The sequence below is a fragment of the Peromyscus leucopus genome, chromosome 19 (genome assembly GCF_004664715.2).
Source record: "Peromyscus leucopus breed LL Stock chromosome 19, UCI_PerLeu_2.1, whole genome shotgun sequence".
Classification (NCBI taxonomy): Eukaryota; Metazoa; Chordata; class Mammalia; order Rodentia; family Cricetidae; genus Peromyscus; species Peromyscus leucopus.
Window position 1 is genome coordinate 48,419,937 of NC_051079.1, and position 139,422 is coordinate 48,559,358.

General features: G+C 46.9%; 3 protein-coding genes across 3 annotated transcripts; 1 reads left to right on the forward strand and 2 right to left on the reverse strand.

The window, feature by feature from the left end:
* Positions 1 to 20,125: 20,125 nt before the first annotated feature.
* On the forward strand, positions 20,126 to 43,896 carry Csf1r (colony stimulating factor 1 receptor). Its single transcript, XM_028890100.2, has 21 exons — positions 20,126 to 20,174; positions 23,645 to 23,902; positions 24,293 to 24,571; positions 24,886 to 25,022; positions 25,631 to 25,790; positions 27,735 to 27,924; positions 29,450 to 29,565; positions 29,710 to 29,830; positions 29,951 to 30,141; positions 31,428 to 31,540; positions 36,495 to 36,621; positions 36,729 to 36,833; positions 37,283 to 37,393; positions 38,270 to 38,432; positions 40,467 to 40,555; positions 40,664 to 40,761; positions 41,603 to 41,725; positions 41,810 to 41,921; positions 42,483 to 42,582; positions 42,880 to 42,988; positions 43,082 to 43,896. The coding sequence occupies exons 1-21, from the start codon at positions 20,126 to 20,128 to the stop codon at positions 43,247 to 43,249; spliced, it is 2,919 nt and encodes a 972-aa protein (XP_028745933.1). The 3' UTR covers positions 43,250 to 43,896.
* Positions 43,897 to 44,143: 247 nt separating this feature from the next.
* Positions 44,144 to 96,342, reverse strand: Hmgxb3 (HMG-box containing 3). The gene is made up of 20 exons (XM_028890081.2): positions 95,874 to 96,342; positions 91,268 to 91,403; positions 90,244 to 90,418; positions 86,009 to 86,509; positions 84,354 to 84,452; positions 78,538 to 78,669; positions 73,559 to 73,962; positions 71,335 to 71,507; positions 71,110 to 71,207; positions 68,145 to 68,243; positions 66,502 to 66,648; positions 61,091 to 61,392; positions 60,239 to 60,366; positions 54,815 to 54,946; positions 53,890 to 54,074; positions 50,259 to 50,478; positions 49,149 to 49,282; positions 48,224 to 48,340; positions 46,578 to 46,787; positions 44,144 to 45,470 (listed from the first exon to the last, which is right to left on the reverse strand). Exons 2-20 carry the CDS (start codon positions 91,399 to 91,401, stop codon positions 45,021 to 45,023), a joined length of 3,840 nt encoding a protein of 1,279 aa, XP_028745914.1. The 5' UTR covers positions 91,402 to 91,403; positions 95,874 to 96,342; the 3' UTR covers positions 44,144 to 45,020.
* Positions 96,343 to 110,278: 13,936 nt separating this feature from the next.
* Slc26a2 (solute carrier family 26 member 2) lies at positions 110,279 to 126,318 on the reverse strand. The gene is given in 5 exon segments (XM_028890105.2): positions 110,279 to 112,720; positions 114,319 to 114,937; positions 114,939 to 115,039; positions 118,396 to 118,521; positions 126,153 to 126,318. Coding segments are annotated over 3 exon segments (2,217 nt in total). The 5' UTR covers positions 115,016 to 115,039; positions 118,396 to 118,521; positions 126,153 to 126,318; the 3' UTR covers positions 110,279 to 111,199.
* Positions 126,319 to 139,422: the final 13,104 nt, after the last annotated feature.

Sequence of the window (139,422 nt, forward strand, 5' to 3'; positions counted from 1 at the left end):
CTCAGACCTCAGTTCCTCCGTGGTGAATGGAGCTGTCAAGGCCACCGAGAGTACAGCATGCTGGAGCCCTGGCTGCTGTTTACCCCACCGTTAGTCTGCCAAGGCTTTGACTGACGGTAGCATGCACATTATCTTCTCACCCCCATCTCAGTCCCATGGACGCTAGACTTAGTCCAGGTGACACGAGAATTCTGAGCGACTTTCCCAGTGTGGTCACTGTGCCAGGCTGGCAAGGAACTGTGGGACATCAGCTTGGGGTGGTGAAGAAACAGATACCTGATAGCTGGAGACCCAATTCTTACCTCCTGTTCCAGGCCTTTCTGGATCTGTGGGTCCCCCCGAAAAGAGTGAGTTAAAAGTGCTGGGTAGAAGGAAGGAGCTAAGTAACCCATAGCGTCACCAGCACCCGGGGGGTATAGAGCTGAGCACAGCCTGAGGAGCGCCCATCAGAGTCCCAGGGGCCTCTACACAGATGGGATTCTTGACTTCCATACAACAGAGTTTCAGGACAAGTCGAAGTGCGACAAAAATCAGAGAGTTCAGTGACTAGGCCAAAGGACAGACACGCTTGAAGAGAGTCATGTGAGCACCAGAAGAGCACACACATAAAGGCTTCGGCAGCAGCTATGTACGCAATCTGGGCTCTTGGAGCTACGCTGTTTAAGGTAGGTTATCCATAGCTGAGGCTGAGGGAAAAGAAAAACGTGTTGGACTCTTCACATTTTTACTGGACATGTTTTTATATTAATGAATGGAATCACAGGGTGATTCATGAGGTTCCTTCCTTGGGCATACACTCAAGGAGGAACTTCAGCTAAGACAAAAACTTAGATAATTTATCCCCCTCCCAGACAGGGTTTCTCTGTGTAACAGCCCTGGCTGTCCTGGAACTCATGTTGTAGACCAGGCTGACCTTGAACTCATAGAGATCCGCCTGCCTCTGCTGGGATGAAAGGCATGCACCAAAATGCCTGGCTTTAAAAAAAAGATTTATGTGTACAGTGTATGTCTATCATTTGCATGCAATACCCACAGAGGCCAGAAGACGGCGTCAGATTTCCCCCTCCCCATAACTGGAGTAAAGGACCATCTTGAGCTTTTCTGTGGGTGCTGGGGAAAAGCAGACATTCTCTCTCTCTCTCTCTCTCTCTCTCTCTCTCTCTCTCTCTCTCTCTCTCTCTCTCTCCCCCCCCCCCCATCTCTCTCTCAGATATGTTTACTGCCCTGTCCTTGCAAGGGAGTGAAGACAGACAGACAGACAGAAAGATCTGGGATCAGGTGGTCTACGCTAATTTCGGTAGGAGCAGCCTTTGTAGGAAACTGTCTTCAGGCGGTAAACATGTGTGGAAGAATGGTGGACATTTTCTGCACACATGGTCAACATCCACACAGGAACTAGAGGAAGACTTGGCCAGGTCTGAAGCTATTGGGTCTTTGTGGCTATGCCCATGTCAGCAACACACGTTCACTCCGGCCTTGATAGACCCAGGGCTTCCTCTGCTCCCCACAACTTTTTCAGGGTATGTATCTGGGTGTTTCACTTGCATGGGCATGCAGTACCTGCAGAGGCCAGAAGAGGGCGTTAGGTCCCATGGTTGTGAGTTGCCATGTGGGTGCTGGGAATTGAACTCAGGTCTTCTGCAAGAGCAGTCAGTGTGCTCTTAACCACTCGCTCCAGCCTCCTCGTAGATCAAACTTTAAAAACTAAAGTAGTTTTGCTTGACACAGATTCCCGCCAAAGAGAGGAAGACGTGTTTTTATCCCAAGCGTGTTTTGTCAACTGCGTTTATAACCTTGTTTGTGGTATTCTTCGGAAGAGAGCACAGTTCTGCATATGGTTTCTGTGTAGGGAAGTTTCTAGTCTGTGTGTAGAAACTCCTGACTCAGGTCGCAAGAGGTCAAGTGGAGGGGAGGGGGGGAGGCGACTCTTCTTTGTGTACGCTTCGCCTTTTTCCACGTTTCTATCCAGTCTCACTGGGGCTGGGTAAAAATAATGAAAAATATTTGGAGACCGGCTTGACTCGCCAAGGCCTATTTGGGCTCCTGCTTCTCAGCCTCGCCACACGGGGAAAATAAGTGAGCTGGAATTTTCCTCCCAGACAAATGAGCCTCTTGGACCATTCAATTCTTCCACCACCGCACTCTCAGCCAGGGGTCCTTTTTCCTGGAAAAAGAGGGCAATCCTGAGGAACGCTGTTGCTGTGGGGCCCTGAGTGCCCCGCGAAGTGTTCCCAACCGCTCTCAACAGCCCTCTCTGGATTAGGGCCCTGTCTGCACAAGGCCTTGTTTATCTGAGCGTATGGTTTAGGTCTGCATCTATTAACTCGTTTTGTGACAGCATCTTAAGTTTATAATTATTATAGAATTTATACCACCACACTTGAACCCCCATATGTGTTTTCATGGTTTAAATTCTGCCAACATTTTAAACATTCTTCTGCTTGGCTACTCAGTGGACAGGAAATTACCTTATGGAAATTCTTTTTCTCACTACAGAGTTTAGTTACTTTTATCTGGGATTTTTTTCCTTCTTTGTATTTACATTAACATTTTTGTTTTGTATATAATTAAGCTATGAGCATGTTTAAGGCTGCCACTAGCATTTTGCACCTTTTTGGTTTTTCTTTACAGTATTTTAATACAGGGGAACATGCAGACATAAATCCATCCATCCTGAGAGCTGCGCGCAATTTAAAGTATCTCTGGGCCCTCAAATAGCTACTGATAAACACTGAAGCTGTTTCCAATTTCCCAGTTATAAGTTATGCTGCGACAACCATGACTTAAAACATGCTTGTGTTTACACATTTGTGTGTTTGTTTCTGTAGGATATATCTCCAGCCAAGAATTATTGAGTAAAGAGGATGACTATTTAAAAATATGGGAGAGGAGGCACACACCAATAACCCCATGACTCAGGAAGTGGAAGCAGGAGGACCATCATAGCAAGACCATGTCTCTGTGTGTGTGTGGGGGGGGTATGTGCGCGCTCACATTTCTCTCCCTCCTCTCCCTCTCCCTCTCCCTCTCCCCCCCCCCCCCCCCCCCTCCCCCCCCCCCCCCCCCTCTCTCTCTCTCTCAGGTTACTGGCATTGGGTATGGTAGCATATACCTGTAATCCCAACACCCAGGAAGTAGAAGCAGGAGGACAGAAAATTCTAGACTAATCTGAGCTTCCTAGAGAGACCACGTCTTCTAGTAAACAACAACATCGAAAAGTTACTGGAACCCAAAGTCCGAGCTCCCAGCACCTAGGCTTTTGATAGAGGGTCTCCTGTAGCCCAGGCTGGCCTACAACTTTCAGTGTAGCTGAGAATGGCCTTGAACCTCTGATCTTTCTGCCACAGGAAGCACCACACTCCACTGGAAGTTCCCTTTAAAATACACAAGGTTAGAGCTGAAGGAAGGGCTCTGTAGTTAAGAGTCCTTGTTGCTCTTACAGGGAACCCAGGTTTGGTTCCCAGCACCCATGTGGTGGTTCACAACCATGCCCAACTCCAGGGCCGGAGGATCCAATACCCTCTTTGGCTTCCACAGAGCCCTGCAATGCCCACAGCGCACAGACACACATGCACGCAAACACCCATACATGTAAAATGAAAAATAAATGAACCTTAAAAAAAAAAAGAATTAGAATGCACAAAGTTATAATGCCTCTAGGAAGCTTAAGAGAAAAAAAAAAAAGCCACTGGGTGTGGTAGCACACGCCTTTAATTCCCAGCACTTAGGAGGCAGAGGCAGGCGGATCTCTGTGAGTTTGAGGCAGTCTGGTCTACAGAGTGAGTTCCAGGACAGCCAGGACCGTTACCCAGAGAAACTCTGTCTCAAAAAACAAAAACAAAACTCCAACTCCTCCAATGAGGAGAACACCACTGGATCTGGCAAGCTTCCCTAGCCTTACTGGGAAAGCCTGGGAGCCGTCAGGTTTACTGTAAGCGCCATAAACAAGCAGGGGAAAGAGATCAAGATCTCACTGACCAAAGCCCCAGGGCCCCTGACCAGGCAGATGGCCCCACGCTCCATCTGATGCTCTTCGGGTTGGGCCTCCCTGCCAGGTTCCAGGGGCACCCCACGTCACACTTTCAAGTTCTGGGGACTACTCAGTCCTCACCACGACGACGACGAGCTGAGGAGGGAAGTCAAGGAAAGACGGGTTCAGGTGAACCTAAGAGCCTGCGTGGGTTGCCCAGTGTCCTTGTCAATGGCTTCCTGGCTCGGGTCAGATCCTGGACTCCTCAAGACAGTGGGTGGAGCCCTGAGTTAGGGTGCTAGCTGTCTGCTGGGAGGAAGCTGGGGGGTGGGGCTCCTCTGTGAGATGAGGTTCTCAGCCCACTCTGGACTATGGGGGGGGTGTTAACAACTGAGGGTATAATTTCCTGGGTGCTTCAGAGCCTGGTAAGGAGTCCCCGATCGGAGCAGGGACGTAGTGGCATGGCAGTTGGATGCCATCCAATCTTCCCGTATCAATTCCCTGTCTTGTGTCTGATGACATGCAGATCTGCATCCCCAGTCCCCTCGAGGGCCTGTCATCTCCCTGGCTGGCCCTCGTTAGCATCTCTGGCCTTGTCCTTGCAGCTCCACAGACTCTGGGGTTGGGTCACTGCCAGACATGAGAAAAGTCACACACACGGGGCGTAACAAAGCTTGTGGAAAACCCTCAGCTTGTCAGAGTCCCATTCCCTCCACAGAGGCCGGGTGTGTGTGTGTGTGTATGTGTGTGTGTGTGTTCCCGGGGCTGCACTCCTTTGCTCCTCTTATCTACCTGTGACAGAGTGATAGCACCTGCTGTCTGTCCTGCCTCAGACACCCTCAGTGGCTCCTTGCAGCCCAACACAGTTGGCAGGTGGTATTCCAAGGCCCACCCTGGCCACGAACCCAACCCTGCTGTTGCGACTTCCACCTCCATCCTTCAAAGTCTGCCCTCCCTAGCTGAGACACACCCTGGCTGACCTCCGCACATCACCCACCACCAGGCATTCCTAGCCCTCTGGGGTGAAGCGTCATCTTGCTTCAGTCCTAAGGCAGTACAAGCCACCCCCGCCACAAACCTTCCCGTCTCGTGGCCATGACAGGAAAATTTTTGTCCTCCCTGTGGACCTCTTGAGGGCTGGTTTTTGTCATTGTTGGTGGTGGTTTGGTTTGGTCCTTGTTGTTGTTTTGTTTTCAGAGGCCTTTGACCTCTGATGTCCTCTGCACACTTACTACCAAGCCCCAGGTCACACTTTTTTTCTCTTTGCTGGAACATACGTGCCCCTCCTCACTCCCAGATCCTGCTCCGCTTTTGATTCACTCTTCCTCCACTCACTTCCTGGTGCTCTCGGGACCTCCAGCAACACATCCATGCCTCCATTCCGGCTCCACAATAGGCTGTGAGTTCCAGAAGGCAGAGAGAGACCCAATGAGCTCAGCCTAGAGACTGGCACCAGGAGTGCCCGTCGTGTGTGTGGTCTCAGAACTCTCCCTCTCCCTGTATCAATGCAGTGTTGGTGCCACCCTTTCGGTCTCCAAGATGTAGGTAAGATGCCTCCGTCCTTCCATGTGTCTACACATGCAGAGAGCTCAGCCTTCTTCTCCCCATTTGCTTCTTGGAACTTCCAGACTCCGTGGCAGGGACTCATAGTCTCCCTTGTCTATTTCTAAATGCTTAGTGGTACCAGCTTATTGTCATAACTGCGCCCCACCCCCACCCCCCACCCCCAGCCACTTGCTCTTCCATCTTCCAGGCTGGTGAAGGCTCTGTATGCACGGACCATGCCGAGCCCTGGGTTCCCCAAGCGCCAAACAAGATCTAACATACGAAGTATCCATCAAGTGAATTGGTTACTGAAAACGAGGAAGCCTTGTTTTACTTGGCTTCTTCACCCTTGATGCATTTACTCATGTGTCTGGTGGTGACTGAGTTCTCCTCTGCCAGGCATGGCCACATGCAAAAGCTGTTAAGGGTTGCAGGTCTGACCAGCGAGCTCCTGCTGGGCAGGTGTGTGTCGCCTTCACAGTGCATCAGTTACCCCCCCCACCTCACAACCGTGCTCACCCTGGGTGAGAGTGCTGTGACGCTGAAGGGCCATAGGGAAGTCAACGATGGCCACAAAGCTAGCAGAGGGAGAGAGGGGGGTATCGGCAGTCGGGACAGAGGCAGGAGGAAGGCACAGTGGTACTAGTGAGTGTGCTGAGTGCCCGTAGATGCTGGTGGGCAGTGGCTTCGGCAATAGGGAAACCCTAGAGATTCGGCTGTGCATGCTACCATGCAGGCTCCCCATCCACGTCTAAGACAGAAGAGCCGGCTGCTCCTAAAATCTGCTGTGTGTGCCTGTGGCTTTTGCATTCATGTTCCCACATTGCTCTTGGAGGACGTGCCTCTGGAGACTTCTGGGCCATCCAGAAACCATTGCCTATGTGATCAAGTCTGAAAGCCTAGCTGGGTCAGAAGTCTTTGCACATGGGCCTCCTCCTGCTCTTCCTCTCACCTCCTCCCATTCCTCCTACTTGGACTAGCCTCTGCCCCAACATTATTCCTTCTCTGAGATAGCTCTCCGGAACAGAAGACTCCATTCTTCCTTAAGGCTAACTCCGGCACCGCTGCTGTGGAAACCTTCACAGAATCTCCCATCTCTGTCTGTCACAGTCACACTTTGCTAGCCCCCAAACGTGCTGGCATAAGAAGTGAGCATGGCATCGATGAGCCAGCATGTTCCTGGAGATGTGATGAGGGGTGGGGAGGCCAGATGCGTTTGGAGAGCCTGTTGCAGGAAGATGGCCCATGGGTGTGAGGACACCACCCTGAGAACCACAGGGTCTGTCTCTTCAACCTGCAGGGCTGTCTCAGGGCAGGAAAAGGAATTTCTGGGGGTCCACAGGACAGGTGGGTGTCCTCAGTATGGAAGTGCAAGCCAACAGCTTTCCAGTAGCAGAAGTCACATAGGAGAGATGTACCAACTAGCTCACCTAGGTAGCCAGGACAACAACCCCTTACCTGGGCCTGAGACTCAATTTTGCCCCCAAGTCTTCCCAAAGCAGCTGTGGGTCCCCAGATACGCCACTTGCCCTCCAGGCTCTCCTTCCCTTATCTATACAGTGGAGATAATAGCAGGACATCCATTCCCTGTGACCCCAGCCTGAATAAGAAAATGGAAATGAAAGTATCTTGCAAATGATGCAGCCTCAGCACAGATGAAAAGACCACAGACAAACTAGAAAGTTCTGTGCCCGTAATACTGTCAAAAGAACACAAAAAAGACGCAGTTTTCAGCATTTGTGGCAGCAGGGTTAACGGTACAGCTTGCAAACTGTCCCAACAAGTCAATAAAAGACAAAAAGAAAAAAATAGCAAAGTGGACAAAAGACATCTATAGAAAGAGGAATGATAAACACATGAAAACAAGTGTTCATTTTATCGAAAATTCGGGAAGAGAATATTAGAACACTAGCAAATCAAAGCTTGTTTCTAGGAGATGTGTTTGTGTGTGTGTGTGTGTGTGTGCGTGCGTGTGTGGTGTGTGTGTGTGTGTGTGTGTGTGTGTTAGTGCTGGGGGTGGAACCTAGGACCTCACACATACTAGGCAAATTCTCTAACACTGATCAGCACCCCCAGCCCTGGGAAAAAAATGTAAAGACCAGTAATATTCAGTGTCAGCAGGAACATTGTGATGCTGGTTTTCCCACACAGCTGTGGAAGTGTACAAGCATACTGCCTCTTTCAGAGGACAGTATTTCCACATTTCCAGTATCTACACTGACCAGACATCACTTTTCTATAAATGGGTCCAGCTCAAATGATTGCATTTGTGTCCAAAGGTTCATGTGTTCACTGAGGTATTGTTTACAACAGAAAAAAACCCAGAAGGGAATGGAGGTGCCTGTTGGTTAGAAGACTGGAGAGGCCGGGTGGTGGTGGCGCACGCCTTTAATCCCAGCACTCGGGAGCAGAGCCAGGCGGATCGCTGTGAGTTCGAGCAGCCTGGCTACAAGTGAGCTCAGGAAAGGCGAAAACTACGCAGAGAAACCCTGTCTGAAAAAAAAAAAAAAAAAAAAAAAGAAGAAGAAGAAGACTGGAGAGACCTCACATGCAGCAACGTAAAGTAACTAGAGTATCCTGGCTGTGTGGTGGTGTGTTCCCATAATTCCAGCATGCCAGAGGCTGAGGCGGGATGATCATGGGTTTAACCTGCCTAGCTATGTAGCAAGACCCTGTCTCAAGGAATAAAACCCAAACCAAAGCAGTAAGAACAGCCAGGTAATCTTTGTACTTTTAAGAAATGTGTCCTGAGGTCTCAAGAAAATGACCACAACATCCAGAGTATTTTGGCAATGCAAAAAGTTTTACTTTTTGTTCCTAACACAAAGGCATTCTGTGCACCGTGAGCCATCAGAGCTTGGCTTCAAATTATTACACGATTCACTGGTTTAAAATGTGGCCATTGATAAGCAGAATACGATTCTGCTTATCACTGAGTGTAACCTTAAACACATAGTTTGGTTCCAAGAACTGCTGACCGCTGGCTAGTTGACCCTGGCTAGACATGACACAAGCTAGAGTCGTTTTCGAAGAGGGACTCTCAATGGAGAAAATATCCCTGCCAGATTGGCCTTTGGTGCATTTTCTTGATTAATAATCAGTGTGGGAGGGTCCAGCTCACTGTGGGCGGTGCCACCCTGGGGTGGTGGTCCTGGGTTCTATAAGAAAGCAGGCTGAGCAAGTCATGAGGAGCAAGCCAGTAAGTAGCACCCCTCCATGGCCTTTGCATCTCCAGGTTCCTGCCTCGAGTTCCTTCCCTGACCGGCAGTGTAAGCAAAATAAAAACCCTTTTCTCCTCAAGTTGCCTTTGGTCATGGTGTTTTGTCACAGCCATAGAAACTTAAGACACTGACCTTGGGGGGAATTTGAATTTTTGCCTCACATCTGTTTTTACAATGGTTTTTGAACGAGGCTTTGTCTTGGTTTAATCCTTTGATAGAAAAGACAGTACATTTCCTCCACGCGTTCCACATAATGACATGGGAAGATTGCTAAGATGTGCTGTTGATTGTTGGTTTGTGTGTGTGTGTGTGTGTGTGTGTCTGATTCTGGATTTCATCACTCTGAGTCCTCACATGTGTCTGTCTGTTCCTTCAACAGTGCCACAGGGCAGCTTTCGGGGAGGCGAGATAGAAAGACAGGAAAGGTGAGGAGGGCATGGGGAATAAAAAGAGGCCCTCGTATCCCCCATATAGACCTGGCTGCCCAAGTCACGAGTTTCTACATACTGACTGACTGCAACCTGCCCAAACAGAACCCAGAAGCATACACTTCCTAAAACCATCACAAACAAGGTTGTCAAGGTGACCAGTGGAGGCAGACACATTTTCTCTTCTCTCTCGACCTCTGTTACACGGTACCCGAATAACTAACTCACCCAGCTGCAGTTGAAGCACTTAGCTGTGCTCTGACGGTCACACGCGACTCTCTTCAAGCGTCTCTGCCTTTTTTCCTAATCATTACACCCACTGGTTTTGCTTCATTTTGCCTTGTCCCAAAATTCTTTTCTGCTTCAGTGTAAATCAAGAATCCTGTCTGCATCTGTGTGGCGACCCCTGGGAGCTGATGGAAGTTCCTCAGTCTGCACCACGGCACATCAAGTTGATTTCCCCTGCTACCGACAGTACGAGTCCTTCCAACTTCGTTGGTTTCTTCCTGGCTTTCCCATTTTTTCTTTTCTTTCTCTTTTTTCTCCCTCCCTCCCTCCCTTCCTTTCTTCCTTTTGTTTTTGTTGTTTTTTTCCAAGACAGAGTTTCTTTGTGTAGCCCTGGCTGTCCTGGATCTCGATGTGTAGACCAGGCTGACCTCAAACTCACAGAGATGTGCCTGCCTCTGCTTCCTGAGTGTTGGAATTAAAGGCGTGCGCCACCCATGCGGCTATCTTTGTGTCTTTCTTACATGTGTCTCTGTGTGTGGTGTGAGTGTGTACACGTTTGTGTGTTCACGTGCATGGGCGTGTGTGTGTGTGTGTGTGTGTGTGTGTGTGTGTGTGTGTGTGTGTGTGTATTAACATCAGGGCTTTTCCAGATCACTCTGTATCTTATATACTGAGGAAGGTTCTCTTCACATGACCTCAGAGTTTGCTGATTTGGCAAATCTAGCAGAGATCTCTCGTCTCCACCTTGTATGTACTGAATTCACAGATGAGCCACCCTGCCCACTCAGCATCTATGTGGATGCTAGACATCTGAACTCTGACCCTCACACCTACACCACTGGCCCTTTACCTCTGAGCCATCTCCCCAGCCCTCCTTCATCTTCCTATATAAATTTTAGGATCAACTTGTCCCTTTCTAGAAATGTTTCTGTAGAAAAATTTGAATTTTTTCTGCTGCAATTTTTATTGGATTTTCTTTTTTGAACCTCTAGCTTCAAGTGGGTTAGAATTGACACTCTTAACAAAACTAAGCCAGGCAGTGGTGGCACACGCCTTTAATCCCAGCACTCGGGAGGCAGAGCCAGGCGGATCTCTGTGAGTTCGAGGGCAGCCTGGACTACAAAGTGAGTTCCAGGAAAGGCGCAAAGCTACACAGAGAAACCCTGTCTCAAAAAAAGAAAAAGAAAAAAAAAAAACCTAAACTAAATTTGCCAGTCCATGGACATGGCATGTATCTCAGCATTTAGTTATGTCTTCGTCAGTGTTTGTATTCTACACAGAGTTAAGATTGCGTATCCGTCACACTTTTCCAGTGTGGTTAGAAACAGTGGCTTTGGCTGGAGGTAGGTGATCTTGTCCCTGCTCAGCCTTCTGTTCCTTGCTGTGTACTTAGCGAACTTGTTTGGTTTCTAAAAATAAATGACTCTGTTTATATATAAGTAACAACAGCGTTTTTTCTAAAACTAAGTATCAGGCTCTTCTTTTTTTTTTTTTTTTTTTTCTGTTTATACACCTCCTGTTGGCCTAGTTCTTGATGTACCAGCTTATTTTAATAGAACTGATTTTCGTACATTGGTTTTGTTTATGTGTCCTTAATTTTATTAGCCTTCTTATTAGTTTTTTTTTTAATTTTTTGATAGTTTTCTTTTGCAGGTTTTAAAAAAATTTTTATGAAGACACTCATTTTATCTCCTCATAGAGGTATTTCATTTCTTCTTTTTAAATGTGTGTGCCCTTTGTTTACTTCCCTGCCTCACTACAGTCTAGTACAGTGTTTAAAAGGAGAATAGACATCCTTGCCTGTTTCTTATTTTAGGAGGAAAGTATTCATTCCATCACTATTCGTTTGATTTTTTTTTAGATTGTGTGTGTGTGTGTGTGTGTGTGTGTGTGTGTGTGTGTGTGTAGCAGTCTGTAGCTGGCCTTGCATTCATTATAATCCTTCTGCCTCAGCCTCTCAAGTGCTGAGATTACAGGTGTGAGTCATGTCCAGCTTGCAAGAGTTTTTAAAGATGAGGAGTGGACACTGGCTACTGTCTTTTTTGTGTTTGAGCTGATGAGTGTCATTAGGGTCCTTTACAGGAGCATGGGCAACACCCCTGAAGAAAAAATATCTCTAAAACGAATTTCCTGTAGACAAAAAAATAGTTTGATTTTAATTTTCTTACCCGAAGAGCATCTTTGCCTTTCGATCGATATATTTAGACTACTCACATTTGCAGTGATGGTTAATACAGTGCATTTAAACCCACCACTGAGTCCGACCTTTCTGTCGGCTCCCTGGTCCTTTCTCTGCCTGTTCCGGTCTCCTTTTGTATTAACTGTGTTTTGGTTTAGACTCGCTATTGGCTTACACCATTGGCCATTTCCAGCGGTTATTTTAGGTTTGACAAGTATAGGACTTTAGTTCAGAAGGGTCTACCTCGAGAACATTCTGTTGAACTAAACAGCACACCGACACCACTCCGCAGTGTGCCCCTTGCACGCTTCGTGACACTCTTGTCGCTCGTTTTCCTCCAGCCTGTGCACAAGACACGGCTGCTGTTTCTGCTCTAACCAGACATCGGCGCACCGTGGCCTTTGGACCAAATGGAAACTGCTTCCTGTTTTTTTTTGTTTTGTTTTGTTTTGAAAACGGTTGGCAGTTACTCTCAATGGTTTACACATCATCTGTGCCATGCATGGGCCACAGTGACCACCATGGCGAAGTAGCTGCTACAAGCTTCGTACGACCCGAAGACCTAAAATGCTCTAAAGCCCGCTTAGACAATTGTCTTTTCAGTAATTAAACGGTAGTTGTGTTTTAGCCACCTTTATTCCATTCTTAGCAATCTTTTTTTTTTTTTCCTTTTTCTTTTTAGGTAGATAACCAAGTTTCTGATTTATATCCCATTCTTTCACTAGAGGAACCCCCCACCCCCCAACACACATATCATCACCACAACCACCATGTACTTATTTGCTTGGCAATAACCACAGTCAGCTTTTGTTTGCTTTGTTTCTGAGGGGTCACTCATTTAGGTCTGGCATTTCCATATGGTTCCATGGCCTTTTCGGGCCCCCACATCAACTCAGGGTCCACTACCCATAAAGCAGTTTCATCCCGTGTCTCCCTCCAGCCCCTGGCAACTGCTAGTCCACTGTCTCTGTGGATTCACTTATTCTGAGTGTTTCAGACCAATGGGGTTATGTAGTATGCTGAAGTTTGTGCCTGGCTTCTTTTACTGAGCTCTGTATTCTCAATATTTACTCATCGCTTTTTAAGTTATTTATTGAGAGAGGATGAAAGGGAGAGAACGTTTGAATGGGAAGGGACCAAAGGATGACTCCCAGGTGTGGTGGTATTGTGTTCCCCAAAATATTGTGGACCCTAATAAACTTATCTGGGGTCAGAGAACAGGACAGCCACAATATTAAACATAGAGGATAGGCAGTGGTAGCACCTTTAATCCTAGCATTCCAGAGGCAGAAATCCATGTGTTCAAGGATACAGCCAATCATGGTGACTCATGCCTTTAATCCCAGAAAGCGAGCCTTTAATCCCAGGGAGTGATGGCAGAAAACAGAAAGATATATAAGGTGTGAGGACCAGGAACTAGAAGCATTTGGCTGGTTAAGCTTTCAGGCTTTCGAGCAGCAGTTCAGCTGAGATTCATTCTGGATGAGGACTCAGAGACATCCAGTCTGAGGAAACAGGACCAGCTGAGGAACTGGGGAGGTGAGGTGGCTGTGGCCTGTTCTGGTCTCTGATCTTCCAGCATTCACCCCAATACCTGGCTCAGGTTTGATTTTATTAACAAGAACTTTTAAGATTCATGCTACACCCAGAAGTCTGTTCTCTCCTTTCAGCAGGTGGGTCCTGGGGATCCAACCCATGTTGTCTAGCTTTGTGGCAAGGGCCTTTACCAGGTGAGCCGTCTTGCCAGCCTGGGATTTGTTCATCTTAAACTATGGGTACTTCATTCCTTTTGTAGCTAAGTAATATTCCATGCATGGTGGTACCACATCCAGTGATGCTGTTTGTTAGCTGATTTCATCTTCTGGCTGTTGGATATAGTGCTGAGTTGAACATCCGTATGTAAGCATTGGTTTGGGTTGGGTCTCTATTTTCAGTTCTGTCGATTACACCTAAGGGTACAACTGCTGAGTGTGTTTGTTAGTCAGGGTTCTCTAGAGGAACAGAACCAACAGGATGAATATATATTCATATATATATACACATATATATATATATATATATATATATATACATATATATATGATTTACTAATATGGTTTATTAAATAAGCTTGTGCTGAAATAGTAACAACAACTGACTCACACCTGAGAGCTGAGAGTCCTCGTTGCTCAGTCCCTGAGGCTGGGAGCCTGAACAGTAACATGGTCCCACTGTAACTGTCTCTCACTACGGAGGTGGACAACCTGGTAGTCGCTCAGTCCACAAGGCTGGTTCCTTAGCAGCCTCAATCTGGTGCCTAGAAGGTTCCTGGAGAGCTGCTGGTCCTTAGTCCATAATGAAAGTCTGGACACGCGGGTTCAGACAACGCCAAGGGACTCGGCACCAGCAACCGCAGAACAATCAGCTTGGCAGCCAGGGAGAAGGACGAGGGAGCAACAGGCGAGTGGCCTTCCTTCTGTCACACTCTTTTGTCTGAACTGCTGCCAGGAGGTGCCACCCATAGTCAGGGCAGTTGGGACAGTTCTTCTGGTGAGCTCTACTTGGGTGATTCTTATTTGTGGCAAGATGACATTAAAATCACCCATAATACTCTATCATATGAGAAGTCTGTTGCTACCTTTTTTGGGGGGTAGGGCTTGAGACAGGGTTTTTCTGTGTACTCCTGGCTGTCCTGGAACTCACTCTGTAGACCAGGCTGGCCTCAAGCTCACAGAGATCCACCTGCTCCTGCTTCCCGACTGCTGGGATTAAAGGCGTGCACCACCATGCCCAGCTTCTGATGCTAACTTTTTGAGGAACTAGCAAACTAATTTCCATAGAAGCCACGCCATATTACGTTTCCACGAGCAGTGTGTGGGAGTTCTGGTTTGTCTGCATCTGCATCAATACTTGTTCATTTCTGGGGGGGACTGTTTTTTGAAACAAGGTCTTACCACAGAGCCCTGGCTGGCCTGGATCTCATAAAGACCTGTCTGCCCCTGCCTCCCCAGTGCTGGGATTAAAGACATGCGCCACTGTACACTGCTGCTTTCTGAACTTTTTTTTTTTTATAATGATGACCAGTGTAGTAAATGTGACACATCATCTCATTGTGGTTTTGGCCTACACTTCCTTAGTGACTTATGTGACTGAGTATCTTTCCATGAGAAGTGCTGGCCATTTGTATATATTCTCTAGAGAAATGTCTACTTAATTTTTTTGTGCATTTTAAATCTGAATTGTTTGTCCTTTTGTTAATGAGTTGTAGATTACAACTTTCATTCATATACGTGTATGTGTGTGTGTGTGTGGTGTGTGTGTGTGTGTGTGTGTGTGGTGTGTGTATGTTTTTTTTTTTTTTTTTTTTTTTTTTTTTTTTTTTTTTTTTTTTTTTTTTTTTTTTTTTTTTTTTTTTTTTTTTTTTTTTTTTTTTTTTTTTTTTTTTTTTTTTTTTTTTTTTTTTTTTTTTTTTTTTTTTTTTTTTTTTTTTTTTTTTTTTTTTTTTTTTTTTTTTGTTGTGTGTGTGTGTATGTTTCTTGTGTGTGAGTGTGGTGTGAATGTGTGGGTGATTTGTACTAGAGTTTTAATCTTTTGCCTTTGATTTGCTTCATCTTTGGTTAATTTTTACCTATGGTGTGAAGGAGGGTCCACATTTGTTCTTTGAGACACTGACACCCACTGTGCTCTGTAGATTTGTTGAAAGAAACACTCTTTCCCCCCACTGAATGGTCTTGCACTCTTGTGAGGGTTTACGTCCCAATGCCTGGTTTTGTTTTATCGATCTGAGTCTACCCTCAGGCCAGTGCCATACTGCTTTGATTCCAACAGGTTTGTAATAAGTTTTTGAAATTGACTCCTCCAACCTAATTCTTCTTTTGAAAATGGTTTAATCATTTTATGTCCCTTAAAATTCTATGTGAATTGTCGTACGATGTATGCTGTGTTTCTGTCTGTGCATTGTTGTTGTCTATATTTTTCATTATTTCTTTCATTCTGTTTTTTTTTTTTTATTTTTATTTTTTTTTTTTTTTGTGTGTGTGTGTGTCTGTCTGTCTGTCTGTTGGTGCATGCATGTGTGGAAGTTAAAGGACAACTTGCAAGAGTCAGTGCTCTTGGTCCATTGTGTAGGACTTGGGAATCAAACACAGCTCAGCAGGCTTGGCAGCAAGCGCCTTTATCCAACAAGCCATCCTACCGGACCCATGTGAAGTTACGTTTTGATGCTATTATAAACGAGATAAAACTGTGTGCTGGAGAGACAGGTGGTTCCATAGTTAAGAGAGCTTTGCACAAGGCCTGAGCTCAGTTCCCAGCACCCATGTCAGGTGGCTCATAACCAACTGTAACTCCAGCTCCAGGAGGATCCAATGCCTCTGGCCTCTGCGGGCACCTGCGCGTGTGTACACAGGTCTACACACATGCACATAACTAAAAATAAAACAAATATTACAAATTCAAATTGCCTTATTTTCCTTTTTGATCATTGCTAGTATACAGACATACAACTTAGTTTTGAGTGCTTTGGTAAATTCATCCAAATTTATATTTATATTTGGAATTTATTTTTGTGGCTTCTTTAGAATGTGTGTGTGTGTGTGTGTGTGTGTGTGTGTGTGTTTCATGTTATCTACAAATAGAGACTATTTTACTTTCTCCTTTTTCATTTAGAGTTCTTCTGTCTCTTTTCCTTCATGGTTACTCTAGCTAAGATTTCCCACTCAGTGTTGAATAGAAGTAATAGAAGGAGTCAGCCATGATCTAGGAGGAAAAGCTATCTGTGTAGCCATGGGACAAGCTGTGCCTTTACATGCAAGCCCCAAGTCACACTGAGGGTGTTCCCTTTTGCTCCATCTTTGTTGAAATTTTTAAAATCTCGAATTCACTTTGGACTTTGTCAAGGATTTTTTTTCTACCCCTGGGGATGCTCATGTGGGATTGTGTGTCCGATCTATCAATGTGTCATGGCTACACTGAGTTTTCACTTTCTGAGTGAGCTTTGGATTCTGGTGCAAATGTTACTTAGCCATGGCATGTTTTGTGTGGTGTGTTGGCTGGCATAGCATTTGTTATTGGATTTTATTTGCTAATATTTTCTTGGTGATTTTTGCATCTATATTCTGCATATACACTGCATATACACATTTGTGCCCCCCCCCCAAACACGCACTTCCCTTCTCCCTATTTTTTTTTCAGATAGGGACTCATTATGTAGCCCAGGCTGGCCTTGCAATTGGGACAATCCTCCTGCTTCTCTCTCCTGAGTTCCGGCATCACAGGCATGAGCCTCCACACTCAACTCGTAGTTTTTATTTTCTTGCATTTTTTTTAAACTAACATTTTCCTGGGAAACGTCTATACGTACATAAATGCACATCTAATTATCAAAGAACAATGATCATTTTCTTGGGTCAGTGTTACACTGAGATGATTTTCATTTTCAAGATACAAGTTTATAACCATATTACTTAGAGATAAGGCAGAAAATTGTAAAAGAAAAAAAAACCTAAAACACACAAAATTGACTGTCTTTAAAAGGTGAGGGGTGTCCTGAGGTGGAGGCTCAGTCAGGAAAGTGCTTGCCATAAAGCATAAGAATCTGAGTCCGGATCCCCCGCACCCACGTAAAGGCCAGACCATGTGACGCATATCTGTAATCTCAGCATTGGAGAGGCAAAGGTATAAGGATCCCGGGGCTTTCTGGTCAGCCAGTTCAACCAATAATGTGAAGAGACACTGAGGCACATGAAGAGACACTGAGGCAGATACTCAGAATTGACCTCTGGCCTCCACTCACACCATACCCACACCCATGTACTGGCACACATACGTACACTCATGCTTACAAACACGAACACACATTTTACAGCTTCTTGAAACATGGGTCACAGCACACATTCTTGTCCTGTAACTGAATCTGGAAGTAAAACAGAATTTGTCATGTTTTCTAAATGTGCAACAAACAAAATTAATTTAAATTAAATGGATAAGGAATCTGGGGTATTTCTGGCAGGGCTCTCCCATGTTGTATCTCATGATGTCACCACAGCCTTGACTCTGAAGCGTGCACACTCTGCACAGTGTGACATCACATCACGCAATCCCACAGCTGCTACCTGAAGCAACATGGCTCAGATTCAGGCTGACTGTAGATTATGGGATTCAGTATTTTTTTTGTTTGTTTTTTTTTTGTTTTTGGTTTTTCGAGACAGGGTTTCTCTGTGTAGCTTTGCGCCTTTCCTGGAACTCACTTGGTAGCCCAGGATGGCCTCGAACTCACAGAGATCCGCCTGCCTCTGCCTCCCGAGTGCTGGGATTAAAGGCGTGCGCCACCACCGCCCGGCTGGGATTCAGTATTTTTATCTTACACAGAAAACATTCTATTCTTATAGAATGATAATGCTTTAATCATGCAAAAGCAATTTTAAATGTCTTCCTATCATTCCTCATCATGTAGGTATAAATTCATACATCTAGAATTATATTGTTATAATGTTTAATTTTGAACATTTTCTATGTAAGTTGTTCATATACATTTCAGAAGTGAACATTAAATGAATTTTGATTTGGGGTTAGTACAGAATGTTCCAACCATTTCTCAAGTGGCCACTTTGTACTATTATGTATTTATGTGAAGTATTCTCAGCAATGACAATTACAAAATCAAAACATCAATCAATACTAAAAAAAGATGTTGATGAAACTTTATGTATTTTGGTGTCAAAAATTCAGCTAAGATTTAATTTATTACCTGAAAATGAAAAAAAAAAAAAAACAACCAACCAACCAAACAAACAAACAAACACGAACACAGACACACATATATCACACAGACAAAAAGAAGGGGCAAGGGAATGCTCTTCTCAAATGGAAGTTTAGAAGAACAGTTAGATTTCTTGTAAAAAATAAAATAAAAAAAAAAGCACAGAACATTCTTACACCCTTACTGCCTTGGTTGTTGTGTGACCGTGAACAAGCCTGAAGGCATTTGACCTCTCTGAACTCAGGTTCTTCGTCTGCAGAGTAAGAATGGTAATAGTGCTTATCACTGAGGACTTGGAGACCCACAGACCCTGGCTCTCCTGTTTTCTCTAGCAGCACAGAAGCACACGTCAAACAAACTCTCCGTTCCGCGCAGACACCAGCTTGTCTTTTCATTTCTGCTTGGTGCTCACACCATCTACTTGGAGAGAGCTCAGTTCTAGGCTTAGGGACTCAGTCTCCACTTTACCCTGCTTTTTGATTAGAGGTACCACAACCTCCTCCATGGATGTCTTTCATTCGGTAGAGCAGCTCACGGAACTCTGGGAAACACATTTACTAACTGACTTGTTATACGGGATATGACAAAAGACTAGAGACCCCCCCCCCCAGATGAATATTTGAGGTAAGGGGCCATGTTCTCCTCTAGGAACCTCTACTTTAACCAGAAACTTCTAGTCCTTCAGGTAACAAGACTCCATCCTGAAGCCACCTAAGAGCTGCCAGTCAACTCAATGGTTTGTAAAAGGTCCAGCCTTGATGAGCACAAAGATGGTAGGGATTGAGTGTCAGCAAATGCATGTTCGTAATATCATTGCCAGAGTCCTAGGTAACAGGACGAATGTCAACAAATCAGGGTCTGACCACTGGCCCTAGAAATGAAGTAGGAAAAGCGACGGCTGAAGGTGGTAAAGGAATTGGAGCATCTGTCATCTGGGGAAGAGTCCGGGTTTAAGTACAAGAAGACCTGGCGCAGGGGGCATGGTTCCTGCTGGTGGGGCATTACTGTTGGGTCGGTGACGTCTCTGGTTTTGTCCTACCAGTTGGCCCCCAATGAGTCATTCTCGGCTTTGATGACTTGAGAAGACATTGGGTTCCTATTTGGAGCAACCTCATTTCTTCTCATGAAGTGACCACTACCACTAAGAGGAGTGGGGGGACAATCTCATCATGGGGTGATTGTCTGCTATCTCTAGAACCCAGTATGACTTTGGTTTAGGGCAATTGATGGAAACTTCTAGTCGCTTCTGTAGAGACTGGATACCGTCAAATCCCAATTCCTCAGTTATCGTTATCTTGATGCTTACAGCCCGCAAGGTAGATGAGAAAGGTCAGAAGAATTTAGGGCCAATCAACCCAACATGTCTCAGGTGGACACTCACTGGTCGTCTGGGAAACTCTGCTCCTGACTCACTGGCTGTGTCTCTCTTGGGCATGATTTTTTCTCCAGTTTCCTCAGAGGTGGCTTCTTAAGTCCCTCCGACTTAACCATTCCCCTGCAGGGATAAATGCAGCCCTGCTCCAGATTCTGCCTCATTCTGTCTCTTCCTCTGGGGGTGATACTTTGTTTTCTTCTAGAGAGACCCACTATTTCCAAACTCTGTAGTTCCCTTTCAGCCTAGGTTTTTAAGAAAAAAAAAAAGGGAAGAGGGACCAGGCCAACGAGGAGGAGGAAGAAGAAAACAAGCCTGACAGCCAGTGCAGCAGACAAGAGCTTGTTCAGCTGTCCTGATCCTCGCAGAGCTGGCCGCTGGGACCCCTGTACCCAACCAATCCTCCAACCGGCATCAGCCCACGCTGCCCCGAGGAGGAGACCATGGAGTGGGGGGCTCCGTTGGTCCTGCTGCTGGCCGCAGCTTGGCATGGTAAGAGCAGACACGGGGTGCTCGTGGGGGTATTACAGAGAGGGCCCACGAAAGGACTCCGAGCGTCACTGCCCTGCACTTGACGCCCCATACTTTCTGCCTTGTTTCTCTCTCGCGCGCGCGCGAGAGTGCGGATTTGTGTTTCTCTGGAGAGACAACGAGGGGAGAGTGGAGTGGAACCGGCCTGGCCAGCGCTGGGATGGAGCGAGCTAAGCTTAGCCTTTGACTCACAGTGCGTTCTGCGCGTGTCTCCGGGGCTCTCGGGGGCTCGCCACTATCCACACTGCTCATCGGCAGCTGCGAGAGTGGGAATGGCCGCAGCTCCAGGGCGATTGCTCGCGGATGTGTCCTGGGCCTACAGGAAATCAGCTGGGGAATCTCCTCCAAGGCAGACAGACACTGAGAGGGCTTGGGCAGCTCTGAGATTTGCATATGTGAGATAATCTCGGAGTCGGGGCTGCTCAGGCTGCTTCTGCAGTTCTTCCTTGAGTGGTCCCACAGCCGGACAGCCCAGGAGGCCACGGTTAGTTAGGCAGGACCTGGCTCAGAAAGGCCCTTTCTTGGAAGGCTTGGGGAAAGGGTCAGGGTGGAAGATAAGAGTTTAGCCTTTCTGGCCCAGGGCTCGAGGGTGGGGGATTTGGAGGGGGTTTGGAAGTGAACACACATGAGCAAGAAAGTATGTGACTGAGCAGGCAAGAATGGTGGGGGGCGGGGGTAGAGAAGACCAGAGAGGGTCTCCCCAGCCATTGTCTTCCTAGACACTACTCCCCAACTTCTCGGGCACTGGCATCAATGGCCCACAGTGGCCCAACAAGCACATCCAGGCTCCACCTGACCTGGCACACAGGTTTTGGACCATGCCACCTGCCTATTAAGAAGGATGGAACTTGGTGGGGAAGGACCATCTCACCCTGGTCCCTGGTGATACGATAGTCCACCGAAGGCTCTTTCCTGGCCCAGGCAGTCTCGCTGGCTTGTGTGCCGGCACGCTCCTTAATAGGAAATGTGATTGATACACCTTAGAACACACACACACACACATTCTTAAGAAGATGACTCTTTCTCGCACTCCAGAAAGTCCTGTGGATTTGAGTCACTGCTCATTCAGTCTTTATCTTGAGGATCGCTTGTGGTGTGTGTGTGTGTGTGTGTGTGTGTGTGTGTGTGTGTGTCCGTGTCCCAGTTCAATGTCCAGCTCCAGAAGGAAGAGGGGGTGAGCGGCAGCAGTGGGAAGCCTAAGGTTTTAGCCCAAAAGGTTATTGGTGAGTGGGCAGGGTGGGTGGGACCATGGGTGTTCCTGTGGCGGTAGGAATAGTGTTGAAGCATTTAGAGGCAGAGAGAGACTGGCCTCTTCTCTTGGACTGGTGGTCAGGAGTGCCGGAGGTTGGGGTGGGGGTGACTCCTGGAGCTGATGGAGGAGGTCTGGGTCAAGGGGAGAATTTGAGAGGGGACGTGTGAGATAAAGAATGGATAGGTATGGGGGGGGGTCAGTGGCCATCAAGTGCTCATCCAAGGGAAGGCAGGGATGAGTGGACATCCCTTCCTGCCAACTGTGCCATCAGGAAGTGAGAAAGCTGTGTGGTGAATGTGGAGCATGTCATCCCTGTTCTGCGTAAACATCCAGGGCAACAGGCTAGGAAGGAATAAGGCAGGAGCCTCTCCCTGAGCCCATCTGGAGGTCAAGACAGGAGACCAAGATAAGCAGAGCCGAGTAGCTTTGGGGAGGAGAGGGGGAAAGTGTCTGGGAGATAAGGCAGGAGCAGGGTCATAGAACCCAAGGTCGTATCCTGTGACCTTAAGGATTAAACTCCTTAGGTGCCACCTGGCAGGTTCAAAAGGGACTTTGGTGAGTGGCATGGGAGCGGAAGGCCAGGGCAGGAGGCCTTTCATGCTCTGCTGCCCTCCCGGTGGACATTGGGATTGTTCCCACCAGACAGGAGAGATTCTGAAGCCCCGAGGGTCAACCCTCTCCCCATCTGGAAATGATTGTCAGGGTCCCTAGTCCTAGCCCGTGTGAGCCCAGGCCAGGGTGAAATAGCTTGTCCCTCTTCCTGGTAGTCACACTGCACAGGAAACCAAACCCACAACCCTACGAACTGTCTCATCTATTTCACATCTGGCTGATCGGAAGCTCGGGCAGATAGGCTGCGTGTTTCCAGTGGGTTTGAAATCAGAGCAGACATTAAACCAGGCTGAATTCATTTGGGAGAAATGACTTTCTATTTCTGGGCTTGAGTTTGGGGGTGTGTGTCGGGGGGGGGGTACCCACTGAGGAGTGGTTGTAGGAAACACTGGACTACTCTGAGGGTCTGACGCCCTTGGGGCTGCCCTGGCTCAGTGTCTGTATCACCAGCTGGAGTAGGGAGGGTTGACTTGTGAGGGTCAGCAGACAGGACCGTGACACAGGCAGGCCTCTCTGCACAGAGTGTTCTGAGCCCCAGCACGCTGTCCGCCTCTCCAGAAGTCCCTCACTGTGTGGAGAGGAGCAATGGCCGGGAAGGCAGGGAAGCAGAAGTGAGAACGCCAGTCTAGAAAGGCCAGAGGCTGTGCGGAAACCAGGGCCAGCCGGGTGCCAGCAATGTGTTTCCGCCCACACAGGCCCAAGGTGCCTGCTGGCCCCTCAGAGGCTGTGAATCAGTTCTCACTTCCCTCCTTCACCCCTATTTCAGGCCTGGGAAAACTGCTGACACTACAGACACAGCCAGCCTCCTTCCTTAAGACCTGACAAGGGTTTTAAGTTCTCCTTTCCTCCTTCAAGCAAATTTTCCTTAAAAGAGATTGGCTGCCAGGAAAGCCAGCAGGTCCGGAGAAGTGAGAGCAGAGTGGGTCCCTCAGCAGTCTCATTCGTAGACGTGACGTACTGAGACTTTACTTGGCCACAGGTGATGCTGCAAAGACTTGCCGGCATCTGGTCAACCTAACATGCCGGGAAGGGTGAACCCCGTCTGCATCTGCAGGCGAGGAGACCAAGTGAGAAGGGTGGGTGGCCTCAGGTCATCCCGCAGTGCGTGGACCCGACGTGGGCAGGAGCCACTGAGAGCCTCTCTCTCTCTACTGGGCTAAGAACTCGTGTCTTTTCTTCTTTTCCGAGTGAAGGAAGTCAGAAGTTGGCCATCTGTTTCTCCATTTGCTTGTTGGAATGGGGCCCTGGGCTTGGTTCAAGCAGTCACAGCCTGCTTTGTCCACGGGATTGATGAGGTCCTCTCCTGGGGTGGGAAAGGATGCAGAAGGCTGGGCCCCCGGTTGGCTCTGTGGGAAAGCCTACACATGAGGCTAAGGAGGCTCCCAGGCCGGTCTCAGAGGAGAGTCCCCAGGGCAGATGTCAACACATTTGGGAGCTGAGTGAAGGGTTAGGTGGTGCAGACTCATTCAAGTACCACAACTATTCCTGCCAGAGCCTGGTCCAGCCCAGTTGGGACAGCAGGGGTACCCCCCCAGGCCTCACTTCGGTCTTCTGTCACCTCCTTCAGGTCAGGGGGCCCCTGTCATCGAGCCCGGTGGCCCAGACCTGGTTGTAGAGCCGGGTACAACGGTGACACTGAAATGTGTGGGCAATGGCAGTGTGGAATGGGACGTCCCCATCTCCCCCCACTGGACCCTGGACCCTGAATCTCCCGGAAGCATCCTGACCATAAGAAACGCCACCTTCAAAAACACTGGGACCTATCGTTGTACTGAGCTTGAAGATTCCCTGCGGGGCAGCGCCACCATCTACTTGTACGTCAAAGGTGAGGACTCCAAATTCTCTGTAGTGGGCAAGAGGCCTAGCTTCCGGCATCAGCATGCCTAGTTAAGCCTGATCCAAGTCTGTGAGTTTGAGCGTTGGCCGTGAACAAGCACCTATACAGCGCTTACAATTTTTAGCGCAGGCCTCACAATCACCCTGTGAGGTAGCTGCTATGATTATCCCCCATTTTTCCAGGGGCTCACAGGGGTTGGTGGAGTCTTTTGTCTGAGGTCACACAGCAACAAGTGCCCTAGGGTAGAGAAGCCAACCTGGAATGCTGTCTGAGTGACCCTAGTACACGGTATGACTTTGGGCACAGGCTCAGCCTTCTGAGCCTCCCTGTCTGTCACTAAAGGCGTTCAGATGCCATCTTGAATCCTCTTCTTCCCAGATCCACTCCGGCCCTGGAATTTGCTCGCAGAGAAGGTGACGGTGTTCGAGGGCCAGGAAGCTGTGTTGCCTTGCCTAATCACAGACCCCAAACTGGAGCCCGGGGTCTCACTGGTGCGTGCGAGGGGCAAGCGGGTCCGACCGGCCTACTCCTTCTCACCACAGCGAGGCTTCATTATCCGCAAGGTTAAGTTCATTGACAGCGGTGACTATCAATGCAAAGCTGTGGTGGATGGTGGGGAATCCCTCTCCATTGGCATCCGTCTTGAAGTGCACGAAGGTAGGCAGGATGGGAAAAAAACCTGTCCAGGCATGGAGGCAGGAAGGAGAGCTGGCAACCATGGGTGTGGGGTGTGGGGGGTGTGGGGGTGGGTGGGGGGTGGGCAAGTGGGGGGGGAGTGGAGGGGGCAGAGCGGAGCGGAGAAACGATTCTCTCTCTTCTTTCAACTACCCTTTTCTCTCCAGGGCAAGTGGGGTGAGGTGTGCTGGGTGGGACTCTGACTATGAGACTAGCTAACCAGGGTAACGGACCCTGTGGTGCTGGGCACAGCGCCAGTGAGCCTAAGCGCTCATGGGTTGTATTTCTGGCCTCAGTTCTCCCAGGGCCCCCAAATGTGACACTGAAGCCTACTGAGCTGGTGCGGATTCGTGGGGAGGCCGCCCAGATTGTGTGCTCTGCCACTAACAAGAACCCTGAATTCCATCTTTTCCTCAAACGTGGAGACACCGAGGTCAGTTCCCAGGGGAAGGAGATGACGTGGGAGGTCTGTCATCTTCTCAGCACGGAGGCATCCTCACTTCAAACTAGCTTTCTGGGCTGGACACGGCCCCGAGGACGGAGAAGAGGGGCCTGAGACCCCTTGCCAGCAGGAGCTGACGCTGGTGGCTGGGTCTTGGGGACAGGGGTGGGGATGGCAATCTAACCCCTTTCAGGGTTAGCCCTGCACCTTTGCTACAGTTTGTACAGCACTCACTTCTTACAGCATGAGGATTCCTAGTCTCCCTCAGAAGCACGGGGCATGTTGTCTAGTTCAGAAAGACTTTAGTAAGAGGGAAGATGAGGATCCCCAGGAAGAATGGAAAGGTTTCCTCTTAGATTCCTCCCCCAAGGTGCACTGTCCGTGAGGTCCAGCCCTGAGCCTTGATGTGTGAGTCTATCCACTCTCATTTTAACCCAGGGGCAGGGGACCAGTATTCATCCCATTTTATAAATGAAGCAGTTGAGACTCGGAGTTTAGTCCCTTGCCAAGCGCAGGCAGATCATCATTTGAAAGGGGGCAGATTTGAATTCAGATCCTAAACAATTTTGATATGTCGTTTCTGTTCCTTCTATCTACAGCTCGAAGTCCCTATAAACAGCGACTTCCAAAATGACTGTTATAAAAAAGTCCGGACCCTCAACCTCCCTGCCGTGGACTTCCAAGATGCTGGCAAATATTCCTGTGTGGCCAGCAATCGTTTCGGCACACACTGGGAGTCCATGAACTTCCAGGTGGTGGGTGAGCATCAGGTGGGGGTGGAGAGAGGCCTGTGGCCGTTGGGAGATAGGATGGCTTGGTCCTGGAGCCCCATCCTAGGGAGACTTCCTAGACCCTCAACTTCCTCCAAGTCCTTGCAGAGCGTGGGTGGTGGTTTATGCTAACAAAGTTCTGTTCTGTGTTGGGAAGGCCCAGCGGCTCCCAACTGCAGTCCACGCTGGCTCACTCATTCCTGAGAGCGTAGGTAGGGTATTTGTGTCACGTGGTCACACAAACAGTGCTTCCCTGCTGGGATTGTGAGGACAGCATCAGTACCCCTAAATGCCAATGGTCCCTCTAACTGGGGCCTCCAAGCTGGGACAGGAGGCCCTGAGGGTGGAGTTGTTGGGCCTCAGTGAGAAGGGAGGGGAACAGTACATCTCGAAGAGGGAACAGCATGTGCGAGCCCCAAGGGAAAGGAGCCCAAGCATCTTTGAGACCCCAAACGCAGCTGAGCAAGCACACCAGAGATGTGGAGAGGTGTAAGTGATGGCTGTGGGGGAAGGGGAGACGAGGCGGGCGCCAGGGAGCAAAGGAACCGTAACAGAGTGGGTGGAGAATTTGCATCCCACCCTTTTTGAGAGGCCATGGGGTTTATAAAGAGGGGGGACTGAGGTCTACACATGGCTCAGCTTGTACAGAGGGGACTGGGGAGTCGGGAGCACCCACTTCTGGGTGTCATTAAACCTGGCTCCGCCAAAGAGTATGTTGATCAGGCTCTTTGTGCCTCAGTTCCTTGACCTGAAAGAAAATGAGGCTGTCGAGAGTCACTGACTGTATTTAGAAAACCTAGAAGCAGCCGCCCTGGTGAGATCCACACTGCTAGAGCGTGTGAGCAAATGCCACATTAGAAGACGCCCCCTGGTGGTGGGTGGAGGGGAGCCGGGAACTGCCACAGTAGTGGATGCAGGGCGAGCTGGAGAAGGTGGTCAGGGTGCCAGCCGTGGGGATGAAGAGTGATGGCCGTAAGATGCCCTCCCATTGCCTGGCTATTGAGAGGGAAGTGCTCCACAGACTGAGAACCCCACAACAAAGCAGTTCTGCGGGGGAGGGGGGGCTCTGACTGTGGTCTAGGAGTGTGGCCCGCTAACGGACCGTGAGTTGAGGGTCAGAGGGGAGGAGAGGAGGGAAGCATGAATCACTAGCCTCAGAACACACACAGGGAACTTCTCAGAACTCCGCCAGGCGAAGGGAAGAGAGACAGACTCATCCCTCTGTTAGAGCTCTAGCCAATCTGCTTCCTAGTGCAGGCATTCAGTAGTCACTCAGTAGATGCACAAAATGCATATGCTCTTTTAACTTTTGGCCAGATGGGTGTTCAGGCTTGAAGTTGGCAGAGGGCAAGCTCAGACCCTTTGGGCAGGAGAGCTCCAGTTTGTGGAGCAGCTGCTGTGCTGTTAAGATAGGTCTGTGTGCTGTATTCACGGAGTGAGTTTGCCTGTGGGGGGGGGGGGGTCAGAGAGGTAAATTGGGCAGGTAGTGGGTCCGATGGCCCCGAGACACGGTGTAAGGACCTAGGCCCTTTTTCTTGGAGAAGGTGAGAGACAGTCAGAGGGGTTGAGCAAAGCAACATCCTGGTCAGACTTGGGTGTGGCAGATGAGCAGGACTTTCTGGCGCTCCATGGGGGGCTGTCTATAGGGAGAAAAAGAGGAGGAAGTAAGTTAGGAGGCTATCTATCCCAGTGGTCCCATCTCAAGTGGTCCAAGGTGATCATTCCAGACTGGAGTGGCCATGGAGGTTGTGGGAAGGGTTTGGACAGTTGAGTGGATAAATGAATGATGGTAGAATGATAGGTAAGAGAGGTGAGTCCTGGCTGGGGCTGGTGACTGTGAGCCTGGAACGTGGATGTGCTCAGATCCTGGGTCAAGGGAACAGAAAGAGGCCATCTCCCCACCAACACCAGACCTCCCTGTGTTGATTTTCAGAAAGCGCCTACTTAAACTTGACCTCTGAGCAGAGCCTCTCGCAGGAGGTGAGTGTGGGTGAGAGCCTCACCCTCACAGTCAATGTAGACGCCTACCCTAGCCTACAGAGTTATAACTGGACCTACCTAGGGCCATGGTTTGAAGACCAGCACCAGCTTGACTTTAACATCCAAAAGACCACCACATACAGGTACTGCCTGTCAGCCCGAGGACAGTGTGTGTGTGTGTGTGTGTGTGTGTGTGTGTGTGTGTGTGTGTGTGTGTTGGCACGTGGGTTTGGGGGGGTGTATTCAGCCAGAAATGAGGATGCCTGGGTCCTGTCTCATCTGCGCTGCTCATCTCTACCTTGGGTGGATCCCCTTCCTTTTCCTCCTCTCACTTTCCCTGACTGTGGGAGTATTAGTCCTCTGTGTCAAACTGTCCTGTCCCCCCTGCCCTGTGTCTCCAGGGTGCCCAGTGCATTCCTCTACTGTTTCTGGGGGTGCATGTTCTCAAGATCCTTTGGGACCCCTTAGCTTCATCTCCTGTCCTTTTTTTTTTAAACATTTATTTATTTATTATGTATACAGTGCTCTGCCTGCATGTACACCTGCAGGCCAGAATAGGGCACCAGATCTCATTACAGATGGTTGTGAGCCACCATGTGGTTGCTGGGAATTGAACTCAGGACCTCTGAAAGAGCAGCCAGTGCTCCCAACCTCTGAACTATCTCTCCAGCCTGTCTCCTATCCTTTTTATGTCCAATGCCAATGTAGGAAATGACTGTGACTTCTACTCCAAGATGGATTTGAGATAACAACCATGTTCATTACCTGAATAATACATTCACTAGCTGGACATGGGGGCAGATGGCTGTTATCTCAGGGCATTGGGCAACAGAGGCAGAGGATGAGGGGTTCAAGGCCAGCTCTAGAGGCTATATCAGCAAGTTTGAGGTCATCCTGGGCTATATCAGACCTTGTCTCAAACAACAACAACAAATACACTCATAATGGACAAATTATTCATTGGAGACTAAGAAAAATTACCAGGGATCAGCCAAAAGTGACTTTCTGCTTCAGCATTTATTTTTAGACTTTTCTATAATAAAGAGCACCATTAAATTAAGTGCCTACAATGAGTCAGATTCTTGTCCAGCATTCTGAATGCTCATCCCTTCAACCCTCAAGCCAATCCTGTGAATTAAACAAAACAAAACAAAACAAAACAAAACAAAAAACAAACAACAACAAAAAAATATCAGAATCACTCGGAGCCAAAGAAGACCACAGCAGCTGAACGTCTGTCTAAACTCACACAGCCAACGACGATAGCATTGGGATTTGGCCTCTGGTTTCTGTAGCTACACAGCTCAGAACCAGTCCTGTCTCTTGTCCCTGTCACCATCCCCCGGGACGGGATAGCACATTAGGGATTTTCAGTCGGGGCTATGGTACTTGTGAACGCTTAGTTCAGTGGTAGGAAGGAAGAAACTTGTGATGATATATCTCCCAGACCTTGCAGACATTATCTCTAATAAACCTTCCGGGGAACAAAGACTACCCTGAGAGGACAGTCAAGGACCTGGGGTAGGTGGTTTCTCCTGTCTCAACAGCACACTCCTGAGGACCTGGCTCAGACAAGGCCTCTGTGCCCTGAAACTTGAACAAAGGATGAGCCACTTCATTGCGCAAGATGCCGGCTCACAACAGTAGCATCTCTTGACTGTCTTGCAGGTACACCTCGGAGCTCATCCTGAACCGTGTAAAGCCCCTGGAGGCTGGCCAGTACTCCTTCATGGCACAGAACAAGGCAGGCTGGAACAATGTGACCTTTGACCTCACCCTGCGATGTGAGTGACAGGGACAGGCTGCTCAGGGTTGGGTATACTGGGGAAGGTGAGGGTAGCAGGCTCGGAGCAGGTGGTCGGTCAAGAGACAAAGACGTCACCCCTAAGGCTGATCCTGCCCTCCTCCATCCTTCTTCTCCTCCTCAGATCTCCCAGAGGTCAGTGTTACGCGGATGCCTGTGAATGGCTCTGATGTCCTGTTCTGCTATGCCTCAGGGTACCCTCAGCCCAATGTGACATGGATGCAGTGCAGGGGCCACACCAACAGGTCCGTGGGCTTGGCTTCTTCCCTCCATAGGCTGAGCATCTAGATGGGGCACCCCTGAGTGGGAGAGGCATGCTGATGTGGGAAACCCTGAAGCCCCGAGTCAAAACCTGTTCTTTCCAGGTGTGACGAAGGCCAGGCCTTGCAGGTTTGGAAGGATGCCCACTCTGAAGTCCTGAGTCAGGAGCCCTTCCACAAAGTGACCATACAGAGCCAGCTGCCCATTGGGACCTTGAAGCCCAACACAACTTACATTTGCAGGGCCCACAACGAAGTGGGGAACAGCTCCGAGGCCCACCAGGCCTTCTCTCTAGGTAATCCACACCCCCCCCCAACCCCCCCACCCCCACCCCCGCACCACGAGAGATCCTAGCCATGCTGAGTCCCACCACTGGGTATCCCTGGCCAGTCCTAAGCCACAGAGCTCCAGAGATAGCTACATGGAGAGGTCCAGAGTCCCCCCCTGGGGACTGAAGAAGAAAGGGCAAGATCAGGGAGTGAGGAAAAAGAATGAGGCAGAGACACCCAGACAGAGACTGAGAGGACCGAGAGAGACGGAGAGACACAGAGAGAGAGAGACCAGCAAGCTGGTCCACTAGTCTGGTCCTTTGGTTCCTGCTTCCCCCTGCATCCGAACACACGTGAGGAAGAGAGGCGCTGAATGAAGAAATGCGGCTCGTCCCAAGTCCACATCTAGAGGGGATGCTTTCTCCACCCTTCTCCAGCTCCCCTTGATCCCTGCCTTTGCCCGATCCCGAGACACAGTCCTTACTCGGGGCCACTGTGCAAGGGTTTGCCCAATGCTGATGTGAAGCCGGCGTCAGGTCCAGTCTCACTCCGACGCCCACAGCCTCCCCAGGCCCTTAAACTGCTGGGGTTTGGCAATTACTGTGGCAGGGCCTGGGTGAAGCTCTCAATCCAGGTTGAACAGGGCAGGCCCTTGGCTTCTGCTTGGCTCAAGGATCATGTCACTTAAGTCCTCCAGTCACTAACCTGGAGCAGCTGTTGCCAGACCGGTGGCCCCTGCTGTCCCGAGAATGACCTGTCACTGCTGGTGGTGGCAGTTTTAAGTAGCGAAGCCCCGCTGGGACCAATGCTGGCACTGTACCAGCCATCATCTCCATGACCGCTCACTCACTGGCAACAAAGCCCCTCCTTCCTTCATTTTGAAAGGATGATATACCTGAAATGTTTAGAGAAGTCCATAGTTTGGTGTCACTCATGTACTAAGGGATCCAAGCTCCTAGCTGGGCATGGAAATGAGTTGTGTCCTTCCTACCACATTAAGATAACTAGGATTAGAGGTCAGGAAGGGGAGACCGGGGCCCCTGAGCTGGTCTCGGACTCAGAAAGCTGCTGAGCTCTTAAGGTCACATGGAAGCTACAGGAAAACTGAGGAGGATTTGGGTATAACACTCGCCCCCCCCAAGACCTTTCTGCCCACAGGTGTAAGTGGTAAAACCCCACCTCTGGGGTTTGCATGCAAGCAGTGGCTAGGCACTGAGCCAGCCTGCTACAGAGGATTTTCATTCCTTGGCAGAGGGATGGGACTGAATGCAGGTCTCCCCGCCTGCTCACTTCTCCTGTCCCCCTCTTCCAGGATCCAGGCAGCTCCCTGATGAGTCCCTGTTCACGCCGGTGGTGGTGGCCTGTATGTCTGTCATGTCTGTGCTGCTGTTACTGCTGCTGCTGCTCTTGTACAAATACAAGCAGGTGAGCTGGGCAGTGGAGCTGGGCCAAGCCCCTGAGGGAGGGAGTCAGATGTGGATGACCCCTGCTCATTCTGACATGCTGTCATGCAACTGGAGCCCTTCATCAGGCGTCCAGTGTGTGTCGACAGGGGCTAGCGCCAAGGAGCTCCTGGGGCAGTAATCCTAGGCTTTACCTTCAGGGGCAGAAGAAGGTGTAAAAGTGAGGATATGCCTAAAAGGTGCCTAGCTGTGCCTGGCTCTGCCAATGGGACCACAAGGCAGCGGGTAGGCTGAAGCGCCTTTCTCTCTCCATAAAGCGGGGTTCATGATGGCAGGCTGTCACCAAGATTCTCCATCCTGTGTGTATAGAGGAGGGGTAGGGTTGTCGAAGAAAGAGAGCACTCCGTGGTGGAGCCTGTGCTTCCACGCAAGGAGGAAGTTGGCTGCAGATCCAGTTAGCTCATGCATGCTGGGATGGGAGCGTGACTGAGGTTGGTATCTCCTTGACCACACACTGAAGTGGTTGCTGGGTGCTGCTTGCCACCTAGACATGGCTTAGTCACTGTCACGGCTACCTAGTCCTTGGAGATCCATAAATCCTTCCTTATTTGGAACTAGAAACTTTCTCTGGTATCCCATGAGCAGTATCAGGATCCCACAGGCCTTTCTGCCTTGGTTGACTGGCGCCCCCTGATGGTGGTCTAGAGCTCCTCAGCTCTCTCTACAGTGCCATTTTTTGAATATATTACTCCAGGTGCCTTCTCATTTCCCACCCAGGAAATTTAATTGCCTCTTAAGCAGTCCAAGGCCAGGAGACCCGCAGCAGCCTGAGGCTGCCCTCTTCCCTACACCCTTTAATGTCTCCTGGCTGAGGTGCCTGACCCTGAGGGAAAGTCTTGAAAGAGTCAGGGCAGGCAGCAGTTCTCTTCTGGACAGCCTCCTCCTAGGTGACTTGGTCCCACCTGTCTCTATCACCCAGGTCTGGGTGAGCAGGGGTCTGTCTCTGGAGGGATTGTTTCTGTTCAGGCTGAGTCATCGCCTTCTGTCCCCAAAAGAAACTGCAACAGTCAGGGAGGGCACAGGGGGAGAGGAAAGGGAGGGAGTCAGCTGTCCCCGGGGACGGGGACAAAGGAAGGGACAATAATGGGTGCAGAGGAGGGAAGGGCAGAGTCAGAAAGAGGCCACTGGAGAGATTCTGGGCCCAGGCCTAAATCGAGGCAGGAGGGTCTGTAGAGCTTCCAGTGGGAAGTGCTCGGGTCTCCACCTTCCCCGGGCTCAATACTTATCCCACAGAGCCAGAGGCCTGCCTGATCGGGAGGGTGGCCAAGGTCTGATGTTTCCATCCTCTCTTCAACCCCTGTTAGGAAATCAGGGGAGGACCAGGGCTAGTGTGAGAAACGGGTGGATTGATAGGCAGTGAGGATTTAGCCAGGAAAGGCTCCGGAAGCCCCGGCAGCTGGCATTCCAATCACCACGCCTGATAGGAAGAAACCTTGCAGGCCACCCGACTTTGACAAGCATGGCCACCCCAAGTCCCTGGGGATAGCAGGCATTCCTGAGGTTGGCAGGGGTTCCGCACTAGCATCGTGGATTCAGATATGTGTGTGTGCACGCATGCACGCGAGCTTCCAGCCACATCTCCCTTCCCCCCCTCCCTTCTCCCTTCATCCCTCCCAGCATTTCCCTAGCAGAGGTGGGAGGGTTGACTCAGGCCAGCTGCAGAGAAACAGGGAAGCAGAAGTAGCTCGGAGAAAAACAGTCCCAGCCACGGAGACTCCTAGAGATGCAAGATGGAAGGGACGGGGGAAGGGGGGAGTGTCATTCAGCCCAAGGAAGTCCCCCCAAATCTCATTCAGCCCCTTTCCCCAAGCCATAACATGCAGGCGCTTTGTTGCTGTTGTTGCTGGTGATGTTTTGTGTTTGTTTGCTTGGTTTTTGTTCGTTTGTTTGTTTGTTTGGGGGCTGGGTCTTTATAACTTCGAGGATGGCCTCAAACTCCTTTTGTAGCTAAGGCTGGCCTTGAACACCCTAACACCTCCTGCTTCCATCTTCCAAGGGTTAGGATTACCGTGTGTGCCGCCATGACCAACGGGGTGTTCTTCCACGTGTCTCACTATAGTCTTTTCTCTCAAATGTCCAGCTGCAAGTTCTTCCGTGTAGTTATGTAACAGCTCTTCTGCTTGTAAGCTTTCAGCGACAGGCGACCTCCTCCCCGACTCTCGCTCGCGCATCCTTTAGCGCCTCTTGCCGAAGCACCCAGGGCCTCGTCCCTGTCCCCAGGGTCTGACTGGACATCGAGTCGGTCTGTTGGTCCAGTGTCCTCCACCACCCCAGCCCAGCTTCCAGTTTCCCCTAAATGGGACCTCCCCTCAGCACTTCGCAGGGCAGTTCCAGTTCATGGTGTCATGCACCTGCCCCGGGGGCAGGATAAGGTGAAGCAATCACCGTCTTCTATCCAGACACTAATCTTAGGATCTTAGCTGTATCAGAGAGGCACAGAGAACCCGAGAGGGAACTGGAGCCAGTGAAAGGGTGTAACATACAGGCACCCCCTTCTGGCAGAGGGCTCTGCCTCAGCCCCTCTTCCTTCTCCTTAGAGTTAGGAGATAGCCCACGTCTTATAGCCCTCCTGACCTTCCTACGTAGAAGCTCCCCTCTCATTTCCTAAGGCGCATGAGTCACCTGCCTGAGATTGTCAGAATCTTCCCCGTTCAAGCTGCTCAGCACTTGTGTGCTCTAAACCTGGACAGTTCTTCTGGCTGGCCCCTCGTGGGCTCTCCTCTCTCATCTCACACCACTCTCTGTCCCGTCACCCTGCTTTGCTGGCTTGGTGATGTTTTTAAATATTTTAAAACATGTGTTAGTGTCTATTACTTATATCTATAATAATGGGTTTCAATATGGCATTTTCAAGCATGTACATAATGTATCTTGATGTTTTAATCATATTCACCCTTCATTACCTTCTCTTGTTCCCCCCTCCCATACTTGCTGGTCCCCTTTTTTCTCAAAACTCTTTCACTTTAGTGTGTGTGTGTGTGTGTGTGTGTGTGTGTGTGTGTGTGTGTGTGTGTGAATATGTATGTGTACATGTGTACATATGTTTGTGTGTATATTTGTGAGTCTGTATGTATGTTCCAATATGCTTTGCTGAGGTTGCTTACAGGAGTGTGTAGGTGAGAAGTTACTTACAGCGGTGGACTATACAACTGAGGGAAACGTCTCTCCCACCCGCACAATCAGTAACTACCTAGAAGCTCTTCAGGAGGGGGCACTTGAGAGCCTCTCCGTCCTCTGCTGCTTGACAGGCCCAAGCTGTCCAGGTCTTACTCAGCCGCTGTGAATTCAAGCATGCAATAGTCATGCCACGCCTGGAAGACAGTATTCCCCAACTCCCTGCCTCACCCCAACTCTTAGGTTCTTTTCTACGGTGTCCTTTGAGCCTGGGAGGAATCCAGATGTCCTGTTTATAGCTGAGCTTGCAACAGTGCCTCTCGGCATTTTGACCAGTCATGAGTCTCCGCAGTTACTGCTGACGTCGGCAAACAGTAGCTTCTCTGACCAAAGCTAAGAACAGCACTGGTCTTTGGGGATAAACAGAATTGTTTATTGACAGGCACGTCATCTCCATTTAGCAAAACAGCAGCTTGTCTAGTTCCCACCGGGGTTAACAACCTCCCTAACCAGGAACTTTTGACCAAGATGACAGTACAAGATGTGGATTCCTTCCTGTAGCCTCAATTCCAGTCAGAAGGTGGCTGATCACCCCATAACAGACACATCTTTCATCGGCATTATTTGACAGTTTCATATATATATATATATATATATATATATATATATATATTATAAAAAAAAAAAATTTCTTTATGTACACAGTGTTCTGTCTGCATGTATGCCTGCAGGCCAGAAGAGGGCACCAGATCTCATTGCAGATGGCTGTGAGCCACCATGTGGTTTCTGGGAATTGAACTCAGGACCTTTGGAAGAACAGCCAATGCTCTTAACCGCTGAGCCGTCTCTCCAGCCCCCCTATCTATATATTTAGGTTGAATGCCTCTCTTAGACACTCAAATGCTAGGCCTGTGGGGTCAAGAGTTTGTTTTGTTCAATAATGAATTGCTCATGCATGATAGAAATGAATGCTCTATAAAATGTATTATTTTACTGCATGGCTGTATTATTCAGCCTGGAAAAGAGTGAATTCTGACCTCAGCATAGATGAAATGATGACGTGATGCTCAGTGAAAGAAGCCAGTCACAAAAAATACTGTATGAAATACCCAGAACAGTAAAATTATTAGGAAAAAGTAGAGTCACGTCTTCCAGTGGCTAGAAGCAGGGGAGGGGGAGGGAACTGCTATTCCCTGGGGTACAGAGCTTGTTTTACAAGACCAAAGGAGTTCTGGAAACTGGTTTCTTACCAGGGTGAATGCACTTACTACTACTAAGGTGTACACTTGGAAATGTTTGGGACGGTACCTTTTCTGTTCTGTATATTTGACTGCAGTTAAAAATAAAAGTAGGTCTGGAGGATAGCTTAGTTGTACAGTACGTACGTATGCATATATAAGAAAGCCCTGGTCCAATCCCTAGCACGCAGAACAAAACCACCAACATAAATTATTTGGATGAGAGAATGGACAGGTTCGTGAATGAATGGATAGTTCTCAGCGTGTACCCTGTACCTTGGCCCAGGAATTATCAAATTCAGAGGCATCAAGGCCTCCAGAAATGATCTTATCCAAGTCTTTGAACGAACAGCTAAGGAAACTGAGATTTGGAGAAGGGAAGGCCACACAGTAAGGCAGAATCGAGCACGGACTAACTTTGGACGCTGTGCCCACAAGATGCCACGGTCCCTCTGGGCTCACAGCAGGCTGAGAGCTTCTGCGTTGTCCTCTCATACTCTTGGGAGGGGAGATGCAAGTCTGTCTGCCAGCCCAGCAGCCCCATGACCCCCTCTCTTTCTGCAGAAACCCAAGTACCAGGTGCGCTGGAAGATCATTGAGAGCTACGAGGGCAACAACTACACCTTCATCGACCCCACCCAGCTGCCCTACAATGAGAAGTGGGAGTTCCCCCGGAACAACCTGCAGTTCGGTGAGAGAGGGCCTCCCTCTCTGTGATCTCCTGTCATAGGGCTGATGGGGGGGCTGCTGGGACCCAGTGGGCCTCAGGGACCTAAGGAGCCCATGTGTGTGCGATAGGTAAGACTCTCGGCGCTGGTGCCTTTGGGAAGGTGGTGGAGGCCACGGCCTTTGGTCTGGGCAAAGAAGATGCCGTGCTGAAGGTGGCCGTGAAGATGCTGAAGTGTGAGTTGGAGGAGGTGCAGCGTGGGGGGGTGGGGACTGGGGAGTGGTGTCTGCTGCCAGCAGGCTGGCTGGCTCTGCGGTCACAAGAGGCGCTTTCCACACTTTAAACCTGTTGGGACCTGGGGGGTGTTAAGTTGGGACTTGACTTCCCAAGTGAGCTCCAGGCTCCCTGTGACTCCTGGTTCTGAGGGTCTTTATCCACCTTTGAGGAGGAATGAGCCTTCTGACTGAGCCCAAGGGGAGTTAGGGTGAACAGAGGCCACCTCGGGGAATGACCCTGTCGCAGCTCGGCTTCCTCCACCCCAGATGAGCTCAATAACAGGCGCATCTTTCCTCTCCTTCCCCTCTCTCCTCCTGTCTTTCTCCCTCCCTCCCACCTGCATGTCTCCATTTCTCCTCCCTCTTTTGGATTCCGATCCCTCTGGGTCTCTGGGTACTCCATCTCCCAGCCACGGCTCACGCGGACGAGAAGGAGGCCCTCATGTCAGAACTGAAGATCATGAGTCACCTGGGACAGCACGAGAATATAGTCAACCTCTTGGGAGCCTGCACTCATGGAGGTGAGAGCCGGGCAGGAATGGGGATGCGTGGTCCTGGGGAGCCAAGGGTCCCTGGACATCTGGCTCCAAGTTCTCCTTCTCGGCTGCTGGAAGTGTAGGCAGGATCCCTGCCTCCAAATCTCTGATATTTCTAGCCTGGACCAATAGACGAAGCAGGAGCTGTTTATGGGTGGGTGATGCAGAGAGCTATACGCAGCTCCCTGAGCCCTCTTACAGGGAATTTAACATGAGCCCCAAATCTACCTTTCTCCCCCCACCCCTCAAGATTTACCTTTTTTTTTTTTTTTTTTTTTGAGACACAGTTTTTCTGTGCAGCCCTGGCTGTCTTGGAACTTTGTAGAACAGGCTGGCCTTGAACTCACAGAGATCCACCTGCCTCTTCCTCCAAGGTGCTAGGATTAAAGGTATGCACCATGCCTGGCTTAGATCTACCTTTTAAGAAGCTCCTACTCCAGATGTACATGCCCCAAGACTCCAAGTCACCTCTCTCCTTTTTCATTTGTCCTATACTGAACTGACATTCTCCTTGGAAGAATGAATTTTTGAGCTAAAAAAATTTTTTTTTTCTTTTTTGAGACAGTCTCATTATAAATCCAGGCTGGTTTAGAATTTCCTGTGTAGCCCAAGGTAGCCTTAAACTCACAGTCTTACCTTAGCCTTCTGAGGGCTAGCATTACAAGCAAGCATCATCACACTAGGCTGGGCTAGACTCTTTTTTTGAGAGTTTTTAAGTTTCCATTGGCTTTGCACAGATAGGGTTATTAAAGCACCGAGAAGCCTGCTCCCAGAGGCAGGATTAGAACTCAGAGACCCCTGTTCTCCTGGGGAGTGGAGCCCTGGGGTGTATCTCTCTCACTCCCGCTTCTGGCTGCTCAGGGCCGGTCCTGGTCATCACTGAATACTGCTGTTATGGGGACCTACTCAACTTCCTGCGAAGGAAAGCGGAAGCCATGCTGGGACCCAGCCTGAGTCCTGGTCAGGATCCCGAGGGGGACTCCAGCTACAAGAACATCCACCTGGAGAAGAAATATGTGCGCAGGTAGCTCCCTGGCAAAGGACAGGACAGAAAGGGGGTCGCACATATCCTGCCTGTGTCGTGAGGAGTACCTACCCCAGACTTTCCTCTGCTTTCTTACAACACATTCCCTCCATTCGACAAATACCTGAACACTTAGCATGTTCCAGAAACGTAGGAGGTGACAGGTTTATGAATCCATCACCTTCATGTGTGGAAAGATTCTCCCAGGCCCATACGTGGAGGCCTGGCCAGAGATGGGAGGACTCGGGGGAAATGCATGTTCCTGTTTGTCACAGCTTGTCTGTGGGGGGCTGCAGGACACAAAGTCCACTCAGGAGTGGCCAGCCTGTCTCCACACTCCTATGAGGAAGTGAGGACAGAGTTTATTAATTGTTGGATGGAGGTAGCAAAATAACCTGGCCTGTGGCGTGGTTCCTGGTCCCCTCAGGCCTTGGTTTCCCCGGGTGAGCCAATGGAGTGTTGAACCTCTCAGGGTCTCTTCTCCTGTTCTGTGATTCCTGGAAGCCACCAGAGGCTATGGACAGAGCCGCATGGGGGAAGCAGAGAGAGGAAGAAACAAGTTTCATGTTGCCCATGAATGGGAAGAAGGGGGGTAACCTGGGCTAAGCCTGCTGTGTTTTAAGCTGGAGTCTCAGTTTTGGGTCATGGTGGGTTGGGCCTTAGAGCTAGACTACTGGGATCAGGCCATTCTCAGAAGCAGGGGAGTGTACACCGTACTTACAGTGAAGGCACTGGCCGCTGCTGAGCCTGGGAGAGCCAAGGAGAAGGAGGTCCCTAGCTTCCTTCTTCGAGTGTACAGACAATCAAAACATCCCCAGTGTGGGACATTTCAGGAGCAGGTGGCATCAATCCCCATAACCTGTGGGCCCAAGTTATGCTATTACAGAAGTGTGGTTTCCAGAACCAGGAGATGGTGGTTGTGCGATGCATGGATGGATCCTAATGGAGACTCTAGTTTCTCTTTCTGGGAGCCTGAGGGTATGGGCAAAATTGAGCAGCTTGCTGGCAAACCAGATCTGGCTGGCTGCTGAGCATCAGCAGTGGCGTTCAGGTAGGGCTGTGCTTCTACAGGTGGCTTATCACCCATAGCAAGAGTCTGGGTCTCCCTGGGTGTTGCCTGTCTCTGTAGGTTTGGGTGGACAGGCAACACCCAGGGAGACTTCCTGGGGCTCAACTGCCCCGAGCCAGTTTAATCTCTGCTCTAGGTCTGGGCAAATTTAGTGCTACGCGTGGCTGCTTGGGGCATGAGGAATGTTACCACCTCTTCAAGCGATTGGTTTTAAAGTGTATGTATGAGTGTGTGTCTCTGTGTGTGTGAATACCACAAGTGTTTCTGGTGCCCACAGAGGCCAAGATGGTGTCAGATACCCTGGAACTGGGGTTCCAGGGTGTCGTGAGCCACTGTGGCTCACAAACCAAATCCAGATCCTCCGAATGAGCAGCAAGGGCTCTTAACCACTGAGCTATCTCTCCAGGCCCCTTCCTGTGTGGTTTTTAAATTTTTATTTTTACATTTATTTACTTGTAATGGATATGTACAAGCTGGGTCCCTCTCCATCATATGGGTCCCTGGGATTGGGCTCAGACAGTATGTGCCTTTATCCTGAGCCACAGTACCACCCTCCTGGAGTGATTTTTAATGAGAAGTCAGCTGGTGAGAGGCTGCACGGAGAGATCAGGGAAGGGGCCCAGAATGTACTCACATTTCCAGCAGGGCTGCCGGAGGACAGAGAAGGGAACCCCAGGGGCCCATGGGTATTGGGAGCAACAAAGACCTGCAACAGGCAGAGCTGTCCAATGACAGAATGGGGCGTCTCCGGCACTGGGGATGGCTAAGCAGGGCGTGATTGCTTAAGTAGGTTGTGGCATGGGGGCCTTCCTTATCAGAGAGGGACACTCAGGCTGACCTTTAGGTTCCTTCCCCTCCGCTGCGTGACTAAGGGAGTCCAGGGGGCAGCTGGAGGACAGTGCCTGGGCCAGGCTGCGCAGTGATGGGTGGGCATTGATCACTTCCCAATTCTCCTTCTTATGCAGGGACAGTGGCTTCTCCAGTCAGGGTGTAGACACCTATGTGGAGATGAGGCCTGTCTCTACTTCCTCAAATGATGCCTTCTTTGAGCAAGGTGAGGGGGTACCTGGACGAGGGGAGAGGGTGGATGGGCCCAGGGGGTCTGGGAACTGGGGCTGAGGAGGAGCAGGGTGTGACAGGGCTGCCTTGATGCCTTTTCCAGATCTGGACAAAGAGGCCAGCCGGCCACTGGAGCTCTGGGACCTGCTCCACTTCTCCAGCCAAGTGGCTCAGGGCATGGCTTTCCTTGCTTCTAAAAATGTGAGTCTGGGTGAGAGGGGGCTGACTTCCTGCTGGCTGGGGGAATGGAGGAGGGGAGGGAAGGGGGCCCAGTGAGAAGCAACTGAGGAGTGGGAGAGGGAGATAGTAAGTGGGCCATGTACAGAGGGCCTCAGAGGCAGTGGGAGGGAACAGTGTTGAGGCAGGCTCCTCCCAGAGGCCTGGCCCCAGGCTTCCAATGCCTGTTTCCCTCTGTGGTCATGAAGGGGCGTAACGACGGTCTTACTCAGGAGAGTGAGCAAGACAACAGTTGTCTCTCCTCTCGAAGCACACAGTCTGACTGGCTGAGCTGTAAGGAAGTCAGAAGGTAAGGAAGGGCTCAGACCACGGCCCCGAGAACAGACTTGAGGGGCAAAGGTTTGACTACTGGTTCTGCTCTTCGCCGTGACAATTCAGATTCTGTAAGCCTCAAGACCTGTGCCTATCAAAAAGAGTATTCCCACGAATTGTTTAGGGGTTATTATGTGTGCAGATGCTTGGGGAAGCACCTGGGGTCGTCTGCTCCGAGGTGGCAGCTGCTGGTGTTAGGAAGGACGTGGGCCAGAATGCTCACAGCACCGGGACTCGAGGTACCGACAGCCCAGCTGTTACCGCTGCTCGGAGGGCGAGAAGAGTGCGGGAGACAGGGCTGTGGGGCTTTAAAAATGTTAAACTGGCCACGTTAAATTCTCTCAGACCTCAGGCCTGCCTGCACAGGTTTGGACAGGATTAGAGAGTAGACTATCAAAATCTGCATCTACTCCCTCATCAGGGACCCCGGACCTCATGCTCCCCGTCCTGGGCTTCGGAGAGATAAAACAGTCTAATGTTGTCTTTTCCTTAGTGCATCCACCGGGATGTTGCAGCTCGAAATGTGCTGTTGACCAGCGGACACGTGGCCAAGATTGGGGACTTTGGGCTGGCTAGGGACATCATGAACGACTCCAACTATGTTGTCAAGGGCAATGTGAGTGCTGAGAGGGAGCGTGTCTGGTGGGGCAGGCTGTGGAGAGCCACAGCACCAAGTGATACCAAGGGATTGTCTTGTCAGGCCCGCCTGCCCGTAAAGTGGATGGCCCCAGAGAGCATCTTCGATTGCGTCTACACAGTTCAGAGTGATGTGTGGTCCTACGGAATCCTCCTCTGGGAGATTTTCTCCCTTGGTGAGTGGTTAAACCTGCTTCCAGCACAGCCAGGGGCCGACCTGTCTTTGGCTCCTCCACTTGTCTTGAACCTCATGGATGAAATCTACTCAAAGATGCCTGGTGTCCAAGACAGAGCAAGCGCCCAGGGATGGAGAGGGCTCTTGAATCAGCACAACAGCACCTGTGTGTGACTCGGACCCTCCAGACAATGCACATTTCGAGTCCTTCCCTTGCTTGCCTCTGCTCTGCAGTGGCTGTTATGCAGAACGCTACCTGTCAAGTGCCACTGAAGATGCCGCTAGTCACCTTCTAGCTCCCGTTTACTGGGGAGTAGGTACAGGGCCCTTGTGCTGAGTCCTTAACAGAACAACCAGGTTGATAGTGAGGGGCTGAAGGTTGTTGGCTCTCAAAGCCTAGGCGCTACTTACCGCCTAATGCCTCACCTAGGGAGTCCTGGGTATGTAGGTAGTTTCTGCTCTAGGGCTCCAGCTGGGATAGGACCTTAACACTCTGCCTGAGATGCACGTGGGTGGGGAAGGGGAAATCAAGTGTGGTTTCTTAGGATCCCGGTCCTTGCAGGTCTGAATCCCTACCCAGGCATCCTGGTGAACAGCAAGTTCTACAAACTGGTGAAGGACGGATACCAGATGGCCCAGCCTGTATTTGCGCCAAAGAACATGTACGCAAAGGCACCCAGGGAGGCACAAGGATCTCTAGGGTTCGGGTGGTGGTTAGATGAGCACGTGGCCCTGGTCTTTGTCTAGAAGGCTCCAGGCTTCCATCTGCAGTGTGTTAAGGTTCTATACTAAACTCTGAACCAACGAGTCTCAAGCATGTTAACAGGTGCTGTACCACTGGGCCATACCTCTAGCTCCTGCCTTACTTTGGACTAGTTTTGGGGGCCCTTCACTAGGCAGATCTCCGTAGTGATGTGCTCCGAGGAGCTTGACATGGGCAAACTTTGTTCTGTCTTCAGATACAGCATCATGCAGTCTTGCTGGGACCTGGAGCCTACCAAAAGACCTACCTTCCAGCAGATCTGCTTCCTCCTTCAGAAGCAGGCCCGACAGGACAGGAAAGAACAGGTGAGAAGGATGGAGGAGCTACTTGGCTGGCTAGAGCAGGCTGGGCCAGGCCTGAAGGATCTCTGCTGACTGTGTGGCTTCTTCCCCACTCAGGACTACGCTAACCTGCCAAGCAGCAGCAGCAGTGACAGTGACGGTGGTGGCAGCAGTGGTGGCGGCAGCGAGCCAGAGGAGGAGAGCTCCAGTGAGCACCTGGCCTGCTGCGAGCCAGGGGACATCGCCCAGCCCCTGCTGCAGCCCAACAATTACCAGTTCTGCTAAAGTGGGACAGTGGAGCGCTGCTGCCCCCACTTCCCAGCTCCGCCTCCTCCATGGACGGCTGACATGGGGAGAGCATATGAACTGTATCCTCAGCTTGGCCCAGCTCGGAAACTTCAGAACATGACGGGTCTGGGGAGGTCAGAGGCCCCATTCCCAGAGCCCGGGCCATCACTGCCAATGGGGTTTGCACAGTGCTAGCCTGTATTTACTGTGCACCCCTAGTCACTTTCTTTACCCCGTTCCCACGTGAAGGAACCTCTGTTCCTAACTCTTGTGTTTCAATGGAAAGACTGACTTTGTGTCTCAGAAAGACAGGGCTCCCAAGGCCGGAAGGAAGCAGAGGGCTTGCCCCCCTGCCATGCTCACAGATGGCAGGCTTCTTGGGGCAGGCTCCGTCCTGAGAAGCTCTCAGGACTGGGCTCCACTCTTCACCCCACAGTCCCATCTCATCCTGGATCTCGTACTGCTAGAATGAGCCAATGGCAGCTAAAAGTGAGGGGTGTTCTATCTAGTGCCCTGCCATTCTAGGCTGGAAGGCATGGGGCCTTGGTGCAAGGCTAGCCACACCCAGCAACACTGCATGCTCCTCTCCAAGCAATTTGTCCTCATTAACAGTCGACATTAAACTAACAGCATTAACACAGCCAGCAGTTTCTGGTTCTTTGCACCTCCCGAGGGTCTGCACGTCCCTAGGACCTCCTTCCACCTCCCGAGGGCCTACACATTCCCTACGACCTCCTTCCACTCCTGAGGACCCACACGTCCCTAGGACCTCCTTCCACTCCTTTGAGGGCCCACACGTCCCTAGGACCTCCTTCCACTCCCTCCATGAGAAGTGATCACCAAAGGACAAACTTCCAGAGCCAAAGGACACAATGAGCGGTGAACTGGCTCTTGCTTCATTAAAACCAGATAATTTAATAAACTTTATTCTTGTCGGGGGGAGAACGAGAGGGGAAGCCACCTATCCCACCCTCTCAATAAATTAACTAGCACTCGGCCAATCCCCGGGCCCCGAGCGAACCACGGCACGTGAGCCGGTGCGGCCGTCTGCTCCCGGCCGTCTGCTTCCCCTTCACAGAAGGGAGTTTTCCTACTGCTTGCCAGCTAGGTCACAACTGTGGGCCACATCCCCTCTGCGGTGAGGGTCCGAGGGCCCGGAGGATGTAGGGTACAGGAGTGGTGGCCAGAGAAAGGAGGAAGGATTCTCTTCCCCAAAACGCAGGGCAGAGGACAGTCCTGGAGGGAGCTATAACGACTATTGCTCCCTCCTCCGCTGCCCAAGTTGTGGGAACAGGGAGAGCTGGAGACAGAAGAATGCACCCCTCCTTTAGGATGAGGAGCCAAAGGGACCCCAAGAGTGAATGAGCCATTGAGGCCCCTGTCAAAGGCAGCAGGCTAGGAAGCCCTGAACAACTGGCGCCAGAGCTCGTCCCCGGGACTGCTTAGCTTGGTGGTCTCCGCACCTGGTGCAGGGACCCCAGTGGAGGTGGGCCTGGGCAACCAGCTCACAGCCTCCCCTCAGCCTCTGCTCCCCAAACTAGCATGCCCCCCACCCGCTCTCAGGTCCAGTAGAGGTTTCCCAGCACCTCTCCTGAGCCCCAGGGTGGAGGGCCCCACTGTGCTCGTGAAATGGAAGCTCTTTGGTCAGTTCCAGCAGTCAGAGGCCCCCCCTACAGGGGACTGCAGGCCCCTCAATAGGTCTGCCTTGGGCAAGGACCATAGTATGGCTTGAGAGAGATGGTGCAGGCCCTGGACATAACAACCTGGCTTATCCCACCACCGAGGCTACCTCCTCTTCCTCCCCATCCTCCTGGGTCTTGATCTGAGCAACCCCAAGGCGATAGAGGTTATCACGGATGACCACTTCACCAGGCTGGCAGCTCTGTACAACATCATGGATCTGCCGGTTGACAATTTCTCGGCTGGTGAGGAAGTCCATGAGGCGGTTGTAGAGGTAATAGTGGGTGGCATTGTCAAAGGCAATGGGCCGCTGGCGGACACTGCTGAGTTTGCAGTCCACCATGGAGGCATAGGGCGCCAACTCAGGACACAGTGACAAGGAGCGGTGGCCAGCACTAGGGTCACTGGGATCGGGTTTCGGGTTCGCATGGACAATACGCCGGGTGGCAGTCTTGGTGACTGGATGCTGGACAGAGTTCTCGGCCTCTGGCACATCCATGGAGTAATGCTGGTCCAGGAGTTCAGGGCAGGACACACTCTGGAGGAGGGAAGAGGAGACACTGTAAGAGGGAGTGACTGAAGAGAGCCTTGTGGGAGAGAGCAGGAGCCGCGGAGTCTGACAGCCTTGTCTAAATCCTAGCGCCCTGCACACTGTCTCCCGCTCCTCCATCTCTTCTTGTAGGAAGGAGAATGGAAACTGGTCATCCCGGCGGAGATGCCGCCTTGCTTCAGGGGTGCAAGCAGTGCGCCTGGACGATTCAGGCACCAGAGCGATGGAAGGGAGCGGCTACAAGGGACACTTCCGACAACTTTTGGGGTCTCGGAGAATGAGGAGAATAATGTCTCATTAATGTCTGCTCCAAAGCGAGCCAGAAGCCTTCACCTCCCACAATGCAGCTGGGCAGAGGCACTCACTTCCTGTGACTCTTCTCTTCCTACCTAGTATCAGCTCTACTGCCTCTTGTAGTCTAGGCCAAAGGCAGGCCTTGTAGTGCACGTGCGTCTCATAGGAACTATCTCCTGGTACAGTGCACCAAGACACAAACACAGGATCCGGCCACTGATCTACACAAGGACTCGGCCACTGATCTGCTGTGTGACCCTGATCAAGTCCAACTCCCTCTCTGGGTCTTAGTTCCCTTTTCTAATCAAAGGAGAGGGTTAGAGAAGATTGGTGATGAGTGCTGAAACCCAGACCCCATCTCTTAAAAAAAAAAAAAAGATTTAACTTATAGTTCTGGATGCAGAGTGAGTGTTTTCTGAGACCACGGTATCTGTATCTCAATAGGCGTGCCCTCTAGCACACACATGGTCAAATCTAAGACTCAGGAATTAAACAGTGCCCTTCAGGGTGGTCAGTGTGTACAGCCACTTCCACAAAGTGGCAATTTTTCTAGCTTCTCTGGAAAGCAAGCTCTTTTCACACAAGATGCCTGTGTTTGGAACACCCTAAGCACACCAAATAGCACACTCTGGCCTCATGCTGCGGTCAGTCAGTAAAGGTCTGTAATAACTACTGGTGCGTCAGGATAAATATTGATGGAGAATAGGAATGCTAGAAAGAGTTCCCAGGTAGGCCCTCCTCATAACTGGGGGTGGGGGTGGGGATAGCCCTCCGCCACCCAGTCCTCAGGAGGGGACTCACCACAACTGGCTCTGTAGGGCTAGAGAAACAGCCCTGGTTCTTCCCCCACATCTGACTAGTCAGCTCTGGGTAGCAGAGGTCGGCACACAGGGCCACTGGTGTGGCCATATCTACCACATAGACGGGTGGCCAGTGGCGGGAGGAGGCTAGCAGATCCACATGGTCACGGGCACTTTCACCTCGAACAAGATACTTGGAACCGCAGACCACCTGTGGGAGACGAAGGGTGTCGTTCAGGGCTAAGGGACCAGCATGCAGGCGCTGGAGGAGGCCCTCACTCACTTCTTTTGAGGAAGAGCACCCTCATGACTAAAGCCAGGGACCCTGACATTAGGTCCCTCTCCACCTCCTCTCTAAAAAAGATTATTGTGTACGCAGGCTTGTGCATCCACAGCACACAGGCAGTCAGTGAATGACTCTTCACGAGTTGGTTCTCTCCTTCCACAGTGGATTCGGGGTGAACCTGGTGGCTGGATTTGCCTGGCAAGCACCTCTAGCTACCGAGTCACCGTGCTGGTCCTCCCCTCCCGCTTCCACCCCTAAAGGAGTCACCAGCACATCCTTGTCGGAGAACAGCTAGGACTTAGGACATCTCTAAAGCCTACTCCATCCTATCACCCCACCAACGGTCCTGGCAATGTAAACAGAGGGCTTAGGGCCTCGGGACTGAACCCAGGTTCGCATCAGACCTCTACCGGCTGCCCAGGCGACAGCCGCTGCTGTGCTGGGAAGTACTTCCCCAACACTCTCCAGTTCCTCCACTGCCGGACAGATCTGCGCAGATGGAGAACTCTGCCTTCACACCCACCCAGCTGTCCCTTCTACATGAAATGCTCCCTAGTAGAGTCCCTGTACTGTCCCCCGCTTTTCAGAAGACGATGATGGGCGCATCTGGACACTCTCTGAGCAGGTGCTGATCTGCCAGAGAGTAAGCTTCAAAGGCCCCGCCCCCAGCTTTGTTCCAGTGACTGGCTGCGTCACCCTCCTTTTATGGCCAGCTCAGCCTGACTCGCACATCACTGTGAACTGAATCTGTTGGCAATGCCCACTCAGGACTGGGTTTTCCATTCTGGTATCTTCCTAGGCCAATTCTGCCATACACGACCTAGCCTGCAGCTTTTTCTGTCTACCTTATCCATCCCCTTCTACAGAACATCGGGGGTGATTTCACCACCCACTTCCCACTGATACCATCCTAAAGATCTCTGATCATCTTCAGAATAATGTCTCGGGAGCCACTTCTCTGGCTCTCCTCTGGGCTCCTCCTTTACCCCAGGGCTTGGTCTTCTCTGGCTGCCTGGAGACTGCAGGTCCACCCCACTTTCTACCTCAGTTCTTTGGTTCCTCCAGAGCTAGCATCACAAACTGCGGTAACTTTTTTTCTCCATGGCAATAGGAGGTCAACTAAAGAAGAACATTATCTCTGTCTTTTACTACTGTATAACTGGGCAACTCAGGCCAGCATGCAGTAGGGTGTTTAATACGTATTACTGAATGGCCCAAGTTCCCTCGACAGGCCCCCAAATGGCAAGGATTCCCGCTGCACAGTGAGGCAAGTCCTAGTCCCAAAGGGATCAATCAGATTCTCTGTGGGCAGTTCAGCATTAGCAAGCTCACCCCATGCTCCACCCACGCCACTTTCTTACCTGATGGGGGCACACTTTGTAGATTTTCCCCCCTGTGAAATGAGTTGGGGACGGTCTAGCTCTGGCTCCATTCTGTACAGATTCGTAGAGGGCCAATAAGGAGAAGCAGAGCTGATCCTGGAGAGGAGGAGGAGAAGATGAAAATTCAGGTACAAATGCTAAGGTACTCAATATCAAAGGTCTCTCCAAACCCAAAGAAGGATCCACTGCTGGCCTGGAGCCTCAGCAGCCCCTCCTCTAGTATAGGTAAACTTCAGGAAGCTCCATAGGAAGCTGCCAGCCTGGTGCCTTGTCAGAAAGACGTTCAAAAAGAGTGCCCATTTGAATCTGAATTTGAAGGAAGCCTGTTTTCAACAGCACAGAAAGCAAGTAAGGTGTGGCTAAAATCCATGCACAGCATAGTCTATGTTAACAGCAGTCTTTTTTATGAGCCTAAAATCAGTCTCTGGGTGAAGTGCTCTTTACAAGAAAGAGCCTTGTGAAGTTTCAGTTGTTTTGATTTTGTAAATGGGGTCAATCCAATTTAAATCACCATACAGAGTAAGAAGAGCCAGGATGGAAAACCTGAGTCTAGTCAGGGATCACATACAGGCCACCATCTGGCTGCTGCTGCTATTTCTTTGGTTTCCTGACTTCCTTTTTTTTTTTTGGCTTTTCGAGACAGGGTTTTTCTGTGTAGCTTTGCGCCTGTCCTGAAACTCGCTTTGGAGACCAGGCTGGCCTCGAACTCACAGAGATCTGCCTGCCTCTGCCTCCCGAGTGCTGGGATTAAAGGCGTGCGCCACCAACGCCCGGCGGTTCCCTGACTTCTAGAACCCTCCGTCAACACAAGTGTCCAATCCCAGGGGCTTTATAACCTGCACAGGGAAGAGGGCAGCCTCCCCGCTCCCAAGGCCCCGTCTTCCCAGCCGTGCCCAGCGCTCACCCTGGAGTCTTCCGGGCCGAAGGGGATGTCGCACTGCTCCAGGAGGCCCTGCAGCTCCTCCCCACCATAGGAGCCGAGGTCCTCCAGCCTGCAGGCGCCCTCCTGCAGCAGCCTCACCAAAGCACTGCCATTGCCTGCAACACAGAGCACAGCTGATGGGGGGGGGGGGGCTGCTGACAGCCACCTCACCCCCAGCTCCTCACGCTTGAGGAGGAGGAGGAGCAGGGGGCTGGGCATGCAGAGCAGCAGGCAAGCAGTGGAAGTCAACGCTACACACAGCACTCCCAGGGTGCTGACAGAGTGGTGCAGTAGGCAGGCCTAGAGCTTCGCTGATGTCTCAAGTCTCTCAGAAATGGGACATGCCCTTGAAACACCTACATCTGACAACAGAAATAGGGTCATTGCCAAGAACCCCAAAACAGGTCACCTTTTAACCCACAGATTCTGTTTTCAGAACCAAGAGCACAGATGCTTCAGACGCAAAAGGAACAGGAGCTATTACTTTCAATTTATTCTATCTGTGAGTGCATGCATGCACGTATGGTACACCATGTACATGCCCGGTGCCTATGGAGGTCAGAAAAGAGCATCAGATCCCTTGGAACTGGAGTCACCAATGATTATGAGCCACCATGTGGGTGCTGGGAACTGAACCTGGTTTCCTCTCCAAGAGCAACAAGTGTTCTTAACCACTGAGTCCCAGGCAACAGCATCATTTAAAAAATGCTCTTTACATACTGTGCTCCTGACCTAGCTTAAAGGGGGCAGAGGTCAGAGACAAAGTGAAGGAGAGCCTCCTCACTGTCTAATGCTAAGAAACGTTTGCAAGCAGCGTATCACACGAAGCACTGGCAGAATTAATACCTCATTTCCAGGCTTTTTAAAGTTAAAACCAAAATAAGGTGCTTATACTTGGTACAGGAAAATGACTGTTCTGTGCAAGTTTCTAACTCCAGAGTGTGGGTATTAAAGGTTTCACTACTGTGCCCAGCCACCACTCTGTATTTTCAGACATAGTCCTCGAGCCGGGCCTGGCACTCTCTACCACTGCTCTGTCTTGACTTCTGACTGAGCCACTCTCTTAACCAAACAGAAACCAAATGGTCTTACCTGGTACTGGCTGCACATCCAGGTTTTTGTCTTTCTCAGTGTTGACGACCACAGTTCCCCTCATGAGCGGTGGGAAGAAGGGAGCAATAACAGAGGCATCGAATTTGGTGATGGGGATGCTGGCAGGGAATGCAACCTGCTCAATCACCTCGGTCTCCATGGTAGTCCAAAAGTCCTCCACGTTCACCTCACTGGAGCCCAAGAATTCCGGCCAGGTAAACTACAATGTGGTCAAGATAGAAAAGGCAAAGAAAAACCAAAACAAAGATAAAAATAGGCCAAAGCATATGGGCCACAGATTAGGAACAACACAGTGTGCACCCTTTATAAGGCACCAGGAAAGCAGGGCTTTGGGGAGACCAAGAATCTGACAGTCATGCACTGCCAGACACTCCTGCATTTGACAGGCCACCATGAAGCCACCCTTCCTTCCTCTTACACTGTAGCACTCTCCCAGACCAGACAGGAATAAGTCTCCTCGCTTCTACAGCTCTGTTCATGGCATGTTCTGTGGTTAAAAGCACTTGTTGCTCTTCCGGAGGACCCGAGTTTGGTTCCCAGCACCAACCTCAGGTGGCTCAGAACCACCTGCAACTCCAGTCCCGGGACTCCCATGCCTCAGGCCTCTACAGACATGTGCACTCACTACACGTATCTCCACAAACACACCTCCGCATAATTAGAGAAGAAAGAAAAGAGTGTTGACTTAGGCTTAGTTCTCAAACTGAAGCCTCAATTTCTTTATCTAGCTGGCAAGAATAACCTGAACTCTGCTTAGAATTCTATCCATTTTCCAAGGCTCTGTGAATCCTTTCTTCAGGCTCTCCAGGACCTCACAGTACTGTTATCACCTCTCCCTCAGGGAGCAGACTTAACTCTTACAGGCATCCAGCATTTGTTAACCAGCTTCCTTTTCTCTTTTTTTGCAGTGGTGGAGATCAATTTCAAGGCCTCACACGACAGGCAAGCATTCTACCAATGAGTTTCATTCCTGCACTACTTTTCTTACAAGCAGCTTATTACTTTTTTTTTGCTTAAAAAATATGGAATGCACCTGTCGCACCCTATCCTCAGAGCAGAGCATCTCTGTGAGCAGCCTCACAAGTATTAGGACAAAGCTCACAGATGTTCACTCTTGTGCTCAGGCAGTCCTTGTGCAGGGCGCCACACTCATCTCTGTATCGTTCCAATTTTAAAATATGTGCTGCTGGATGAAGCAAGCACCTGACATGGTCCTTGAAGTGTGACTCTGACCTTACTAGTCTGATTAGAGCCAGTGACTTACTCACTGGAGGCAGGGAGGGGTGCTGCCTGGTAGTGAAGTACTTGCTCAGCACATACAAAGTCCTGGATTGGATCTCTAGCACTGACATGTAAACACTAGGCCAGTTTTCAACTGTGTGAGACGTGCTCTCAAACCCTTCCTTCCTTAAGGTGCTGCTGTTGTGCATTTTGTTGAGGCAAAGCGACAAGTAGTCCACGCGCCACCCCTTGAACAGGATGAGCACAAGGTAAGAGTATGTGCAAGGTGTGTATGTGTCCCCCATCCCAAGAGGGCGAAGCCAGGACTATGACCAACCAGAACCAAAGCAAAGCCAAAGCTAATGTGCTTACTGCCCATGCCCAAACACACTACAGCTCTTCCCTGGAGCTGCGCCATCACTTCAAGGGCCAGTCAGTCTTCCGGTCACTATGGCGGCACCCTGAGGCAACTGCTCACACTACACACACCTGCAGTAAGGAAGCTCATGACCGCCGGGGCTCAGCTTCCCTTCCCCTCTCCAGTCAGTCCAAGACCTCAACCTAAGAACAGTGCACGGCCCAGTGAGGGTGGGTGTTTCTACCCCAACAAACCTACTCGGGAAACCCTTACAGACGTGCCCTAAGCTCTGTCTCCATGTGATTCTAAACCCTATCAAGTAACCAGCACAAGGAGCATATCTGCTTGCCGTAATCAAGGGAAATGCCATCCTAGGGCCATTCTTTTGGTTTTCTGAGACAGGGTCTCATGGAGCCAAAGCGAGACTTTAATTCTGGATCCTCCTATCCACTACTCAGCTGGGAAGATTCCTAAATATTTTCAGTTTGCAAAAGTTTTATCTCTAAGTATGTATTAAATCATAGTGAAAGCCTTTTATTTTCATAGAGAATAAAATACAATCCAATGAGGCTTTAATGAATTAAACATTTTTATTTCATTTAGTGTCTACACACGCACGCACACACACGCGTGGCCGTCAGAGGATCACTTACGGCCGTGGCTTTCTCCCCTCACCACATCCGTACCATCCCAGGGATGAAGCTCAGGCCATCCAGCCTGGCAGCAAGTGCTGGTGTCCACTGAGTCACCCACCAGCACCAACCAGCTCACTGATGGATTTTTAATGTTTAAATGACCCTGCTTTCTGACAGCAAACTTGGCCATGGTATATATTACTTCATTTGTTGCTAGACCAGATGTACTATTATTTTATTTAAGGCAGGCATCTATATTTACATGTATGATCAGCTCCAGTTTCTTGTATTAAAATGTCTAATTTTAAAGAAAGAAGTATTCATTTATGTGTGTGCACTTAAACGTGTGCAAGTGCCTCAGAGACCAGAAGGTTCTGGAGCCTTGGAATTGGAGTCACAGTGGTTGTGAGCTGCCTGATGTGGGTGCCTGGAAACGAACCCAGCTCCTCTTAATGGTGGCATCACTTCTCCAGCCCTGATTTCATTTTGAAAACAGGAGACAGCTATCTGCTTTTGCTATTCATCTCTTAAGACAGGGATCATACATATCTTGGACTTCTATCACAACCTACAAAACCATCTCAATTTAGTGGAATTTTGGTGAAAATTATAGTTCAGAACCAAAGTCAGCTCCTATTACTTACCCAGTGCCTTCAGTGGTTCTCCATTTCATTCTGTATACACCCTGAAAATGGCCGTACAGCCGGTCCTGTGGAGGTGCAGCCCCCCCCCCCCCCCCCCAATCTCACACATCCACCATGCCCAGCACGACTGTCTCAGAGCTTGTTCTCGGTGCTCCTTCTGCCTGGAATCTCTTCCCTAAAGCTACATGGTCTTCAGATCTCTCCTCGAATGTCATTTCTCAGAGACCTTCCCTGACTACCCTCTATAAAGAGCAACCCTACCTACCGAACACCAATCTCTTCCCTACCCATCTTTCCCAAAGCAGCAAATGCATGCTCCATGAGGACAGAAGTTTTGGGGCTCATTTTTAAACTATTTTCTTAGAAGCCTAAAAAGTGCACGTGAGGGCTAGGATTGTAGCTCAGCTACAGAGCACATGCTTATGTACATAGTTCTTGGTTCAATTCTTAGTAAAGGAAACAAACAAGAACTGGGGGATAATTTTCCTGGTAGCGTGTTTTCCTAACATACATAGGCTCTGGATCCAATCTCCAACATCATTAAAAGAAGGGCGGGGGGATAAAAAAGGAAAACAAACAAATCCTGTTTCTTTCGGACCTTCTCAAATGAAATACTGGCTGTAGGAGGAAAAAGCCACTGGCCTCACCTACACAGGGCTGGAGTCATGTGTCTGTGGGAACGGCATGCAGGAGGAGCTTCCCCAAAGACAGGATGGTCTTCAAAGTGGCTATGGTGGCTGAGAGGGACTTACCTCCACACTCTTCAGGGCCAGCACATTCTCCTCATTCCTCTGAGCCATTTCCACTTTAGGGGCCACACCGCAGATCCCACAGATCATGTCATTGTAGTCACGAACAGTGAGACATTCGAAAGCCCAATAGCCATTGCACAACAGGTCCTGCAGCTGGTTCAGCTCCTCCGAGGTCAGCGTCTTCTCTGGAAGGACAGCAAGGGTCACTAAAAAGACCCTGAAGTCCCAGGGTGAGCCAGAAGAACAACAATCCGCAAGTGTTCTGGTGCCACCCAGGGGGTAACTCTAACGAGAGGACAGCTGCCTTGAACTAATGCCTCCTCGGTACTAGATGCTAGTCTGAGGGCTTTGAAGATACTACCTAGACTCATTCTTATACGGCTAACTCTTTATGAACTAGAAGCTATTATTGTCTTCTTTTATAAGTAGATATCAGAACAAGTTGCTCAAAATCACACTGCTAGAGCCAAGCCTCAAATACGAGCCTACATGGCTGTCTGTCCCACCACAGCAGATAAGGCACAGAACTGGAGCTTGCAGAAATGGGTCAGGTGAAGAAGTAGGTAGGCAAGACCCAGGTTCCTACACCTAGGTCTCCACATGAGCCTTGGAACGGTAGACATCTAGGAGCTCTGTACTTAGAATGAGCCTAACTAATACACTACAAAGCCAATGTATGTATGACTGAAGGATATTATTCTACAAGTCAGTTGTGAGTTCTTGCTAAAGGTCCCTGTATGCATGAAAACCTTTTCCAAAGTCAGTTTGGCATTTATAAAGTTCTGAAGGAAGATTATATTATTAGGAAGTCAGGATACCTCCTTCCCGAAATACCAGACTCTCACTCCCATGACTCAGCTAAAGCCTATCTCTGGAAGCTCAGCTCAGTACTCAGGACTAACTTGGAACAGAGGGAGGATCTTACCTGTCTGCTCCTGAACAGACTTCAGCACAACACTGACACACACTCTGGGGTCCTCTCCCAGCTTAATCTGGTTCCGGATTGCAAAGAGTAAATCCAGGCTTACCAGCAACTTGTTCCCCACATTAAAAAGACCTGCAGGTTAAAAACAGGCAAAGGATCACTACAGTGTTAACAGGTGCAACAAACTAAACGTCTGCTCCAGGGGACTAAGTCACAGTGCAGTCATAAGACAGAACCACACATTTTAAAAGAGGGAAGTAGACCTAACTGTCTGAAGTTGTCCACAAGCCACCGCTGAATGAAATACTATTTAGAGCAGGTTTTTGTTTTATCCTAATGAAAAAAGAAACGTTGCTCTGTCTCTGGCTCAGTGTTCAGGTCTCACACAACTGCACCATGGATGTCAGAGGACGCCTTAGCACAGGATGGGGTGGGCCTAACACAGGCTGGGGATAAAAACCTCAGGTGAATTTAAGTGTAGTCAAGACCAGTCAAATGAGAATTTGATTTCATTTATATACCACATAAGCATGACATGACAAAAACAAATTCTAGAACATGTACTCCTAGGCCTTTCTAGGCATGATAGCCAAGGCTAAAAACAGTATCAAAGCTCTGGCCATTCAAAAATTAAAAAGAGAAGACAAACAGATAAAACCCTCTGTGTCCCCCAAATCATCACACACAAACTTGAAAGACAATAAACAGAAAACCTGCAAAAAGCCAAGAAAAACAGAAACCGGAGGCAGAGAGATCTCTGTAAGTTCGAGGCCAACCTGTTCTACACAGCAAATTCACAAAAATAATTCACAAGAGAGTAACACTCTCCTACTCCCCTAGGGTTGTGTAGAAGATCTCTATTCTCTTCATTAATCAAAGAAATGAGACAATTAATAATGATATACCAGCTTTATCTGTCAATTAGCAAGCTTTAAAGAAGCAGTCCCCAAAGTTCCCAGAGGCAACAAAACTGAGTTTGGTGGCACTGAATACAGAGTCAACAGACAAACTCAAGTGTTTCTGCCAACAACAAACAGCTGGATTAAACTGTTTGTTTAGCACTGAAAATAAAACAAACAAACGTAGGTGTAAGTCTAACAAAATATATCTAGGACCTATATGCTAAGAACTACAAAATGCTGAAATTCTTAATGATAAAGTATTTAATAGTAAAAAAAAAAAAAGGTCTCCAAAACACATTAAAACAAAATGTAATAAAAGAAAATGTAAAAAAAGAAAAGAAAAGAAAAGAAATCTTGATGGGGGGGCATTTTGGGGCTAGAGAGAGGCCTGGTGCCAGGGAGGCGCCCAGGGATCCCACAAGGATGACCCCAGCTAAGATTTCTAGCAATAGTGGAGAGGATCCCTGAACTAGCCTTTTCCAGTAATCAGATTGGTGAAAACCCCAATTGTCATCAGAGAGCCTTCATCCAGTGACTGATGAAGCAGATGCAGAGATCTACAGCTAAGCACTGGGCCGAGTTCTGGGAGTCCTGATGAAGAGAGGGAGGAGGGACTGTATGAGCCAGGGGGGTCAGGATCATGGTGGGGGCACCCACAGAAACAGCTGACCTGAGCTAGTGGGAGCTCATGGACTCTGGACTGACAGCTGGGCAGCCTATTCCCATGCTGAGATACTTCGCCAGGCCCTGATGCAGCGGGAGGAGTTTGGTCCTGCCTCAACTTGATATGCCATGCTTTGTTGACTCCCATGGGAGGCCTGCCCTTTTCAGAATGGAGGGGGAGTGCATGGAGTGGTGGTGGATGGGAGGTGTGGAAGAGGAGCAGAAGGAGAGGAGGGAGGGGAAACTGTGGCTGGTGTGTGGAATGGATGAAAAAATTTAATAATAAAAAAAATGTAAAGACCATATTGGGTTGGAGGACTCAATATTTTTAAACAACATCTTCATATTGGTCTATAAATTCAACAAAATTTCCATGAAGTTCTATTGGGACTATACATAATGATAAACAGACTACCCAAAACCACTCATGAGAGCAAGACTGCAGGACTCACGCTGCCTGACAGGACTTACTCTGTGGCTGCTGTGGTCAACACAGTGTGTACTGAGGCCCAGCACGGTAGTCTGTGCCCTTAATCCAAGCAGAGGCAGATAGAGCTCTTTAAGTTTGAGGTCAACCTGCTCTACATAGCAAATTCCATGAAAGCTAGGGCTACAAAAAACCAAAAAGACAACACAACAGAAGGCAATGTATACTGGCAAAGATAAACAATGGAACAACCTAATGTTTCAAAACAGTCTCATGTACATAGATCAAGTGATTTTCAGTAATGGGACAACAGATACCTATATCTCACAAATGAATTAAATCTGGACCTAACCCTTTATATAAAAGTTAAATAAGGGGGCTGGGGAGATGGTTCAGCAGTTAAGAGCATTTACTGCCCTTACAAAGGACCTACCTAGGTTTAGCTCCCAGGTTATCTATCTATCTATCTATATCTATTATGTATGTATGTATATATGTATGTGTGTGTGTGTCTGTCTGTCTGTCTGTCTGTCTGTCTCTCTCTCTCTCTCTCTCTCTCTATATATATATATATATATATATATATATATATATATATCCTATGTTATAGCTCACAACCGCCTATAACTTCAGTTTCAGGGGATCCAATGCTCTCTCTGGCCTCTGCTGACACCAGTACCCATGAGAAGCACATACACTCATGTAGACACTCATATATACATACGACATAAAAAGACATCTTTTTATAAAGTTAAACAGATATGGATCATAGGGGCTGGGAAGACAATTCAGTCAATACAGTGATTGTCTGTACTGGGTTTAACCCTTAGAGCCCGTGTGTAGACTAACAAGAAATTGAGCATGGTGTTACACATTCGTTATCCCAAAACTGGTGAAGCAGAAACTGGCAGACCCCTGAGGTTTGCCAGCCAGCCACACTAGCCCATGCCACGAACCCCAGGCTAGAAAGGCATTAAGGACTGGGAAAATGTCTCAGTGGGTAAAGTACATACTATGCAAGTGTAAGGACCTGAGTCTGGATCCCCAGAACCCAGGAAAAGGTGGCATGGCAGTGTATCCGTAGCCTTGGCATGCCAAGATGGGAGGCAGATAGACTTTCTGGGCTAGGCAGCCTGCCCTAGGCAGCAGCCAACAGGAAACTGTCTCAGACAAGGCAGAAAGTAAGAAACGACACCCAAGGCTGTCCTCTGACTGCCACGTGTACACCAGGACACACACATACACGGAGAAAGATTAAAAATGGACACTTCATCAAAAACCACGCATCCACCATTGGTCATTACACAGACCACTTAGGATGGTTAAAAACACCACCATGTGCTAGCATACAGCTCAGACAAAAATTCTCACACACTAATGGAAAGAATGCAAAACAAGAAAGCCTCTTTGGAAAATGGTTTGGCAATGAATTATAAAACTAAACATATGCTTACCATTTTGGATCTTATATTTACTTAGAAAAAATGAAAATGTATACTCATCCACAATCCTGTCAACAGATGTCTGTAGCAGCTCTATTTGTAATTGCCAAAAACTGGCAGCAATTCAACCATCCTTCGGCAGGTAGATGGAGAGACTAGCACATCCACACAAGGAAAATTAGTCAATGATAAAAAGGCACATACTAATGCACAGTAGGCGGGAAACAGGTTGGAGGACTATATACTATTGCTGTATGTACACAACGTTCTTTAGTAGAGGACATCAAAGGAACGAGAATTAAACAGCTACCAAAGGAGGTGAGTTCAACTCCAAGGGAACAAAACAAGAGGCCTGACTGTGTCAGGATTCAGTACGTGTCAGACAGAACTCACAGAACATACAACAAGGAAACTCTACTCTATGTAATTTCTCTCTTCTTTTTTTTTTTTCAAGACAGGTTCTCTCTATGTAGCTCTGGCTATTCTGAACTCACTATGTAGGCCAGACCATATTGGCCTCAAATTCAGAGATCAGTCTGCTTTTGCCTCCCAAGTGCTGGGTACTCTATGTAAATTTAAAGAATTTTAGTTAAGACATATACAAAGCACTGGCCTACACAGATTACAGTGGAGAAAAATGGGCACTTTAACTCTGGGTAGGAACACAAAATAACAAAGACTGGCAATACAAGATTTCACATGAATTCAAAAAACGGCAACATAAGGTTCAAGACAAAGAACAACCATGTCTTAATCCTCAGTACGAATTCTATGTGTCAATTCAGGATTCACACTCTTACAACTGGTACATGGGTTTTCTTGTTGTTTGGGTTTTTGAGGTTCAAAGACAATTTTATTTGTGTATTTAAAGAAAAACGCCAGGGCAGGAAGTTGTAAATCTCAGCAGCTGCCCACAAAAGAATGGAGAAGGGAAAAAGTCATGCCCTTGAGTAAGCTGACATGGAGGTTGGCCAGCCACCAGGTGGACAAGCAACCGTATGTGGAGGAGCGCTTTGGATAAAGAGTAAAGAAGGCCAAAATACCAAAGAACGCAAGCCAGAAAAGAGAAGAAGAAAGCTGTACACAGTTTAAAAGTGTTGAATAAAGGAGAGAGTACAAATACAGCAATCCCACTTTTGAGAATTTGTCTAAAAGAAATAAGGACACACATAATTATTTAATTACAAGCAAGACTGTAAAATGGAGCACCAAACATCCTTATTAAAGGACTATTTCTCTACTTGTTGGCAGAGGAAGATGCCAATGATAGAGTGCTAAATAAAAATAGCATGTTCCACACACCCAGCACGCTCCACCGTTGTGCAAAGAGAACCTAGAATGGTACTCACACTTCTCTAGCTCCTGATGTTCTGCAGACAATGAACGTGTCTGAGGATCAGAGAGTGAGTGGTGTCAAGTGTTTATCTCAAGTGGGATTACTGTCATCTTTTCTAACTTGTCTGTACTGACCAGCTTTTCTACAACTAAGATTTGGGTTTTGCTTTGAGACAGGGTCTCACTATGTAGGCCTGGCTGGCCCCAAACTCACAGAGCTCCACCTGTCTGCCTCTTGAGTCCTGGGATTAAAAGTATGTTGAGGGCTGGGCAGTGGTGGCACACGCCTTTAATCCCAGCACTCGGGAGGCAGAGGCAAGCAGATCTCTATGAGTTCGAGGCCAGCTTGGGCTACAGAGTGAGATCCAGGAAAGGCACAAAGCTACACAGAGAAACCCTGTCTCGAAAAACCAAAAAAAAAAAAAAAAAAAAAAAGTATGTTGAGAGCTGTTATTTGTAAACTAACTAACTAAAGACTCTAGAGCAGGGTCACACCTGAGGAAACTGTCACTGAGGTGGAGGCAGTCAGGACAAAGACCGATTCTTCAGAAGCTGCTAAGAACAGATGCAGTACCCAGAGGAGCAAAGCTACAACCAATATGGTAGTTCCCAGACCTGTTCTGGGGTGCTGAGGACAGAGAAGGTCAGCACCTACCTGTGTAGATGTCCATGAAGCTGTGCAGGGCCAGACAATGAGGGTTTAGACACATCTTCACCTGGGCAGTGACCACCTGCAGCCGGCTAGCTGTCAGGAGCCAGCATTCCTGAGGCCCGGCGGGGGAGCTAGTACCCAGAACAAAAACCAGGAGGGAAGTCAGTCTCCTTCTGCAAGCTACAGGAGTGTAGCCAGAAGCAAAATTCTCTAGACTTTACTGCAACCAGCAAAAGAAGGTGCTGGAGCTGTGTTTCCAAGATTGCCTAGCTGAATGTCTCCATTTCCTTGAGATCTGGGCTAAGAAATCAAACTTACAAGGTAATCAATCTGACTCTCAAGTTATTATATGACTTAACCGGCTCCACAGACAACTCCAGGTTATGCTGGGCAGGCCAGAATAATCTAAGCCCTAGGCTGGAGATGGCAAGCTTCAGGCATCTCTAAAACTGATTGCTAATTCAGAAAAAAATGTACAAAAGCTGTATTTCTCTTCTGTGGTATGTTTTGCCTGCATGCATGCATGTGCACCACATGTGTGCTGTCTAGTGCCTATGGAGGTCAGAAAAGGGCATCAGATCCTTTGGAACTGGAGTTATGGATAGCTGCGAGCTGCCATGTGGGTGCTGGGAATTGAACCCAGGTCCTTTACAAGAGCAAAAACTGCTCTTAACCTTTGAGCCAACTCTCCAGTCTAATTGCTAATTATTTTACCATTAGCGACTGAGAAGGTCAAGGAAAAGCTAAGGAATGCACACACTAGCATCTCTCCCGGTTAACTGCAGCTGTCTGAAGAAAGAAGCGACAGGAGCCAAGTGAGCTGGGGCGGCTAGGGTGGGGTAAAGTGGTGCTTACTTTTGTCCCCCCTTGAATAATGGGCTGCTACAGAGAAGGCACTGCGTGGATGGAGACTCATAATAATTCGACCAAGAGGTCTGCTCGATGGTGACTGTCTCCTCACTCACGTTGGACAGGATAAGTCGAGAGCTGTTTAGTTCATGAATCAAGGCGAAGACCTCAGCCAGCTCTGACTCGTTCTCAGGGATCTGCAGGACTTTACGCAGCAGCTGCAGCGTGGACTGACGCTGGATCTCCCTCTGGGTTGTGGTCAGGGGTTCTGTGGTACTTGGCATATCTCGGTGTGGTGAGCTCACCTCCTGAGAGAAGAGTGGATCAAATCATTAAGCTGTGGGTAGAGAGACAGGCTCAGGCCAAAGTCATCAGTCTGCAAAGAGCAGAGGGATGGGCCCATGCCTGGGGTGGGAAAAGAAGTGCCTATCAGTTAAGTTTAAATAATTCCCCGTGCCGCTAAAAGCTCTCTGGAGCTCCATTTTTCTATCAATAAAACACATCTCTTGGCAACAGATTTAACTGCTAGCTCCCACTCATGGGGAGGTAAGAGACCTGGTGTTCAGTTCTGGAGAGGACACTAGTGGCTGGACATGTGGGACCGACCACAAGGCAGTTTATTTGATTTCTCTGAGACTTAATATCTTTATCTGGGAAACAAAGGACAAAAACACAGGTAACCTCCGGAGACCTGAAAAGAGAGAGGAGAGATGAGGACAGTTCCCTAGAAGCTCTTGCCCTGACCCAAGTGTCTGAATTCTCTCCCTCTGCTCACTTCTGCCAGGCACAGAAAGGGTCGGCCACACTGCTGGCACTGTGGTGTGCAGGGAGCACTCACATCAGGGTCACTAGGACTGTGGACGGTTAGAACTGGATGGAGCCAAACACCTGCCTTCCAGAGGGGCACGTAAGCCCAGAGAGATTAAATGAATGAATGGGGAGTTCTGTTACCCTATCTCAATCTTAGGTATTGGGGCCACTTTCCCCACTGAAATGAGGAAATTGCCACACCTCCTACAGGAATGTTCAAAGTAGGTTTTTGTTCACCATGAACTTTCTTGGTTGGGTCTTTTTTCTTTGTGCTATCGTCTCAATGTTTTATATCCCTCCAAAATTCATGTCAAAATTCTACCATTTGGTGTGAGGTTAGGGGTGATCAGTCATGCCAGAGCCCCAGGGGTGGGGTTAGTGCTGCTCTGGAGGGGAAGGCAGGAGGACCACAAAGTTAAGGCCAACCTGAGCTACACAGCAAGATCTTGTTTCTAAATCAATCAACCGAAGGTGTCAGAGAGGTCCTTTCTACTTTTCATTGTATGAACACAGCAAGAGGGTGCCACACATGAGCTAGAAAGGGAGCCCTAGCCAGACAATGAGTCTGCTAGCATCCTGGATGTTTCAGCTTTCACAACTCTAAAAAACAAGTTTGTTTTTTAAAGAAACATTTCCTCATAATCTTTCAGTGCCGCTGTACAGACTAATTGAGATACTGCAAGTCAATCAATCAGCAAAGTGCCTGTGAGCCAGTGAGGAACATGAACGGTCCTGTTGATGCATAAACATGTAAAAGTCTTTGTCTTTAATTCTGTGCGCCTTCAGGATCCAAGGGAGTTTTATACACTCCTGGGACAAGGTTCTCAGGTGGATCTCCTCTGCCTCCTCTGTGCTCCCTGAGCACATCCCTTCACTGTTGATCTTCAGTCAACATGACTGAATTTGGAACCATCCAGGAGATACACCTCTGGATGTGAGGTTGTTTCCACAGAAGCTCAACTGAGGAGAGAATATCCACAGAAAGTGTGCAGATCCCCTCCTTCCGACCCACAGGCTAGAGTGCTACACAGATCAGAGATGCCTCGGCAGGTGAAGATTAGACTAAATTAGATATCAGCATTTTACTCAGCAGACAGGAGCTCAGGGGAAGGGATCCTTGGGAAACTTCAAGGAGTCTACTGTAAAGCCCTGCCATGGGAAAGCGGATCCATCGCCTTCCTCTACCACGTGCTCTCCACTGGAAGTGAGACATTTATTCCTAATGTCTCATGCCAGGAATACACATGGTGGAAGGAGAGCATGGATCCCAGAGCTGTGTGGGGCCAGCCTGCTGCACACTAGCATTCCTCTTGTTACTCCTGATCTGCTGAGATCCCCACAGCACAGCCTGAGTCAGGCTACTCTGCCACCACAACTTTCCTGCCATGATGAACTATGCCCCTTAAACCAAACCTCAAGGAGAGCAAAGTTCTCCTCCTTTTCTTCACTCTCCCCGCCCTGCCCCAGACAGGGTTTCTCTGTGTAGACCTGGCTAGCCTGGACTCACTCTGTAGACCTGGCTGGCATCAAACTCCAGGGAGCCATCTGCCTCTTTTCTGCCTTTAAGCTGTTTCTTGTGAGGTCACGGCAATAGAGAAGTCACTGATGCAGTCACTGGACCCTCACTGGTGAGGAAGGGCACCTGCTTGTCTGTTCATTCTTCAAACCAGCCAGAGACCTGTGTCACAGTCCTCTCTAGCTAGCTGCAGAGTAACGAGAGTGTGTTTTCTTCCTAAGAGCACTGTCTCCCTGTCTGTAACCGTGTGGTTACTTGTCTTTCTCCTGCACTAGACTATAAGCTCCTCAGGGAAGGGGCCAGGTGATGGCCACTTCTGAACACCTGGCTCATGTGACATTCAACATATGTTTGATAAATGAATGAATGAATGGCTGCAAAAGAATGAGTAACATCAGCACAGGCCGTCCTGGAAGGTTATGTATTCCCTGCTGTGGTGACACTGAACTACATCACCCCTTTGGAACCAGAGATGAGGACAGAAAGGACTGAAGGCCACTCCAGCCAAGAGATGGCGGTACAGCTTCAATTACAAGAGCTGCAAACCAAGCACAAAGAGAACGAATGTGCTGCCCCCTGGGGGCTCCAGAGGCTACACATACACAGTCTAGTTCCTGACATGGTTTACTTTTCTGAATACACATGAGCATTGAGACTCTCAAGTAAGATGTGAAGAAAACATCAATGCCATTAGATAGATTTGATGGCCAGAGAAGGCATGCTCAAAAACAAGCATCTTAGGTTTGGGGTTTATTTTCTTTTTCTTACTGTTTTGTTTTTCTTATCAGGGTAGAAATCAAACCCAGAGCTTCCCAAAGGCCAAGCAGGAGCTGTTGACTAAGCTACAGCCCCAGCCAAATCAATCTAGAAGAGATTAAGTTCTGCAGGGAGCTGAGGGAAGCAGGCAACCCAGTTTGTACAACCAGCACTACAAGAAGAGGAGCATGATGCGTGCTCACAGAAGCCCGGGTAGGAAAGCTCACTTCCAGTGGAGGGCACGTGGTAGAGGAAGGCTATGGATCCGCTTTCCCATGGCAGGGCTTTACAGCAGACTCCTTGAAGCTCCTCACGGAGCCCTTCCCCTGGGCTCCTGTCTGCTGAGTAAAATGCTGATATCTAATTTAGCTCACCTCCCTCTTTCATCTCACTGACAGGAAACTAAAGCTCGAAAGTTCAGCGTCCTACTCAGGATCACAGCCACCAGGCCTCTACGGTCCAAATCCTAATTTTCATCCCATCCCCAAATTAGTTCCACTTCCCTTTCTCACAAGGTCAGTGACCCTGACTAGACCTCAGGCCAGAGATAGACTTGGCGGCCAGAGAGCAACACTCATCGCCATAAAGGCTCCCTCCACGCGCAGAGAACTTAGTCGGAAGCAGTCTCCCCATCTTTAGTCTTGTCTGCTCCCAAATCTTGTTAATTTCGGGTTGTTTTTTAAAAGATTTATTTATTTTTACTTTGTATGTTTAAATGCTTTGCCTTATGTATGCCTGTACATCACCTGCATGCAGCACCTGCAGAGGCCAGAAAGGGCATCTGGACCTGAACCTGGAGTTACAGCTGTCATGTGGGTGCCAGGAATTGAACTCAGGCCCTCCGCCAGGGCACTCAATGCTCCCGACCTCTGCCCCAAGTCTCCCTTTTCAAATAACGTCCCTCTAGGCCTCTCCCTGGCTGACAGACTCTCGGTAGAACAGTTCCAGTGTTTTTCCTCTGACGCCTGCCACCCTACAACACCTTCTCCAGCCAATGGAAAACTCTTTACTTTAACGCCAGCCACTGGCTGGGGCTGTAGCTTAGTCAACAGCTCCTGCTTGGCCTTTGGGAAGCTCTGGGTTTGGTTCCTACCCTGATAAGAAAGATAAAACAGTAAGAAAAAGAAAATAAACCCCAAACCTAAGATGCTTGTTTTTGAGCATGCCTTCTCTGGCCATCAAAATTCTGTCCTTCTTTAGAGACCCAATTCAGATTTGGAGTGGCCATATGTCATCTTTAATTCTTAACCTGTTCTAAGTGATATTCCCATTCCCCCTCACTTGTCTTGGGGCTGGCAGTAAATACAGAAGGAATAAATCAACCTTTCAGGTCCGAGCTAGACTTCTCTAGTAGTTGGAGTAAGAATGACCCCTACAGACTCTCATATTTGAATGCTTGTTTGGCAGTTGATGGAACTGTTTGGGAAGGATTAGGGGTGTGGCCTTGTTGGAGCAAGTGTGTCACTGGGGGTGGGTTTTGAGGTTTCCAAAGCACAAACTATTCTGTTAGCTCTCTGCCTTGTGGTTGCTCTCTTAACATGTAAGCTTTCAGCTGTTTTTCCAGTGCCATGCTATCATGCTCCCTGCCATGATGGTTATGGATTTGAAACTACACGCAAGCCACCAATTAAATGTTTTCTTTTATAAGTTGCCTGGGTGATGGTGCTTTGTCATAGCAATAGAACCACACCTAAGACAGTCTCTCATGCTCGTCTGTATAAGGCCTTGCTGTGCCACTCTTTCCAGTGATTGAACTCTTGCTTTTTAGTGGTCAATGTGTAGCCCCAAAGTTCATGTATTAATGGAATATATTAATCACATATTAATGCAACTTGAAAAGGTGTGGTTAAGTTACAAATGGATTACTCCATGAATGGATTAATGTGTCTTTGTTATGAAGCAAGCTCCCTCTGGCTCCTCGCTCTGTCTTAGAAGCCCTCTACCACATTATGAAACAGAGAGAAGGTCCTCATCACATGCTAAGCAGATACCAACCAGCACCACATTCTTGACTTCTTGGCCTCCAAAACTGTAAAGTACACAACCTCCTCCTCTATTCCATTATCCATCTAGGATACTTTGTTACAGAAGTACTGTAAAGTACACAACCTCCTCCTCTATTCCATTATCCATCTAGGATACTTGTTACAGAAGCTGAAAATGGACTAGGATATGGACTGATCTCACTTTGGTTCTGAGGACAAGGCCCAGAGAGAAGGTATTTCGTCAAGTTCAGAACATACAACCTGGTCCCAATCTGACTCTAACCACTAATCATGTGCTAAAATCAAAGCACAACTCAAGTCTAAGGCAAGCATTTGGGGAAGGAACTCACGGCCTTCGTGGTTTTCTCAGTCCTGTCTTTGGCAAGGTTAAAACCACAGCTGGGACAAATCCGAGGTTTGTGCCGGTTGGTGTAGACATAGCTACAAGAGGGATTTTTGCACTTTCCCCGTCCTCTCGATGTAGCCAGACCCAAATCCTAAAAAAGGAAGACCCATGTTTCAATTCTACAAAAATTAGGTTCAACTTGAACAGAATCAAAAGCCAGGATTGCCAGGTATTCGTTCAAAGCAAGTGGCAATTCAAATTAGATTTATCCTAACTTCTGAAGATTCTTGAAGCAAGATCTGTGGGTATCTTCTTTCACTTTTAATAAAGGATGCCAGGCTAGTCCTTCTCTAGCTGTAAAACAAGTGAGTTGACTCCCATGGTTCAGAAATTCAAGTGCCTGGGTATGTGATGCATACCTGTAGTCCAGCACTTGGGAATAGAGGGGAGAAGAACAGGAGTCCTAGGCTGGCCTCAATGACTCCAGATAGTTCAAGGCCAGCCTGAGCTACATAAGACTCTGCCTCAAAAAAAGGGAGGGGCAGATGGTTCATCAGTGAAAGCACTTGCAAGCAAAATGACCAAAGTTCAGAACCCCAGCATCCAAACGGCCAAGTGAGCAGAGCAGCTCACCTGTAACCCCAGCAATGGAAGGCTAATCAGTGAAGTAAGTTAGCCGGTGAAACAAGCCTGCTGTCAGTGGACTCTGCAGCTGACAGAAAACCTACCTCAAGAGGAGTGAGGTGGAGAGCAATCGAGGAAAAGTCTTAACATCAACCTTTGACACTCGCATACGCATCCGGGCATGCATAAACAAACATACACTCACACACACACGCACACTCACTTACTCACTCAAGGCTGGCTAGGCTAGGACTCCAGAGTGAGTTCAAGGTCAGGCTATAAAGTTTAGTGAGACCTTGTCTCAAAACCATTTAAAAAGTGCTGGGGGTGTAGTTCAGTAGTGGAGTGCTTGCCTGGCACACGAGGCTATGGGTTCAGTTCCCAGTTCTGTAAACAGTACAGAAATGGAAGGTAGGGAAACCCATGTGGGGAACCTAGATGAGCTGCTTTCCAAGCACACTTCTCAAATCCATGAAGATGATTTGTGTTTTATGTTTGTGCCTTAGAGAAGAAAATGCATTACTGCCTAAACTTCTCTGTGGAACCCTTTTGTCCTTTCTTTTTGTAAATTTAATTTATTTATTTTATGTGTGCAGAATTCTGCCTGCATGTCTGTCTGTGCACCACCACACTGTGACTGGTAGCTGCAGAGGCCAGAAGGTGTCAAATTCCCTGGGACTGGAGTTCCTAACAGTTGTGATTCACCGTGTGAGTGCTGGGAATTGAACCAGGATCCTCTGAAAGAGTAGCCAGTGCTCTTAACTGCTGAGCCACCTCTCCAGCTCCGGAACCCACTTTCTAGGCTAACATACCAACTCAAGACCAGACTTTGATCTCTAATTCAGTGGATTCACCCAGCAACCATCATTTGTATCACTGATGGGGCATTTAGCATCAGTCTTTCATACCTGGCCCTGTTCCTGCTGGGCTCACTCTCTGCTACTGCTCCTGGCTCCCCAGCCTCCTACAAACCTTCACCCACAAAAATCAAAACAACTTCCCACCACCAGGCCGCACACTTACCAATGTGACAGTGCAGCTGTATTTATATGGAGGAAACACATCTGGCTTCACCTCCACAACTTTCACCTGAGGTGTCCTGCTGCTCGAGCAATTTGACAGCTGTGGATCAGAACAAATCAGCGTTGGTTCCACACCGTAGGCAAAATCCTCAGGTCCTGGGTCCTAAAATCACCGGAGCTAATTCCCAGGGAAACTCTAGACCTAAGCTCCAAACGCACCCTGGGGGGTGCTCCCTGGCAGTCACCAGCACAAAGACTCCACTTGAGAGTCAAAAGTCCATGGGCTACCACACTTCAGATCAGCCTGACAATGCTTTAGGGAGACAACATTTGTAATAGCTGTCCATGCAAATACACAATTAAATCCCCTTAGCACAGAGGGAAGTCTGGAGTCTATCTGCTAAACTGTCATGGAATGTAAGGAAGATTATTGTTGTTTCCCCCCCTTTACTGAGATCTATAAATATTCTATAAGAAATACGTAATTATTTATGTAACAAAAATATATAGCATTCTAAATTAAGATTTGGCTATAACTGAATTTAGGTTGTTAACTAGTTTAAGAGAAACAAAAGAGCTGTGACTTTTAAAACTGAACAATGTTGCGGAACCAAAGGAATTATTTACAAAGAAGACTGCAGATCTGACTGAGTGACAAATTGCACATGAAGAGACCGTAGGAGCTGGAACTGCAGTGGACAGCTTCTCCTTTCTGCCCAAGAGCACATACACAGCCACAGCTTTACCACATCTGGGCAACAAACTGAACAGCTGCTGAGTTAAAAGCCAGTTAATATTGTCAGGACAAATTCAGAGCAACCAAAGAGAAAGTTACCCAACAAAGAGCATATAAGGAAGATGGCAGATGGATTTTCCTATGTCAACCTAGATCCTGACAGCTGTAAGCTACAGACCACAGTCCATTGAGAGGTAAAAGGTAGAAGACACCACTTGGGACCAGGAATGGGAACTACCAAAGTGAGTGCACAGAAGCGCAAGCCTTCATTAACGGTTTCATGTGTGTGCTAAGTGGGCTATCATGTAAAAACACATGTGTTACTGAGGGCCATAGCAACAGCTGAAAAATGCTGGCTTAGGGAATTTAGAAACCTACTCTAGATACATATGGGAAGAAAAGCTAGGCACAGGAGCACACATCTGTATACCTGGGAGGTTGAGGCAGGAGGCTCACAAGTGTGAGGCCAGCCTGGGTTATACAGCAAAAATCCTATCTTAAAAAACAAACAAAAAACCCAAAAAAACCAAGTACATGGAATTATGAAATAGGGGAAATCTTTTTTTTTTTTTTTTTTTTTTGGTTTTTCGAGACAGGGTTTCTCTGCGTAGCTTTGTGCCTTTCCTGGAGCTCACTTGGTAGCCCAGGCTGGCCTCGAACTCACAGAGATCCGCCTGGCTCTGCCTCCCGAGTGCTGGGATTAAAGGCATGCGTCACCACTGCCCGGTTAGGGGAAATCTTTATTATCACCAAACTGAATAAAAGTAAAAACCACAATTAAGATTTACAGAAACTATATTAGGACCACACCTTATTGGAGAGAGCTCAGTGGTTAAGAGCCCTGACTGCTCTTGCAGAGGATCCAGGTTCAATTCCTAGCACCCACATGAAGGCTCATGACCACTGTAACTCCAGTCTCTTCTGGCTTCCACAGGCATGGGCACCCATGTGGTGCCTAGACACAGGCAGGCGAAATATTCATACGTATAAACAGTGTTTTTGTTTTTTATAAGGACATATGAACACTGAAATTCAGACTACCAGATTTTCAAGTTGGTTAGTTCTAGGGGGAGAGTTATGATGGAATTTATTTTCTTCTTTCTTTACCTAAAACTTTCTGTACTCCCTCCATTTTAAATTTATTCTTTCATAATTTCATAATAAACATAGTATCTTCACATTCCTTTCTTCTTCCTCTTTTTTTCTTTTTCCTTTGAGACAGGGTCTTGATATATACCCAGACTGGCCTATAACTCTCTACGTAGTCCTGGATGGCCTTGAACTTTCAATCCTCCTAACTCAGGCTGCCAAGTACTAGGATTACTGTGCCTCCATATCCAGCTGAATTTTCTATAAAAACCAGGCATTCGTTTTTAAAGGAAACTAAACAGCCATAAAAATCAAAGCAGTGGCCTGACCCTAGATTTGATCCTATATGGAAGGAGAACATGCCTGGGTAAAACAGACAACACTGGAATACGAAGTCTGAAACAGAACACTAGCGTTCAGCAAAAGGATATCCCTATCCTTAAGAAATACACAAAGAAGCATTAAGGAGTAAAGTCTGTGCACAGATAGAGCAGATTGGGCTCATCTATGTAAAATCATTTTTAATTACATTTGGGGATGGGGACTGGATATATGGCTCAGTGATTCAAGAGGAATTCAGGACAGCATATGCTATTCTTGGAGAGACCTAAGTTAGCTTCCTAACATGCCTGCCTGTGGGCCTCTGACCTCCAAGGGCACCTGCACTCCCATGGACAAACCCATACACAGATACAGACATATACATAAATGAAGTCTTTTCAAGATTACACTGTGCATGCACGTGCACACATGGCAGGAGCACACACCTTGAGGCTGAAAACAACCTTCAGGGGTTGATCCTCTCCTTCTTCTACCACGTGGGTCCTGAGGACTGAACTCAAGTTTCAGGTTTAACAGCAAGTGCCTTTACCTGCTGTGCCAGCTTGCTGGCCCTGAGTCACATGTTAACAAGTGATTCTGGGTAAAGATTTTATGGGTGCTCATTATATTGCTTTTATTTTTGTATATTTTAAAACTGTATCTAAATAAACAGCTTTAAGCATGCACTTTATAAAAATGAAATTTCAATTATTATTAACATCCTCCTAGAGGCCTAGCATTGTAGAAACTGTCCTGTGACTCAAACATAAACACAGTGACCAGATTTCCATATGGTGCTCCTGTTGGGACTGGGTCTTACCTTGACTTCACCGGTGCTGGATGGCTGTTGGATGGACTGGCCCAGCTGTTTCAGCGTGCTTGGCTTCAGGCCACAAGTCCTCACAGAGGGAGTCTTCGCTGAGAGAACCAGAAGCCAACATGGTGACTTAAGCCACTCGGCTTCCCCAGCTCCCCCTCCCTTCTCCACCCCCACCCTGGCTCCTCACCAGCCAGCCCCTCTCCCTAGGTCTCAACTAGCTCTTACCCAGGGGAAAAGCCTGTCTGGCTCTGGGCAGTCCCAGGCCGCTGCCCCGGCCAACACTTGTTGGGGCTGGCAGTATTGCTCTCATAGGTCTTGCAGCAGCCAGCAATGAGGGCTTGCCTCGTGTTCTGCCTTTAAGCTCTGGGGCTTTGGGTCCAGTGGTGAACAGGTCAACTCTGGAGAAAGGGAAGAAAAAAACAACAACACCCATGAAGAAAACCCAGAAAATCTGGACAAAGGAAGGAAATCAAAGTTTAATATCCAAATAATACTTCTTTAAAGGCTGTTACAATGATTATTAAGCCAGTGGGCTTTAGACAACTTGAATTCAAATTTAGCCTTCATAACTCTGTAGGGCTCTAGGCAACTAATTTCACTTCTGTTAACCTAAAGTTTTTAAACATAAAATGGGAAGTAAATATCTATATCAGTTATCACAAAGACACAAATTAAATGAGTACTGTGGTGTACCACAATAATCCTAGAAGGAAGATAAGGGATTCAAGTCATCCTCAGCTACATAGTGAGTACGAGGCTAACTTGGGCTACATGAAACGCTGTATCAAAAACAAAATAAATAAATAATATAAAACTATAGAGAAGTGTCTACAGTATGTACCAGCAACAGGCATTACAGCTGTAACCTCTAACTTGCCTCTAATTAGAACAGTGCTACTTGAAGTCTATCAAGCTCCCACACGAGGGCAGCAGACATCTTGGCTAACAAACCTTGCCTGTTCTTAAGTTTTGCAGTGCCAGTGTTAAGTGCAAGGGCTGAATCATGGAAGGCCTCAATGATCAGCTTCTAAAGTGATTCAAATGCCAGTCTAAAGCCCACCGCTTCACGCTTTAGCATACTAAACTATCTCCAAAGTATACTGTTTTAAGGGGGAAGGGAGGTGGATTTAGAATATGCTAGAAGTTGTGTAAAAAAGTAGGACAGGGGCTGAAGTGATTCACTAGTTATCGTTTGCTGCTCTTGCAGAGGACCCAGGTTCAATCTCTAGCACCCACATGATGGCTCACTACTGTCAGTAACTCCAGTTCTAAAGACCTGACTCCCTCTTCTGCTGTCTGTGGGCACCAGGCATACAAACATACATGCAGGTAAAACATCCACACACAAAAAATAAAAATAAATCCTTTAAAAAAATGCAAGTAGGAAACACATGCGCACATAAATGGGTTGTTGAAGATGAACTCTTGACACAGTAGAGAAGTGGAAATACTGCCTATCCCTGGGAAATAATGACTACATAATGGGACAGAAAGGAGATTTTTTAAATTGTTATTTCTTATACTTTTAAAATATGAGCTATGTGAGCAAATTTCCATGTCATTCAAGCAAAATAATAGAAACCACATGTGAAACTGCCGATATTTTGTAGAGGCCAAATCCCCATGGGCAGAGGCTATCCTGTGTACTACGGGCTGTTTAGTAGCCCTTCCTCACTTAGACACTAGCAGCAAACCTCTTCCCAGTTGTGACAACCAAAATACTTCGCAACACTGCCCCAACATCCCCCGTGGGCAAGCTGTTCCCAGCTGAGAGCTACTGAGATAAGCAAGAAGTCTTCAGTGACAAGAACAGGACAGACTCTGGAGCAGAAGCCAGTTAAGGCTCTAAGAAAGGAGAGGGGAGAAAAAGTCCAAACTTACGGACTTCCTGTTTGGAAGGTACCAGCCTGAATGCTTTAAAAGCAATCTTTCCTAATCTTTATAATCAGTCTGTGAGATACTGTTGTTGTTGTTTTTTTTTTTAAATATTCAACTCAAGGTTTTTCAGAACTAGTCAAGAGACATCAGGTGACTATACCAAAGGTCAAACAGAAGCCAGAGATGACCAGGACTCAGAGTCTGACCACCAGCCTAGGAATCCTCCCATAGGACACCGAAATAAATTCTCTTTCTAATCCTGTATTCTGGATTGGTAACACATGCTGGGTTGTTTGTTGTTTTGTTTTGTTTTAAAACTCTGCTCACATGCTGTATCTGGCTCCTAACTGCTTTAGGAAGACTGACAAGAAAAGATGTACAAGGAATGGATGGCAGAGTGCAAGGGGAAGGTAAATGGCACCAGGTCCCTAGGCCACGGTGCGGAGTCTCTCTCTCGGGGCTCCGTCGCCTCTCTCGGGACTGCTATAGTGACTCACAAAGCAGACACAGGGCTCTTGCTTGGCTGCTGTTCTAAACACAGTCTCAATAATACAGAAGCACACTGGCATACCCTGGAGACTTTTTCTGAGCTGAGAGTAAACTGGAGGTGCTGGTCCCCTCTGCTGACGGTGGTATGTCATTGTCAGTTGTCCCCAGAGTGACCTCAGCCTGTATGCCACTCTTGACAATTGGTGTCTTAGTTACCGCTGTACCATGATTCTCAGGAACTTCCTTGACCATGAGATGAGCATCGGAGATAATCACTTCCTCCCACTCATTCTCCTCACCCACTTCTCTTGGAGGAGCTACAGTTAAGAGCTGGCTTACAGCCTCTGAGTTCTCCAGAGTCAGTTTTGAGGCATTTTCCGTAGAGGGACTCTGCTCAGTGATGACAGGCTGCTGACCTCGTTTGATCACAGAGCCTTTGGAAGGGACGCCTGGAGCCAGCTCCACTTTGACTTTGCCTGCCTTTTCCTGGAAAGAACAAGAAGAGCTTATAGGCACACAGCATCTTACAATGGCATTCCAAACGGTCTTTCATTTGATTCCCTTAAAAAGGCATGAGTAATCAGTGTGGAAACGAGTCTACAGAGAAGAGTTGGATCCAAAGTATAAAACTGGCTTCATCTAAGGCTTCTGCTCACTAGAGTGCTGGACCCCTCAGGAGCCCATCTAAAAGTACTTTCCTGACATGCCTTTTTCATCAGGTACTGGCTCTGCCTGTTCCACGTCCACTTCTCCCCATCTAGAAAGGAGCTGATATCTTGTAGTACTAAGTGGTTTACCTTGGTAGCCCTTCTGTGAGATTCAGTTCATCGCAATGTGCTCAGGTTCAGTGTTTCCATTCTCTTGGAGAAAACCTTTAGTCCCAGACTCTTTCAGGGGAGTCATACACATAAGCCACATACTTCAAAAAGTCAAATTAATCCACATACATTAATTATATTAGAAGTTAGGCACAGTCTCACTATGTAGTCTGAGTCAGCCTAAAACATGCTGTACAGATCCATATACCAGGCTGGTCTCAAACTCTTAGAGGTCAGCCTCAGCCTGTCTCTGCCTTCAGAATGAGATTAGAGGCATTTGATATCATTCCTGCCTATTAGATCTACTTTTTAAAGTCCTTGGTACCTTAGCTTTTATTTACTAAGCACTGCAGTGGAAATAACAGCAATTATACAGACACGTACATTAATTTTTTTTTAACCAGTGATTGTCTCTGGGTAGGGTTTCATGAAAGGTACTCAGAACTGAGGGAAAAACTAAAGCCGGGTTCCACTCCTAACTGTGTGTGATCTAGAGCATGTTTTATCTGCATACTTCCTCAGATAAATGACAGGACTGGGCCAGCCACAAAGTGGAGCTGGACTCCTGCAGGTGGGAAATGAGGGCAGGGTACAACCTGAGTTACCAACCCCACATGGGATTAGAGGGAGGAACTGGGGCCCTATAAAAGTCCTTGGCTGGTGGTCAGGCTCAGGTTGAGTCCTGAACCTCTCAACTGTAAGCGAGCCATCCGATTAAATGTTTTCTTTATGAGAGTTGCCGTGTTCATGGTGTCTCTTCACAGAAATAAAAACCCTAAGACAGTTACATAGCCAAAAACTTGGGAAACAGAGGTTTGAACTCTAGGAGTAAACTCTAGAACTACATTTTGGATCTCAGGTTTCTCCCAAAGGTCCAAGGGAGGTGACTATTAGGTGGTGGAACCCTACAAGGTGGGGCCTCGTGGGAAGTTTTAGGACACTAAAAGCATGTTGTTGAGGGGACTGTGGGATCACAAATCACTCTTCTTTCTTGCTTCCTGGCCATGAGACAAAGGGTTCACAAGTTCTCTTTCTTTTTCTACCTACACAATGGCATTAATTCTTCTATAAAGACCTTTCCTGGGGGCTGGAGAGATGGCTCAGTGGTTAAGAACACCAGCTGTTCTTCCAGAGTTCCTGAGTTCAATTCCCAGCAACCACATGGTAGCTCATAGACATCTATGGTAGGACCTGATGCCCTCTTCTGGCATGCAAAAGTATATGAAGCCAGAGGACTCATGTACATAAAATAAGTAAGTAAATCTTAAACTAAACCAAAACAACAACAAAAAACCCAAAAAATCCTTTTCTGCCTTTCTAGTCCTTCTAAGTGTCTCTTCTCTCCAAACTGATCTAGACACAGCTGTCTACTCCATTCATTTCGACTCTAAAAATTCATGGAAAAAACAGTGCAAGTACATGTTTTATTCAGTCAGTGCTGACTGAACAATAAGTTACCCAGACACACAGCACTGAACTATGATGCTCATTCATCACGCACCTGCCTAGAAGTTCAGCCCCAGGGGATCAGACACCCTATTATGACCTCTAAGGGCACATACCCCCACACAAACACATACATATACACATAATTTAAGGATAATAAAAGTGGGCTAGAGAGATGGCTCAGCAATTAAGAGCATTGGCTGCTCTTCCAGAGGACCAGGGTTTGATTCCTAGCACCCAGTGATGGCTCACAACTGTCTGTAAACTCCAGTTCTTCTGGCTTCCTTCGGCATAGCATAAATGTAGTGTACTTACATACATGCAGGCAAAACACTCATACAGATAAAATTTAAAAAAATAATCTTTTTTTAAATGGTGATAACTGTTGAATAAATGTGTTAAGGGCTTATAGAGACAGTCACGTGTTCCTCCCCTGGGAAACCAGGGTGCTTCATGAGAGACGAACATTTACAATGAGCAATCACTCATCATTTTGCATTCACTGTAAGCATACAAAACCCAGCTAGGTTTGGCTATAGACACAGACGGGAGGGAGTGACGTGGGAAGAGTGTACCCCGGAAAGTCAAGGCCCCAGGTCTGTTCCCCAGCACCACATAGACTGAGCATTATGGTGAGCCTGTAATCTCAGCACGTGAGGCAGAGGCACAAGGTTTAAAAGCTGACCAGTTTGAGGCCAACATGAGATACTTTAGACTCTGTCTCTGAAAAAGAAAAAAGAAGAGGAAGAAGAAGAAAATGGGGCCAGGGTACAAGGAGGGAGGGAGAGTGCCCACACCCAGAATGAACTTTGAATATAAGGTTAAGAACATTCATTTTTAATAGCAGCTATTAAAAAAAATCATTTTGAAAAAAAAAATCATTTTGAGCCAGATGGTGGTGGCACATGTCTTTAATCCCAGCAACCAGGGAAGCAACGGCAGGTGGATCTCTGAGTTCGAGGTCAGATTGGTCTACAGAGTGAATTCCAGGACAGTCAGGGGTACACAGAAAAACCCTGTCTCAGAAAACCAGCAGCTAGTTAAAATTCGACATTAATTGAAAGTGAATAAATTACATTGTAGTCATTTGTGGGAAAATTTTACAGCAATTATGTAGTTTAGGTAGCCTTGAACTCACTATGTAGCCCAAAGTGGTTTTAAACTTCCAACCCGCCAATCTTCCTAGTGCTGGGATTACAGATGTGCATCACTATAAAGATAATAGTTTTTTTTTTTTTTTGGTTTTTCGAGACATGGTTTCTCTGTGCAGTTTTGCGCCTTTCTTGAAATTCGCTTTGGAGACCAGGCTGGCCTCGAACTCACAGAGATCCACCTGCCTCTGCCTCCTGAGTGCTGGGATTAAAGGCGTGCACCATCACCTGGCAATAGTTCTTTTTTTTTTTTTTTTTTAAAAGATGTATTTATTTATTATGTATACAGTGTTCTGCCTACATATATGCTTGCAGGTCAGAAGAGGGCACCAGATCTCATTATGGATGGTTGTGAGCCACCATGTGAATGCTGGGAATTGAACTCAGGACCTCTGGAAGAGCAGCCAGTGCTCTTAACCACTGAGCCATCTCTTTAGCCCCCAAAGATAGTATTTTTAAGAATAATTGATGATGGGCTAAGAAGACTGCTTAGAAGGTTCCTTGTCCTTAAGCTTGATGAATCTGATCCACTGGATACTTGTGGTAGAAGGAGAGAACCGTCTTCCAGAAGCTGTTCTCTTACCTCCATGCGTGGGCAGTGGCACAGGCCCGTACACTTACACATAAGATAGATAGATAGATAGATAGATAGATAGATAGATAGATAGATAGATAGATAGATAAATAAATGTGATTAAAAAATAACAATAAAAAAACTTAGTGGCATAAAATAAATGGAAAAAGGGCTACATAACTTAGACACAGGAAAATGACTAACAACAAAAACACATTAAAATATTAACAAAATGGCTTTTCTTTTGATGACACAAGATTGTGGTTAACTGTGGTGATATATTGTGTACCCTAATAAACTTGCCTGAGAATCAGAGGACAGACATAGAGGTCAGGCAGTGGCGGCACACACTTTAATCCCAGCACTTGAGATCTCATGCCTCTGCTTGGGAAGCACACAGGTCTTTAATCCCAGGAAGTGATATGGCAGGGCAGAGAAAGTATATATGGTGTGAGGAAACAGGAACTCACTCTCTTTAGGATGAGGATTTTGTAGAGGTAAGAACTAGTGGCTGGCTGCTCTGCTTCTCTGATCTTTCAGCTTTCACCCTGATATCTGGCTCTAGGTTTTTTGTTTGTTTGTTTTTAATTAATAAGCCCATTTAAGATTCAAACAACGGTTAACTTTTTAATTTTTTTTCATTGAAGAAACTACTGATAATCAAAATGATTAATCTGCAATACTACAAAGGAAGACGGTGGCCAGGGAGGCGGCCCCAGTGGGCAGGGCACTTGAGCACAAGCGTGAGGACCCGAGTTTGTAAGCCCAGTACCCACGAAGCCAGGGGTCAGTCACTGGCATCTACAATCTCAGGGCTCCTATGGACAGACGAGTGCGGACACAGGGAATTCCTAGCAGCTCGAGGAACAGCCTATCCTGACCTATCTATCAGCAGTGAACAACAAAAGAGATCCTGTCTAAAAGTGCAAAGCACTGACCAACACCCACGGCCCTCTTCTGACCTCCATATGTGACACAGCAGGTGTGCACTTGAACCGACTCAGACCAACAAGCACACATACACCCATACACACCACACACACTTTAAACGCAAACACTGAGTGGACCTTACCTTTGGTATCCACTTCCCTCCTAGGAAGTGACCGCAAGTAGGGCACTTGGGAGGCTTGTGCCTTGTGACATAGGTAAAGGGACAGCCTGGGCTCGTGCATGCCCCGTGGCCCCGGCGGGTGTATGTAGTAGTCTATAAAACAAACAACCAACAAACCAGAGTTAAGACCAAGAATCCAGCCCAAGACTCTGCTGACTATGATAACCACCATGTCCAGAGGACAACAGCTTAGACGCTCACAGCCCACAGAAGAGCAGTGAGAAAGGTCCTTTGGTACAAACCCGGGGCTACGCAGGGAGCAGAGTGGTGGCTGCTCCTCAACACAGCAGCACACAGCGCTCAGCACTGTCGCGGAACCTCACCGAATCCTCTCAGCAGTGCTCGCTGCTGTGGCTGACACTGCTGAAATGCTTTTGCCTCAAATCATCACTCCAGTGGGGCTGGAGTGAGGGCTCAGTGTGGCTGCTCTACCACAGCACCCACGTGGTGGATTACAACTGTCTGCAACTCCAATTCCAGAGGATCTGACACCCTCTTCTGGCCTCCGTGGACACCAGGTACAGATGCGGTACACAGACACACAAGCAGGAGACACACACATACACAAAAACAAAAACAAAACAAAACAACAAAAAACATCAAGGAGATTTTAGTTGGGTGTAGCAGCACACCCTTTATTTCCTGCACTTGTGGGGTAGAGGTAGGCAGACCTGAGTTTAAGGCCAGCCTGGTCTACATGGTGAAATGTTTATTAAACTGTTAATCCCCTAATTTCTCTAGCCTTGCCAAAAGCAGTAATTCCCCTTAAGTAAACATTAAACTGGCACTAGCCACCTCTGCCAGGAGGCATCAGGAAAAGCTGCCCATCATTGTGGCACCAGGTCCAGAATGAATGCCAAGTGGAGTAGCACCAAGGAAAGACACCAAGCTTTAGGTTCCAACTTTGCCACTGACACACTGAATGACCTAGGTACAGTCAGTCACTTGGGTTTTCTCCTTGGAAAAATCGCATCCTCTTCCTGTCACAGAGGTATGCCCAAGAGCAAATGTCAAGAATGGAGAAACATGAATAGTAATCCATAAAGGATTTCACAGTTCTGAGATTATATACTCACGACAGAAAACCTCTCTCATCTTCTCCTAGACCACGACCCAATATAGACTCTTTGTGCTGAATACCCCCAGAAGAATAAATATGTAAGGAAGTCAGTCCTAGAAAATTATTGTGAACCTGGAAATACTCAACAGCATCCTGAAGGAACAGTAACACTAGACAAAAAGGCTGGTCTTACGGCTGTTTCAGTCTTAAAACACTGTTCTGGAAGAGCATGGCTCTTGATAGAACAGCCACTTCTAGGAAAATAAGCTCTCCATCAAGTAAGCTGCAGTGGAATTCTATTCCAAGATGCGGCCACTGTCTGTATCGGGGCGATGGTCCAGTGGGGAGAGAGAGCGCTTGCTATACAAGCATTAGGACCTGAGTTTACATCCCTAGCACCAGTGCAAAAAGGTGTGTGCCTTAATCCCAGAGCTGGAGAGGTCAAAGGGCAGCCTGCCACTGAGCCTAGCAAATTAGCGAGCTCCAGGTTCAGTGAGATAAACTCAGTATCAGCGGGTAAGGTGCAAAGAGATGGGGAGGCACGTGAGGTCGACCTTTCATCTCCATGCACACACGTGTAGTGTATATGTGTGCACAGACACACACTGCAGCCACTTTCTCATCCAAGGACATACTGTTTAGCTGAGCACAGTGGCACATACCTGTATTCCCAGCTGCTTGTAAAGCTGAGACAGGAGGATCATTTGAGTCCATGAGTTCCAGATCAGTCTGGGCAACATAGTTAAAACCTCACCTCAAAACAACCAATATCAAATGCACAGTTTATGTATAGCAAAGGTTGTTGAAAGTCAGACCGGGGTTAAGTTGAAAATGTATACTATTAGATCTTAAAAAAGATCTACTAAAATAATCAAGACAAAGGTAATAACTGGCAAACCATTAAATGGAGAGAAAAGTGAAGCCAAAGGACCACGAGCTTAAGGCTAGTCTGGGCTACAAAGTAAAACAGAGATCTCAAAAAGGGGGAGAAGGGGAAGGTGAGCAAGGAGTTGGAGGAGAGAAACATGGAATCATAAAGTCAATTAAAGTCAAAGAAAGCAGAAGAGAACTGACGGAACAAAGACAACAACAACAGATTGTGATGGCTGGCTTGACCACCAATGTTACAGGACACAGAATCACCCACCCGGGAGATACATCTCCAGGTATTTCTGTGAAGGGTGGGGGACCCCACAGAGGACTGAGGTGAGGGTAACATCTACCCTTAGTGGGAGGACCTTCCAAATGGCAGCTCAGATGTAACGGGGTCTAGGGAAAAGCACTGCATATCTACTTGCCTTTGAGTGTCTTTGGCTGCTGCTGCCATCCTCCATCAAAATCAAAACTTGAGTTTCTTTAGCCTGTCAATGGAGGCCTAACAGCTACGACTCTCCAACGGCACTCTAGGCCTTCAGCGCCTAACTGGGACTGCTGTGCACCTCCAGCTCTTCGGACTGAACAACTACCAGGTTCTTTGCCTCTTCAGCATGAAGACAGGCACTGTAGGACTATCCAGCCTCTATCATGTAAGCCAATATAGTAAATCCCCTTTTAGTGTGTGTGTGTGTGTGTGTGTGTGTGTGTGTGTGTGTGTGTGTGTGTTGATTCCATTGCTCTAGAGAACCCTAATACATATTTTGGTACCAGTGATGGAGCCATTTCTAGACTACATGATCACGTGGTTGATAGGCCTTTAGGCCTGGTTTATGCAAGAAATCAAGAAGTTTGAACCTATGGGGGGAAAAAAAAACCCAAAAAACCAAAACCAAAAACCACCCTAGAATCTTGTGAGCAGAGATCACTGAGCAATTCTGGTGGAAATTCAGAAGAACAGTATGCCAACATAAATGCAGGCAGTGACGGCCTGGCTTATCAGGCTTCAGAGAAGACCAAGGACTATTGAGAACTGGGCTAGAGTCCCATTGTATTATATTCAGAAAATACATCTGCGGTCTGCTGTGGCCTGGTAACTTGAGTAAGGCTGAATAAAACGTAATGGGTCATTTCTTTAGCAGGGGAAATCTCAAGGGACCATAGCATTCAGGCTGTGGCCTAGCTTCTGCCATGGCTCTTATCTGGATCTATAGAGAGGGGGAACAAAGAAATGAATATACAAACAGAGAGGAAATGGGTAAGGCAGGTGTAGAGAAAGTAGCTGTAACTGTTAAAGAGAAACCTTCAGCTTTAAACTGGGACACAGCCAAGATGGCCAGAAGGCATCTCAAAGGCTCACCACCTCAAAGACTTCAACTCTTGAAAATGCAAATTCAGGAGGTAGTCTGGACTGGGGGAGATACTCAAAGAGTTCTCTACTCAAAAACAATCACCTGGAGAAATTTTCCCAGGTTCAGCTGCCAAGGCACATAGAGGCCACTAAAGGCTTTGGCATATGTAGGCAGGACTACATCTTGGGTGAGCAAGACAACGTAGCAGCAGTGTCTACATGGTTTTATAGACAGGCAAAAATCAAAGAATTATGGGGTCATAGAGGCCTGCACCAAGGTTCCTGACACCTCTGAGGCCAGGTAATATGTAGCAAGACCAGAGTCCCTGCAAGAAGGCCCAGAAACTCCTGTGTGATGGTAAAGATGCAATGGAGACCTCAGAATGTTGGAGATGCTAGGATTGTGGGATGTCTGTTAAGACTTCTGGCACAGACTGGCGCTTGTCTAAGAGAAAGGCCTCATGTTCTGCAGGTAGCAGAACTGGACAGTAGGCCTTCCTGGGCATGTTAGAGCCATGTGATGCCAACACAAACCCCAGCTCCTGGTTTTCATCCTATCTGTCCTTGATATTCTGACACTCCTCCCTTTTGGAATGGGAATATTTACTCTGTGCCACTATATGCTGGAAATACCTAGCTTGGGCTTTGGTTTTGCAAGAGCCCATAGTTAAGAGACTGCCCTGAGTTCTTAGAACAGACTCTGGACTCAGTGTTAGAATGGGAAGACTTCAGGACTCTCGGGAGATAAACTAAATGCATTCTGCATTATTAGATGGCCATACGCCTTTTGAGGGCTGGGGTAGAATGTAATGATTTAAAGGTGATTCTGGGCCCAGGAGAGTGGCTCACACCTTTAATCTCAGCACTTGGGGAGGCAGAGGCAGGTGGAACTCTCTGAGTTAAGAGGCCAGCCAGGTCTACAGAGACTCTGTCTCAAAAACAACAAATTTTTTTTAAAGTGATTGTGAACTGGATGTGCACACACCTTAACTCAGAACTGGGAGCAGAGCATGAACTCTCTGAGTTAAGAGGCCAGCCTGGTCTACAGAGCTAGTTCCAGGGCAATCAGAGCTACTCAGAGAAACCATGTCTTGAATAACCAACCAACCAACAAACAAACAAGAAATCAGTGACTGTGTCTAGGTGTCACAACGGCAAGGGGTAGACTTGGGAATGTTAATTTTCAGTCACTTGGCTGTATTTATAATCAAATAGACACACTTCTGGGCATGTTGGGAACATTTCCAGAGAGATTTAACTGCCCAACTTGAATGTGGGCAGCAGCATCCTAAGGACTGGAGTCCTGCTGAATACAAAGGGAAAAAAGAAGAAACTGAGCTGAGTATCATCATTCATCTGTCTGCTTTCTAACTAGAGATGCCCCATGGCCAGCAGCCTCACACTCTTTTGCCATGCTTGCCCACATGGATTGAGGCAGTGAAAAGCATCACAAAAACAAACCATCCTTGAGTTGCCTGTCAGGTACTTTGTCACAGCAATGAGAAAAGTAATATACAGATCTACCCTAACCATGTCAAATAGAAATGCTTTTCACCAGCCATGTCTTTGTTTTCCATCTGATTACATGCTGCCTACAAGACAAAACCTTAGACATAGAGCTGTAAAATGGCTAAAAGCATGGAAACTAACTAGTTGTTAACAGCAACTAATAAAGACAAACCAGACAAAAAAATTAGAGATCCATACCTGATGAAGTTAAGACACAAAAATTCTGGACAAAATTTTAACACATCAAAATCAAATATTTAAGAGGGAAGACAGATTGATACAAGTGAGTGTACCCCAGAAATGCCAGGTTAGCACTAGCACGTAATAAACAATGGAATCTACCACTTCAGCCAGGTGTGACAGCACAGGCCTTTAATCCCAGCACTCTAGAGGCAGAGGCAGGCAGATCTCTGAGAGTTCAAGGCCAGCCTGGTCTACAGAGTGAGTTCCAGGACAGGTAGTTACACAGTGAGACCTTGTCTCAAAACAAAACAAAATTGATTTCTAAAAAGTCCCCCTTTTTACTACATACTACTAGGGACTAAGCAGTTACTTTCAGAATACCATTTATGATCACATGAAAAACCATGAAGTATTTAGGACTACATCTCAGTCCAGAAGTTACAGTGTGTGATGGGAAAATATCAACTGAGTCAAGAAGCCAGAACCCTGGTTTGTTTATGTCCTCAGGATTTCACATCTCTTTCTCTGGGCTGTTTTATCATCTGTGCGGTGATAATGCTCACTTACCTAGGTCAATGGTTCCACAGCATTCTGAAAACTGCCCCCAGGTGTTTCAAGAAGTCTATATACTCGGGGGAGTTCACAGGCACTGTGGAGCTGTACTTACAGGGCTCCTGACCATCAACATGTGATCAGGGAATTCAAAGCCCACTGCTGGCTCCCATGTCCAAAGGCTTTAAGACCTTGGAAAACTATTTTGAGCAGAAGAGAATGCATGCAGCCTAATTTCTCACTACTGACCAGTTTAATGGAGGAAGGGTTCTCCACAATCGAGTAAGCAGGCAGAGGCAGCATGATGAACTGGGTGGTTGGAGCAGAGGAGTTATTCTCACTGGAGTCCTGTGCACATGGAGAGGAGAGTTAGTTAAACAGTGTGCAGAACACCCACAGACACCACAATCCTGGAAGACTGCATCAAGAACAAAACTCAACGTGCTCATGCAGTACGCTCCGCAAAATAAATGAACAGTTCTATCAAAATAAGAAGATTCCTTAGAAACAAGAGAAAATGACTACCACAGAAGATGTGCTATGACCATTTCACAGGTGAGAAAACTAGAGCTGTAACGGCTTAGGGACCCCCAAGATCTCATAAGCACTTAGTAAGAACGTCCAATTCTCCTGGCCCTATGAACATGCCCTACGAAGTGGTGCTGGAGAGCTGGCTCAGTGGTAGAGAGCACTGGCTGCTCTTCCAGAGGACCTGGATTTGTTCCAGCACCCACAGGGCAGCTCACAATCGTTCTGAACTGCCTCCACCAGATCAGGGCAAAGATTTAGTCACAGAACAGCACCGAGGCAACCACACAACCAAACAGACATACTGGGTCTAGGATAGAGCTCTTCGGGCTACCTGTTCTCTTACCCGAGCATCAGGTATACTATAACACATTGGCCCTCTTATCCTGTCCAGGGAGAAAGGGGGACACTGTAACTAGGGCATTGTGGCAGGTCCCCCAGAATCAATGAGACTTCTGCTTTCACCTCCACCAAGAACCCCTTGGTACAGTAGAGAAGGACTTGCCTTTTCTTCTTTTTAATTATAAGCACCTTTACCCACTGAGCCATCTTACTGCCCCCAGATCTGTCTGTCTTTCTCAGGTCTTAGTTCCATGACCCTGTCCTTAAAAAGAACTTGTCTTCCTATCCCCATCTATTTTTTTCATTTTTTAAATTATTATTATACTTAATTTTATAATTTAATTTTACATATCAGCCACAGATTCCCGTCCTCCCTCCCTCCCGCCCCCTCCCCCAACCCACCCCCCATTCCCATCTCCTCCACGGCAAGGACTCCCCTGGGGATTCAGCTCAGCCTGGTAGATTCATTCAGTCGAGGCAGGTCCCGTCCCCTCCTCCCTTCACCCAGGCTGAGCAAAGTGTCCCTGCATAGACCCAAAAGTGTCTTTCAGTAATTCTCACATATAATTGCGTTTTTCTGAAAGAGACTTCAGGACATAAAATCCTGATTGGTACAAATAGCATGAAGTTCTGGGCTTTAATTAAGCTCTCCTACTAATGCACCTCACATACTATCTTTTTTTTTGGTTTTTCAAGACAGGGTTTCTCTGTGTACCTTTGTGCCTGTCCTGGATCTCGCTCTGTAGACCAGGCTGGCCTCGAACTCACAGAAATCAGCCTTTCTCTGCCTCCCGAGTGCTGGAATTAAAGGCATGCGCCACCACGCCCACACATACTATCTTACGTAAGGAAAACTCTCACTGAGCCAGGCTGAGAGGTGGTAAGATGCCTGAGAAACAGAACTCTGGAGCAAGTTCAAGGCCTAGAAACAGTAAAGTATCACACCTACACTCTGCATTACCCTGGTCAAAAGCAAAAGGTACCTTATAAGAGAATACCAGACAAAGCAAAGACATCAGTGTAAAGCCACTTACCCTCATGACTGTTATCACTGACAAGCTCTCGCCAACTTGGGGGTGTGGCACAGCCATGCTTCCAGTGGGGACATCTGGTGAGCCATTTACTAAGGTCTCTTCAATGACCAGGCTTGTCTGGTAGGGTTGGTGGCTCTCTCCCACCTCCAAGGACGCCTCCTCCAGGAGCATGTCTTGGCTGAGGATCTCTGAAGTGGCAATCTCCTGCACAGCCCCTGGCTGGGAAAGGGCGCCCACCTCCTCAGCCAGAGCCTCCACAGCGAGGCCCTGCTCGGCCATGCCTGCATGGCTGGTTACTACATCCGGGGAAGCATTAGACACGAGCGTTGATCCTTTAGGGGACACCTGGTTCTGAGCCACACAGAGCTCTAGCTGAGGGCAGCTCCTGTCTTCCTGCAGGGTGCTCTTGGGAATGATGATGTAATCTGATCGGGGAAGGATCTTTCGGAAACCTGGGATGTCCGGAACCACAGCAGTCAGTGATGATGAGAGCTTAGAGTTCTGAGAATGAGGAAGCCAAGAGGGAAACAAGCAGAGATGAAAGGATCTCAGGAAGTTGTGTATAGTAGCTTTTTTTTTTTTTTTTTTGTAAAAACTGCCCGACCTAACTTAGAAAAGATCAGCCTCTATCAACAACAATGTCACCTTCATTTGAATCAACATACTTTACTTGCTCAAGAAACTGTAGAACGGATTAGATTCTGTTGTTAGGTCTTTCCGCAGTGTGGGGGACTGAACTGGGGCTTGTGCATCCTGGGAAAATGCTCTACATCTGTAGCACTGAACTCTGGGTAGGGCACCAACCCTGGCTTCCAAAACTTCGAGCTTGAACACCAGGTCTGCATAGTCTTGAGCAAATTCTATTCCCTCTTGAAGCCTCAGCAACCACCTGCTGGTTTTTAGTGTTTGTTTGTTTTTTTTTTAAGGAATCTAGCAATTTGTGAGTTCCTTTTAAACTTTGATACTTTTGAGTTATAAAGTAACAAACAATGTAAATACCTAAACAAGTACTACTAGATTATCAGACGGTTTAAATTAAGGCCCTGAATACATTAGGGGGTGCAGAGAGGAAACCTAACATCTTAAAATTCAGAAATCTGTTGAAACCTGTGATTTAATTTTATCTCTAAAATAACACTATAGTATTACCAGTTAATACATGGAAAAATCAAAGTCAAAATTCATGAGGCTAAAAGTCCAGGGCATAAAATAAGTAAGAAGTAAAAACCTGAACTCTAGTTTTTTTTAAAGATCAAGACTAGGTACTAGAAGCAGCCTGCATGGCAAATCAGCACCCAAAGGGGAATCTGTGCTTGATTTTTTTTTTTTTTAACTTAAACTAAAAGTCATCAGTAAGAGAAACAGAACAAAATGAATAGATAATAAAAACCCAGTTTAATGGGAAAAAAAAATGTCAAAGCACCTTTTAAAGGCACACTGAGCCGGGCAGTGGTAACGCACACCTTTAATCCCAGCACTTGGGAGGCAGAGGCAGGTGGATCTTTGTGAGTTCGAGGCCAGCCTGGTCTACAGAGTGAGTTCCAGGAAAGGCGCAAAGCTACACAGAGAAACCCTGTCTCAGAAAACCAAAAAAAAAAAAAAAAAAAAAAAAAAGGCACAATGAAATCAAATACAAGAGCATCTTTGGAGAACTCAAAAGGGAGAGTCGATGGGACTACTTAAGGCACAAAGGCAGCACTCAAAGATAAGAGTTAAAAGAAGCACTCGGGTGAAATGTGAAGGTAGACAGAACTGCAGAGGGCAAGGGGAACGGCATCTTCACCCCTCAGAAGACACATCAGGGCAATGAAATTAAATGGTGCAAATAAACAGAATTGTCTGGATTAAAACAGAGAAAAGGACTAGATGGCAGAAACTATACAGACTTGAAGGAATAACACAGGAGCCCCAGGTCCTGCATTGAGCAGGAAGGGCCACCAAGAATAGACAGTCTGCCAAGGGACTCTTGACAGTCCCTCAAGATGCAGAGCCTCATCCGCACACCAGGAGACCTAGAGGACAACGCAGCACAGAAAGCTTCACCAAGTCTCAGCGCATTCCAGGAGCCCATTAACTGGCACTTTTTCTTCTTAAGTGGTACTGGATTTTTTTTTTTTTTTTGTTTCTTTGTTTTGGTTTCTCTGTGTAGTCCTGGCTGTCCTGGAACTCATTCTGTAGACCAGACTGACCTCATACTCAGAAATCCACCTGCCTCTGCCTCCTGAGTGCTGGGTTTAAAGATATGTGCTACAACAGCCTGGCTGGATTTTTTAAAAAAATTTTAGATTTAATTATTTTACATGCATGAGTGTTTTGCAGGTATGTACGTATGCGTACCGCATGTATGCCTGGTGTCCAAGAAGGTAATTAGATTCCCTGGAAATAATTACAGATGGTTGTAAGTTGCCATGTTGGTGCTGGGAACCAAATGTGGATCCTTCACAGGAACAGCCAGGTGTTCTTAACTGCTGAGCCATCTCTCCACTTAGTACTGGATTTTTTTTTATCTACTGAAGAGTAACACTTATGGACTAGATCAAAATCTGCCAAGAACTTAGATATGTGATTTATATTATATATTTTAACTTCATTTGATCTTATGAGTGTTTTGCCTAGATGTCTATGCAGTACATGTGTGCCTAGTGTCCTCAGAGATTAAAAAAAAAGGGGCGGGAGGATAAATCCACTTGGAACTGAAGTTACAGATGCTGTGAGCCACCATGTGGGTGCTGGGAACCAAACCCAGGTCTTCTGTAAGCATGAGTGCTCTGAACCACTGAGCCATCATCACTCCAGCCCTACATTATAGATTCTAGATATTAGGACTGCCTACAAGCTCCATCTTGCAGATGAGAAAACTTACCGACTCAAAAATTTAAATGATTCTTCCAAAATCATTTATCTAGTATCTTGATGGTAGTAGTGGAAATGAGTGAATATGAACAAGTACATAAATAAGGGGAAAAAAAGTCAATGCAGATGATGTAAAAAAAATTTAGTCTTGCTAAAAACCAAATCATTCCAGAGTTAGTTGAGATTATTAGACAAAAAGGTTGCTGCCTTTATGTTCTAAAAGAGGTTGGCTCTAAGGATGGATCTCATGGCAATTATGCTAAGCATATGCTCTGCCACCGAGTTATTCCCAACTCCTAAGACTGTGAATTTTAGAATATGGAAGCCATGTGGAACAGGTATACTTTTCTTATATTTTATCTCCTCAGCCTCACCTTTCCTGGGGTTATTTCCCAGACTTGTCATAACAAATCATCTAGTGGCAGAAATATAGACTAGCATCTTCTAGACGGTAGGTAATGCAAAGCTACCTGAGGAGGAAGAGGAGTATCTGAACAGTAAGGACAAAATAATCTCCTTGGCAGTGGCAGACAAACTCAGTTAAGAAAAAGCCCAGTTTTGCTATAGCCTGGCTGGAATCTTTGCTCTTTACATTTCCAAAAAAAGAAGTTGGAAACAATTGTCTAAGTTTAAAAAAAAAAAGTTTGGGTTACAAGGTTTTAGCCTACAATCACAATAGTTTCTACGGGAATTTCAATATAAAAAAACCTAGCTTGGGGAGGCATATAGCTCAGTGGCAGGGAGCTTGTCTACTGTGAATGAAGCACCATCAAAACAAGTGTATTCCGTCACAGTGAACTAGAGATAACAAATGGCAGACAGACATCGGCCTAAATTCATCCTCATTAGTTCCTTAGTTCAGGACTCAAAGCTCCAGTCACCACCACCAACTCTAGCTTTAACCTTGAATTTCTCTTCTGGTATAGTTCAAAAGTCCATGATATCACACAAAGCAGCTTTACTTCTTTCCATACAAACCTAATTCCTGATTGTTATGATATCAGTCAAAACAACAGATAGATTACACCACATTCAATTAGTAATATGAAAACATGGTGTAGAAGAAATGCCTATATAAACCACTATATTAAGGAAAAAAACATTACTATGAGGATAAGGAGCTTTGAGTTACAGTAATGATCAGAAAAGGAACCAAAGGCTCATTATAAAGAAATCAGAAAATGTCAGCTCTCTGTACTGTTGCAACTAAAAAGAATGCGGCACATCATGAAAACAGACACAATACCAGACTCAAAATAGATAATTTAAAAGCTTTTCAAGAAATTAAGAGTCATGAGAACATGGGGGTTGGTCTCCCCGGGTCCTTACCCATTAAAGCAATGTAGGGGTGGGTGGGGGTGGTACAGAAAAAAAATACTTACAGGATCCAAACCTTCTTTCTCGAGTTTGGCTTTCTCCAAGTAGTAACTTCTCTCGGCCACGCTGAGGAGCCTCCAGCTCTCACTGATCTTCTTATTGATCTCGGACTGTGGGAGGTGGGGCAGCTCCTGCTGCACTTTCAAGTAGATGTCATAGTAGTAGAGAAGGTAAGCAGACCTGCAGAGGCAACACCTGCCCTTACTTCAACCAGCACTCACTGTAACGTCAGGGGTGTTAGTCAAAGGCCGAGGAAGCAAAGCCAAACCTCTCAATTCACAGCATTGTCTCAAAGCAAAGAACATCTGTGACATCCCAGTTATGCAACCAAATATAGGCAAAGATGCAAGGGTCTTGTCATTCCACTCTCAGGTTAACAGCCGAGGCTGACGACCCAGGCTTACTGCACACACACATTACTCCTCTACTCTGCCTTTGGTCATCTAACCGGTCAAAACTATCTCATCAAGGACGGGTGGTGGTGGAGCACATCAATTAATCCCAGCACTGGAGAGTCAGGGGCAGGCGGATCGCTGAGAGTTCGAGGCCAGCCTGGTCTACAAAGTAAGTTCCAGGACAGCCAGGGCTGTTACACAGAGAAACCCTGTCTCAAAAAAAAATCTCATCAAGGCTGAGAGAAGAAAGCAAGTAATTATCAAAGTGGTCCAGTGCTAGTAATATCAGCCAGAAGTTTTTAGTATTCAAAGTAAGAGGGAAACTAAAGTAGATAATATCTGTAGAAATCACTGGCATTACTTATAACTGTACTGTTACTGAGCCTGTCTTAAATATTTAAATAATGACATAATAAAAAATAACATACAGAAAGAGTCCACAGATTCTAGCATTACACAGCACACATTCCTTTAACAGTCTGGAAACATAAGTGAAGTCTGTCCCTCTGCACCCCCAGTATCTCGCCCCCTACATCAATGCCCACTCAGCCTGACAACTGTATTCTAAATGAATCTTTATCTTCTTCAACACAGCCCGCCACAAACCATCAATAACCAAAATATTAAAGCTAACCTGGGTTTCTTGGCCTTTTCTCCTTGTATTTTATACTTTTTCTTCTTCTTGGGTGGCCCAGGAGAAGTGTAGTAAGCTTCCTCAATTTCCTCCATCACGACAGTTACCTCAGCACCATCATATGATGTATCCATGGCTAGAGAAGAGGTAAGTCAACAGAAAGGTTTAAGTATCCCATGTAAAAGGAACAGCAGCCTCCAGGGCAAATGATGAACTCTGTCAGGATCTAAAGGTTTAGACATTTCCCAAATTCAAAAGATCTTAACAAGCACATGGTACTCGATTCTTACAGTTTCGAGGGCTCCATTTCAGCCCTGAATGAGAATCTCTAGAGGGTAGGAATCAAATGCCTCCAGTGAGTCTTTTATTCAGGCAAATCAGGGACCACAGATTTTGAGAGCCTTTCGTTTACATTCCCTCATGGGATGCAAGGAGTCCCATGAGGATTTCTTAAGAAACCAAGCTTTTTTTTTTTTAAAGAATACCTGGCCAAGAGTTAGAAATTCTGGTCCCACCCTTACAGTTTCATCACTTTAAATAAGTTTCAATGATTTAACTCAATGTGTAATAAGGAATTTTATATGTAAGAGATTTATATATCTGCCAGCTTGTGTGATTTGAGGCAGGTCTGCTAACTACTTTAGATTCTGTTACCTCTTTCCTGCATGTTAAAAAGTAGGCAGGGTGCTGGAAAGATGGCTCAGTGGTTAAGAGCACTTGTTTGATTCCCAGCATCCACATGGTAGCTCTCAACCATCCATCACTTCATTTCCAAGTGCTGTTATGTCCTCTTCTGACCGCCACCACAGGCATTAGGCGTGCATGTGGTGCACAGATACACATGTAGGCAAAACACTAATATAAATACAATAAATACATCTAACTAAAAAAATTTAAAAGATACCTCTCTTCCCACAGACTTGTGTAAATGTGTTGGGGGGTTGTTACTTTGGGTACACATACATTTTAGTTAAGGTTCCTAACTAAGGAATTTATTGGTACAATAAAACATCAATACCAAAAGCAACTCGAGGAGGAAAGTTTATGTTAGCTTTCACTTCTACATCACAGTCCATCACTCTGGGAAGTCTGGGCAGGAACTGAAGCAGAGGCCATGGATGAGGACTGCTTACTGGTTTGCTCTTCATAGCTTGCTCAGTCTATTTTCTTCTTCAGTTTTTTCTTTTTTTTTCTTTTCTTTTCTTTCTTTCTTTTTTTTTTTCTTTTCTTTTCTTTCTTTCTTTTTTTTTTGTTTGTTTTTCAAGACAGGGTTTCTTTAGTTGTCCTGGAATTTCCTACATAGACCAGTCTGACCTTGAACTCACAGAGATTCACCTGCCTCTGCCTCCCGAGTGCTGGGATTAAAGGCATGTGCCACCACTACCCAGCTTCAGTCTGTTTTTTTATAGCATCCAGGACCTGCCCACAGTGAGCTGGGCCCTCCCACTCAATCATTAGTAAGAAAATGCACCACCACAGGCTTGCCTGCAGAACGATCTGGTGGGGGATATTTTCTCAATTGAGATTCCCTCTTCCAAAATGACTCCAGCTTTTATCAAGCTGACATAAAAACTAGCCAGCAGGCCATGCCTGGGGACAGGTGCAAGTGTGTGCATGTGGAGCTCACCAAACTGTCTAGGCCTGCTAGCTCTCCACCTCAGGGGTTGCCTAGCACTGAGATTAGAGAGTGAGCCACTTTCTAAAACTCAGATTCCTATGTTTATCCACAGTAAGCATTTCACCAACTAGACCCATTCCCAGAGATTTACATGGTAGGACTCAAAGGATTTAAATCACATAACCGTTGGAGAACAGCCAAGTACTGTACTAATTAAAGAGTTCATTATTAAAGACTATCATCTGTAGTGAGATAGTTAGCAACCTGCCCATGGCCATGAAGCCCAAATATCGAAAATAGGTTTTTAATTTAAAAAAAAAAAAAAATTCAGCCCTTGGTCCTTTTCTTCACAATGTTAAGCTGCCACCCAACTTGACTGGCAGTTTTCTATGTGAGGACAATCCAATAAACGCTGATGGAAACGTTCTCTATTAATGTTGTCCGATATAGTAGCCACCAGTCACAGATGGTTATTGGGCACTAGGAACAGGGCTGGCAGCCCAAAATGGACTAACTTTCAGTATGATGACTGTAACTGTATGGCTAGTGGCTACAGTGTGGACAGCACAGATCTAAACAGTAACCTTGCTGGCATGATGGAGCAAACTTGTAATCCCAGCACTTGGCAAGCAGAGACAGGAGACTCAGGAGTTCAAGATCAGACCGTGGTACGTAGATCCTGCCTCAAAAACCAAAGCCAAAAAATAAGAATAAACAGTAAACTGACAAACAAACATGGCTTTCTGGTGTTAGCCTGAAATGAAACAAACAAACAAACAAAACAACACAGAATTAACAGCTTCTTTGTCTAGGAAAAAGACAGGCATAAAAATTTGAATGAATAGTTCAAGAAGAGCTAATTTATTTGTGGTCAAGCACTAAGTTGGAATTTCACCAACTTAATCCTTAGAGGGAGAAAGATCCTAGATTCGCCAGAATTTTAGAGAGGAAAACATAGTTGTTCTTGAAAATCCACTGAACAGATATTAGGAAATGGAGCTGTGGTAGTACACATGAACAGGACCGAGGAGAGGTGTGGCGAGACCTCACAAATGATAACCAGGAAGAATAAAGAGAAGGGGAATCCAGGAGACTCGGATGCAAGTCAGAATTCTTACCACTGGAACAGAGAGACAAGTGCATTCCATACCCTAAATGTCAGCTATTTCTCCTAGGAGATGAAGATGGATACACTGCCTAGGCTTGGGAGGTAAGAGCCCCGCCCTCTTCCCTCTCCCTTTTTTGGTCTTTTTCTTATTTTTAACATATATGGGAGAGGGGAGTGCTGTGTGCATGCATGTTCATGTGTGTGGGTGCAAGTATACAACATGTGGTGACCCAAGGTTGGTGTCCATTCTGGACATTACCAGAACACTCTTTTCTTCAAGGCAGGGTTTCTCAACCAGATCCAGAGATGGACGACATGACTAGGATCCTGTCTCCACTTTCCGAGACCAGTATTATAGATAGGCCATCATACCCACCGACACACATGTGGGTCTGGGGATCCTAACCCCCACTCTCTTACAAGTGCGTCAGCTGCTGAGCCATCGTCCTCGCAGCCAAAGAACACTTCCGACCGAGGTAAAAACTAAAACCCCTCCTCTGCCACACCCAAACACACAACATTTCGGCCCTATTTAAAAAATTATTATTTATGTGTATGGGTGGTTTTGCCTGCACACATATGTCTGTGCACTACATATGTGCCTGGTGCCCACAAAGGCCGGATGACTTCATCAGAATCCCCTGACACTGGGGTTACACATAGTTGTGAGCTGCCATGTGGGTGCTGGGAAATGAACCTGGGGCCTCTAGAACAGCCAGTGCTCTTAACTGCTGAGCCATTTCCCCAGCCCCAATCTTAAAGATATACACTAGGTTAGGAACATATTACTTAGGTGTTTTATAGTTATGACTTATCTTCTGCCATTCTTCCCTAAAACCTTAAGTGGGGAGTTTGGGGGGGGGGGGCTTGCTTCCTAACAGTCAGTGAAACCTAAGGAGTCAGCCCACAATGTGACTCTATAAGCAAAAGGCAAATTGGTTAAGGGCAGCTACAGTTCACATCAAGGACATATGGGGATCAAACTTTTTGCCCTATATAGAATTGACTTCCCTGAGTCCTTAAAAACCTTGTGAAGAAAGCAGTATTACGCCATGAGAGCACCTGTAAAGAAGCATGTCTTAGTGGCCAGAACTAACCAGGTTAAGAGCCAGTTGTTACACCTTGGGACATGAAAGGACTATCTTGGGTTTCTGTTGGTATGACTACAGTGTCCTACACCTGGGTCCAAGTTTGTTTTCAGAGTCTAGGCCTCCGTGAAGCAAAGCAAAGAGATGTAGAAAAACATGAAGGTTAAAAACAACAGTTCCGGAGTTGGGGATTTAGCTCAGTGGTAAAGCGCTTGCCTAGTAAGCGCAAGGCCCAGGGTTCGGTCCTCAGCTCCGGGGGAGGGGGGGCAGTTCCGACAGCTGGGTGTGGTGGTGAAGGCCTATAGTCCCAGGACTGAGGAGATGGAAGCCGGACAGGGTAGTAGTTGAAAGCGAATCTCATCTACATAGTGAGTCTGAGGCCAGCCTGGGATGCACCCTGTCTCAAACACCAAAACAGGAAAAGTAGGGGTGGGGGGGTCTTTTGAGGACATAAGATCTGAGTCCTAATCGCACTCCTGCAGATCCCTAAGACCTTAAGCATGCTGCTATTCCCCCTCTTTAAGCCTCAGGGATCTGTAGAATAGAGGGGCAGCACTTGAAATGAGACACTTTCACTAGCCTTACCAAACCTTCCGTGGAACGTCAGATGATGGCTTCTGGCGGCTCGGCCACGAGCTACCTTCTTTCCCTCCCTGGGCTGTCCCTAAGGTGCAGACTAAAGGAAATAAATGGTTCGCCGTGCAGCACAGGGCAACAGAAGCTGGAGCGGAAGCCGCAGGACCCGCACTCAGGTGGCGGCGGGGCGGTGTGAGCCAAGTGGGCGGGACTTACCCGGAGGAGTTTGTGAGCCTCGCGGCTCACATTCCCGGGGGCGCCCGGCCACGGGGCTCGACGAGGGCGCTGGTCGGTGCACTCGCGCTCCCCGCTGCAGGCGAGAGGCGGCTCCAGTCGTGACAGCGGTAAAAAGAAAGTGGAGCCGAGAGCTCGCGCACGCATCCCGGGGGCTGGAGGAGCCCCGGCCCCGCGGCCCCGCCCGGCGACACACGGCGCGGGAGTCGCCAAAGCCTCTTCTCGCTCTCCCTCCGAGTCGCGCTGCGGAGTCGTGAAAGGGGAGCGGAGGGCCGCAGGTTCGCGCACAGGCTCGGCCGACGCCTGCCGAGGGCCCCGGGAGGGGGGGTCAGGCCCCGGGAAGCCCGGGGAAGACAGCAAGGACACGAGCGCCTACGCGGCACCGGCGCGCTGCTGGCAGCGGCGACAGCACACCACGGATCGCCAGGGAGACCCGTCCCGGCGGCCCTCGCGGCGCACCGGAAGCGGCCGGCGCACGTGATTGCGTGCGACAACCCCCCCCCCTTCCGCCACCTCCCCGCGCGCAAGCGCAACCGACCGGTCGTCTGTTGGAACCGATGGGAGGCTTGTCGGGGCTGGATGGTGGCAGGGGATCCGCTAAAGCGGACGGACCGCTTCCGGCCAGACTTATACCGGAGCCGGAAGCAGGGGCTGCGGTTGCGAAATGAGCAGGCCACCAGGCTCGGGACAGGGGTTTGGGACAGTCAGGTAACAGGGCGGAGCTCTCCCGAGCTCGGCCTCACCTTTCATAGCTTCCTCTTTCACGTTAAGGTTGATGCTGCCCCAGGCTTCCCTCCTCACTCTGGTGAGCAGTGACAATAGTGACTTTCTGGAATGCAGAGCTCTGGGAGCGAAGAGCTGGATTGGATTTTCACGTCATAGGTTGTGCCCAATTTAGACGAGTTCCTGCAAGACCACTTGCAAATGTAGTGCTAGTCTTTTCCAATTTGCCACCTTCCACTGTCACCACCTTCCGAAGCTGCCATGTCTGCCTGACCCCATGCAGTTCTTACCTCCACTCCGATCTCTACAGTCATCACAGCAGGTTGATCCTTTTGCACTATTAACTCTGATCGGGTGTCGTGTCTTTGGACCTGGGATGTAGATCCGTGGTAGAGGGATTCCCTAGCACATACTCAGTCTTGAGTTCAATCCCCAAGGCAATTTTTTTTTCCAACGTAATAGTTTGACCAAGACAAAAGATACCACTTTGTCTCTTCATCTTCCCGTGTCTACTCTCAGTATCAGTAGTTTTCAAAAACAAGTTAATGACATTTGTATAAACTGACAACATGACTGTTCTACGATATGATTAAGGGGGAGGTTTTACTTGTAGTTATGAGAGAGAGAACAGCCAGAGGAATCCAGAAGAGTCCACAGCAGAGAGAGAAAGAAGTAGACTGAACATGGCCAACAGGCTGGACCTGGGTGAAAGAAGTGTCCAGTCCAAAGGAAGCTCCATTCCCCCCAAGTTTCAAAAGGCAGAGACACAAATGACTATCTGTGGTGTCCGTTAGCACACCAAAGCACATGCTAACCCCCAGGTTCCCTCAGTATTACAAGTACCTATTAAACATTCCAAAGTCCTTGCTAGCCTCCTAGCTCTTTTCACCTCCTCCCTTACCCTAAACTCCCTCCAGCTCACAAGTATCCATCCCCCACCCAGTTACTCATTCACCTTATAACCCTGCTCGTTTTAAAATGCTTGCTCTCCCCATCTCTCTGCTCTGTTCCTCCTGCATCTGTCATGACAGGTCTATGCTGGCCATGTTCAGTCTACTTCTTTCTCTCTTGGCTCTGGACTCATCCCAATGCCTCTGCTGTTCTCCCTCTCATATCTACAGTTAAAACCTTCCCCTTAAACCATGCCACAGAGTGGTGATGTCATCAGTTTATACAGGGAGGAGAGAGAGAGAGAGAGAGAGAGAGAGAGAGAGAGAGAGAGAGAGAGAGAGAGAGAGAGAGCAGGGTTATAAGGAGAATGAGTAGCTGAAGAAGAAGGAAGCCCAAGAGCTGGAGAGTATAGGGAGGGGAGGAGATGAAAAGAATTAGGGTGGATTTTGAAATGTGTAACAAGTACTGTGATACTGAGGGAGCCTGGAGGCCAGCTTGAGCTTTAATGTGCTAATAAGCACCACAGAACGCCATTTGTCCCTTCTGCTAGTGATAAGAGAAATGACTTTTTGGTAGAGGGAACTGGCTTTATAAGCTCCTGAAGAATACTGGATTTCATCTAACCACCAGAATATATTCATGTTGAGCCCATTTCTGGGTATTTGGGCTGCCTTTTGGAGTTTGGGGAACTGGAGTTTCCTTTGGACCTAACAATTTGGAACATTACATTTGTCCTGCTACAAGGAAGCTGTATTGACCATAGAAAGTGCTTCACATATATATCCTCAGTGATTGGTTCCCATCTAAGTAAATTACATCAGCATCACTGGACTGTTCAACACTCAAACCAGAAATCTGAGAGTTACCCTTTATTCCTTCGCTTCACACCCAGCCCACAGTAACAGCCCTACCTGAATACTTGTCACCATTTTCTCTAATCCAGCTTTCCATATCTGATCGGGACCAGCACCCATTTGGTGCTGGTGACTGAGCTCAGGACCTTGTACATGGACCCTGCTATGGAGCTACACTCCAAACTCTAGGATTCCTATGTTTTTCTCTGTCATCAGGTGTTTGCTGGTAGCTGTGGAGTTATAGTTGCTTAAGGGGCAGCCACTGAATTTAATGAAAAACAACAGTCTTATATATGCTCAGGCCACGCCCAGTGTGCCAGACCACTTCCTGTTGCCTGCTGATCAAGATGTAGCTCCTTCTCCAGCACCATGTATGCCGGCATGCCACCATGTTCTGCCAAGATGATAATGTATTAAACCTCTGAAACGTAAGCCACTCAACTAAATGTTTTCCTTTATAAGAGTTGCCATGGTCACGGCGTCTCTTCACCCTAAGACACCAATCAAGAGTTTTGAAGATTTAAAACAAATGCCTTTTCTGCTAAGTCTGGTCAGACAAAACACCATCCAGCAGGAAGAGTTTGGAGTTTGTTTATCAAGCATTTATTTTTGTTGTACTGGGAGTTGACCCTATAAAATGTAGAGGCTAATTTGAGTGCAGCAGGGAGTTTCTGAAAGGTTTTAAACAAGAAAAGAAATGACTGTTGTTCCACTTGGAGTCATGCATATCCTTCAGAACACTTCAAACTCTTTCCTGCTTTTGAGATTTGGCCGATGCTTTAGCCTTGGCTGCACCGCCCCTCTCTAATGTGGAGATCTCAGCTTAGATGCCATCTCCTCTAACTTTGTAAATAAACCCCACCCCACCATGCAGCCTTTGCAGTAATGATGATTGAACCTTGGTCCTTGAGCATGCTAGGCAAGTACTCTACCACTGAGCTACATCCCCAGCTTTAAAATGTTTATTTGAGATAGAGTCTCAGTAATTTGCTGAGGCTGACCACCAACTGACTTTGCTCCCTCAACCTCCTCTGTAGCTAGATCACAAGACTCACAGCCCCATGCCAAACAGATCTCTTGCTTTTCTTTTCTACACTCTTTACTTTCTTCACAGCACTTACTACATTCTGTAAGTGCCTTATTTATTGGTTTATTTACTGTTTCCCTCCATTTTTTATTTCTTGGGGACATATAACTTGACTCTGTTGTTCATCACTGTACCCTTACTGCTTGGAACCTGTAAATGTTCATTACGTGAATGTGTGACACCCGGAAACAGCTTCCTTTGGTGAAAATCTTTTTAAGATAGATGGAGAATTTGAAGTTCTCATTTTGGTGAACTTCTGAGCAGGGCAATGGCATGCCGGATAAATCAGTGATCTAAGTTAAGAAATCTTCATGACCCTGGACAAGGCTCTTCCTCTGGCTTGTTTCTGTATCTACAAAACAAGGTGTATAGCTCCTTGAATTTATAGTGTGTTGCTATTTGCAAGCTTTTGCAACCTACTTCAGTCTGTTGTCATAGCAGCCTAAGCAAACATTACTATTCCCAGGCTTGGAAAGCTTAAGTAAATAGATTTTCTTAAGATGCTTTCTGTTTTGGGCTGGGCAGTGGTGGCGCACGCCTTTAATCCCAGCACTCAGGAGGCAGAGCCAGGTGGATCTCTGTGAGTTCGAGGCCAGCCTGGGATACAGAGTGAGTTCCAGGACAGGCTCCAAAGCTACACAGAGAAACCCTGTCTCAAAAAAACAAAAACAAAACAAAACAAACAAACAAAAAAAGATCCTTTCTGTTTTAAATGTTCTGAGTCTGCCGATAGTCTAATTCTGACACAAAATCCTATCTTCTCATGATTTTTCCTACTAGAAATTTTAACACGCTAAGCTCTCACTCAGGTTTCTGTGAGGTCCTTCAGTTTATCTTCTTGTTTTCCCACACTTGTGGCAGAACAGGCTGGAAGGAGGAACAGTCACAGCCCTGTTAGCCATGGCCCAGCCCTCATCCCGTAGAAATGGTGAAGAAGGAGAAGCAGAAACTTAAGCCGTGTCCCCCGGAGGAGAAAATGAAAGCTGTGGGAGCTCGGGAGTCACTGCGTGGTCCTACCCAATACAGAGAAAGTGCAAGAGACTTCTGTGGTGCCCCAGAGAGACAGGAAGAGGAACGCTCTCCATAATGGCACCTAGGCTCTCTGCATGGGTTCAAGAACTTTGCGCCAAACCCTCCTCATCCCTGCTCTGATAATCGGGAAAAGGCATTAAACTTGGTCAACATGCTTGACTGTGACGATTTCAAGCACCTATGGGCTGACTGAACAGATTTCTAGCTCTCCATGCTAGAAAGCATGCTGCAGACAGGCAGGTGACATAAGGAACCCATACCGGTAATGAGTGACAGCATTGCTGACCGTAGTCCAGATGACATCTTTGATACTGGTGAGGCAGGAGCTGGCTTTTCCCTGTCCTTTCCCCTACCACACACTTCTACGGAAGCGGACTGCCCTGGTCGGTTTTCGTCAACTTGACATAAACCTTGATATATCTGGGAAGAGGGAAGCTTAACTGAGAAAATGTCTCCATAATATTGGCCCTATAGGCAAGTCTGTAGGGGGTCTTTTCCTGATTAATAATTGATGTGGGAGGGCACAGCCCACGGTGGGTGATGCCAAGCCTGAGCAGGTGGTCCTGAGGTGTACAAGTCATGGGGCATAAGCCTATAAGCAGCACTCCTTCATGGCCTCTTCAGTTCCTGAGTTTCTGCCCTGAGTGCTTGCCTTGACTTCTCTGGATGACAAACTACAAGCTGTAGGATGAAATACACCTTTTCCTCTCCAAGTTGATTTTGGTAATGGTGTTTTATGATAGCAATAGAAACCCTAACGTAGACAGGGACCATTGTAAAGAGGGCAAGAAAGCAAAGTCGTGATTGATAGCCGCTTTTTGTTGCAATACTTCCGGGTCAGAAAACATGAAACCATTGACGGTAAAGGCCGCAGTGTCTCAAGAATGTCTATCCCACCTGTGATTGCTGCGCCAGCCACTGGCATGGATGACACAGGACCTGATTAATGAGTGGTTAATGCAAACAGAGACCAGGATGAAGCAGGCAGAACACAGGATCCTGCTCATGGACAGCTGCTGTGCTCACAAGACACTTCCATACTTAAAGAAGTCAGGCATCTGCCCACAAACTGTACTGCCGTCTCACAGCCACTGAACCCTAGCATAACTCCCACCCCAGAAATGGTGTACAGGAGCCACCTTCTATAACCAGTTCTCCTCCAGCTCAACAGCAGTGAAGAGCAAGAAGACGTGGGCATCAAGCAAGCCATTGGTCTAATTGCTGCCGTGGTGAGTGTGGGCAGAGGGCAGGCCTCAGAGCCATGAAACGGAGAGATCTGACACAACGGCGAGATGGCTGCAGAGGTGCCTCGGGGGTGAAGAGCATTGACTGCTTTTCCAGAGGACCCAGGTTCGGTTTCTGTATTAGTCAGGGCTCCCCAGAGTCAGAACTTATGGAATGAATCTCTCTCTCTCTCTCTCTCTCTCTCTCTCTCTCTCTCTCTCTCTCTCTCTCTCTCTCTCTCTCGTGTGTCTGTGTGTCTGTCTGTCTCTATCTCTCATATATACACACACATTATATATACACACATATATATGGGGACTTATTGGAATGAATTACAGGCTGCAGTCTAAGAATGGCTAGGTGTGACTGGAAAGTCCAAGAATCTAGTGGCTGCCGAGTCCCATGAGGCTGGGTGTCTCAGCTGGTCTTCTGTAGGTGCTGGAATCCTGAAGAAGGAGGCTCCAGTACCAGTGAAGGAATGGATGACAAGGTGGGGACAAGGAGGTGAAAAACGAACGCTTCCTTCTTTCATTATCCTTGTATAGACAGCTATCAGAAGATTAGAAGTGCCTTCCTGCCTCAAGATCCTGATCAAAGGCATGCTGTCTTCCTGCCTCAAGATCCAGCTCCCAGGTGTACCCCCCATTTCTGGATTTAGTTCATTCCAGATACAGTCAAGGTGACAACCAGAAATAGCCCTCCCAGTTCCTGTCACTCACACAATGGCTCACAGCTGTCTGTGACTCCAGTTCCAAGGGATCTGGGGCCCAAACACACAGCTGGTGCATAGAAATGTAGGCAGAATACTCACATACATAACATTAAAAAAATCGGTCTCAAAAATGAAAATAAAATCCTTTGGAAATAAAAACATTTTGGCATTTAGCAGCTGTGTTCCTTTGTCACCTGTGTGCCTGAAGATGACCTTATCATTCCCTGGAGCTGATGGTCCCAGAGATGACCCCGGGAATGGTGCATGCTGGTAAAGGTGGAAGAGAAGATGAGGTTTCCTTATCAGAACAACCCAAACCCACCACAGAAGCCATCCCAAGTGGACACGTGCATACGTATGCACGCATGCATGCACGCACGCACACATGCGTGCATGTGCTCGAGTTCAGTGTTCTGGGAAATTCCTTTGCTGGGCTCTTTCATCAGAGGGAAGAAAACCAAGATTTGTTGCCCATTTATGTCTAGTACTGTTTAATTTGTTATCATTTAATCTTCCTAGAAAATTATTGCAAAAGTACAATTTCAAGTTACAGAGCTGAATGAAGTCGTGCTCCTGGGCTTACTTCTTTACAGTGTAGTTGCAGATTCCCGCCACCAGAAGGAACAGGTGGGCTACATAAGGGAGAAAACTTGGCTAATTGAAGAAACCTCAGGTGCATCCAGCTGTAGTTGTTCTGATGTGGTAGAGATATCTAGAGAAGGTAAACAAAGAAAAGTAGAGTGTGGGCCTCATTCAAAGGACTAAAAATGGAGCTAACTGTGCTGGAGACTATCTAACCTACTCTATTACCTATTTCATTAAAGACTTTTTTTCAACCTATGGGTATTATTGTCAATGTAATTGCCTTTTGATAGACAGGCATGTTCCAGAAATTACTGTTGAAGAAATAATTATCCACCAAACATATCCGTGCTTGCAATAATAATTTATTTTACCTGACAATATAGATACTGCTGGCCTTCTGTACATGGGTTACCAAGAAGCTAGTAGAAGTTGGGGACATGAATGATAACCCTCATTTTGCTCACTATGCACAGACCACGTAAGAGTGCAGACAACGGAGCCCAAAGGACCCACTGATGGAGAGAAGAGGAAATTTATGGAACATATTGCTAAGAGCAAAGGACAGTAGCGACATGCAGGAAGGAGAAACAGGAAGCTGGCAGAAGAGGTTGGGAGGTGACTCAAGGCAGGACAGTTTAAAGGCCTGGGGTGCTTGCTGTTTCATTTGGGCACTCCTAAGGCGAGTGGTTGGCATGTTAGGCAAAGAATGTGTGGTAGAACAAAGGCTAGAGGTAACCAAGGGCAGAGCTGGGGTTCTTTTTTCCTCTCTAATGAGATTATTTTGGGTTTTATTTTTGAGAAAGATTTTTGTCGTGCTATGTAGCCCAGGCTGGCCTAGAGTTGGCAATCCCATTTCACCATGCTAAATGCTGGGATGACAGGCATGCACCACCATCTCCGGTTAAGGCCAGAGTTTTTGTTTGTTTGTTTTTTGTTTTTTTGAGACAGAGTTTCTCTATGTAACCTTGACTGTCCTGGAACTCGCTCTGTAGACCAGGCTGGCCTACAACTTAGATATCCACTTGCCTCTGCCTCCCAAGTGCTGGGATTAAAGATATACGCCACCACTGCCCAGCTAAGGCTAGAGTTCTTAAGGTCTTGTCAATGAGGCATCTATTTTGAGCTTATCCTGAAAACACTGGAGAACAATGATAAGTTGTAATTTTTTAATTAAATAATTCATAGCAAGTTGGGAGTGTTGGTTTATACCTGTAATCCAAGCCTTAGGAGTTAAAAAAAAAATGCAGTTACTGTTAAGGTTAGGCTGCAATCCTTTTTAAAAAATTGTATAATTTATTTTTAATTATATGTGTGTGTGTACATGAGTGCAGATGTCCAAGTCCAGAAGAAGACATTGGATGTCTTGGTGCTGGATTCACAGACATTTGTGAACTGCCTGATGTGGGTGCTGAGAATCAAACTCAGGTTCTCTGCAAAAGCAGCAAATGCTCTTAAGCTGAGCCACCTTTCCCCTCATGAGAAATCTGATACACCATTTGCAAGGGCAGTAAGGTGGCTGGAGCTGTAGGTGTCGATGTGAACATCTGGAGAGAGCTTACAGTGTTCAAGAGGATTCATGAACCAACATTTGTTGGGGTATGGTCTCATGATATAGTAACCCAGCTGGCCTTGAACTTGCAGCCTTCCTCCTTCGGCCTCCTAAGTGCTGGGATTGCAACACATGTATCATTGTGTCTGACTTGAACCCACCTTATTGCAATTGTGTTTATTACCTGTACTTGTGAATATTTCTCCATGAACCATAAGTTAACTTTGTACTGGACCTGGTAATAAAGGACTTAAGCAATGGTTCTAAATGAAGAGGGCAAGAACACAAAGCATTAGAGGACATATGGAGGAGCAGAGCCCTCTAAGGTGGCTGAATGAGGCACCAAAGAATGACTGAGTGCTCTCCATGGGGTCCAGGATGTACTCTGTGCAGACACTGTGCACAGAATGGTTGGGGTAGTTAACACCTTCACTCTGCTCAGTGCGAATGAAGTTGGGGACAGAATATCCAGGTTGCTACAGAAGGGCTAGAAACTGATGGTGGTAGCCCCATTGAGAAGGCTCCCGGGAGGGACTGCAGGGCAGGTACAGAAAGTGGCAGTACCGAGTGCCTTGCAGCCAAACATGACTGCATGCCTATAATCCTGGCACTGAGGAGGCTGAGGCAGGAGGATCAGCAGTGTGGACTATATGGCAAGGCCCTGTGTCAAACAACCAGCAAAACGTCTAAAACCAACCAGATTTGGGCTTTCTGATTCTGATGTTACAGGAGCCATGCACTGAGAGCTGAGGGGTCTTGAAACAATCTAAGCCTCCTGTTATGTTTGCACTAATGGAGAAACTGAGTCCCCAAAGGAAAAGCCTTGAGCTTTGTTGATGATTGGATTCTTCTGTACCACTGGGGAAAACTGGCTCCTTCTCCAAACATAATTTATTTATTGAGACAGCCTTGATCTTCCTATCTCTCTGCCCTTGCCTCTATCTCCTGAGTGCTGGGGAAGCAGTCCTTCACCACCATATCCACTAAAAGAGAACTTTCAAATTCAAATTTCAAATTGATATCTGGGGTAGGAGAGATGGCTCAGTGGTTAAGAGCACTGGTTGTTCTTCCAGGGGACCAGGGTTCGATGCCCAGCACCCACATGGTGACTCAAAACTGTTTTTAAGTCCAGCTCCAAGGTGTATGATGCCCTCTTCTGGCCTCTGCATGCACATGGGGCACAGACATACAATGCAGGCAAAACACCCCAAAACATAAAAGTTAAAATATTTTTAATCAAACCCACCAATAGCTAAATGTTTTAGTCAGGACCCTGGCACTAAAATAATTTACACACAATAATAGCAATATTTTATTACAGTAACATTTTATTAACAAAAGAAATGGATCTCAAACACATAGAGGACCTTACAAAATAAGCAATTCAAACACATTCTTCCAGAAGAAAATGATTAACGACCCTCCCCTCAACAGGAAATACCTTATTTTGTTCTGAAGGATGGCTGAGCAATGATTTATGAGGAACAGCATCAAGGCACTTACTTGAATTAAAAAAGCCTACTACAAAATATGTCCCTAATGGCAAAGGATGGTGACAGCTAAACATTTTTTGGTAAAGACTGGGAATTCAAGTTCATTTATCTGTCTTCCATATTGTCTGCACATGTATACAATGGTACAAAGTGAGGGAGCAGGCTGTGTAGGTATATTCACACTCACTCCTAAGACACGGAAGCCATGGCAACATCAAGACTCAGATCTCAGTTTCTCAAATGATTTGCACTGAAAAAGAAAGAACTGTTTGATTCCATGTTTCCTCCTAGGGATAAGGCACAGAGTGCAGGATCACCCTCAAAATACGTTTACTCAAGTTTCAAATGAAAACCCTTTGTAACCCAGCAGCTATGACAGACTTACAGTGTCTCCAATAAAAGCTTTGATGCCCTCACTGCTCAGTCTGCTGCCTTCAATACATTCTTATTTTAAACTAAGCCATAAGGTACAAAATACATGCTAAAAAAACTACTAGTATAATGTTTCTTTGACTTTCTAATTGTATTTAACAGGTTTATTTTTAAATTTCAGTTGTAAAATACTTTTAGTAAAAAAATAGTTCTTACCATGATAAAAATTACCTTATTAAAAATGCCCCCTTCTACATCAAAGCCTCCATTTCTAAGTTACTATTTTAAAAAACTTATTTTTACTTAACTCAAAATAATTCAGTTGTATTTTACTGTATGATAAAGTCTATATGAAAGCCAGCTGGTGTACTGTTTTATCCTGTTTCATTATAATTTTCATGCTTAAACTTAGCACCCAAACTTATTATCATCCATGATTATCTAAACATTTTTATGCAAAAAAGGGTTGGACAAAGAGTCTCCAATAGCTAGCTAGTTTTCCTTTCTCTTCTTTTGGCAAGGTCTCACCAAGTATCTCAGGCTGGCCTCAAAGACTCAATCCTCCTGCCTCAGCCTTCAAGTGCCTCGCAGGTTACCATGCCCACAGAGTCTAAGAGCTTTGTAAGTAGCATTTCATCCTTTCTACAATTTCATTTAAAGCCCAACTTCAAGTTAAAGTATCACTAGAATTAAGAAAAGATTCCAAGAGGGGAAGAACACACGGAACCAAGAGTGGGCAAACGTATAAAGCTTGTCAGCTGGAGAAGTCCACTTTTCTCCAGACTGTTTCCTGAACACACTGGGATGGGGAGCAGGGGAGCGGGGGTGGGGTGGGGGCGGGGGGGGCACCGCCTCCACTCCAGCCACAGCAGAATTTCCTCTCAAGCACTCTTCACAAAGCATTCTCTAAGTCCCCCCCCCCCATGCCTGCCTTCCAGATATCTGGGGATCTCTGAAGAAGCATTTACTTCCTGCAGAGAGCCTTCAGCTCATCTCTGTCAGTACTCACAAGAAAAGCTTCAGTAAGGATATTAACAGGAGCCAGAGTCCATCACTGTAAATGAAGAGACTCAACATTAGTCTCCAAACCTACTGCATTCCTCTTTGTACTTGCAGGCTGGGGTTAACCCTGGCCATGTGTTCTTCAATGTCAAACTGCCAGGAACAGCCCTATAAGAGGATCGCTGTTTGTGCTAGCATGTAGGTGGAGCTTAGTCTGATGAACTCATCTAGCATCTCTGTGTAGTCTCCCAAGTTCACCATTTGCTATGCTGGAAACGTTTATATAAATTATATCTGTTCCATTGACCCAGCTTAAAATTAACTAGGCTCCTGCCAGTCCTACCCTAGCTGAGACACAGCACTACAGCTATTCAGCTCACAGGGAAGACAGTACTCTAGGCCCACCCACCTTTGCCTACCACCCGAGAAAATGCTTCTTAGCTCTTTGGGGCTTTGGTGAGTCTGTGCCTCTCCCCTTCTAGAAACAGAACCTCTTTCTAACTTTGCTCTTAGAGGTGCGCTTCTGAATCCTGATCTTACTGTAGGGTTTCCCAGGACATGGACCCTGTCCAGTCAGGTCTCTTTATTTCTGGTCAGATAGTTTTCAGCGCTCTATCCTTTCACTCCCCGGAACTGTGTTCTCTGTGTAGCAGGTCTGCGTGTGCACCAGTATACCCCATCCCTATGCACCTGTTGCTCAAGCACCTGGAGGTGGAGGCAGGACCAAAAGCTCACAAGCACCCTCAGCTACCTGGCATGTTTGAGGTCAGCCTGTGCTACAGAAGGCCTTGTCATCACAAACCACACACACACACACACACACACACACACACACACACACACACACACACATGCTGTATTTCAATTAAATGATAGCCATTTAACAACATTCAGGGTTTTACATCTTTGTAAACAGTCAGAAAATATTTTACACACTAATGTTCTGAGTGAACAAGATAATGTTTATGAATATGTTTAAAGATTCAAAAAGCAAATTAAAATAGTTTTTATTGTTGCTGGTGGTGGTGGTGGTAGTAATTAGGCTTTTTTTTTTTGGTTTTTTGAGACAGGGTTTCTCTGTGTAGCTTTGCGCCTTTCCTGGAACTGGCCTCGAACTCACAGAGATCTGCCTGCCTCTGCCTCCCGAGTGCTGGGATTAAAGGCGTGCGCCACCACCGCCGCCTGGCTGGTTCTATATTTGATTCTTCCAATTATCAGCAATCAAATCAATTTTAATGTTCGATGTTAGGAAGATCTCAACCCAAAGAAGACGGCTGCAACAGATTCTGGTGCAACCATGTCTAACAAATGGCTATTAAAAGCAGAATCCTGTTGGCTTTTGTGGGACAAACACAAACCATAACATAACTCAAGAATTGCTAATGCATGTATAAAGCTCCAGAACCTATTAAAGCCACACTATAAACTTACCTGTCAAGCAAAGGGCAGGTACTTTCCAAACACTGAACTAAAATTCTTCCATGCTGGTGTTGAATAGATTATAGAGTTATCTTAAACATGTGCTTTAAAAAAAGTGTGTGTGTGTGTGTGTGTGTGTGTGTGTGTGTGTGTGTGTCCCACGGGAGTCAAGAGAGGGTTAGATCCCCTGGAGCTTGAGTTACAGGTAACTGTGAGCTGCCTAACATGGGTTCTGGGAACCGAACTTGGGTCCTCGAAGAGTAGCAAGTACTTTTAACTACTGAACATCCCTCCAGCTGCCACTAACAAGTACCTGCCAGTCTCTCACTGAGTACTAAACATCTGTAACAGTCTTAATTCCAACCCGGCTGGAGGAAAGGGCAAGTGGGACTTAAAAAAAAAATGACCAGGATACTGTGATCTTACAATTATTCATAAAGCTAGAAAGTCAAACAAAAGAACAAGCAAGCAGCAGTTAACATTTCTGAAATTCTTGGGCAGAGTTCATGAGGGATGTCAAACCACAGCAGTGTGGTCGTTATCAACATTATCACCCAGAAGACAGCCACGTTTTCTACTCTGAAACTTCTACTGGGATCACAGAAAGGTATTTCTTACATAAGCAAATGGGACTGTAACACCAATAGAAAAACAACAGGGTCGGTTTTGGAGTGTGTGTGTGTGAGTGTGTGTGTGTGTGTGTGTGTGTGTGTGTGTGTGTGTGTGTGTGTGTGTGTGATGTTTAAAAGCATTCTACCTCAGTAGGTTTGCTACATAGAGTTTCCTTCCCATAACTATTTGAAATTATTTTGCCTATAAGAACAGGCTAAAAATGATTTTGTACTTTGGCAATCGTTACTTGAATGACTTGGTAAGTCTTTTCATCTCTGGTAGGTTAGTGCTCTATGCCTCACTTGGGTGAACTTCTTTTCTCACCTGTCAAAAGTGCTGAAGAAACTACTGAATTCATAACCTAGATCCAGCTACCAAGAATAACACACCAGTAAAACTAGGGTTCTGGGAAAGTTCCAAGTCCTCTTGCATACAAGTTAAAACTGGCTACTGACATCAGTAAAAACTGGCTACTGACATCAGTATTTATCGTATACCAACAGCGTACGTGGCAGTAAACATCAACACTGTTTTCACAACATCTGCAAAGTAATTATGGACATAATTAGGAAGCACTCTATCACCTCTAGAGTCTTCTACAAGCAGCCACTTCTATTTAAGTAAGACTACTAATGCCCAGCAGATCCTTGCTAAAATGCCAGTGGTGGGTTGGTGGTGGTGGTGGCATTTCTTTTTTTTCTTTTTTTTTTTTGGTTTGAGACAGGTCTCTGTGTAGCTTTGAGCTTTCTGAGCTCACTTGGTAGCCAGCTGGTCGACTACAGAGATCGTGGTCTGCTGGTGCTGATTAAAGTGCGCACAGCGTGGTGCATTTCTTAAGAGGAACTGTCATTCTTTTTTTTTTTTTAATCTCTCCTTGAATATGCACCACAAGTCCATTTACAGTGCTACAAGAAGCTGCTGAGCCAACAAATTTTCTGCTTTGTCTGACGAGACTGATTCAGAAATACCAACTTAAGGCAGATTCCAGGAGAAAGCAGCAGGCTGAGTCAAAGGGGAGACAAGCTCACCAGCAGACAGTCTCAGAAACAAAGATAAAGATGAAGAACAAAGACTCTCACTGTCTTCCTGATTCCGAACTCTTTCCTTACCTACTTATTCTAAATAAAAAAGGCATGACTAAAACATCAGATGTTTACAACAGGGGTTCTGTACAGTGTCAGGCTGGCTGCAGGGCCAGATGCTCTTAGGAGATCATGCCACAGCTCCTGCATGAAGGAGAGGAAAAAACGGTATTTCCAACTACCAGCCAGAGATCTTACTGCTGTCTGGGAGCAAAGCACAAACAGAGAACCGCCAGTGAGAACAGAACTCATCTAGTTAGGCCCTGGTGCCTCACCAGCTCCGGCCCAACAATGCTGCCTTTCTTCCCCTCTCCGCAGGGCCATGCAAAGGCTCCAGTGTGTGTACAGCAAACCCCAACGTCACCTCTCTGTCTCCTGGAGGACAGAGTTCTGATATCCAGCCCCTAAAGTAAAGCGATCAAGTTTGGGAGCTGCTTTACAGTCCCATTTCGTTTATACTGTACCCCAAGAGTGCTTATCTGCATGAAAGTCTGAAGCCACAGCATTTTCTTCTTTTTGATTCCACCCAACTAAAAGCTCTCGTGCACGTGAGAATATCAAAAGGCTTTTTAGCTTCAAAGAAGAACGATCCCAAGAGTGCACCACTTTCTCCTTTCCCAGGAGAAAATGTTGCATGGTGAAATGGCAGGACACTCTTCTTATTTGCTTCCTCAGTCACCAGAGAGACTCAGACCATTGAGAACACACACTCCTTTCTGCTTCTGAGAGGCCACCGCAAAAGCCACCGCTTCAGACAAACTATAGAAGAGAAGATTTTCTTCTTCCTTTTTGCAATATTCTCCTCTGGTCAAGGAATCCCTCACAGAAGGATTGCACTGGGCCAGTAAAACCTGGACACCAACGGCTTCATAATCCCTGCGAACTTCTTTCAGCGTGTGGATCCCTGCAGTATCTAAGAACTGTACTGCACTGCAGTCAATCACGATGGTATGCAGCTCCAAGGGATCATGGGAAAGCTGCACTGAAACCTCATCCTGGATCCCAGTGAAAATCACTGTTTCCTCCTTGAGTTTCCTCTTTGCTGCCTTCTTCCAAGCTGCCTGTACCAAGACTGGGTTTAGAGTTTTCTTGTACAGAGCTGATTTAAAGCATTCTTTGTTTATGTAGTAGAGAGGGGCTATGAAGCGGAAAACCTTGATGCCCGGCTTGGTCTGAAGATTCTTGTAGGCAGAAATGGATTCAAAGGTTTCAGACTCTTCTTCCAAACCAAGCAGTGAAACCTTTGGCTTCTGAGTGCGGAGGATTACACAAAACATAGAAAAACAAACCCCAACAAGCAGGCCTATTTCAGTGCTTAGCAGAGCAGAGGCCAGCATAGTAACAAACCAGATGACTGTGTCCATTCTGTTAACCCTCCACATCTTGGGCAGGTCTCTGAATTTAAGAAGGGCACCCCGGAGGTTTACAATAGTGATCACGCCAAGGACACACTTTTGAAGGGAGTAGAATAAAGGAGCTATTACCAGAAGGACCAACAAAAGAACAAGGGCCGTCACGATAGCCGACAGCTGGGACTGGCAGCCTGTGGATTCCTTAACCAGTGTCTTGGCAAGCGCCGCACTGGTGGTAATGCAGTGGAAGAAGGAGGGTATGATGTTGCAAAAGCCGATGGCGTACATCTCTTGATTTGCTTTGACCGTGTAGCCGTGTTTCTTGGCAAACATCTCAGAAAGGGACACGGTGATAGCAAAGCCAATGATAGAGATAGCTATGGCATCGACCGCCACGTTAGGAATCAGGCTCCAGTCTGGGGCTTTGGGCGGCATAAACCCAGTGGGGATTTGTCCGGCAATACTGGAGTTGTAGTTCTCGTTTAGTTTTCCAAAATGAGACGCTAACGTGGCCGCCACCACGACAATGAGTTCGGTCGGAATCGGTGCCTTGAGCTTGGACTTGAAGCGCTCGTTAAGTTCTTTGGTTGGCAAAAGGACCAGGAGACACAGCAGGCTGGTGATGAGGTCACAGATATTGGTCTTATGGATATTTCTGAAGATGTGGATCCAGGTAGTGATGACTGAGCCCACACCGTTGCTCCGAGGAAGGCTCAGCCCGAGGAGGTACTTGGCCTGAGACGTGAGGATGGTGACCGAGGCCCCGGTGACAAACCCACTCAGCAGGGCATCTGAGAGGTAGACAGAGATGAAGCCCACTTGGAAGAAGCCCATGGCTACCTGGAAGGGAGAGCAGGCAAGTGTTAGGCAGATGGGCTCGCGCTCCTCAGGCCATGCCACCCTGGCCTGCCTTGCACGGTGACAGACTATCAGTACCGAGAGTGTCAGAGCTAAAAGAAACGCAATCACACGTGACTTTGCATGTCGCAAGGCAAGAAAGCTTGCCTAAAGTCACACTCACTAGTCTGCCTATAATGAGGACTTGGGGTCTCTACCTTATAGGATAATTTGAAACTGGGGCATAGTTCAGATTGCTTTCAAAGAGGATTTTCAAGGCTCCATACACATGTATGCAGACTCAAATTGGAGAAATTCTTCTTCTACTTAAGAAAACATTTTCTCTAAATTAAAAATTATTACTGTAAAATGGAAGGTTTCTAGATTTTATTTTTGAAGGCAAGGTCTCATGGTCCCAGGATAGTCTTGAACTTTGATGACCCCAAACTCCTGATTATCCTGCCTCTATCTCCCAAATTACAGGCATGTACCCCTATACAACTGAGAGTAAAATTTTAGCTGGTGGAAAAATTAGGTTCACATCAAAACTGAATCACACTCCGTACTGCCTCTGAGGTAGCAATACTACTGCCATATCCTTCTCTGCCCCAGTCCGCAGAATTCTATCACCTTCCTCACCTTGGTGCGATATACTAAGAAAGCCAACGTGAACTCAAGGCAACACAACCCATCACCCCTTTCTGTCTCTCCCACCGCATCCAAGTACCAAAGAAAGCCAACTATTCTTCCTCTTTATTTCCTGGCTCCAAATGCCTACAATAGAGTACAGACAGGTTTAATGTTGGTATTGATTTCTGGATGCTAAAAGGCAGGGGCATAATCATAACAGCAGATTAGCAGGTTCCATGGGAGACTCAAGAAGATTTGAATTTGTAATCATTTCTCTTGGCTGGGAAAATGATGGTCTTCAAGTTTTTCTCTCCCTCTTCATCAATCCAAGAGAACTACCAAATTTAGCAGAGGTCTCTCACTAGACTAGCTATTCTTAAGGAAGGTGGGATCTATGTGTGGCAGTAATTTGAACAACTCTGGCATCCCTTTGCCTTCCCCCACCTCTCCCCCATCGATCACCCTCTTAATAATGAGCCACACGTGATCTTAAGCAAACCCCAGTGTTTCCGTCATAGAAAGTTAAGAATTGTACTAGCTGGTCTAAGGACTGACCCTTTCTGGTCTAATTTTTTTTTTTTTTTTTTAAATATCTGATTGTTGGCCGCTGCTTACGAGGCAGCCTAGGCACAGGCGGGAAAGCCAGCCCTGTTTTACCAGTGGAATGTGGAGTTTGGCTTTGGGTCCTACCAGCCACAGCTTCAGCACCCAGTAAATGGTAGCTTTATTACAACCCCTAACAGGCCCCACAGTAGAGATTTTGAATATAGTGATTACTTTTGCCAGAAATAACCAGCTGCTAAGTCTCTCCCTCCCTTTTTGTCTTTCCTGGTGTCTCCGGGTCTCACCATGTAGTCCTGGAATTTGCTATGAAGCCAGGCTGGCCTCAAATTCAGAGATCCTCCTGCCGCCGCGCCCCCCTCCCCAGTGCTGGGCCACCACACCCGGTCTAACTGCCCACCGTTCCTTACCTGATAAACTCCAGCCATGAAGGTCACGGTGCTGCCAATTTTAATTGCATAATAACTTTTGTTACAAAGTTCATCTAATGTATGGTTTACTAACAGGGACCCATTTGAAACCACTGCTAACGAAGAAGATGTAGCAGCCGCGTCAGGGCAGGCTTTATGTAGTTCTCGGTCAACTACCTCACCGATCATAAGGCACAGTATTCCAAAAATGCCCACAGAGATGTGGCGAGAGGTACCAAACAGGCAATAAATGATGCTGGCAAAAAACGATGTATACAGACCATAGATAGGCTGCTGGCCAGCCAACAGCGAGTAAGCAATAGACTGGGGCACCAAAAGTATGCCCACAATCAGGCCAGACATCACATCACCTAAAATGTTCTTCTTCACGTCGTATTTTGGGAGCCACCGCAAGACAGGAAAGAAATCAAAAACCATACTTCTGACTTTGGCTGGGCTACACTGGCAACTTTTGTGTAGCTTTCTGATGACAGCTTTTTGGATGTTAGTATCTGGTTTCTCCTGAGGTTCCAGGTGGATCCTACGATAAGGTCTGCATCGATCATTGGTCTCAAACTGCTTGAGGTCGGTGCTCGCTCCCCTTTGAGCCTCCAGGGGACCTCATCTGGAGGCTGAAGGCTTCTTCAGGGAAGTCCCTCGGTGGAAGGTCATGCTGCTCTTTGTTTTCTGAAGACATTTCTGGAGACAGATGGTTTACTTCCTACCCCAGAGAAAATATATATATTAGCTTATAAAGTAGTTAGTTCTCAGTGCTCACATATATTAGCAGTCCTGCTTATCATTCGTGGGGTTAAAGAATTCCATTTGGGGTAGGCTTTTTCTTTTGAGGCAAGGTTTCACTATGCAGCGCTGGCTGACCTGGAACTTATTATGCAGACCAAGCTAGCTTAAAGTTCACAGAGGTCCACCTGCCTCTGCTCCTTCATACAGGAATTAAAAGCATGGGCTACCATGCCCAGTCTGGGGGTAGAAATCTCAAAATATCCACTCCTTTATTGAGCCTCATCTGTCCTGGTCTGGGAGAGGTCAGGGAGAAAGGCCAGAAGTAGACTACGTACAGCAAGTCACTGGGTTGGTACAGAACTTCTCAAGAACACTAAAGACTCTCCTTTGTATCTCCTGGGATCCCCTGAAGATTTTCCTCAAAAACTATATCAGGGCAGCCTTTCTCCTTTCCATATGCTTCCAATGGTCTTCACAGGCTGAGCAGAGAAGTAATGTTGCCCAGAACTTCCACTTGGAAGATACACAAGTGACCCTGCATCTCTGGGCCCTAAACTCCAGATCCAGTGCCAAAGGATCTACCACTAGGAACTAGAAGAAGACAGAACAAAACAAAAAGGTAAAAATAACAAAAAAGAAAAGACAACAAAAGGCCTTTTCAACAGGAAAAGAACCAGGCTCCTAAAGGAGCAGAGTAAATTGCCAGTGAATTAGTTCCTCATAAACTGGGAGTTTTGCCTAGTGTGGTAGTTTGGATGTAATTGGCCCCCACAGTCTCGTAGGGGGCGGCACTATTAGGAGGTGTGGCTTTGTTGGAGTGGGGATGGCCTTGCTGGAGGAAGTGCGTCACTGTGGGGCGGGCTTTGAGGATACAACCCGGTGTCTCGGTTGACTTCCTATTGCCTTCTGATCAAGATTTAACCAGTACCATGTCTGCCTACTCTGCCATGCTCCCTGCCTTGAAGATAATGGACCGAACCTCTGAAACTATAGGTGAGTTTTATCCCTATTAAATGTTTTCCTTATAAGAGTTGTCATGGTCATGGTGTCTTTTCATAGCAATAAAAACCCTAACTAAGAAAGCAGTTAGTACTAGGGTATTGTTGTGATAGGTCTGACCATGTTTTTTGTTTGGAGGAACTTGGACTTTGGTACTCTGGGTTAGGAAAGCAGTGGAAGACAGTGGTGCTAAGTTATTTGAACTGTGGGGGTCAAGAGGTTTCAGAGGAGAAGAATGTTAGTACGTGGCCTAGAGACTGGCCTTGTGATAAGTGGCTGCTTTTTGCCCTTGTCCAAATAGTCTGTCTGAGGCTAAAGTGAAGAGTTTTGGATTAATTCCGTTGGCAGAGGAAATCTCAAAACAGCCTAGTATAGACTCTGTTGTGTGGTTAGTAGTGGTAACTCTAATGAAGATTTATAATGAAAAAGAGCAAGCTGAGCAAGGAAAAAATACAAAAAAGCACCAGGAAGTGGAATGGAGCTAAAGCCTGTATTCTAGGAGATAAGGGGATTAAGAAATGGAATAAAGGCGGTGGTGACCTCAGGTCAAGATCCCACCCAACTAAGTTTCCAACTTGTGAAAAGGAATTAAAGAAAAGCTTAGAGCCAGGTGTGGTGGTGCATGCCTTTAATTCCAGCACTTGGAAGGCAGAGGCTGGTGGATCTCTGAGTTTGAGACCAGCCTGGTATACAGAGCAAGTTCCAGAGCAGCCAAGCTTAGGCAGGGAAGGAAACCATCAAAAACAGAAAGCTGGTGAAGATATAATTGAACAAGGAGGCCTTGTTCCAGCCCCAGCAAGCAGCAGAACTTGGCAGCTTTGGCCGTGTGGTTCTGGCTTTAGAGTTAAGGACAGAAGAAACGGGCTATGGAATTTGCCTCCACGCTTAAGGAAAACTGCTAAGGCCAGGCATGGGTCAGGGGTGTCCCTGAATGGAGGCCTGGTAGAGAGACCATTGCTTGAAGCTGTGAAGTTGAAGCCTGGATTGCCTTGGAGAACCCAAGATGTCAGAGATGCCAGAATAGTGGAATACCTGCTGAGGATAGCTGCTAACAGGGAGTGGAACCAGCCCAAGAGAGAGAAGTGTGTTACAGTCAACAAAGCTGAATGGATTTGGAGAGCTGAATGAAGAGCGTTTTGTCATTAAAGATGCAGAGTTTGGAGTTTGCCCAGCTGGCTTTTGGTCTTGTTTTGGTCCAGTATTTCCTCACTATGCTCCCTTCCCTACATTTTGGAATAGTAATGTATATCCTGTGTCATTGTATGTTCGAAGTATGTGATGCTTTTTGATTTTGATTTTACAGGGGATTAAAGTTAAGAGATTGAAACAATCTCAAAAGAGACTTTGAATTTTGAACTTTTAAACATTGTTGAGACTGTTATAGACTATGGGGAATTTTGAAGTTGGACTAAATACATTTTGCATTATGATTTTGTTACAAGCTTATGGAGGCTAGGGAGTGGAATGTGGTAGTTTGAATATAATTGGCCCCCATAATATCATAGGGAGTGGCACTATCAGATATGGCTTTGCTGGAGTGGGTATGGCCTTGTTGGAGGAAGTGTGGGGGCAGGCTTTGAGGTTTCCTATGCTCAGGATACTGCCCACTGTCTCAGTTGACTTCCTGTTGTCTTCTGATCAAGATTTAACCAGCACCACGTCTGTCTGCATTCTGCCATGCTCCCTGTCATGATGATAATGGACTGAACCTCTGAAACTGTAAGTGAGCCACCCCAATTAAATATTGTCCTTATAAGAGTTGCTGTGGTCATGGTGTCTCTTCACAGCAATAAAAACCCTAAGACACCTAGCACGGCCATTTCTCTGTCAAGACCCTAATCATTTTGTAAAATCCAGCTGAAATGCTACCATCACTAACAGCACCAGCCAATCCCCTTAGCTCAAATGGATCAGGTCTCCCTCGGTGTCCTGTGGCATTCTGTACCTCTTAATCAAGCAGGAGCCTCTGTAGTTCCCGCAGGAAAGGGCACACCCTTCTGTCCATCAATGTGGTCACCACCAAGAGTAACACTGAGATGTTCAAATCAATCAAAGAACAAACACATAGTGACTATGCCCAAATAAAGGCAAAGTAGATGGAGGACTATAAGTTTTGAGTTGACAGGGGGAGAAAAAAAAAAAGGACCTTTGTTAGGTTCTAAAGACCTATCATTACCAAGGTGTTACAATCTAAGAGCCCATATCCTATTCAAGAACACATAAAAATTACCCATGTTTCTTTAACTTAGGTTGAGCAAGAAAAAAGCAATAATTATTTTGATGGTCTTTAGGAAATCCAGAAGGGGAAGAGGCCAGATCCAGAAGACTACTGACCCTGAGCAAGTCAAACAGTTGGTGGGCTGGTCCTCAATGCAGCGTCCCACCTTCTCACTTCCTGTTTTCCTGAGCCTGTTTGATTTTCTGTCTGGGGCAGGTCTTTGGTCAAGAGGCTCTTCTAACCTAAGATAAGAAAAAGAAATGATAAAACATTACTACATCTACTAATAACCAGACCCAAATTTTACCTCTATGGCTGCTATAGAGAAGAAGGAAAATAAAAACAAATTCAAAACATGTCTAAGAAACGTAAACTAAGAATCAAATAGTGCTAAACACAAGAAAACCAATAGAAACAAATGTTGAATATAACAGAGTATCCAAGAGTGACATATCAAACTATTTAAACACAGAATTAAAATCCCCAAAGAGGAAGATAGAGAATGGGCAGAGTTTAATGGCCAAGAATTGTTAAACATTCAAGAAACACCGAAGGAGAGGTCCGAGAATCTGGAGACTAATCAGAAGGACTGACAGAAAAGCAAAACCCAGCACTTAACTAGCACTGTTGCTCCGGGGACACTTCTGAAGACAGATACATGCCACGCATACAGTGACCGAGATCCCACGAGTACGCACAGTCAGTCTCGCAAAGCATCTTCTTAAAACTCACCCTTTATACGGTCACTTGTTTCCCTCTCAAATACAACCGTTTTTTACTTTTCCCCCTCAAGGTACAAAACCATGAAGTTCTGAGCGCTCCCACTGCACACCTGAGACATAATGCAGTTGAAGCATTACAGCACTTTCCACATGGGGATAATCAAATCCTGGATGATTCAGTAGCACACAAAGAGCCGGGCCATAGGAAGAATGGAAGTGACGTCATTCTGTTAGACCTAAGACTGGCTCCTTTACATCTCCATGTTGATATGTTTATAAAATAGTCCTGTATAAACAAGTCTGCTGTTACTATTTCAAGTCAGGTTTAAAACCTCACATCAGCCACCCAGACAAAACAGATAATCGTAAAGATTATCTTGTTAACCTCAAAAACTAGGAGGTCGATTTTATGATGACTCAGAACACTGGAATTTGACAGCAAATGCTAGGTGCTTACTTAGAACTCTTTGGTGAGGCGTATTTGGTGGAATTCAGACACGGCCATAAGCATCTGTCCTCCAAACACACTGCGAATTGCTGTATGAGGTGTGCCGACTGGTACATCAACCACCGCGCAATTCCTTACACACTTCAGACTACCATCATTTTGTTGTTAAATCTCTTTGCAAATGATGCCCAAAGGCTCTGAACACAGCAAGACTTGCAGAAAAGACAATAATATTCTTGGAGAATAGGTGCCTAATGTCAATAGAGCAATTCTAAATTTCTTCATCCATGGCTTATGAGATATGTGGTATACAGTCTGGATTAGCAAACTCTGGATGAGAAGATTTCAGGTCCCCAGAGCCTCTCATAACCAATGTTGATGGAAAATTCTCTGAGATAACTGGGACTCCAGTACTCTGTACAATCCACTCTGACACATCTGTGTCACAGTTGTCAGATCACTAAATCCGGGCAGACCTGACTCGTGCTCCTTTACATGGATTATTCTGGAAAGATTCCCATTTCTTAGTCTTTCAGCAGTTGCTGAATAAAACACATTGTATGTAACTAGTATAATGATACATACCTATAATCCCCATACTTGGGGGGATCGACAGTTCAAGGTTATCCTCAGCCTATACAGCAAGTTTGAGGCCGGCATGGTCTACATGAGACCCTGTCTCAAAACAAACCTAATTTTATATACATAAAATTATATATGTGTATATAAAATTACATATGTAAAACACACACACACACAATTTCAATCACCTAGTCCCTTCATCCAGTCCCCATATTCATCTAGTCCATGGCAGACTGGCTACTTTGTTTCACATATAGGTACACTATATAAGAAATTTAGGTCTCAATGAGCCTCTCATCTCCTCCTTTGAGTTCAATCCCTTTTGCTAACTCCTTACTAGCAGGAGGGGATGGGGTGATAAACTGTGGTTCTGTATTTCCTAGTTTTGTGCCATGTAGTGCCACAGTCTGCCACACAAGCAGGCTGCCATTCTCCCCGTCATCTGCTGCCATCGCCACCATCTGCTCTGTGCTGGCTGGGGACAGGCATGGCCATAGAAGACGGGAGCAATCCATAGCCCAGCCACCCTCTGTCCCAAGCACGGGGCGTTGAGGCGCCAAAGCAGTGTCAAGAAAGCATTAGGCTGGGTCAGCAGCTACCTCTTCCTCAACCCGAAGGCAGACAGATTCTTTTAGCAAAAAGCATATGCCAGACTGAAACCCTGGTTGACAGAGCAAAGAAATAAAGTTCAGGAACTGGGACAAATTAGTTAAAAACTAACAAACACTTAAGGGGCAGAGACAGGTGGATCTCTGTAAGTTCCAGGACAGCCAGAGCTACACAGAGAAACCCTGTCACAGGAAAAAAAAAAATAGCACAAAGAATGGAAAGGGTGTTGGAACTCTAAGGTCTTATCTTATGTTTGAAGAGAGGAGCCTTGACTACAGAGATAAATTATTATTTTTTTTAAAGATTTATTTATTTATTATGTACACAGAAGACAGAGTCAGATCTCATTATAGATGTTTGTGAGCCACCATGTGGGTGCTGGGAATTGAACTCAGGACCTCTGGAAGAACAGTTGGTGCTCTTAACCCAGAGATATATTATAAGCAAAGGTAACCACTAAAATTTTAAGGCAAAAATACTAAATCATTGGCTGAGATAAAATTTAAAAAAAAAAACATAAAATTATACAAATTATGTATTTTTGTTTGTTTGCTTGTTTTTCGAGACAGGGTTTCTCTGTGTTACCCTGACTGTCTTAGAACTCACCCTGTAGACCAGGCTGACCTCGAACTCACAGATATCCTCCTGCCTCTGCCTCCTGGATGCTGAGATTAAAAGCGTGCACCACCTGATCCGGCAGGAATCATAATATTCTTAACATACGAGAAAGCAAGAAAAAAGAAAACTCTCAAAACTTTGAAACTGAAAAAGAGCTTTCAAGATGCAGTGTTTAATTAAACATAAAACCACACTAAATATAAGCATCTAAATATATATAGACTTATAAAATCTAAAATCCAAACCCTTCCTGCCAACCTTTGAACATCATTGTTCATGAAAGCACAGTCAGGGTGGAGACAACTCAACTACCCATCAATGCATGTACAGGTCAACAAAATGTGGTTCAGCCTTGGAGTGATTATTCAGCTACTAACAACGCTTAAAGGTTTAGTATTTTCATTTCGACATGGATGAAGAATTTTTAAAGATATTTTAAAGGATAGGTGTGTGGGTGTGTGTGTGTGCACGCGTGCGTGCGCGCGCGCCCTTGAGGACAGATGCCCTAAGACTAAATCTATGATCCAGCTATGCCACTCCTCGGCAGATGCTTGAAGGACTCAACCCCCTACGACACAGACGCTTACTTGGAGGACCTGAGCTGGATCTAGCCTGGACAAGACTATTGGCTGCTTCCCTCCCTCGGCCTCCTGCACAGCACCTTCTGGTATTATGAAAAGCTGGTCCTCAGGGAGCATTTATTTTTCCAGTTATGTTCATTCCTGCTCTATTCACAATAGCTAGGGGATGGAAATAACTTCATTGTCCTTCAACATTTGAATGGACGATGAAAATGTGGTACATATACACAATGGAATACTATTCAGCTGTAAAGAAAAATGAAATGATGACATTTTCAGGTAAATGGATGGAATTAGAAAGTATTACAATGAGGTAGGTAGCCCAGGCCCACATGTTCTCCCTCACCTGTGGTTTCTAACCCCAGATCTTCAGATGTGAGTATATATAACCTGGAGTAACCATGGAAACCTGAGAAGTCAAAAGAGAGTCTAGGGGGAGGAGGTGGAGCCTTAGAAAGGGGAACAGGAGGACATAGGTTTTGAGTTGTTGGTCAGGGAGTCAAGAGTCACCCAGGACAATAAAGGTTACTGCATGGCCCTTGCTTGCCTCCCAGGAATTGGGGGTTTAGTCACTATTGCTGCAGACACTGTGCACTTCAGACACAGGACCCCGAGGATCCGAGCTTGATCTGACCTGAAAGCCTCCTGCCTGAGGACTAGCTCCCATGGAACCATGCCAGCTTCCAAAAGAGGGAGAACACCAACGGTCCTACCCAGCTGTGATGCCTGTGAACCACAATGATCAGCATAGCAAGACATCCCTAGGGCTGCAATAATGGCACTCCTATCCTGACGGTAACCAACAGCCCTCTGATTGGAGGAATGTATGCCTGATGCTGGAAACCTAGCCAACTACCTATGACTAGTGGAGTCATGAATCTCAGGAGGGCCTACCATGGCTGTTTACTAATCAGCATAATTACTAACTTCACTCTAAATACTCATCCCTCTGTCCACAGGTAAGTGTAGCCGTCACCCTCATCAAAGAAGGCTCTCTTACAGCAGAGGGATGCAATTACAGAAAACAACAGGTCAAAATTCAGAGAACAACTGATCAGGAAGTGTCCAGCCCCAACATGCACACCCACACCCCAGCTTCCACACCTGAGGCTCGGGGAACACCGTGGAAGAAGGGGCAGAAAGCCTGGAAGAGCCACAGGGCAGGAAAACTACCGTGAGACTGTCTCATAGAAACGATGGAGAAGCTTCACCCGTGATACCTCAACAATATGGCTGCCTAAACAAGATCTGAACGAGGCTAACACCGTAGACATGTTAACGTGGAAGGAGGCAATCCCACTGGGGCCTACCCCAGACAAAGAACTACAGACAACGAAGGAATGGTAAGTAAGAGTGGGTGAATTAGTCTTCCCCAGGGATGAACTTCCAATACTAAATGGTCAGCTCTGAAATCATATACATACAAGTAACACTCAACAAACTCAGTACATTGTACTTATATATTCATGCACTTACAGATCTATGTAACAGTAACAGTTAAAAAGAAGACAAATATTTGAGAGGAAGTGGGGGGGGGACGGACATCAGGAGGTTTGAAGGGAGGAATCAAAGGGAAGAAATGATATAGTTATATTTTAATTAGGAATTAAAATAAATTTATAGCCACGTGTATGTGTGCATATATATATATGTGCATGCCTTTTTTTTTGTTTGTTTGTTTTGTTTTTGTTTTTGCTTTCCGAGACAGGGTTTCTCTGTGTAGCTTTGCGCCTTTCCTGGAGCTCACTTGGTAGCCCAGGCTGGCCTCGAACTCACAGAGATCCACCTGGCTCTGCCTCCTGAGTGCTGGGATTAAAGGCGTGCGCCACCAACGCCCGGCATGCATGCCTTTTTAATTAAACAATTATTGTATGTGTACATGTGTGGTGCTATGTGCAGGAACAGGAGTGTGAGGCCTGGGGACCACTTTGTGGAATCAGTTCTTGCTTCTGCCTTTACGTGAGTTCTGGGGACTGAAGTCAGTAATGTAGCAACCGCCTTTGCCCACTAACCCATCCTGATGGCCCTCCACTTTATTTTCTGAAACAGGGTCTCTCACTGAACCCAGAGCTCAGTGTTAGCTAGGCTGGCGGGCCAGTGGGCTCCTCAGATCCCGCTGTTTCCGCCTCCCAGGACAGTGGTCGCGGCCACATGGTACACGGGTGCTGGGGACTCGAACTCAGGTCCACCTGCTTGAGAGCTAGCACTCTTACCCACTGAGCCATCTCCCCAGCACTCCATTTATGCTTTCTATCATAAGCAAACACCATTAATATTCTTTCATTTTCTACTAGGAGCAACAGTATAAAATTTATCTCTGTTATATAATCTGGTTACCATGACAGCATCCCAGGTGAGTTCAATCAACCAAGCTCTGGCTTCTCCCACAGTTTTTTGTTTATTTTCTTCTAGCTGGAATGCCCTTCCCCAATTATATATATATATATATATTTTTTTTTTTTTGGTTTTTCGAGACAGGGTTTCTCCGTGTAGCTTTGCGCCTTTCCTGGAACTCACTTGGTAGCCCAGGCTGGCCTCGAACTCACAGAGATCCGCCTGGCTCTGCCTCCCGAGTGCTGGGATTAAAGGCGTGCGCCACCACAGCCCGGCACCCTTCCCCAATTATATTCACAACTTGTTCTCTATTATTTTTCTCCAAGTTCCCTCACCAATCAGTTTCTTACTAAAATCACAGTATGTAAAATAGCCCCCCCCCCATGTCCAGATCTACCTCTCTGGAGCCATCGCCTTCTCTTTGGCTTGAGGGCTCCCCCCATGGCCTTTTTTGCCACCTCATATTATACATTCACTCAAAAATGCATTCTAATGATGTGTACATGTACGCATGTGCATGCGTGCTTGTGTGTGTGTGTGTGCCCTTGGAGTCCAGAGGAAAGTATCAGATCCTTATCAGTTACAGGTGGTGGTTAGGCATCCCCATCGCAGGTCCTGGGAACCTAACTCAGGTCCCCTGCAGGAGCAACACATTCTCTTAAGCACTGAGCCCTCTTTCCAGCCCTACGCTTATTTTAAACCGCAAACTCAAATTGCTTGCCTAACACCTGTGAAGTGGTTCACAAGTATTTGTAAAATGGATAAACGACAGTTTAAGAGCTTTGCCGGAAGCAAAAGCAATTATTTCTTTTATTCTCATCTAACTCACTAAGTGTGTGTGCCTCTCTGCACAAGATACTATATCCAAGACTGCATCAAAATCCTAGAGTTTGCTTAGCATCAACCTGGGTTTTTGCTTACTCGAAGTTTGTCCTATCTACTTTCCAAACTTACCCTAGAATACAATGTGGAGATGTCCAAAGCCCTGAATATGTTCTCCTCTAGCTTCTCCTGTAGGAGGCAGCACATCACAGTACTATACAGTGATTTTCAGCATAGATGCTGATAAAAATGCAGATTCTTGGGCCCGCCCCTGCAAACCACAGGAAACAGAAGCCTCTGTATTCCAGGGGATGCGGAGCTAATAAGCCTGGGACCAGAGCTGGCAAAGCAATAGGAGAAATCAGATATCCATTCGGATCCCAGCTACTGTTCAACAGCTTTATGGTGCTGGATGAAAACGACCTGGCATCAATTTTTGTCTTGTAAAATGGAAATTACCAAGTATCTCATACAAGTGAAGATCACAGAATAGTCCAGTACACGAGACAGAAGTATTTAAGCAACACCTAATAGCTATTAGCCTCTGTCTCCGGCAATCCTTAACATTCTTAAGTGTGACCCTCCATTTTATGACTGATCTAATTTTCAAAAACAAGAATTTCTTCTATATCCAACACAGTCTATCCCATAAAGAATCGTCGGGTTTGAGCTATACGCATAGTCCAGAGGCACACTTGGGGGAGGACTCAGGTTCAATCCCCAGCAACCCTACAAATAAAAAGAGCCGCGGGGCAAAGAGGAAAAATAGCACTCGTATAGTGCCAGAAAGAGAACTTCGACTCTGAATGCTTCTCAATCACTGGTCAACGCCAATCTGCAAGAAAAAAGGACGCAGCCTGACACAGCACTGGGGGAGAGGTGGGGCTCCATTACTAGAGCTGCCCGGGACTTGCTCTGTCAATTTAGCTGACTTCTTAGTGTGCCCGTTCACCGTAACCACTGGAAGAATCCCAACTCTAGCGAGGGTAAAAGCATTTCTGTACTGAGTGGAAGGTGGAGATGGAACCTCCGTCCAGCCCGGACGGACACCAGCCCACTTTGCAGGTCGGCCGGGTACGAGGAGGGCAGCACCTGTCCCGTCCCGGCGGCAGACGCCCTGCAGACCGCGGCGCTCCCCTCCCGCCTCCCGTCCTCACCTTAAGGCTCCGGACGCCATCCACCGGCTCCCCTAACACTGGGCGGCGGGGACGCGGCCGCACCGGCACAGGCAGCCGGGCTGCGTGCGAGCCTCCCTTTAACCCCCGGGCCACCGTCCCCGCCCATGGCCCGGCCCCGAGGAGGCGGCCGGCAGCCGTCACCGGCGGAAAGGTGCGGAAGGAGCCCAGCCAGCGCCGCGCCGTGGCGCTCACGTGGGTTCGGCGGCGCGAACGCCGGCCAATCACCGGGACGGACCCGCGACCGCGCCGTCCCTCGGTCGCTCGCTTTCTCGTGATTGGCTGTTCTGGACCGCCTGCCACGCGTCCAAGGTCTGTGAGTCATCTGTGGATCCCGCCGTCTACTGCACGGGCTCTAGCCGGGCTCCAGCCAGCAGGCTGCAGAAGATCCCGGGCCTCGCGGGAGCGCGCCCGGCTCGCCCGTGAAGTCTTCGAATGCACCCAGGACTCTTTCTCCACCAAGAGCCCATAACCAGAGAAATGCAAAGATAGATATGAAATTTCACCCCGACTCTGGTTTGATTACCTCCCTGGCTTTTCATGATCGTTAGGGAAGAAAATCAAACGCCCTCGGTGCTGGGACCACCACAAATGTTCATTTCTGCTACACGCAGGAGAGATCCGTGTCTCTGCGTCCCAAGTGCTGGGATTAAAGGTGTGCGCACCCATACCTGGCCCAACACATTATTTTACTGTCCTCAGAGCTTGAGGAAATACTGTATTATGATTTCCCCCCTTTTAAAATATCTAATGTTTCCAAAGTTTTTTCTTTATTACATTTATTTGTGGGGGTGAGGTAGAGGGTACGTGTGTGGAGGTCTAATTGGGTCTCCCCTCCCTTCTACCATGAGGCCATGTGGATCCTGGAATCAAACTCAGGCTTGACAGCAAACACCTTTGCCTACTGAGCCATCTTAAAGCCTGGTCTTTGGGGGTTTCTTTGGTTTTGTTTTGCTTTTGTTTTGAAACAAGGTCTCTGCAGCTCCAACTGTTCTTGAATTCATAGTAATCCTGCTTCAGCTTTCCAAGTGCAGTGATTAAAGGCGTGAACCACCACACCTGGGCTGTGTGGTTCTCTTTGTATAGTGAGGAAATATGACTCAAACATTGGGTGAGTTGCTGCCGTACTACAGGTAATAAGTGACAGAACTTTTTAACTCTGTCACATCTGAGTGCAAAGTCCCCTTCCTTCCTCCCTCTCTCCCTCCCTCCTCTCCCCTCCTCCTCCTCCCTCTTCCTCCTCCTCCTTCTTCTTCCTCTCTCTCTCTAACTCTCTCTTTTGGATTTTCAAGACAGAGTTTCTTTGTATAACCCTGCCTGCCCTAGAACTCACTCTCTAGAAAAGGCTGACCTCGAACTCACAGAGACCTGCCTGCCTCTGTCTCCCAAGTGCTGAGATTAATGGTGTGTGCCACCACCGCCTGGCAAAGCCCTCTTTCTTAAATCGCATTAGTGAATAAGAACCACCATCCCCTCTCATCCCTGAACAATTGTCTTTTTTCTGTCTGTATCAATCTTTGTTACAGATGAAGAAATTGAGAGTCATGATATTCATCAGAGTATTATTGTCATGATGATGCTACCAACAAGTAGTGGTGTGTAGATGTAACCATCTTATTAAATAAGAAACACAGAGCCAATGCAAAGATGAAAGCCCCAAGGGTCAGAGCGATAGCTAAGAGCTAAAGACCTTACCCTTCACTGCCGCTGCTATCTTCCTCAGCAAGAGACCTACTTCCTGTCTGTTTGTCTTTTTTTTTTTTTTAATAGACTTTCTATTCTGCCTTCTCATTGGTTGTAAACCCAACCACATGACCTCTTTGTCACTGCCTGTCTATACAGACCTCCAGGTCTTCTATGGTTGGTATTGAGATTAAAGGCGTGTGTCTCCATGCTGGCTGTATCCTTGACCACACAGAGATCCGCCTAGCTCTGCCTCCCAAGAGCTGGGATTAAAGGCGTGCGCCACCACCGCCCAGCTTCTGCTATGGCTTGCTATTAGCTCTGACCCCGAGGCAACTTTATTTATTAACATACAAATAAAATCACATTTCAGTACAATTAACATATCACCATAGTGGTGGAACGGAAATGAATTTTGAAGTGGCAGCTGTCAGATGCCCAAACCTAAGGGCTCTCTGCTATGTCCAGCGCCAGGGAAGATGCCAGAAAGAAGCCCTAGGGCAGCCATTGTGGCTTTCCCTCCCGTTGCAGCGCTCACAGCTGCTCTTTCCTGTTACATCTCCCCACTCACAACGTTCCACGGAACTGGACTTTGGTCTGAACGCCCATCTTCCCCTCACTGGTGGTCCAGTGAGTCTGAGCAATGGAAGGGTTGGGAGAAGATAACCAGTTTCCTGGCTGCTGCTGAGCTGCCTGATAATCAGCTTCAACAATGGGGTCTGCAGCCTGGCCACTCCGCACCTAGATCTCTTTAACCTGCCTAAGCCTGAGCATTTTCCCTTCTGGAGGTCTTCAGTTCATGGGAGTTGGAGCAGAAGCCACAAGTATTAGCCATTATTCTGGCCTAAACTGCGGTAGAATATTATTTTAAGATGTGTTACATTTGTTTATGCATCTCTGATGCAGCTGGCTGTTGGTGCCCCAGGGAAGGGGAGGCTAAGGCTCCTGAGCTCCAGCTGAGAGAAGACTCAGGTGCATTTGGGGACCATGCCATCTCGAATGAGAAGCATGTATGTGTATGGTGACAAAGTGGAGTAATATCCAGAAGGCTCTTATGGGGCTGGCCAAGCAGACTTTCACACGATCAGAAGTTGGGCCATCGGTTATAACAATTGGGACTGAATGTCTTTCCAGCACTGTGGGGTGGGCCCTCAGAACATGTAAACTTTGACTTGGAGAAAGAAGAGAAACGTGATTCTCATACCCGGTGTGAAGGAGCACATACTACTTGTTATAAATATTTAGGCACAGAAAGTAAGTAGTCACAAGCCACAGTATCCAGATTGCTTTCAAGAACACAGGCTAAGACTGTGGGAAATGGACACTCAAATTGAAATGTGACCTTGGCATTAAAATATTGACTTTTTGCATTATTTATTTAAACTCTACTAGTTAGCCAAGACAATGTGTTAAAGGATTAGAAATGGACTTGTTCTCTTTCTGGTCAAGAGTTCGATCAAGGAAAGAGAGACCCAATGTCAAACAACAACAATAATAATAAAAATATGGACTTTTATACCCCCCTAAAAAAGAGTTTGATCAAGAAAAAAAGAAAATTATCAAACTATTATACAGACATTTAACTATACAAGTATTCATTAAAAATAAGGGCTGGGGAGGTGGCTCAGTGGTAGAGAGTACCGGCTGCTCTTTCATAGGACCTGGATTCCGTTCCCAGCACCCATATGATGGCTTATAACCATCTGTAATTCCAGGTCTAGGGGACGTGATGCCCTTTTCTGTCCTCCAAGGACACTAGTCACACACGGTGCACATACATTCAGGCAAAACACTCATACACATAACTTTTAAAAAATCTATAAAAATCCACAAAAATAGGGTATGGTGGCACATTCCTGTAATCCCAGCCCTTGAATGGTAGTAGAGTCAGGAGGATAGTGAATTTGAGGTCAGCCTAAACTACACAGTAAAACCCGATGTAAAATAAGTGTTGGGAGGCCTTGATGGTCAGAGGCGGCAGTCTATCATGGCCTGGCAGCTCTCTTCGAAGCTGAGCAACGTGAGGGACTCTCCCCATCCCTTCCTGCTCTCTGCCTGCCCTCATCTGGAGAATGTCTCTAGGCCTGACTTAATCTGAACGCTGTCTCTAAGCCTGGATGTCTGATTTATCTCTAGGGTGACCCTTGGCATAGTCTCATGCTTGAAGCTTTCCCTCTGCTGCACATATGGTAACTAAGACTTGTAACAGGAGCTCTGCTATAGGACCCTGCTGCCACATACGAAGCCTCATGATAGGAGCGTGCCACCTAATGCAAATTAGGGTTTCTCCCCAGCCTCCCCAATCCTATACATTTCCTGTATTCTGGAGTAAAGTTGAGCTGATTCCCTGAAGTCATCTCCCAGAGGGCTATCTCCTTCGTGTTCATGGGCCATCCAAGGATCTCTGTCATTGCTTCTGCCCCTTTGGTCTCATGAACTGATGGCCACAAAGACCATGGACATAAAGGGGGACCCCACAAATAAAGATACTGTGATGATTAGTTTTAATTATCAACTTCACATGAAGTAGAATCATGAGAGAAAATAATAAAAGTTTATTTAAATAAAAGGAGTCCAGCATGCTAGTGAACAGCTCTAGTACCAGAATTCAGGAGGCTGAGGCATGTGAGACCTTGTCTCCAAAAAAATCAAAGAGAGAAAGGGAGAAGGAGAACCAGGCCCAGTGGCATTTGGAAGATGAATGAGAGATAGCCTGGGCTATATTATAGAGACCCTACCTTAAAAGAAAAAAGAAAATAATAGAGTTTTTATTTAATTACTAATTATTAAAAATGAATAATAGAGTTTTTATTTTCCATTTGATCCAACTTAGAATCAACTGGGAAGAGGGAACCTGAAAGGAAGAATTGCCTTGGTCAAACTGGCCTGTGGCTGTTCTGGGGGAGATTGTCTTGATTGATAATTGATAAGGAAGGGCCCAGCCCACTGTGTGCAGCACCATCCCTAGGCAGGTGGGGCTGTGATGTTTAAGAAAACGAGCTGAGCAGGAGCCTGCAAGCCATGTTCTTTGTGGTTTCTGGTTCAGTTCCTGCTTGGGTTCCTGCCCTGATTTCCCTCGGTGATGGACTGTGACCTGGAAGTGGAAACCAGACCAGACCAGCCCCTTTCTTCCCCTAAGTTGCTTTTGGGCAGAGCTGTGGTATCACAGCAACAGAAAGCAAATGAACAGAGCCCCATGCTGGACTACGTTGTCATTTTGAATAGCTGTGTTTCCTTGAGACCCAGCTGTCAGTCGTTCAATACATAAGCCTCACGACAGTTCTATTAATAAATGTCACCGTTATTGTTAAGAATTATTGCACGGGAGGGGGTGGCCCCCGAGGGTATTCTGCATGTGCAGGGGAACATGCTGGGCAGATGCAGCAGCAGGATGGACAGATGGACGCCGTTCAGGCATGGCGGCAGCGGCCAGTAATTCACAACCCAGACACTGCATCCATGTGGAGAGTTTATTATAATAGAGAGATAAAGAGAAAGATAGGAAAGAGACAGGAGAGAGAGGAAGGAGAAGAGGAGGAGGAGGGGGGAGGGGGGAGGAGGAGGAGGAGAGGTGTGTGCTTCCTGGGAGGAAAAGGCAGAAGGGAGGGAGAGAGAGGAAGGGGAGGAGTTTTTCCTTAGGATGAGGCTTTTACGTCAGGATGGCACAGGGCAGTGCCAAGGGGCGGGATTTCAAGGGGCAGATCAGAATAGTAACAATTATCAATAACTCTCAAGTAAAGGAATTGACATATCGTTTAAATAACTTCCCCTAAGGCAAAAATTTGTTCACTGAAGGAGCAGGATTCGAACTCAGCTCTCTCTGGCTCTGGTGCCTAAATATGTGTACCGGCCTGCTGTCTCTCTTTGCTGTTGTCAAAGGTGTACTTAAGATCTGATTTGGCTGGACCTTTCAGGAGGATCCCGATTTTCTATGAACGTGTTTCATGTGCCGGAACGTCAGTCCTTAGTGTGGTGGGGCTGAGAATGTAGGGCCTTGAAGGGGTAAGGGTGGGGCACAGATAACTGGGACATTCCTCGTTAAAGGGGTTAACGTCATATTTGAGGTACACGGAGGTGACTGATCACCTAAAACAAGTAAGCTAAGCTCCTGAAACCTTCTGGCTTCCTGCCTTGTCATGTGATCTCTCCCACTCCCACTCCCATGATGGCCAGGAACTATGACAGTCTCCACCACAGCACTGCATTTGTGAATTTTAGAACTGTGGCCTAAATAAACCTCTGTTCTTTGTAAGCCCGAGACTCAAGTATTTTTGCTGCAGTCCTAGAAAACAGACTATGATATACCCAAAGTTCCTAACTTAAAAAAAAAAAAAAACATTATAGAACCCATTAAGAGTTTGAGCCTAACTGGAGAGATGGTTCAGTGATTTAGTACATCAATTGCTCTCGTAGAGGACTCAGGTTCAATTCCTAACACCTGTACAGAGGCTTACAGCCAAATTCCAGTTCCAGATGATCTGAAGCCCGCTTCTGAGCTTTGTGAGCCCTGAGCACAAACATGCAGGCAAAACATTCATGCACATAAAATAAAATAAAATAAAATCTAATATATATATATATATATATATATATATATATATATAGGCAACAGCAGGATGTCCAAGAGGAGTTTTGGTGAGGGTCCAGTGATGATGGTGTGCCAGAGGCCAGAGGACTTGAACTCATCACAATGAACATTTTGCAGGTGGGGCTGATTGGACAAAAGGGTCTGATGCATGATACACTGCTGCTCCCAATGCCACTAGGATGGATGAAGAGAAGTTGGGAAGATGGAGGAGTGAGGTGAGAGATATGGAGGGCCTGGGAGGTGAGTGGAATTGGGGTGCATGATGTGAAATTCCCAAAGAATCAATAAAGAATTATGTTTTTTTTTAAAAAAATGAGCCTAAGGGGGAACAAACTGAAGCAAGGTGAAGATAAGGATAAGCCTGGACAAGGCTTGCCCATGTTCCCGGTTAAATCTCCAAGCTAAAAGGGGAAGGGCTTTTCTAAACTCAACAGGAAATCCATCCAGCTGAATAAAATTAGTCAACAGGTGGCCAGACAGGCATTAACACCAACTCTGGGTCAAGGGTCAGAAGAAATGAAAAGAGTGAGCCAAGATGTGCGTAAAAATATGGATGGAGCCCTGCAAGGTTGTCCAGTAATTCTAAAGGCAGCTGTGCCGTCAGGGAAACTTGCCTCTGTGGCTTCCTGGAGGAGGGGGAGTTTGGCAAGTCCAGGGGAGAAAGATCTTCCTCCCATCAGGAAAGCTACAGCAGCACTTGATGACAGTGAAATGTCCTGAACAGGGACCCTGGCTGATTCCTACAGAATCACAGTGACGTAGAGATGTAACTGAAAGTTTTCCTGTGTCCTACCAGCCCCGCGACCGCTCAGACCCAAGTAAACACACAGAGGCTTATATTAATTAAAACTGCTCGGCCATTAGCTCAGGCTAACTACTGGCTAGCTCTCACACTTAAACTCAGTCCATTTCTGTTAATCTATATGTCACCACATGTTCTGTGGCTTTACCTGTGTGCCAGTACATGCTGCTCCCTGGATGGCGGGCTGATGTCTCTCTGACTCAACCTTCCACTTCCCAGAATTCTCCTTGTCTGCTTGCCTGCTTATACTTCCTGCCTGGGTACTGGCCCATCAGCATTTTATTTATCAAACAATCAGAACAACACATTCACAGCATACAGAACATCCCACAGCATGGAGATTACTCAGGCCTTCCCCACTGGTCCTCACGCTGCCCTGTTCCCATCACCCAACGTGACTCACACACTTTCCTTCTTATAACCGCCTCCTTGCTCCTGCCCTAGCTCCAGAGTCAGCCTCCTGTATAAGTGCTGATGCTTGCCATGTTTGAGTGTCCCCCATAGGCTCATATATCTGAGTGATTAATCACCAGCGAGTGGCGCTCTGGATTAGAAGGACTAGGCGGTGTGGCTTTGTTGGAGGAAGTATGTCACTTGGGGGTGGGCTTTGAGGTTTCAGACGCCCATGCTAGGCCCACTCTCTCTACTGATCAGGATATATAGTTCTCAGCTACTGCTCCAGCGCCTGCCTGTGTGCCGTCATGCCGCCTGACGTGATGATAATGGACCCACCCTCTGAAACTGTAAGCTAGCCCCAGTTAAATGCTTGCTTTTGTGGGAGCTGTTCTGACTATGGTGTCTCTTCACAGTGCTAGAACATTGACTAAAAGAGAAGCTGGTACCAATGGCGTGGAGCTTACCACCTATGTGATGAGCCAAGTATTTTTCAGTTAAAATAGTGAAAAATGACTGAATAACTACTATCAGATTGGACACATTTCCATTGGTGTGTGGAAATAAAATTTCCGTCAGTTTCATATTGTTCAGATTACTGTTCACATTCATGGTTTTGTATTATTATAGAATATTATCTCATTTAATCCCCCCCAAGTCATGTAAATGATTCTCATTTTGTGGGTAGACAAAGTGAGATTTGGAAATTTTAAATAATTTGCACAGTACATGACCAAGGTTTACTTCTCAGTCTCCTGCCTCAGCTTCCCAAGTCCCGGGACAGCAGGCATGCAGCACCACACCTGGCAACCTTCTATCATGTTTTATTTTCTGTTTTTTTTTTTTTTTTTTTGAGACAGAGTCCTACTGTATAGATTGTAACTGGCCTCAAAGTTTCCTATGTAGCCCAGGCTGGTCCCAAATAATAATCTTTTGTCTTTAGCCCCTGAGTTCTGGAATTCCTGCCATGCACACCACATTCAATTTCCTCCATTTGAGTATGATAACATATCTTGGTCTTAGGAGATCACCCTGCTCTCAGGAACCTTCCTGAACAAGCTGACACTCTTCCAACAGATTTTCAGAGATTCCTCTTGGTCCGTTAGACACACCCAACCTCTTCACTCTTGCCTGTGGAAAGCTTTACACTTGGGACTGCAATTTGTGGCGACCATGAATACACGGACCAGCCCATTTTTGTTCAATCAGACCATTGATTTCAGAGTCCAGTCTTTCCAAAATGGTATTCTCCCTCGCCACCCCTGCCACCCCACCCACCCTGGAAACACCTCTCCCAGCCCCATGTGCTTCCTCATTTGGTCCCTGTTCCTTCCTTTGGTTCCATCTTCCTTACCCCAAAACTTGAATCTTAAAATCACTTGCTGTTCAGCAGGTCCACTCTGAATAGGTTCGAGATGATTGAAAACAGGTTCATAAAAACACTGTGCACGACTGTTCATAACAGCTATGACGGGTAATCTCGACAGAGGACAGGGTTTACACACCTCTGGATGTGTCTTTTTGAGGTCTCACGGAGCAGGGAAGATCCACCCCAAAGGTAGACAGCACCACACCCTGAGCCAAGGTTCTGGATTGAACCGGAAGGAAAAATCCAGCTAAACACTAGCATTTATGTCTGCTTTCCTAACTGGGAATACAGTGTGACCAGCTGCCTCAAGCTCCTGGAGCCATGCTTCTCTGTCCCCCATGGTAGACCCTTGAAGTCCCCAAAAAAAACCTTGTCCCCATGTAAGCTGTTCTTTGCTGGGTATTTGGTCACAGCAGTGAGAAAAACAAACATGTAGCCCCAAAGTGGAAACAACCGAAACATCCAGTCTGACGGATGAGAAGGCAAATTGTGGTGTGACCGTACATAAGAAACCAGGCGCTGATGTACACCTTGAAATATATTATGCTGATGAAACCAGGCGCTGATGTACACCTTGAATATATTATGCTGATTGAGAGAAATTATACTAAGTGTGGTGTGCACCCTATTATCTCAGCTACTTGGGAGGTGGAGGCAGGAGGATCAAGAGTTAAACTCTTCCTTTTCTACATAAATTTAGATCGTTCAAGGACAGCTTGGGCCACGTGAGACTCTACCTCAAAAACAAGCAAACAAATAAATTTTTAAAAAAAGGAAGAAAAAAGTCAGACACAAAAGCTACACATTGCACAATTCATGTCCTAGGAAATGTCCAGGGGATGAAAGAAAGTAGGTGTTTACTTGAGTGTAAGCAGAGAGGAGATCTGGGAGTGACTTCAGACACACAGGAGACTTAATGTGATTCTGCAATTGGTGGCAATGTCTGCACAAGGTAGGAATTATACTAGACAAACCCCAGATGATGCATCATCATCACTATGATGATTATTGTTATGATTATGATTTGATATGATTGAGACAGGTTCTCACCATGCAGCCCTGGATGGCCTGGAACTCACTTTGTAGACCAGGCTGGACTCTAACTCCTAGAGATCCCTCCTGCCTCTGCCTCCTGAGTGGTACAGATGGTATGTTTTAAATGGTGAAATTCATGTTACATACATGCTGTCTCATTTTAGAAATTAATCACCTGTGGTTTGAGTCAGCTAAGGTTTCCATTTTGGATTTACTTATCTAGGAAGTCTGGATTGTGGAGTATGGGTTCACTCTAAATAAATGTCAACAGTTATAATTTCAGGAGAATCCTTTAACAAGACTGTGGGCTGGGAGGGATCAACTGTTCCTGGCCAGTTCTCCCTCAGTCCAAACTCACTTGGGACGTTGGGGCTGGCAGGTTAGAGATAAATCAACTCCTTCGTTTAATGATAAGGAAAGTGAAGGCTTGGCCGTGGTGGGACTCCTCAAAGTCACAGAATGAGTGAGTGTCTCATCCTGGGCCTACAACCTGGTGTTGCTCTTCCTGGGAGCACGTGCTGACTTACACAAAAGACTTTCCTTATATTATCAGAAGTCCCTGTTTCCAATGGCAGAAGCACTGTATTTCCAGTGTTTTCCCTAATATCTGAAACTAGCTTTATTTCAGAGATATCTTAAGAGGCAATCTATTGCAAACATCAGTTCATTTGAGTAATTGACTTTTTGTTTGTTTGTTTGTTCTAAACAGGATTTCTCTAGGTAGCCTCGGCTGTCCTGTGACTGTCTTTGTAGACCAGGCTGGACCTCAAATTCATAGAGATCCCCCTGCCTCTGCCTCCCCAGTGCTGGGATTAGAGGTGAGCACCACCACCGCCTGGATTATTTGGCTAATTTGTTAAGAGAAGAAACTTAGAGCTGGGGAGATGGCTCAGAGGATAAGGTACTTGCCCTGAGTTCAGATCCTCAGCTCTCACATTCAAAACCAAACAAAACCAAGAAAATGAGCACATTACTTGTAACTCCAGCACTGGGGGCGGGGTGGTCTGAGAAGTAGGGCAGGAACAGGAACATCTCAGAGGCTCAGTGGCTGTCCAGTCTAGCCAATCAGTGAGCTCTGGGTTCAGCGAGAGACCCTGGTCCAAAAAAGAAAGTGGAGGGTCTGGAGAGATAGCTTAGTGGTTAAGAGCATTTGCTGCTCACAGAAGATCTGGGGACAGTTCCAAGCACCCACACCACACAGCTCACAACTGCTGTGACTCCGGCTCCATGGGATCTTCTGCCTTCTTTTGGTCTCTACAGGCACCTGTACACACAGTACACATTCATAAGTTTAGGTACATAAAAAAATACACATTAAATAAATAAACAAGTCTTTTATATGGTGTCATGCCTTTAACCCCAGTACTCAGAGGCAGAGGCAGGATCTCTGTAAGTTCAAGGCCAGCCTGGTCTAGAAAGCAAGTCCCAGGCCAACCAGAGCTACATAGTGAGACTCTATCTCAAACAAACAAACAAAAAAAAGTAAAGTGGAAAGTGATAGAGAGCCAACATTAACTTCTGGCCTGCATGGGTGCAGGCATGGACATATGCACCCGTGCACACACATGCACATATCGTACACATACACCGCACACACAGGTTTATTGAGATCACATTCCTGGAGAGCTAAAACACTATGTTGGCATATGCTTGGCATACGTTAGGCAGTGTCTCATGGAAAACTGGAGGGAGTGGTTGGTGAGTGGTGTGAAAAGGACTTGAGTGTCTTGCTTGTAACACCCCATCTTCAGAGCAGCTGACTAGCCCCAGAAATGGATCCTTCTAGCAGCAACACTATCTTTTCAGCAGGGTGGAAGCCCCATGACCTAAGAATGTCCTATAAGACCCTACCTCCTAAAGTATCGACCACCTCACTCTACCACTGAAGACCACGCTCTTCAACAGTCCTGCCTTCCTCATTCCGGCACATTGAAAAAGGCTATAGAAGTGTATCATCCTTTGAAACAAGGCTGATATTCATAATCAGAACTAAGCTTGGTGGGCGGCACACTATAGATAAGTTCCTTGGATGACCTCTTTGGGACACTTTTTGTGGTGGTGTTCTAATTGTACTGAAATGTGATTTTGATTGTATGTTAATAAATAAAGTTACCCAGGGGTCAGAGCTATTAGAGCCATAGCAAGAGTGTGGTGGTGGTGGTGGTGGTGGTGGCGGCGGCGGCGGCGGCGGCGGCGGCGGCGGCACACACCTTTAATCCCATAGATCTCTGTGTGTTCAGGGATACAGCCAGCATTGGAGACATATGCCTTTAAGACCTGGGGAGCTGTACATACACACAGTGATGAGGCAGTTACGTGTTTGGGTTTACAACCAATGAGAAGGCAGAACAAAATACTATAAAAAGACGGACAGATAGGATATAGCTCTCTTTCAGGAAGCTGGGATACCGCAGGAGGAAGGGTGAGATTTTACTCTGAGCTTGACTCTTGCTTTCTCTTTTACATTGTTCTGTGTTTCTTATTTAATAAGACTGTTGGTTACATCTACAACTTTTAGACCTAGTCTGAAGTCAAAACACACAGCTGTAGTTCCAGGTACTCAGGAAGCTAAGGATGGTCACTTGAGCTCAGGAATTAAGAGACCAACCTGGGCAAAACACCAAGATCATTTCAAAAAATAAAATAATTGCCAGATTGTTGAGTAGAATTTTATTCCTGTGCTCAGGGAACTGAACTTTATGAAAGTGCAGATGTGCAGACATGACACAAAGAAATCATTGTGTTTGGGGGTTCTAACCAGGAAAGTAGTGTATTGGGACATCAAAGCACAATCATGGAGGCAGCGGTACTTGGGCTGAGTAGAAGGGGCAGGTTTGGCGGGGAGCAGCAAGAATAAAATGCAAAGCTCCACATGGATGAAAACCACTAGAGTGGATCTTAGAATATGGGCATGGAAATTGTGGAGAGCAAAGGAAGAAAGGCTACCAAGGGCCAGCAAGATGGCTCAGCAGGTAAAGGCGCTTACAGTCAAGACGGATGACCCGATTTCAATCCCCAGGACTCACATGGTGGAGGGAGAGAGCTGACTCCTGCAAACTGTCCTCTGACCTCCACACATGCACCATGGCATGCTCGCATCCACTGTCCCACAAAATTAACAGATATAATAAAAGATTTTAGAATGAGTACCAGGGCCAGATTCTGTAGAATTATTTATACCGGGTAAATAGGCAACAGGCTGGTGTAGAGGATGGAAAAGCCTCTTACCGGTCTATAGCCTTAGGAAAAAAGTCATTATTTATTCAAGTCTTTAGATATCAAAAAGCTCTTGGGACTAGGATTTTACTTGCAGGTATTATTACTAAAAATATAACGATATTGACTGCAACATTTGTAATACTAGAAAAGTCAGACACTGAAC

Bases quoted from the DNA above. Each gene is read 5' to 3' on its own strand.
- Hmgxb3 (XM_028890081.2), bottom strand. From the start codon at position 91,401: ATGGATACATCATATGATGGTGCTGAGGTAACTGTCGTGATGGAGGAA. The intron at 50,479-53,889 runs GTAAGTCCCTCT...ACCACATTGTAG, and splicing joins TGGCCCTGAAGAGTGTGGAG to TTTACCTGGCCGGAATTCTT. The intron at 45,471-46,577 runs GTGAGTCCCCTC...TCCCTCCTCCAG, and splicing joins GCCCTACAGAGCCAGTTGTG to AGTGTGTCCTGCCCTGAACT.
- Csf1r (XM_028890100.2), top strand. From the start codon at position 20,126: ATGGAGTGGGGGGCTCCGTTGGTCCTGCTGCTGGCCGCAGCTTGGCAT. The intron at 38,433-40,466 runs GTAGCTCCCTGG...CTTCTTATGCAG, and splicing joins GAGAAGAAATATGTGCGCAG to GGACAGTGGCTTCTCCAGTC. The intron at 41,922-42,482 runs GTGAGTGGTTAA...CGGTCCTTGCAG, and splicing joins CTGGGAGATTTTCTCCCTTG to GTCTGAATCCCTACCCAGGC.